Source organism: Melospiza melodia, chromosome 16 (genome assembly GCF_035770615.1).
Source record: "Melospiza melodia melodia isolate bMelMel2 chromosome 16, bMelMel2.pri, whole genome shotgun sequence".
In the NCBI taxonomy this organism is placed as follows: domain Eukaryota; kingdom Metazoa; phylum Chordata; class Aves; order Passeriformes; family Passerellidae; genus Melospiza; species Melospiza melodia.
In genome coordinates this window covers 16,084,124-16,227,678 of record NC_086209.1, presented here as the reverse complement: position 1 = coordinate 16,227,678, position 143,555 = coordinate 16,084,124, and the positions used below count along the sequence as shown (strand labels likewise).

Sequence of the window (143,555 nt, the reverse complement as noted above, 5' to 3'; positions counted from 1 at the left end):
GCCTTTGTATTTAATTTTTTAAAAGTGCCCTAAATTGTTGAAAAGTAAAGAGAAAGATAATACAAAGTGGATCAATTGAATTCTGGAATAATTTACTAAATCACAAATAGTTTTACTGTGGCCATGTGTTCTTCCATGAGTCTCCAGTCCTTCCAGGAGTCTCCAGTCCATTTTTTGTGTCCTTTAGACAAGGTGGTGGCAAAAACATGCTCTGAAGAAACCTTGCTCTGAACCCCAGCTCCCTGGATGAGCAGCACTCTGCCCTGTTAAAAAGTGATAGATCCAAGCTTTTCCTGGGATAATACAACATCAAAGATACATGCTTTGATAAGCCCATGACTTTCTGATTATTTTAATGTATTATTATTTTAATGTATTGGGGTTTCTTTAAGTGAAAATGAAATAGTGAGAATGAGGTTTTCATACTTTAGGTGAGCTTTTAATATAAATTTTGAACCTGGGGCTTGTGTGATGTGTAAAATTCCACGAGGTGGGATTTATGTGCACAGCTCCCTGCACAGTGGGATGGCAACACCTGCCATTAATTTTTTTGTGGCTTGAAACTGAGCTTGATTTAGATGCTTTCATCCCAAGGGAAGAGACATTTTCTGAAATCAGCCCAGTGGTAATTGTTTGGAGTTGAGAGTGAGCTCACTGAGATTCCCCATGAATCAAGGGTGTGCTGCCAGTGATTTATGTCCCTGCACAGGCCTCCAAACGTCCCCACAAATTATCCAGGGCTAAGAAGGGGATGATTTGCTGCCAGTGGCACTTTGGAGTGTTTTCCAGCAGCTCCTGATGTAGGAAACTCCTGCTCAGCAGTGGGATCAACAAAACAGGAATTCCTCCCAAATTTCCCTTTTTTTGGGAGTGCACAAATGCATGAACATCCCAGGATCTCTTCAACAAGGAGTAACCTCTGAGCAGGGCTGGGTTTGCACCTCACAGCCCCTGTTCCTCCTCAGCAGAAAACTCAAAAGCTTGGAGAACCAACAAGGTGAGATGTGACCTGGGTGTCCTGCTGCTTGACAAAGGTGGGAGAGAAACTTTATTTGGGATGCAGGGATAAAAGGCCAGATGGATTTCCATAACTAGAGGAGACTAGACAGGGAGATTTACAACAAAACAACAACAACAAAAAAATCCTTAAGGGCTTAGAGGATAAAGTTATTCTAAAAAGCAGCACTAGAAAATATCTACCTGTGAAATTTCTTGGCAAGTTTCTTCACCCTGCTGTATTTCTCCCTTATTTTTAAGCTAGGATTTATAGAAAAATTATTAAGTCCTACTTTTTTAGTCCTCTGAGCTTTGAAATTTCCTAAATTCTCTTTACTTTGAAATTATTTTTTTTTTCTGAGCCTTTTGAATGCTGGAATCGATTTCTGTTTCTTTGCTTATTAATCACAGAATCACAGAATCACAGAATTTTCAAGACTGGAAGAGACCTATAAGATCATCTAGTCCAGCCGATGTTCTAACTGTTCAACTAGATCATGGCAGCAAGTGCCACATCCAGTCTTTTTTTAAATTCTTCAAGGGATGATGCCTCCACCACCTCACTGGGTAAATGATTCCAGTTTCTGACCACTCTTTCTGTGAAGTATTTTCTTCTTACTTCTAACTTACATCTACCTTGACGCAACTTGAGACTGTGTCCTCTTGTTCTATCCGTTGTCGCCCGGAGAAAGAGGCCGACCCCCAGCTCACTACAGCCACCCTTCAGGAAGTTGTAGAGAGTGATGAGGTCACCCCTGAGTCTCCTTTTCTCCAGGCTGAACAACCCCAGCTCCCTCAGTCGCTCTTCATATGGCTTGTGTTCCAAGCCCTTTATTAGTTTCGTTGCCCTCCTCTGGACACGCTCAAGTAACTCGACGTCCCTCCTGAAGTGAGGGGCCCAGAACTGGATGCAATACTCTAAGTGAGGCCTCACCAGTGCCGAGTACAGGGGAAGAATGACCTCTCTGCTCCTGCTGGCCACTCCATTTCTGATACTGGCCAGGATGGCATTGGCCCTCTTGGCTACCTGGGCACACTGCTGGCTCATATTCAATCGACTGTCAACCAGCACCCCCAGGTCCCTTTCCACCTGGGCACTATCCAGCCACTCCATCCCCAGCTTGTATCGGTACAGGGGATTATTATGGCCGAAGTGCAATACTCGGCACTTGGACTTATTGAAGCTCATCCCGTTTGATTCTGTCCATATGTCCAGCCTTTCCAAGTCTCTCTGAAGGATCCTACACCCCTCTAATTGATCTACACTCATTCCCAATTTGGTATCGTCAGCGAAACTACTAATAAAAGACTCTAAGCCCTCATCCATATCATCAATAAAAATATTGAACAAAGCTGGTCCCAACACAGACCCCTGAGGGACACCACTGGTGACTGGTCGCCAGCTAGATGTGACACCATTCACCAGCACTCTCTGGGCCCGGCCATCCAGCCAGTTCTGAACCCAGCAAAGGGTATTCCTATCCAGACCACGGCCAGCTAGCTTGTGTAGGAGTATGCTATGGGATACAGTGTCGAAGGCCTTGCTGAAATCCAGAAAAACAACATCTACAGCCTTCCCTGCATCCACTAGCCGGGTTACCTGGTCATAAAAAGTGATCAGGTTAGTTAGACATGATTTACCCCTCCTAAATCCGTGCTGGCTGGGTCTGATACCCTGGCCATCCTGCAAATTTTGCATGATGGCACGTAATATGAACTGTTCCATTATTTTGCCAGGTATAGATGTTAGACTGACTGGTCTATAATTGCCAGGATCATCCTTTGCGCCCTTTTTGTGAATGGGTATCACATTGGCCAGCTTCCAGTCATCCGGAACCTCACCAGTAATCCACGACTGTTGGTAAATGATAGAGAGTGGCTTTGCAATCTCATTTGCCAACTCTCTCATCACCCTGGGGTGGATCCCGTCTGGTCCCATAGATTTGTGAATGTCCAAACATTTCAATAGTTCTATAACTGCCTCTTCTTGGATAATGTGGGGACCATTCTGTTCCCTAAAACCATCTACCAGTCCAGACGGACGGGAGTCTTGAGGGCAAGTCATCTTCTCTTTAAAAACCGAGGTAAAATAGGCATTGAACACTTCTGCCTTCTCCTCATCTGTAAATACTAAATTCCCACCTGTGTCCATTAAGGAACAAAGGCTGGTCCTACCTTTTTTCCTACTATTAATATATTTATAAAAACATTTTTTGTTATCCTTAACAGCGGTCGCTATCCTGAGTTCAAACTGGGCTTTGGCCTCCCTAATTTTTTTCCTGCATACTCTAGCAGCCCTCTTGAATACATCCTTGGAGACCTGACCCTTTTTCCAACTCTGATACGTCCTCTTTTTATTCCTAAGCTCTTCCAAGATCTCCTTACCCAGCCAGGTAATTGAATGAAACCATTCATCCAAGAAAACTTTGGAGAAGAGAGATCTAATTTCCAGCCCTACCCCAGTGAGAAGAAGTCAGGTGAACAATCAGCTGGACCATCCAAAGGATTATTACAATTGCAACATAAGCTATTTAAGAAAATGTCTATGGGGAAATATCTGGAAATGTAATAACTTAATCCTAAATACCAGGAAAACAAAGCAAACTACTGAATAGAACATAGAAATGGAGAGTGGAGCAGAGGCAGGTGCTCACCTGGGATGTCTGTTTTAGGCAGGCAGAAAGTTTTCGTTGGGCTGAAGGTGGCCAGGATGGCAGTCAGGTTGCTGGTTTATTGAGAAAAAACTCTTTTTTTAGTGCTTGGATGGTGTGGGACTGGCATATCATGTGCTGTAAGGGGTGATTGATCCTAAAGGTGAGGTGGAGCTGTGTTTGCTGTGGCAGGTGCTGAGTTTCTGGCTGGACTAAGGCTGACACTTCAATAGAGAAATTCTCCTCACTTTGAATATTTCAAATGTCAGAATATCAAGGATCCAGCTCACTCTTTGTTAGCACAATCCCTTATCCTTTAGAAAGGTTCACATTCCATCTGGGCTGATTTGTAGGGACGTCAGAAACTGTGTGAGCACATCACAGCTGACCTAAGAGTTGCTTTCATTATTTATTGCCTTCAACCAGCGTTTTCATCACCCCCCCTTTAATTAACTCTGCCAAAAATGGCTTCTCTTTCTGGCTAATCATGGAGGAGGGACGGGAAGCTGAATCCATGAGTTCATTCCAGGGTGGAGGAGGAGGAGGATGCAGAGAGGGGAGGAAGGAGTTCATGCTGTTTGATCAGTTGTGAAAAAGCAGCCACAGGTTGGAAGGGCAGGGATGTGCCTGGATTTGGGCCAAGGGGATGGAGGGAGCAGGGCAAGGGATGGAGGGAGCAGGGAGGGGATGGAGGGAGCAGGGTTAAGGGATGGAGGGAGCAGGAGGGGATGGAGGGAGCAGGGTTAAGGGATGGAGGGAGCAGGGTTAAGGGATGGAGGGAGCAGGGTTAAGGGATGGAGGGAGCAGGGTTAAGGGATGGAGGGAGCAGGGTTAAGGGATGGAGGGAGTGGGACAGGGGATGGAGGGAGCAGGGTTAAGGGATGGAGGGAGCAGGGTTAGGGGATGGAGGGAGCAGGGTTAAGGGATGGAGGGAGCAGGGAGGGGATGGAGGGAGCAGGGTTAAGGGATGGAGGGAGCAGGGTTAAGGGATGGAGGGAGCGGGGTTAAGGGATGGAGGGAGCAGGGAGGGGATGGAGGGAGCAGGGAGGGGATGGAGGGAGCGGGACAGGGGATGGAGGGAGGCTGCCTGTGCTGGGGATGTCAGGAAAACCTGTCCCTGCTCCCTGCCCACTGCCAGCCTGTGCACAGCAATTATTCATGCTGCAGACCCAATGCTAGGAGACATGGGCCCGGGCAGAGGGAATGTCTAGCGCTGGTAGGACGAGATCATTGTGCTGCAAGTTGAATGAAAGGAGGTTTTTTTTCATAACAAAGATAAGACAGGCAGTGAAAGACACTTTTTTCCACGAAGGAAGAAGGCGTTATCCTGCCTAAATGATTTAGACAGACTTTATTTTCTTGGAAAGCCTTGGGTCTCTTCATGGATCATTGTCTCCAAGCTGAGTTGCTCAGTGAGACTTTCATCGATGGCAAAGAGACCCAAAGGGACTGAAGGGAGCCTGTGACCTTCCACCACTGCAAGTCTGGAGCCATAGAAATGTTTGTCAGCTTTGAAAAGAAATGGTTGCACTTGAGATCCTTTCCTTGGAAAAATCCCTCAATCTGGAGCCACAATGAGGCGTGATTTTAGCACAGATCTGCCAGGACACATGGGTTCCTTTCTCCTTTCAAATAAAATATGGAACTCAGCTGGGGTGTCTGAGCTTTTGGGATATGACAAGGAAAACATTCAATCTTATTTTTAATTCAGGCGAGGTGAGCTTTGTGTGTAATTGGTTTTTTGGAAGCAAAACAAATATGCTTTTAATTCTGGGAGAAAAACAGGGTGACAAATGCTCCATATGAGAATTTGGCATGGAGGCCTCTCCTCTGGGGAGCAATACTTGTGTACAAAGAGAAATGCCCAGGTCCCAGCTCAACCCAAACACGTGGCCACCAGCCCCAAAGGCACTTCTGCACTAATGGAGATGGAATCTGGGCTGATCTGCACCATCACTTGCTCTGGGTGAGATGAAACTCTGGGGTTAATGCAAATGTAAGTTTCTCTTAAGTTTAATTCCCATAGTCTGTGATTCCACTCTGGTCAAAACCAATTTCTCCTTCCTTGAGTTGGGAATTATCTTTTTCTGCTTCTCTCCTTCCTTCCTTCCTTCCTTCCTTCCTTCCTTCCTTCCTTCCTTCCTTCCTTCCTTCCTTCCTTCCTTCCTTCCTTCCTTCCTTCCTTCCTTCCTTCCTTCCTTCCTTCCTTCCTTCCTTCCTTCCTTCCTTCCTTCCTTCCTTCCTTCCTTCCTTCCTTCCTTCCTTCCTTCCTTCCTTCCTTCCTTCCTTCCTTCCTTCCTTCCTTTCTCCCTCCCTCCCTCCCTCCCTCCCTCCTTCCCTCCCTCCCTTCCCTTCCTTCCTTCCCTCTTGTTTATGAGGAAAACATAAAATCCCTTTCTGCACTTAAACTCATTCTGGTGATGCTCTAAATTCCACGCTTAAGGATGCATTTAATTAAAGATTGACTATGGCATAAAGTGGAGGTTAATTAAATACCAATCAATCCCTGTATAAAATACATCTAAAGGGGCTTTGGCTCAGGCAGTAAAAGCATCTCCAGGAGGAGATTGCCCTCCTGCTCACTGCGCTGCTGCAGAGTGGCTCCCCACCCTCTTTTCCTTGCTGTATTGGCCATCCAGGATACTGAAGCCCTGCAGAAAAGCTATTTTGATGGAAACAAAGCCATGGTGTGACCCACTCCTGCTGTTCAGAAGAGATTTCACAGGGACTTTTCCATCACCACTTTGTTATGGTGATGTTGGTGTAATTAGAAAAAAAACTCTCATTGACGAAAGAATATTTTTGTTCTCCCCAAAACTTTTTGAGAAGGTCCTTTATAGGAGCAGCAAAGGAATCCAGAGTATCCAAAGTTAATAAAAAAAGATGACATTTCATGGAACGTGTTAAGCTGTAAGTGCCTTGTTGTAGGATGTTGTGTATGCTGAAATTGAGGGGAGCTGCAGGGAGAAGCTTTGGAGGAGTCCCACACAGGAGAAGCCTCAGGTAATTTTAATACTCTTTTCCTGTTGTGTGTTCCCATGAGGGAACGTTTTGGGAATGTTCAGAGAGAAATCTGGAGTTTGTGCTCCTGCACTGGTGGCTTTTAAGCCAGGGACAGACTTGGAATAAGAGGCCTAAAAGTTTACACTGCATCAAGAGCAGAGTTTAGTCTCTCTCTATCTAGGCTTAGCTCTTTAGGAGACCCTGAAAGAATGATTTAAACATGATCCCTGTCCTCCATGCTCTGGAGTGCTTCAGGGACATTGAATGGTGAAAAGCAAAGTTTTCCTGCTTCAGAGTAGGGCTTTCTTTAAAATAATTCAAAAATCCTTGATTTTCAAGTTGTTTAGTAGTTTTTTTATTGGGCATTCTCATGTTTAAACTACCAAAACTAAACAGATGAGCTTTTGACAGGAACAAAATAATAAAATATTGAAATATTTTAATTTTAAATGCTCTGTTCCATTAAAAATATCATTGTTCTTTTATTGCTCATAAATCCCCTGGAACCTGAGCTTTTCCCACTGAGTCTTTCAAAGATTTCCACCTTATTCAGAAATCTGCTTCACAGGGCTGCAGTGATGTCCTTACAGGGAGCTCAAGGCACTTGGTCAGCATGGCAGGGCTTCTTAAAATTATTTTTCTAGCCCTGCAGAAGGAGAAAAGTGAACTCCAAGCCTGTGAAGAAGCAGCCTGGGATCCAGCAGCCCCTGCCACGTGAGGTGCAGGCTGCAGAAATGAAGTTGGAAGTTAATTGTTCCTGCTGCTGAAGGGCCCAGGTTAGCTGCTGTCTTTACACTAATTTTTGTACCATCCCAGTGACCTTCATATCATATTAACAGTTTTTATATTATGTTAGCAAATTGCTCTGCCAGAGCTGCAAGTCTGATTGCATTCTGAAGGTCATTAATATGATATGAAAATATTATTGTATTCTCTCCTTTCATATTTTATTAGTGATATGGAAAGCAATAAAGGAGCTGATTTTTGCTGGGAGGTTCCCCAGGGAAAGTTGCTCTACAGCACTGGTGTCCCACATTGGCTCCTAATCCAATCTCAATGGGAAGTTCAATTTCCTCATCATTAATTATTTAGCTGTATTTAACTGCTGTAAATTCTCAGATTAATTTTTTTTTAACTGTTGAGTTTGATGACCTCCAAAGACATTGGTATTAACCAGTGCAAAATGAAATATTGCTTCACACAAGTGGAACCCACCCTTCCACCAGGGCTTGTGTCAAGGTGTAATAATGGCAAATTTAATTTTTCTGCTGCAGGAGGGAAGGCTTATTTTATTACTACCTTTGGTGCAATTCAGATTTGCAGCACAGAGGAGGAAGGTGGCACAGCTGGGACATTCCTTCAGGGTGAGCTGGCACTGGAGCTGTGCCCAGGACATTTCCAGTGGTCACCAGGCCAGGGACAGCTGCTGTAACCCCCGGAGCTCAGCTTGGACCCAAACATTTCATTTACTGAAAGTCCTGACACAAGTGAGCAATGGGTAAAACTGGTCAGTCACCACCCAGAGCCAAGGGTGAAGGCAGGAACTTTTGGGCAGGTTTTGGCTGTTATTTAAGAACAACAAGGCTTTGGACATGCAGAAAAGTGGGGTAGAAACTTTAAAAGAGATTTTAATGGAAAAGAAAGGTCATTGCTTGTGGATACAAATGATTTTTGAGGTAACAGAGATATTTTAGAGTGACTTCAGCCAGGAGGGTGAGTTTGGTAAGCAGCAAGTTGAATTCCTCAATGCTTTAACAGCCCTTAGCTCACCCTTAGAATGACATCTAACAGGAGTTCACCAAATGTCACCCACGGCAATATTGGATTGGGATATCACAGCAGCCAGATATCAGGGGTTTAACATGGTTTTACCAAGCAGAATGTTTAAATGTTTGAATTTAGGCCTTTTCCCTGCCACAGTGTGAGGATGCTCCGTGTTCATTGGCCTCAGTTGTGTGACACGGAGGGTCTCAGATCCCAGAGTGGGTTTGTGATTGGGTTATTTGTGGTCAGAGCTGGCAGGAAAGTCAGTCTGGAGGCTCCCCCAGCCTGGGAACATCCCAGAGGGCTCCTGAGCAGCGCAGGGAAGAAGGATGGAGCACAGGGAAGGAAGATGCAGCGCAAGAGAAAGGATACAGCGATGCCTTGTGCGGGCTGACCTAGAACAGAGACTAGATGGAGCTAAAGAATGAAATAGGGATTTATTAAAAGGCCTCCTCCTCAATGGGAGCGGCTGCAGATGGCGCTGCTGCACCGAGAGCGGGCCCGAAACGGCTCCGTGCCCCAAAACGGCCCTGACACGGCACCGGAGTGAGCCCCGAAACTGTGCACCCCAAAACTGCCCCGAAACAGCATCGGTGTGAGCCCCAAAACTGCCCTGCACCCCAAAACTGCCCTGAACACAGCACCCATCCTGCACCCAGCACTGCTGAGCAGCTCAGCTCTGATCCCGCACTTAGCACTGGTCCTGAACAGCTTCTCCCCCCTGAACCCCCTGCACCCCAACTCTGCCAGCCCCAGAAGAGCCCCTCACCCTCTGTACCCCCTGCACCCCAACTCACCCAGCCCCTCACCCCCTGCCCTCACAGCTCTGCCCCTCCCGGCTCACCCAGGCCCGCAGGAGTGGCTGTGGCCGATCTAATCTAACGCAGTGGGAGCCATTCCCTGTGTCCTGTCCCTCCATCCCTTGTCCCCAGTCCCTCTCCAGCTCTCCTGGAGCCCCTTTAGGCTCTGGAAGGGCTCTGGGGTCACTTTGGAGCCTTCTCCTCTCCAGGTGAGCGCCCCCAGCTCTCCCAGCCTGGCTCCAGAGGGGCTCCACTCTTGGAGCGGCTCCGTGGGCTCTGTTGGACTCACTCCAGCAGCTCCGGGTCCTTTCTGTGGGGATCCCTGGTCAGGATCCCACCCGAGCAGGGCAGAACCCCCTCCCTGACCTGCTGGGGTGAGCCCAGGCCGTGGCTGGCACTCCGTGCCCAGGATTGTCACTGCCAGTGCCACCCTGGTGCTACCACGGGGCATCACCAGGTCACATCCACATCCCCAGGGCACTGCCTGGCCTCAAACATGGGCTGTAAAACCCCAGGAGAGCCGAGGACAGAACAGGCAGAGCCACGCTGAGCCCCAGGAGGAGTTTTATGGGCAATAATAAAGTTCTGTGGTGTCTCTTACAGGAGAGAGGAGTGTGTCAAGTGCGATGCTGCTTAACGTGTCTGAGACAACAGTGTGAGAGTACTGAAGGTAAGACCCTGTGGACTGAGCCATATTTCATCACAAACAGAGCCCTTTAACCAACAAACTTGTTCTGGGAAAGTTTCCAACTCCGACAATCTCTGGCGTTGTGGGGTGGTGGGATCTCTCATGCTAGGAGCATCAAAGGAGTCTCTGGAGATGCTTTAACAGAGGACAGGAGCCTGGGAGGGAGACTTCAAAATCCTGGCAAGGGTACAAATAAAATACACTTTGGTCTTAAATTAATGTAAAATTTTATGAAACTGTCTCTCGGAGATTATTCCCAATGCGGAGTTAAAAAACAAACAAGCAAACAAAAAGCAACAACAAAAAACTCCCTGGCTGGTGTCCACAAAGAACAAGTGCTGTGGTTTCCAACCTCTGAACGACATTATCCTCCAGGAACTGCCTCTTTGGGAAGATTCCACATCACCAAGCTTTATCTGCATCCTCTGCTTAAAAAAAAAAAAAAAAAAAAAAAATCCCAGGTCTGTGGAAAAAAGAGAATTTGTCCTTTACCTAAACACTGATTTATGCCAAGGCTTTTACTGGTAAGTCCTGTCTGTGCCCTGCCAGGCTGTGTCCCCTCTCTGGACATCATGGGGCTCTGTCAGCTCCAGGATATTCATCCTGAATATCCAAACTCCCCATCCAGGGCCTCCCTGTGGCTGGAGAGCTGGGGTGGGACGTGTCCATCCTGGGAAGAAAACAAGAAACACAAAGGAAGAGGAGAAAAAAAAAAAAAAACAAAACAGAAAAAAAAAAAACCTAAGCTTGAGAAGAGAAGGAATTAAAAGAAAAGATGATAATAATAATAATATTAATGACAAATTTTAATTAATAAGTGGCTAATTAATTTTCTAAGCACCATAAAATTGCCATAGCAGCCTAATTGCTTTGCTGCTCTTGCCACCAGGCAGGGAGGAGGTGACGAGTCCTAATCCCCTGCATTTCCACGTGGGAGGCGCTGATGGAGGGGACACGCTGGGCTCTGCAGGGGCCGTGCCACCACACGGGGCCCTGCCCAGGTGCCACTGTCACTTGAGCACCTGAGCACCTGAGCAGGAGCTGCCCCCAGGAGGAGCCGGGCTGGGGCGGGGGCTCTGACCCCAGCAGGGATGCAGGGGCCACAAGGGGCTTGCAAATGGATTTCCAGCTTGCCACCATTCTGGAAGAGCATGAAGACACCATGGGATTACTGCAGCTGCTCTCATCCTCTCTTTCAAACCCTCTCACCCTTGTGAAAATATTTTTTTGACTCAACGCCAGCACAGATTATTGGTTTTATGCTTCTTGCTCTGTAACAACCACGTACTTATAGGAAATTACTTGTAGGAACTCACTCAGAGGAACTGGGGATGTGCAGATATCAGCTTGCAAAGGCACAGGAGCTCCTCTTGGTGGAGAAGAATCCACAACACCTCAGGCTCCTGGGGTTTGCTCCTCTGGCTGCCTGGTGCAGATGTGCACAGCCCAGCCACCCCTGTCCAGGGCACATGGTCACTTTGAAACAGTCATTCAGTGACATGGATTTTTTTTTCCCCTAGGCTGTTTTTGCCACCAATTCTGTGATGAGCAATTTGAATTTTTCTGAAATTTGAATTTTTCTGGAATTTGGATTTATCTGCACTGACCCCTCTCATGTGCTGGGTGTGTTTTTAGGAATGAGTCCTTTATTTTCCTAAAGGTGGTAATCAATGAAACCACATCATTTGCCATCATCTTATTACTACATGAGACTTCATCTCTTCCTGCAATTCCTGAAGAAAAAAAGCAATGTCTGGTTGGGGGCTCTGTGCTCTGTGGGGTACAGCACAAATGCTATTATTTCACACAATTTGTGCTGCTGACTCTTCTGCCTCTGCATATTTATCTTCCTTCCATTCCCAACAAACTTGTTTTTTCAGCACTTCTTTGTCATAAGGATGATGAGGATTAACTAAATGCATGTAAACATAACCATAAAAAGGGGGGAAATTACACTGCATGAGCAAACCTGATACTCTTCCCAGTTCATTAGAATTTAATGAAGAAATACTCAGTGCCCAACAGGGGAATCCTAATTCATTATGTCTTTTGAATTCTCATTAAGCATATGCATGGTGACTACTGGAAACCTGCACCCTTTCAGCTCTGTTGTCCATTACCCTGACTAATAAATAGTCATTATACTTAAATACTGATGAGGAGACTCGAGGAAGTTTTATTCCTGTAATTAATTTTCCCTGGTTAACTCCTGATGATTTTCCAGAGCTTCTGCTGGTGGTGGTGACTGAAACAAAATCCTGGCACAGGTGAGGTCAGAGAGAAGCTGCTCTAAAAGTGATTTGAAGATGGAGAAGAGGATGGACACAGGGCCCCATTCTCCCCACCTTAAGGATGCTGCTTCAGGTTTGAGGGGCTCTGCTGCTTTTTTATAGCAGGGGGAAAAGCTTTTTATCCATCTGAATCCCTGGAGGTGCCCAAGGCCAGGCTGGACAGGGCTTGGAGCACCCAGGGACAGTGGGAGGTGTCCCTGCCATGGCAGGGGATGGAGCTGGTTGAGCTTTAAGGTCCTTCCCAGCCAAACCAATCTGGGATTTTAAATGCTGTTTGCTGTTTTGGGCCCAGTACCTGAATGATGGTGAATTTTGGCTGAAGTTGTCCCAGAGCTGATGCTTTGCACAGTTTTCCACACTCTTGGGTGAAAGCTTTCAAAGGAAGGCTGCACCAGGGAATGTGGAATTACTAAATCCTTCTGACTTCTTATGTAGCTTAAGGCAATGTTTAAAAACTTTAAAATGTTTAATTGCTTGGAGCTGTGTTTTCCTCCATAGGTGGCAAAGGTGGATGGAGCATCCCGGCTCCCCCAGGCAGCTCCAGAGCATCCCGGCTCCCTTAGACAGCTCCAGAGCATCACATCTCCCTCCAGACTGCTCCAGAGCATCCCGGCTCCCCCCAGGCTGCTCCAGAGCATCCCGGCTCCCTTAGACTGCTCCAGAGCATCCCAGCTCCCTTAGACAGCTCCAGAGCATCCCGGCTCCCTTAGACAGCTCCAGAGCATCCCAGCTCCCTTAGACAGCTCCAGAGCATCCCGGCTCCCCCAGACAGCTCCAGAGCATCCTGGCTCCCCCCAGGCTGCTCCAGAGCATCCCGGCTCCCCCCAGGCTGCTCCGGAGCATCACATCTCCCTCCAGACTGCTACAGCTCCTTCTGTGTTCAGTCATGGAATTCTACCTGAAAATGCACCTCAGAGCCCTCCCAGTGCCCAAAGCAGCTCCAGGAGAGCTGGGCAGGGACTTGGGACAAGGGATGGAGGGGCAGGACACAGCAATGGCTCCCACTGCCAGAGGGCAGGGATGGGTGGGGTATTTGGGAAGGAATTTTGGTCTTGTCCTTTGCAGGGTAGCTTTAAGTCATTCAGTGTTTTCACAGTTCTGTCAAACCAAGGGTTGGTTCTTCAGTGCATGAAAAATCATCAGTGCCTTGGACCTGGAGTCAATGGATTAATGAGGAATTGATCCAAAGCAGACTGGAGTTAATGGGGGTGTTCTGACCAAGCCCAGGGGTTGCCCCAAAGCTTCCCAGCAGCCCTGCAGAGATCCAGGTGAGTTCCCTGGTGGAGATGGAGCTGGTGCCCACAGGCTCCTCAAATTGTCCAAATATTCCTCATGGGAAGGGCTGGCCAGCCCTGGCAGAATTCCCAGGGCAGGGGTTCAGTCCCCGTCCCTGAGGGACTCACAAGCCCTGTGGATGTGGCACTTGGGGACGTGGCTCAGTGGTGGCCCTGGCAGTGCTGGATTAATGATTTGACTGGATGGTCTCAGAGGGCTTTTCCAACCTAAACAATTCTGTGATTCCACATTGTCCTGGGCTGAGCTTCCTTCAGTGCTCCAGATGACATCCACTCTCCCAAGGCATGTGTATTCTTCTCAGATTTTTATTGCTTTATAATAGATTTTATTTTGCTTATAAATGTGCAAGTGAGCACAGTAAATCTGTATATAAAAATAAACCACATTTGCTAAAATCTTCTAACCTATGGACTGCTCTGGACATGCCCAGGCTCCCTCTCACTCTCCAGGCTTTAGGACTCAGTCATTATTTGTGTCACTCCAATGACAAATCACCACTAGAATGAGGTTTTATCCTTTTAAAACAAAATACCTTGTATTAATTCCTTGATTTAATAATTGGAGCCTTGACTTTTAAGGGGGGGGGCAGGTGTTTGTTGTGATTAATAGGAACACATTCCCTGCATATCACAGAACTTTACTAAATCTTAGTAATGGTGTGGGGGTCAGTGTCACTGTTATTATAGAAACGATAATTATATCTTTGGGAAGCTGTCAGAAAAGTATCTTTTCCAGGAGTCAGAGCAGTGTAAACAGACTGTACAGGCAGGCACTACCCTTTCCATCAATAGGTAAACAATCTTTGTTAAGCTCATCTTGATAGTCTTATTTTGTTGCCACATTTTAATTACTCATCCTGTCTGTTTATATTCCACTGCGTTTTGCTGAAGATACAAGCTTTAAAAATCATTGGTATTTAGGAAAATCCAAAGCTGGGGTGATGCATGCTCAGGTGCTAATTTATTTACATCAATTAATTTCAGGCCCCTGATGTAAACCAATTAGTATTCAACACTTAATGGAGTCATTATCTGTCAGATTAGCTTTTAGAAATGCTTGTCACTGCTACAGGACCAGGCAGCAGAACTTTGCTAATAAAACTAGCAGAATTAATGGAGTGAACAGCATAGATAATGACTTAATGTGGAACATACAGTATAGAAAAGAGACTGAACAACTGTCTTCAAGAAATTAAGATATCATTGAGCTGGCTACTTTATTCCAAAACTGAGCTCAGATGGGCTCTTTGGAAACATCAAAGGTGTCTTGCTAAGCCTTTGCAAAGTTTATTTCATAAGAAATAACTTCCACCCTTTGTGCCTCACAGGCTCCAGCCCAGCTCGGTGTGGCACACAAAGAGCAGCTCCTTGTGGTCCCTCCCTGCTGTCACTCCAGGCTGCTCCTTCCCAAGCACTGGGAATTACTGGGAGCATCCAGGTTACTGAGCTGTGCCTGTGGGTGCCACCTGAACTTCCCCAGGTGAGCCCTCCTTTGGGGATGCACTGATCACCTGCAGGGCTATGAAAGAGTGCAAAATGAGTTATATTTGGGCAGCAGTGTTTGCCCATAGTTTTGTTTTTCCAAGTTAAATTTCCCTTTTTTGTGTGTTTTGTAATTTTCCATGTGCGCTTTGAGGTCAGTCTGGTTGTTCTGGTGCCTCAGGGACAAATGACACCTGTGCTAAAGTCATCCCTGCATGGAGGGAAATCACAGAGCTTAATTCCTACTTAAGCTTTGAAAAAAAAGATGCAAGTAGATCCTAAAAGATCAGAATGGTGTATTGGTACAGCAATTCCTGTGATTTGTGCTTCACTGGGAGCTGTGGCACCGACCTGCAGGTGAGTCTGGGGACGCTGATCTCACTGCAGGGACAGTCCTGAACCTTCAGCCCCTCTCGTGTCCTGACTCAGGGATCAGGGGCTGGTCTGGGGGCCATGGGGTCTTCAATATGTCCATAATGGCAAGAGGAATTCCCTATATCATTTTATCTGTGACTGCATTCGAAGAAAAGTCACTAAAAGTGACTGAGCCAGGGCGATGCTGTTCATGTTCAGGTGCTCCTTTCCTTGTCACAGCACCAAAACTTGAACTCTGCCACAAAATAAGAGAGAATAAAGCTGTTGTAAAGCTGTGTCATTTACTGCTCTTAGAACAAATTGTGATGTCCTGCCAGCTCTGTGCTGCTCACCTGAGCTCTTGTTCTTGCTGGGTAACCAGAGCAGTTCTTACAGTTTTAGGTTATGCACCTTTTAGGAAACACTGTGGGAGAGTTGTCTTCAACCACAGGGATAATTTCACACATTTTTAAAGCCTTCCTTCTTTAAATGACTGCCTTAACACTCTGTATATCCCCCCTATCCTTACAGAATTGATGTACATTGATGGCCATTTATGCCTAGTTTACAATTATATTGGTTTTTGCATTGATTGTGGTTGTTCTCCTTGATGGTTTTCACCTTTCCAGAGGGACTCAGTTTCTGGCACAAAATCAACATTTACATTTGATTTTCAGCACGCCAAGTGGCTGCTGAGAGTGACTGAGAGGGAAATGGGTGCCTGTGCACCTCCCTCCAGGAAAACCATCTCATTTCATTCATCTCCACTGCCCAAGAACCTTCTCACCTTCTCCAGCCCCAAGACTTCATTCCAGGAGTATTCTAAACAAGGAGGGAGACCAAATGTGGCTCTCAGGGTGTAGGGGAGGTGATGTTGCACTGCCCTAACTATTGGAAAAAGCCCTTGATGACAGCTAGACATGAAATATCCTGTCCCTGTCATATCCATCCCCCACGGAACCACAAACATCTGCTGTCCCAACACCCCTGTGCCAGAGGTTTTAGGGATATCACTGACAGAGAGTATTTGTGGATTTGTTTTCCAGTCATTGCAGCAGAAAATCCTCAGCTGTGTGATTTTCTCCTCCAGCTGTTTGTCTGTGGGATCCCTGGAGTGGGAGACCTTGGGCCATGAGGAAGGAGAGGTTTGGAAGCAGCCTCAGGAAGGTGCAAGAGCTGCCAGAGGGACGTGCTCCATGTCTGGGTAAGCTGGGCATCACCTTGGAGGGGTGGAGGGCCAGCAGCCAGAGCATCTCTGACATCTTTGGGAGTAAAAGATGCTGATTTTATAAACTTCTGGCTCAGCTGAGCATAATTTTAATATCTGTAAAGAAATTTCAACCTGGATTAACCTCCACTACGCTCAGATTTCATTGTGAACATTTCTTACAGCTGTTCAGTGTTTTCTGCTGTTGCAAAGAACAATTAATTTGGGGAACAATAATTCCTGGCTTCAAAGCCTATATCCATATGGCCATCAAGGCAGTTTGCAATTCCATAATTGAAATCATAGATGACTGCTGCAGCATCCTCAGTGGGCTGGGGTTTTAGAATGTTTTTTTGTTTTCCTACTACTTCCCCTTTCTCATCAGCCCAAATATTTGCTGGTTTTACCTCAGAACTGGTGATGTGACACCACTGTGTCCTTTGTAGGGCACAATTCGAGGTGACACCACTCAGATGCTGCTTTGTGGTCCTACCTACTGGAGATGCCCCTCTGAAAGGAGAGGAAATTGCTGTTGGATAACATCACTGCCTCCATCACAGCTGGCACTGGCTGGTGCAGATACATGTTTACATTTTGCTTGGAAGATGTAAACACTAATTAAGCATTAATGTTAATGGGGCCTGGGCCCCTGGCTCTGCCCTGGCTGCTGTCCATCTCACCCTGCTCACTATCTGTGCTTCCTGGCAGAAAATAAGGATAATTATTTATTCCTTTCCAAAGAGGGAGGGAAGGGACACCGGGGAGGGTCATGTAAGGACAGAATATTGTGTTACTGGGAATAAAACCAAATCCTATCAGCCTGAGAGGAAGGCAGGAGTGGTTGTCATCCCAGGTTGCATTGTAGATGTGATCACTCAATACCCTCTGTATTTCCTGTTCTCAATTCCTGCCTCCAATTTCAGGCAGTTTGCTGGAACAAGCCTCTCCAGTTGCCCACAGCCCAGGGACAGGATGGATCAGCACTGAGTGCAGGGGATGTGAAGCAGCATCCAGCCCTGCCATGGTGCAGAAAATCTAGAAAATCTACCTTTTGGTTTTAATTCTCTGTAAAAAAAGCCTTTCCTGCTCCTGTTCCCTCTCTGCACTGCTGTGGGATGCACTGGTTGTGGAGGAGCCTCCAGCACAGCCTGGCCCTGCCGTGGTTGTGGCTTGGCCATTGCAGGGCTTTGATGGCAGATTTTCCATTCTCCCTTTGCTCGGCCCCGGCGAGAGCCAACGCTAATTAGGGAGGGTAATTCCTCCCAAACGGGTCCTCTCCCTTTGTGAGCCCGTGGGTTTGCCAGGAGAATAAAAGCTCCCTGATTGTCCCCTCCTTTCAGCCCTTCCCCTGATGAGGAGTGTTGCTACACCTAATAAATTAAAGGACACAAAGTTAATGAATTTTTCATTTGAACTCACAGCTAGGTATGGATTAGCGAGGCTGACGTTGCTGAAGAGCTCAGAATTAGGAAGGGTCCTACAGGGACATTTTCCTCTTTGCTCAAATCTTTTCATTCACCTTTTCAAGCATTATCTTGCTGGGCAGAAAGAGTTCTTTTCACGCCGTATAGCCCGTGGGGTCTGCTTTTTTTTCCACATAAATGTGATCATTCATTTTGTTTGTCTAATGGATAAAAATAAAGGGCAGTGTGAGTGACATTCAGACAGCTTTTCTCCTCAAAGAGAAGGGATTCATGCGATCCTGAGCAGCACTCTGGAGCACACTGAGCATTCAGAGTCCCAATTCCTTTAAATTCCAGTTGACACCAGTGGAAAGTTGGTTTTCCTCCCACTTGAGCAGGGCTGGGAGCTGCAGCCGGCTTGGCCCTGTAACTAAAACTGCACTCAATTTATTTAAAAATTAATTTTAAGTTAATGTCAAAGGACCTGAATGATTCAGAATTATTTGCTGAATATGAATTTCAAAAGATTGCAGCTGCTTTTAGTATGCAAAATGATTTCTGCTTCCTGGAGCCAAACCTGCACATGCTCCACTTGGAGGGAAACATTACTTTGTTATCCCTGTATTCCTTGCCCAAATTAAACCTTTCCCTAAGAACTCCAGTTTGCTTCACTTGCCTTTTGACACTCTGAAGGACTCATTTAAAGAGTGAATCAGGATTTTGGCTAAAACAGAAGCTGTTGAAGTGCACAAGAGGCTGGGGAGGGTGGGGGGACTGGGGTCACTTCCCTCATGGGGTCCTTACTCTGGACCCACCCAAACCCCAATCCCAGTGAGCTCTGGCTTTCCCACCCCTTAAATTCATGGCTGAAATAACTTAGAGATCATTTCTAGTTAGAACAGAACCAAGAGGGATCTTTTGTGATGCTTCAAGACACAATGGGGAGGAGGGGCAGAAATGATTGAAAAATTAAAAGTAAAAACAAGGGAAAAACCCCTCAGTAAATCCCACCAGCCTCTTGCAGGAGCCCTGTAGATCCATGGGGAAAGGGGGAGCTGGGGGTGCTGGGATCCCACTGTCTCAGTTTCACTGTTCAAACTGGAAATGACATTTTTATTCAATTTCTGCCCGAAACCTTTAAGTTTTATTGCTGACTGCTTTTGTAATAACTGTATGCTGCACCTATAAATGCATTTCAGCAGCAGATTATTTTATGCAATAAAGGTGCAAAGGCCTTTGGGAAGAACCTATTGCCCATTTCAAACAGAAACACTCCATGCAGGAGAGATTTCCCCACTTCATAAATAATTTGGGATCAAAGATCCTGGCACTGGGTTAGGCAAGGGTGAGCGTAAATCTGGCTTTAACTGAGATTCATGTTTCTATTAAAAAGTAATTGCAAGGAACAAATCCTGATTGTCTTAATAACTGATATTTATGTCCTTCAAGCAGCAGAATGGATCCATCATTTTATACACAGCTCTGAAAAAAGGATTAGCACTGCTTGTATCCCTTTTTCTATTGCTGCTCCTATTCCCTTGTCCTGGATCTCCCAGAGCTTATACCAGTTACCTAGAATTCCCTTTCCTAACCTAGAAACTGCTGTCACCTTCCAATTCAGGTAAGAAAGAGCTGGGAAATGATCTCAAGTAAGGGAAATTTCATTTCTAGTCTTGGTGGCAAGTTTCAAACCCCCAGCACGAGTGGTGATGAACAATTCCCGTGCCTGTGGACCTGCCTGCATTTGCACCATCTGCCAGTGGGAGTTTTTGGAAAACTTTTGGGGGTGGAGGGAGGTTGTTCTGGAGGGAAATATTCCTCTGGGGATTAATTTTGTGCAAATCTGGCTGTCAAACACTCCAGAAGCTGATGCCCAAGGCCTCTCCTGCTCTAATGGCAAAGGAGAAGGTTCCCCAACAGCTGCCAAGGGGGCACCTTGAAGGGGCAGAGCAAAGTGGCAGAGATTAATCAAAATTATTAGTGGAAACTAATTGTAAATGATGTCTCAGGGATTCAGGTTTTTTTGCTTATAGAATAGGTTTACCATTTCCTTCTGACTTCTTTTTTTTTTTTTTTCCTAATATGAAAAGAAAGTTATTGCAATCTGTTGATGGCATCAGCACAGAGTGGGAGGGATATTCCAATGATTGCTTCTCCAGTTAAAATATTTCCAAGTGCTGCTCTTCCCTCTTTTTCAAGGATGACTACTCTTGCTGAGCATCTCTGTGGGTTGTTTTCTGATTTTTTTTTTTTTTTAAGTGAATGTAACTTCTTGGAGCAGAGAGAATTTCATTGTACACATTTGCTTTGTGGCACTTCCTAATCTGTCCAGGCTGATTTGCAACTCAAACAGTAAAAAAAAAATTTATTTCTAAAAGTACTTTCTAATGGAACCAAAAGGGATTCCAGAGGAAATATTCAGAGACAGCTAACACTTCTGCATCACAAATGTGCTGTGTTTCTTTCTACTTCCCCCATTCACTATTACACTTGCAAACAATTCGTCGTTGATAATTAATATTAATTCCATCTGCTTAATTGACAGAATTACCAGGGGGTGACGAGATCGGCTTCCCAGTATTAAATAATTTTTACCAATTTGTAGTGCTCAGCTTGCTGCTCTGCTGATTTCCCAGTTGCTCCATCTCCTGCATCTCCAGGCAGACACAGGGGGAATCACAGAGCTCTGGAATCCAGAGCCGCAGCTTCTCTGGGGGAGCCCGTGCCTGATTACCCAGCCATGGGATCCTCCTGCTGCTGCTGCAGCACCAGAGACCTCCACTATGTATTGCTTGGGCACATCCCATGGTGTTCAGCACTGTGAAAAAACCACAATTTTTGTCTAATCAGGAGCTTTTCTGCTCAGCTCAACAGCATTGCTGTGCACCCTTCATCACCATCATCCACAGCGTTGTTTGCTGTGGGGACACATTGCATTAATATTTTCATGTTCAAACACAGCAAAAATTGCATGGGCAGCCTGAGTTTTTCTGTGCATGAGCTCAGAGACTTCCCCCCAAAAAATTTACCAAAAAAAATATTAATTTATGTTCTAGAACACAGACCAAATATTTAGCACGTGGAACAGAGCGAAAAAAATCCTGCTTGAGGAATTTAGTTTATTTTTTTAATTGAATTTGTAAAGGCTCTTTTCTGTAGTGCAAGAATAGTTACTCCTAAAAGGATCTTCAGTGATGATTTTGCTGCACAGGTGGTTCTGGAGTGCAAAGGCTGTGTTAGCACCATGGATCCATGGATGTTCAGGAACTGCAGCACTCAGTAACAGCCCAAAACATTTGCTGAACCCAGCACTGCCCTTACACACCAAAGCACTCCCCATGCTTCAGCCCACACCCCAATTAATGTTTTTTTCTCTTTTTTAGTGTTGTTTCTCACTTTTACCTCCTCTAGGTTGTGCTGTGCCACAGGTGAGGCTGAACCCCCCATCTCCTGCCTGACCCTTTTTGGCTCCCCTGTTCCCACCCCTCTCATTCCCTTCCCTCCTCCCTCGTTTTGCAGAACAGGAGGAACTTCCCTTGCCCAGGACAATGGGAACCCATCACTGCAGGGCTGGGATGTCACCAAGGAGCTGCCCCAAGGACACCTGGCCCTATTTGGGAGTTTCAGTTTATTTCAACACAGGAGGTAAATGATGGACAAAGCCCAAGAAACAGCACTGAATTCCTGTGACCAGGTTTAAAAGGCTGTGAAACCTGGTGGAACTTTCTTTTTTTAATTTTCTTTCCTTTCTTTCTTTAAGCTTTTGGTTTCCATAAAGCACTTGGGATGTAAAGTTTGGGATAACTGATTTAACCATGCACCTTTTCTCACCTATCAGCCCAGTTCTTCCTGTCCTCTTCTCCTGTGTCCAGGGTCTCAGTCCCTGCTGGGTGCCACCTATTAGTTAACATTAAATCATGTATTTCCATTTATGTGATACTAATTCTGGCTTGGTGCCTACCCTACATTCTTAATTCTTTGCAACTGATAACATTTTATGTACATATATTTATTTTTTAATACTCTATTACAAGACAAATAAAAAAGGGTGCTAGTGATATAGCAGAAAATAAAATAAATATCAAGGACATCATTATATTTAATGTTTTGGCTTTACTTTTCATACACTTGTAATAACTGCCATTTTAATGACTTATTTTCATTACCAACTATCAGATCAGATTTTGACAAAACAGTGTAATTTTCCAGAGTAATTTGTTTGGGGTAATAGTAGGAAATAATACACTTAATGATTTTGCATATTTTTCTTTCACAGCTCTTCTTAAACAGGAGTTACCTGGAGCTTGAGGTAACTTTGAGCAGCTCTCAGTAGCCCAGGGCTGCTGCTGGCTTGGGAGGTTTTGTCCCCAGACTGAATTTCTTCATCCTTTAGAGTTGACAGAAACTTTCTTTTCCTGCCAGGAAAATTCAGTGAGAATGCAGCAATTTGTGGTGTTTGTTATGGGAACAAGGTATCATAATTTTATTTCCAGGTATGCCTGTGAAAGTCCATAAACATTTAACAGACCCATAAACCCTGACTGTAACCCTTTCACTGTGCCATAGCTGGACTGGCCCCACTGCCTGGCATCCCCCAGGTCACCACTGTGGACACAGGGATCAGACAGCACCAATCCCAAAAAGGTCAGAGCAGCCTGGTTTGTGATCCTCTCCCTTGGAATAGATGAGGTGTTACAATTCCCACAGCGCTTTCCAGGCTTAGCTTGGGGCAAGAGGAAGGAATGGCACAGAATAAATCCCTTGGAAAGAGAGTTGTGTGATGGGGATTGAATCAGGCACCACTGAACTCATCCCTTTCACCACTCCTGTGCCCACAAGAATTATCAACAACTCAGGATGAGAGGTGGAAGTGTTTTCTGTAGGAAATAAGGAAAAAACCCTCAAGTCTTTTCTGCTAAAAGAATTGTTTGGTGTTCTTTGTTTGATGGGCTTCATTTTGGACAAACCAGCAAAAAAGTATTTTATAGTCAAGGATGAAGAATGTTACAGAGCAGGAAATGTTCACAGTGAGTTTGACACTTGGAGTTCATCTAAACTGGTGTGCAGCACAGGAAATGGGCACAAAGCTGGGCAGAGTTCAGTTTGTAACCTGGATTTGGGATGGAGCTCCTGTAACAAGGCAGAATTTAACCTGGATTTAGGATGAAGGTCCTGTAACAAGGCAGAGTTCAGTTTCTAACCTGGATTCAGGATGGAGGCCTGTAAGGGGTGCTCTCTCTCACCAGGCTGGGCTGGAATTTCTCCAGCACTGTTTCTGTCCAAGAGTGGCACCCAGAGAGATTCCACAGGGAAGGAAACTCCTGCCCAGAGGGCTGGGAGCCAGCGTGGGTGTGGGATGGGCAGCTTGCTGTGCCCTGAACACCCAGCCCCATGGAGTCAGGGGCAGGAGAGCAGATCCCAGGGAGGGCAGCCCAGGACCTTTCCCAGTTGTGCTCATCTGCATCCCATCCTGGGATGGCTGGGAAGGGACCATGATTTTCCCAGGTCCAGCTGAGACAGCTCCAAGTGATGCTTTACCAAAAAGGTTCTCCACCACAGGGAACTGGGAACTCAGAAAAACTCAGGGTTTGTCATTTTCTCGTGCACCATCCTGAAAAATCTTTGAACTGGGCTTTGTACTTGAAATCTAATCCTGTTAGAAATATCTTACTATGCAACTGCATGTTTTTTCTGAGCAAACCACTGCCAGCCACATCACCATGCATTCATTTCTGCAGAGATCTTGTTACAAAGGCAGATTTTCTGAGGCTCTACTACAGCTTTACTACACTATGAAGAACATACGAGAGTAAACCCCACACCATTACATTTTCCATTAGGAACTCCTCGTGGCTGAATAACTGGGAGTGTGTTGCATCCTCTCCCTGCTGCAGCTGGGAGAAGTTTGGGCTGAGCAGGGCAGGATTTTGTGTTTATAAGGTGCTGTGCTGGGTTTGTGTAGAATGAGCTACAGATCTGCCCACTCTAGTGAAAAGCAGGATTGTAAAGAAGGATTCAACCCTGGAAAAGCTTGACGTGGACAGAATTCCCACTGCTGAACTGTTTCCTTTGTGAAGAATTTATATCAAAGATAATAAAGTTTTAAATCAATAGTCTGAACGAATGCAGAGCTATAATCTTTGTAGATTTGGTAATCCCCCGTGACATTTACAGGACAGTTTCTGCAAACTCAGGATTCCAGAGCTGAATTAGCATTTCTGAGGTGTAGGAGATCCCCTGTGTCCGTGTGATGTGTGTGGAGCAGCAGAGAATCATAAACTCACGTCTGACAGTGTTTGTATTTAAGCTTTAGCAACTCCATTTCAAGATTTAGAGTGAAAAAAAAGGAGGCTGTGGCTGATTTTCCCTGTCTGGGAGAGTTTTCTGGCAGGATTTTGATTCTTTCTGTGTCTCCCTGAGCTGTGTGGAGCCTCGGGAAGCCCGGCACAAGGCCAGCCCTGCTTTGCCCCTGTAACTCACAGAATTTGTGCCACGGAGTCGGACCCCAGCACCTGCTGGGCGCCTTTCAAGCTGCTTTAACTGGATCACAAGTTCCCAACTGTAGATAGATGTAACAGAGACTAATCCCATAATCTGGACAGAAGTACAAGCCCTGGATGGGGAGCAGCTCGTGTTACCTCCAGTTGTCCTTCAGTGATGGCAGGGGAGCTCAGACACTCTCATCTCCCCCAGCCACTTTTTGGTGAGTAAGATCTGTGGGCTGATTTGATTTGATTTCATTTATTTGATTTGATATGGTTTGAATTTTCCTTCCCAAAGTCTGAAGATGAATATGCAAAACAAAACTTCATGCTTTGGCCAAACAGGAAAACAACTTGGGTTCAGAAATGGCGCTTCTATGCTGGGTAAATATTATTTGTACTTGAGGCACAGAAGTCAAGGACCGGCATCATTAAAAAAAAAAAAAAAAAAAATCCAGTGATGGAATAATAGAGCAGCATTTTGGGTGTCTAACTAACACCAGGGGTGGGGAGAGCTGCTGCCCAGCTTTCCCCAGTCCCTGTTTGAAACATCCCCATTCCCAAAGGTCCCTCAGCAGCCCCCAGCCCTCGGCGTGGTGCTCTGTGCCAGCAGAGCATCGATCAGGAGCCGCCGAGCCCGGAGCCGCCGGTCGATGGCTCTGCAAACCCAGAGCTCCCAGAAATGAGATTTACCACTGCCTTTTTAACTTCTTGTTGACAGGCTCTCGCCACTGACAGCTCTTCCTCGCTCTCCTCTTTCTCTCCCATCCCAAGATTTAATACTGTTTTACCACTCTAATTAAGGACGTGATTCTACAAATATTTGCAAGCCGCCGAGGCGCTCGCTGGGAATCGGGAGCCACGGATCCACCCACAGATCCCATCTCAGGCATGTGCAAACCATCCCCACTCCCATCCCACCACCAAAATGGGAGCTTTAAATCCTTTTGCTTGTTCTGCTTTCCCAAGTCTTTCAAACTTAACCCAAAACCCACTTGGGGTGAGATTTCCTATACTGCTCTTCAGCACAGAAGTCTGGCTTTCTTTCCACGACATAAAACCAAAAGTTCTTTACTTTGGTCCTTTCCATCTCTTGCAGTGTTAACAAAAATAGATGCTTATTGCTTTAATAAAGGTTTTGATTTGGAAATTATTTACCATTTAGACTTCGTATGCTCTAATTGCTTTTGATTCTTTGGAATATCTCTAATGCAAAGCAGCTGAAAGACTGAGGTTTAAAAATGGGCTCTTGCACATTTGAAGTAAATTTCATCCTGCAATCAGTCATAAAGATCTTAACTGCAGCTATCACATATCCTAAATATGTAATTGCTGTGGAGCCTTTCCAGTCTATTGGTTACAGGATGCTGGAAAAAGGGGAAACTGAGTACAAATGTATGCCCTGATGTCTGTGGGTATTTTGGGGGGATATTGAGCAGATTGGTCACCTGCCTGAAATACTGTCTACCCATTTTTTTCCTAGGATGGAACCCTGGAATTCAGTTGTGCAAAGATTAAATAATAACTCCATTTGCATGGTGAGCTCACTGGTTGCTCTGGTGAGTAAACAATTAATTTTGTCTGGGTTTTGGGATCAGGGCATCCACCCCCAGCCCCACATGCTCCTGGGGGAAGGACTTAGGTTTCAAATGTGCCTCCATCCACATGTGGATCTGCCCTAAAATTAGTGGTGGCTTTGGTACATGGACTCAGCCCAAGGTTGCTTCCATCTGTTCTGCCTGAACCTATGGAATCAACACCTAAAAGTACAGAAAAAAACCCCCTTGAAATATTTCATTTTGAGAGATTTTAAAAACATCTTGGTCAAAGGCAGCCTAGGTATGGATTGACTGGTCCATATTTTGAATGATCTGTAGTGACCAACCTAAAGTGAAATGGCATCTCTGCTTACTTCTTGTAATCTTTTGCTTTCAAGAGAACCCTCTCCTATGTCCTTGCCATCTTTAAAGAGCACAGCTTACAAACATTGAAATCTTAACTCAAAGGAAGACTCTGGTTGGTTTTTTTTCCAGTATAATATGGAAAACATGGAAGATTCAGCCTCAAAAATTGCTAAAGACGTTTAACACCATTAAAATCACAAAAACGGTGCAATTTATTGTCATCAGAGAAACACTTGCTTTCAGCCCATTCTTTAAAGGATAGTGTGAGATATTTACATACTAAATTAATGTGAATGGCTGCTAAGTACACACCAAAATTCTTCCAGCTGGGAGACACTGGTGTGCAAAGGCCAGGCCACTTGGGTTCTTGAGGAGAGCAGAGGGAGAAGCTCCCCCAAGCCCAGAGGCTGCTGAGATGGAGCCTGGGGGTGGGCAGCTTACATAAACCCTGGATGTGCTCGTTCTGCAGCTACTTTTTTATAACAAAGCCCAAATTTGGAGTCTCTCAATTCTTATGATTCTACCCCGTGCTTCTCTCCACCCCCTCCTGAGTTCTTTTTTAAAAAAAAAACTCCCTAAATTCAGAAGGTAACTGTGAAGCTGAAGTTTCTCTCTCCCTGCCCTTGGTTTGGTGGGACTTTGGGATGCTGAGCTCCACCTTGATGGGCTCAGCACCCCGAGGGCTCCCCACGCTCACCATTGGTGATGGGCAGCGAAGAAGACAACAGTGATCTGTACTTAACATTAGGTGGCACAAAAGAGTTTCCTTTTGCTCACAGGAACACTGAAATCGATGGGCAATAACCAGCAGAGATTTTCTTTTCTTTAGACGAAATTCTCCTATTTTCTCCAGCTTTCCAGCAGCCTTTGAAGTGCTTCTGTTTATAAACTTACTTGATTTCGTCTTTCATTGCATCCCTTTTGTCTCAACCTAATTTGTTTAAAAATAAGACATAACCCAGCCCTCGCTGTGGTTGTATTTACAGAGCAGCCAAAGGGCTCTAAAACGGGCTAATTTCAGTGAAACGCCTTCTGTCCCTCCTCCAAACCAAGGCTGCCTTGAGGAGCTTTGCCTCCCTGGGCCCAGAGGCACCGTGAGCTCGCAGGGCTGGCTTTAACCTGGGCTGGATTTAACCTGGGCTGGCTTTAACCCGGACTGGCTTTAACCCGGACCTTCTCCATCTCCTCAGCTGCGGCTGTTTACAAACCACGGCTCTTTACTCCTGCTTTGGTGCCGATGCCACATTCATCCTGTTCCTGGAGCTGACTGAAAAATCGGCCTTTTGGGGGTTATATTTCCTTCTGCTGCTGCTGTAATCCTTCAGGAGAGAGAGCTGGAGGTCGCGGTCCCTCAGCGGAGCCACCCGGGCCCCGCTGCCCAGCGCAGGGGCGGCCGCAGGCCCGTTGCCCCCAAGGCCGCGGTGCTGCAGCTCACAGAGATTTAGCAATGAAATAAATCAGTTTTACGGTTCAGGAACAATGCATGGCCCACTGTTCACATCCCAAATCCCTCTCGCTCCCAGGTGCAGGAGGGGTGGTGTGCTGGCAGTGCAGTGGGAAGGCGCCTGTCCACTTGCGTGCTGCTGCTGTTGCTTATTGAAGACCAGGGCTCGCTCCCTGCTCGGGCCGCTCCTCAGGATTCCTAAAGGTAATTTTTTTCCCCCCTACACTGCTGGCAGAAGGGTTGGGTATTGTTTTCTCCGAGGTTCGGCTTCAGAAAGGGGGAGAAGAAATGAAAAAAATAAAATGAAAGCCCATTTCGCTGGCGATCCCTTGAAGTTTTTGCTGTTTCCCTGCCTCCCCCTGCACCCCCGGCTGCCGGGGTTTCCCCGTTCCCCGGTGGATGCGATTAAGGGTTATTGTTCCTCCGCTCGCTGCCCTCCCCGCCGGGGGAGCGGCCCGGGGCGGGGACGGGGCTCAGCGCCGCGGCCCCTCCGCTGCCGGCGGCCCGGCCACGGTGGGCGGGGGGACGGGCGGAACAAAAGAAACTTGCCCGGTACCCGGTGCCCCGCTCGCCGCCGCTGCCCGGGGCCGGGACCCGCCGCGGGGGCAGCGCGGGGACGGCACCGATATCGATACACACGCACCGCAGCGGCTCCGCCGGTGGACACACGCTGCCCTGCCCCGCCAAAGCCGCACGGATCCTTTCACCGCCCCAAAAGCGCTTTTTTCCCACCCCACAGCCGCGGCAGGTGCCAGCGGCACTGCCCGGACCGGCCCCTGGAGCCCCCCGGCCGTGCCCGGGGCTGAGGGGCCGGAGGAGCCCCCGCAGCCCGGCCCGGCCAGCGCACAAACCACGCACCCGCAGGTTTCCAGCTATTTTGTTTTTCTTTCGTAAAAATGTTTATTTAAACCTTTTGGTTTTTTTAAATTTTTTTTTCCTTTTACAACAATAAAATATTGCGTCAATATAAACCCCTTGACTAAAACTGGTCGACAACCAAACGTTACAGCCACTCGTGTGTTTCGTTATTATTTTTATCCGACACCCATTTAGGCTTCTTTTTTTTTGTTGTTTCTTTCTGAAACGTTTTTCTTTCTTTTTTTTTTAAACATAATGCGGAATTTATTGAAAATAAATAATTGTTGGCAACTGCAATAGGCAATTTTGGATAAAATAGTTGAAAAAAGCAACCTTTAATGAAAATAGCGTTTATTATACATCAGTTACTAAATGAATAAACTAAATGATCTTTCTTTAAATTAATAACTTCCAAAAAACGTTTAATATACAAAACTGTACAGTTATAAAGTTGGCAGAAATAGGCAGGTCCTCAGTGTCGAGTTATTTTTTTTTCTTTTTCTCTTAATTTCTTTTTTTTTTTTTCCTATTTTCTTTTTTTTTTTTTTTTTTTTTTAGCGCTTACTGAAAAATACTTGAAAAATATAAATGTCGAAAGGAAAAAATCTGGAGGAGGGGAAGGGTGAGGGGGAGAGGAGAGGAGAGGAGAGGAGGGGGGGATGCTGTGCGGGAGCTGCGGAGCGGGGACCGGCCCGGCCCTCAGGGGGCCGCGGGTGCAGCCCCGGGAGCGGGGGGGGAGCCCGGCCCTGCCCGGCGGCCCCGGGGGTGCGGGGCTCGGGGGGAGCATACACACGGACACACGGACGGACAGACACTCACACACACACGGACAGACGGACAGACACTCACACACACTCACACGGACCCCTCGCGGGTGGGTGCGCGGCCGCCGCGCCCCCCGCCCTTGGGGACAGCGCAGCCCCGGGCTGGGAGGGACAGGGGGAGAGGGGGCGGGTGCAGCTCAGCACTTCCCTGCGCCCGAAAAACGGCGTTTGCATTTTAGGGGATTTGTTTTGGTGGTAGAGGGTTTGTTTTTGTTTTGTTTTTTGTTGGGTTTTTTTTCCCCCTCCCTGTTTTGTTTTGTCGGTGATTATTACGATTATTTTTTTTTCTTCTCCCCCCCTCCCTGCCCTCCCCCCTAGAAAAGCTTTTCCACAAATCCAGCATCTCCCTGCGACGCGGAAAGAAGCTCAGCGTGAACCAAATGCGGGCGTTTTCTGTCCTCTTCCCTCCCTCCCTTCCTCCCTCCCCCGACACCTCATTCCTCTTCACTATCGAAACAAAATACAGAGAAACCGATTTCCGAAGCGAAAGCGCAGAAGGATAAAGGTGTTTTACTACAGACCTCTCAGTCTGGCGCTGATTAAAAAGCCCAACTCATCTTCGGAAAGAAAAAAGACTGGCAAATGCCACGGGTTTGGTTGTGATGCTTAATTTCTGGTAAATCTCCTAGAAATAATTATTTTATATATTTATATATATAATTTTTTTTTTCCTTGCGAGAAGAAGGGAGGGGGGGGGAGGTCAGGCTTGTGACCCGACCGTTTTACGGTGTTGGGAAGTTCTTGAAAAGGAAGAAAAAAAGCTGCAACAAATAAGCCCGTTCTTCACATCGGTGCGGGGCTCCGCGGGCGCGGAGGGAGCCCCATCTCCTCCGGGGGGTGAGGAAGGGCCGCGGCCGCCCTGCCCCGGCCCCGCTCGGTGACATTGCCGGTGCTTGGGGAAGGGAGGAACGTTTGGACTGCTCAATTCGATACAAATTAGGTCACAAATATTGTGTACAGTTTGTAGTAAAACACCTCAGACATTTAAAAACGCTATATAAGTCTTTAAAAATGCAAAACTAGTCTATTGTAAAACAGATTCACCTGAAATACAGCTGATATAACCAAGGCGCTGGAAGGTTATTCATAGGCACACATCTGTCTTTCCTTTTCTGTCGGGTTTTTCGTTCTCTTTTTTTTTTTTTTTTTTCATTTTCTATTTTTCCGTGGGTTTTCCCTTTTTTTTTTCTTTTTCTCGGTTTCTTTTTTTTCCTTCCTTTTTGTTTGGGTTTTGTTTTGCGGTGGGGTTGGTGAGGGTTTTTTTTTTTTGTGTGTCTTTTTTTTTTTTTTTCCTTCATCCTAGCGGAGACCGAAAACAAACCTTGTCTGCGAGTAAACACCGTGTGTGACCAGGTCGGAGAGAGGAAAAAAAAAATATTGCCGAGGCGGCGGCGGGCGGGGACCCCTCGCCGCGTCTCCCGAAACCATAAGTTAAAGCCCATAGTGCGGGCGGGCAGCGCCGCGGCCGGGCAGTCCCGGGGCCGAGCCCGCGGTCAGAGGTCGTGGCAGGCCGTGTCCGTTTTCACGCCGTGCGAGTACACGTCGTGCTGCGGCTGCTCGCCCGGAGGGGTCATGCGCTTCTCCTTCTGCCGCCGGTTGCAGAACCAGACCCGCACCACCTCCTTCTCCAGCTGCAGGCTGTCCGCCAGCGAGGAGATCTCCTGGGCGGCCGGCTTGGGGCACTTGAGGAAGTGCGTCTCCAGCACGCCCTTGACACTCACCTCGATGGAGGTCCGCTTCTTCCTCTTCCTCCCCTGCGCCGCGATCTTGTCGATGCTCGTGGGGCTGCCGGTGGAGGAGTCGGCCTCCTCCAGCCACTTGTTCAGCAGCGGCTTCAGCTTGCACATGTTCTTGAAGCTCAGCTGCAGGGCCTCGAAGCGGCAGATGGTGGTCTGCGAGAAGACGTTGCCGTACAGGGTGCCCAGCGCCAGCCCCACGTCGGCCTGGGTGAAGCCCAGCTTGATGCGGCGCTGCTTGAACTGCTTGGCGAACTGCTCCAGCTCGTCCGAGGTCGGCGTCTCCTCGTCCGAGTGGTCCTGGCAGTGGTGGCCGCCCAGCTCGCCGTGCTCGCCGCCGGCCTCGCCGCGCAGCCCCGGGTGCAAGCCCTGGCCGGCGGCGGCGGCGGGCGGCGGGGTGAGCCCGCCGTGCTCCAGCATGCCGCCCACCGCGAACCCGCCCTGCGAGTACACGCTCAGGGGCTGCCCGGCGGCGGCGGCGGCGGCGGCGGGGGGGGCGGCCAGCGAGGCGCTGTGCGCCGGGCTGGCGCCCCAGGCGCTGGGGTGGTTGGCGTGGGGCGAGTGGTGGGAGACGTGGGGCGAGCGGTGGTGGATGATGGCGCCCAGCTGCAGGTCCTCACGGCCCGGCTTCACGTCGGGCTGCTCCAGCGGGCCACCCGCCAGCGCCGCGGGCCAGGGCGCGCCGTCGCTCAGGCTGGTCACCCAGTGATGCCCCAGCGGGTGCCCATTGCCGGGGACGCCCTGCAGGTACTCGCTCTGCAGCAGCTTCTGCGGGCTGCGGAACGGGCTGCCCTGCTGCATGCCCGCGCCCTCGGCGTGGGCGAGCGCGCCGGCGCCCAGCAGGCCGTAGGGGTTGGAGGCGGCTGTGGCCATGGCCGCGGCAGCCCCACGAGTTATACTGTGCCGCCGCCGCCGCGCCAGCCTTTGACATCCACCGGCACGGCGGCCCGGCGGCGGCCGCGCCGCGACTGGCACCCGCGCCGGCCAATGGGAGCGCGCCGCCGGCCGAGCCGACCAATGGGTGCAGCTCGGGGGCGGGGCGAGCCGCGGCGGGGCGGGGCCGCGGGGCCGCGCGGGCGCGAGGCAGGAAGTGAATCACTCCGCCGGCACCGGGGGCCGGGCGTGAGGCGGCCCCGCTGCTTAACTCCTTCCGCGCCGGGCAGGGAGCGGCGGGGCTGGGGGGGGGGGGGCTCGGCTTAAATGGGGAGCGCCTGGGAACGGGGGGGCGCGGGGGGCACGGCTTAAATGGGGAGCGATTAGCGGCGGGCAGAGGTTAAACGGCGGCGCCCCGGCGGCAGCCCCGCGGGACCACCCCGGCGCTGCCCCCGCCCGCCGGTCCGGGCGCGCTCCGGGTGCGCAGCGCCCGCTCCGCTCCGCTCCGCTCCTCCCCCGGTGCGGCTGCCCCGAGCCGCGCGTCCCCGCCTGCCCCGGGCCGTGCGGCACCGCCGCGCTCGGTCGGCAGGAAAATAAAAAAAAAAAAAACGGAGAAAAGCCCCAAATAATAAAAAACAGCCCCAAAAGAAGGAGCTTCCCGGCCTCGCCGCCGGTAAATCCCGGTGGATGCTCCTCAAAGTTGGCAGCGCGGGCGCGGTGCGCCGCCGCTGCGCGCCTGGCGGGCGGGTGCAGGGCAAAACGGGGAGAAAAGGAGAAAAAGTGGAGGAAAGAAAGTGAGAAAAGGGAAAAGAATGGGGGAAAATCGTGTACGGTGCCGGGACCCCCCCGCGGGAGGAGCGGGGGGAGCGCGGAGCCCCGGGCCGGGCAGAGCTCCGCACCCGCGCAGCCCCGGGACCCCCGACCCGCCGGCGAGTTCCAAAATGACCTTTCCCTGCATCGTTTTGGAGGTAACCGAGCTGCGTAATTATATTTGCACTTCCAGAAGACTGCATCAGAGTCCCCTTATTGGTTTGAAATTCCATTAAATATATTGCAAGAGCTCCTAGGTTAAGCTTGATTTAAATTTGCATACATTTTCATATATTTAGCAGAAATAAAAGAAGGCTTGCAGCTACCAGAAAGTCATTAAGGCATTAGTTTCTCTGAGAAGACAGATCTGAAGAAAATTCAAGAAAATGAGAAAATAGATCTAAATAAGGTGAGCGCTCCTCTGGTTCCTTCCGAGCCGGGTCCCATCGCTTTCCTCATTATAATAATAATAATCACAATAATTTCTCTCCGGGGCAGCGTGTGCGAGGGGTACAGGCAGGGCTGGGTGCTGAGGAGCGCAGCGGGCCGGGGCATATCGCGATATATCGGCGACTCCGCGGGTCCCCGCCGGGCGAGCGCTGCGCTGCGCCCCCGCGGGGGTGCGGCCGGGGGGGGGCGGCTCGGGAAATAAATCAGAAATGAGGAAAAGTAAATAAAAGAGCGAAGTTTGCGGGCGGGGGGGTCGGCGGGCGGGCCGGAGCCGGGGCTGTCCCCGCCGCAGCCGCGGTCCCGGTGCGGTCCCGGTGCGGTCCCGGTGCGGGCGGTGCGGGGCGCGCAGCTCCGCGGCCGAGCCCGCCCGAGCGCGGGGAGGGAGGGCAGGGAAGGAGTTACAACAGCAGCTTCTTCTTCCTCGTTGGTTTTTTTAGCCTTTCCTTTTTATTTTTTCCCCTTTCCTTTTTTTTTTTTTTTTTTTTTTTTTTTTGTTCCCCCCCCTCTTCTTTCCTTTTTTTTTTTTTTTTTTTTTTCCCACTCTCCGCCTTCACAAGCTCCTCGAAATAAACATCACCGCAGCCCGCGGGGGAAAAAAAAAAAAAAGGAAAAAAACCCCACTAACCTCCCCCCCCCCAACAACATCAAATCCGCACTGTATAAAAACGTAACTAAATTATTTAAAATTAATTTGCACTTTAACTTCCGAAACAATTTTTCAAATCCCATTGCCCGTGAAAATAGATGTTCAGATCCGCCGTTTAATTAAGGCAGAGTCTCTGGCAGGGAAATAAAACCCCGAACGTCCCATTTTAATCTTTGCTGCGAATGTAGCTAAGGCAGAGCCCGGCTCTGCTCCTGCCGAGGCGGCTCTCACCTCGCCTATAGCAGAGTATGGTGGATTTTATAGTGTTTTTATCTGCATATAGTTAAATCTTCTTGCTGTTCTAACTAATCTGCTGGAGAGGGTTTCTTTAGCTCTTTCCTGTCAGTCTAACTTCCCAAGTGTAACAGATGCCGCTCTCAAGCGGTCCTTTCTGCTGCTTTTCTTTATTCAGCCTCGCATTTTTCTCCCCATGATCTGGGTTTCCATAGAGAGAGGAATAAAAGGGGGACCATGGCCACAAATCCCCTGCCCCATGCAGAATAAAAGAGCCTTATTCAATAGCCGACCCCGTCTGGACATGGGAGAAAAATAAGTACATGCAAAGCTACTGTTGCAAGAATTTGTAACTTATTTTTCATAGACCGAAACCCAATAAAGTTTTTTTTTATTATTAAAAAAATTGTAAAAAAAAAGTTTTTGGGTTCGGACTGTGCGCTGGAGCCCTTTGGCTCTGGGTGCCCCCGCCCCGGAGGGACCCGCGTTTCCTCAGCAAATAACTCGCTTTAATATCTATTTTTTCTGCTAAATCTTTGGCGTGAAAAAGCAATCACAATAGCTGGAGGCAGCCACCGTCCTGGGGCAGCGAGAAGTCGCTATAGAGAACGCCCCGCTTTGAAGTGCGGGAGCTGCGATTGTGTCGGGTCCCCCCGGCGGCACCGGGGCTCTCCGGGGTCACCGTGGCCGTGCCTCGGTGCTGGCGGCGGTGTCACCCGCGTGGGGCAGCGCTCGCTGTCCCCTCTGTCCCCTGTGTCCCCTGTGTCCCCTCTCCGTTCCCCTCCACGGCTCCGCTGGGGCTGCGCTCCTTCGCGCTCTCCCCGCGCTGCAGGCTGGGACCTGCACCCACCAACGCCGCTGTGACAGAGCTGATTTTATTATATTCAACCGATTTTTATTATTTTTTTTTTACCCACCGCACCACCACTCCTCTCATTGTTCATCCACGGGAGGGGAAGGGGAGAGAGAGGGGGAAAAAAAAAAAAAAAAAAAAAAAAGGTCTAAAAGGGGTTCGTTTTGATTGTGTTTAATACAGCATGAAGCTCGGAGCGGTAAGCTGTGCCTCGGTGTCGTGACCTCTATATTGAAAACTTCACCTTCAACACAAGTTCACTTTAGAGACAGGACGAGTTAGATTGCGCTTGGTGGGAACAAGTGCAAATTTAAAAACAGAGTCAATCATAACGGGGGTGGGGGCTGGGAAAGGGCAATTTAACCGTTTCTGGAGCCAGGAGTTAAGGTTTGCATTGTGTACATCCAGGCGCTGGGGCTCCTGCTGAAGCCCAGCGGCTCCTGGAGCTCCGGAGAGGCTTTGGGAACACCTAACCAGCGTGGGGGAAGCTTAGGAAGCAAAAAGGAATTTACAGAGTATTAGCAGAAATTAGCCAATACCGACACAAGCTCAATTAGTTCCTTTTTTTTTTTTTTTTTTTTTTTTTTTTTTTTTTTTTTTCTTTTGGTCTCTGTTGGCTGCTCTTGAACGTGAGTAAATGCTGTGCAGGGAGGGAGAGGAGGGAGAGAGCCACACAGCCATCTCCGAGCCACGGCCAGGAGATGGACTGACAGATTGCAAATTAAACTAGTCCTAATGTACGAATGAATGCGGCCCCCCCAAATCTCTCCCAGCACCAGCCCGGCAGCAGAGCCCGGCACGGAGGGAGCGTGGCTGCGGCTGGGCTGGTCCAGGGAGGGACAATAAAGCCAATCCCGGGCAGGAAAAAATCACAAGGTAAATAGTATTTGTATTCTGACTGCTGCGGTTTGGGCGACTCCTTGCTCCTCTGCTCGAATCCCCTGTTCTTGTTATTATTATTATTATTATTCTTATTATAAATAATATCTTTTTTTCCACGTTGTTGATGTTTGAAAAATGTACTTGCTGCGGGAAAAGAAAAAAAAAATGTCGTTCATTCGTGCACTGCCCCGTCTTGCTCAGGTCACTGTTATTTTTGAGCTGGGTCGGGTTTAGGAGGTCTTGCCTCCAACATTTGGTTGACGGAGTAAAAAACCGTAAATAATCCGGGAAGTCTCTCCCCAGAGCGCCCATTTTTGCTGCGGGAGCGGTCTCGCCGTGTGTGCCATCCCCGCGTTGGGTGGGTTGTGTTTGGCGGCGGATGCGGCTGGGGCAGGGCTGCGGCCCCGCTCCGTGCCCGGCTCGGGCGCGCCGGGGTCACGGCGGGAGCCCCAACAACGCCGAGCCCTTCCCTTTAGCCAGGCGCTTTCCTCCCCGTGCCGCTCAAACAAGAACGCGCTGCTCTCATCCCGGACCGAAATCCCGTGGTGTTTGGGTCGTTGCTTGTGTTTTGTTGTTGTTGTTTTTTTTATTTTTAATTTTCCGGTGAAGCTTCTCGCAGCGAACGGGGGGATGCGCTCAGAGATGGGCACCCCCAGCTCCTGCCATCCCAGAGGCCGTCCCGCCTGTGCTTTAGAAATAATCCAAATACAATTCCCGAACGGACAGAATTCTGCTCAGACACCTTTAAAGGAGAATGGGTTGGTTTTGAGCACTGGCTAGTTAACCTCTGTTGACTAATGAGACACTGAAGACAAATCGCTCCGTTCCTTGGATGACAAATACCTGCGTTGCTGTTTGGTAGCTTACCGAGCAATTTCCATGTGGGGTTTGGGTTCATGTGTTGTGTTTTCCCTTTCATTTATTTATTTATTATTTATTTAACTATACGCTTTTCCAGCTGTAGCAGTCGGCGTGCAAAGCATCCAGCGATGCTCCTGATCTCTCAGAGGGACTGAAACGCCTCCTGCATTTTGAAGCGCCTCGTCATCCCTAGATTTACGTTTATAAATACGTAGATGCTGCTGCTAATTCTTGCTTTTCTCACAGACTTTCGTGTGTTTACGGCTCGGTGCAAACTTTCCTCCCCGCTCCCTTCAGATCGCGCCAACCAAAGCTGTTGTAAAAATGAACTTTCAGGCCAGAGTGCTTTGCTAAAAGATGTTTCCTTATTGAATCGAGCTTGGGCAGTGCAGGATGGTGATGGTGGGGCAAGCTGGGTGTTGTCCCCCACAAAAAATCCCCAACAGCCCCACCAGAGCTCCATGCGCTCCATCCCCAGCGTGTGCGGTTCCCTGGCACCTCCTGGCAGGATTTTCCTCTCCCCCCTGCCCAGCAGAGTGCCAGTGCAAGGCTCTGGAGGCTGCAGCATCCCTTCCCCTCCTGCCCTGCCCGTGCCCGGGGGCTGCGGGCGATAAATCACCGCGGGCCCCCGAGTGCACACGGCAGAGTCGCCATCGAAGCGGGGGAGGCAGCCCTGGGCTGCGGGAAATAAATGGGAATAAATCAAAGCGGGGGCTGCCCGTGCCAGGGGGTGCCCGGGGCCCGCCCCGCTCCGCCCGAGCGGAGACGGGCAAAGGCGCTCCGCAAACTTTTAATGAAATCACCGGCGGAATCGATTTTTGTGGGTTTTTTAACCGCGTTTCAGACATTGCAAAGTGTCCCTCTGGGGATGGGGGAGGGGGCAGCAGGCAGCGGTGCAACGCCAGCTGTATTGGATATTGAGTGATTTCATATTTTAGAAAATCAGCGGCGTCTCTGAGGGTCCTCCAGCGAGGAAAGGACTCCGGGAGGGGCTGGAGCCAACCCGCGGAGCTGGGGCTGAGCCATGCAGGTATCGGTTTGCAGTCCCTTCGTGCAGCTCTAGGGGCCCGTGTTATCCCCGCTCCCTGATGAGAACCCCGGGAGAGCCGGCTCTCCCCCTCGGACAACGCGTTCCTCAAGTGCCACATCCAAGTATTTCCTATCCGCCTCTTCTCCAAACTGTTTAGAAATTACTAGTAGCGGATAAGTAAATTGCAAGTAAACCTAGTGAATTAGGATGATTCTCTATCAGTTTAATTTATGTTTTATAGTTAGTTTAGCCTTCTGATTTGATTGCCTTAGTAATGTGAATTGCCTACAGCTGCTGATGATACAGCTTTAATTCTGTTTTAAAGGTCATGTAAACATGCGCCTGTAGCATAAGGAATGCAAATTCAATTCCCTTTTAATGCTTCCTCACATTCACTTCACAGCCTTCACCTAGAAAATTAGCAGGATTTAATAGGGAGCCGTGTGGCTGCTGTGATTCCATTAAAGCCCCTCTCCCCCAGGCGTGGCTCTCCCGGCCCACCCCACCCCACGCCCGTGAGGCGCTTCCCACGCCCGTTTTGGTGGGAATCGAGGCATTTTCCACGCCGGGACGGACTCATCCCTTCACCTGGATGCTTTATCCGCAGGTAACTGTGCCAGGGAATTCCCCCTCCCCATCACCCAGGTGTACACCTATGCGTAAGGCTGTAGTACAGCCGCGTGTTCCTTACGTCACGGTGAAAGACGGTGCTGGGAAAGAGAAAAATGGATAAAAACTCTAGTTTTGGGCCGAGGTGGGCTCTCCCCATCAGCAGGAGGAGAAACTGCGCCGCGATGCCAAGGTGATAGGTGTGAATGCGAGGAGGCGCCTGCGCCTTGCACACGGGCATTTTCGAATTAATTTTTAAACGCAGCCGCTCTGAGTTCATCAGAGATTGCTTCACCCTACTGCAGGGATAAAGAAAAAAGGGGAAAAAAGGTAGAGCCATAAAAAAAAAAAATTATTATAGCACTGTCATCCTCCTGGTTCAAAGGGTTTTAGTGAAGTTGCTGGGAAGTTTCGCCTTTGAACGGGCGGGCTCTAACGAGCGGGGAAGAGCGTCAAAAAAAGCCACTCTGGAGTCGCTTTGAAAAGGGAACGGTGTGTGTGCAAAGCGAGCCGGGGTGAGAGGCGATCCCGCGGCCCCTCCGGCCCCAGGGACCCGGGGAGCCCGCACCGAGAACCGGCACCGGGCGCGGGGACCGGGCACCGGCACCGGGGAGCGGCGGGAGCGGCCCCGGGTCCCGCGGGCTCCTCCCGGGGTCAGCGGTGTCGCGGGAGGTGCCCACAGCCCCTTCGGGTGTTTTCCTGTGCTCAGGGGGATCCTCTGCGTTACCCCAAACCCTTCCCGGCCGCCCGCGGGATGCGGCAGCATCCTCCCCTCATCCTCATCGCCGGCACCTCTGCCTTCATCCCATCACCTGTGCGTCCCCCCAGCTTCATCTCCATCACCTGTGCCTCCCTCAGCTTCATCCCCATCACCTGTGTGTCCCCCCAGTTTCATCCCATCACCTGTGCCTCCCTCAGTTTCATCCTCATCACCTGTGCCTCCCTTCAGCTTCATCCCCATCACCTGTGTGTCCCCCAGCTTCATCCCCATCACCTGTGTGTCCCCCCAGCTTCATCCCCTGTGTGTCCCCCAGCTCATCCCCATAATCTGCACCTCCCCACCAGCATTCCCACCTCTGCCTTCATCCCCATCACCCCTGCGTCCCTCTATCTTCATCCCCATCAGCCCTGCCTCTCTCTGTCCTCATCCCCATCAGTTTTGCCTCCCCAGCCTTCATCCCCCCCCTCTGCCTCCCCACCCCTGCCTGTGCCAGGCCCTGCTGGGCCAGCCCGCTCCCCACTCGCTGTGACAATGGTTCAGGTGCCCTCGGGTGCCCCCCGAGGCTGAAGGAGCCCTGGTGCTGAGGGCACCTGCCCCCTTCCCTGGCAGTGGCAGCGAGGAGCCCACCCTGTGCCCGTGCCTTCCTTGGTGAAAATGAGCGTTTTTTAGCAAAATCTGAATACTTGTAGTAACAGCTCATTGGTGATTCTGCTAATGTTGCACACCTCATTAAATAGCCCCAAACACAAGGAGGTTTAAATGACTTTATTGAATTAAAAATAGCATAGGAAATCACCTATGGTACTTTCATCAAATAATTACTGTAAACTCTATACATACAGAGAGAGATCCCTTTTAACAAATCCATTCCTAAAGCACGGGGGGGTTCTGCTTAATGGCTGAAATAACTCAGAGCAGCACAACCCGCTTGAAACATTGAGCCACACTCGGGCACTTCCTAATATGTTCCTGTGTGTTTCCCTGAGTGTTTTTCTTCCTTATCTTTTTTATATCTGAAGTTCTATTCCCCTCCTCTACTCCATGTATTTGATCATTTTTTCAAGTCCCTTGGCTGAACCAATCTCTTTTCATGCAGAGGATAAAAAGAGAAAAACTTCAAAGTAGGTTCAGGTAATTAACAGCTGAGGGGAATATAATCTAAACCATAGGCCCTGCTTTGCACCCAGGTCTGCTTTCAGAGCCAGCCGGCAAGGGAGTGCCTATTCCCTATAGCATCCAAATCTGCTTCCTCTGAACAGCTTTGCCAGGCCTCCAGTTATCACATCTGCATTTCAAACACCATGTCTCTGGCATTAATTATTAATTAGCCTACAGTCACCCCAGAGGATTTAAGTTCCAGCCTGCACATACTTATTCATTGACCTCTATCTTAGTTTTTGTTGGAAAAAAACCCACTAGAATGCTTAATAATTTCCTTTCTCTCAGACCCTCTGTTCCAGTTTCGTGGCAGGGAAACAGTATATTTTGAGATGGAAAATCACAGGGTTGTCTAGAAATTTGTTTAGAGCAAAACGCTATGTCAAGAGTTTGAACAAACCGTTTCAAAAGATTTAGAAGGAGTTTTGCTGGAGCATTTTTACCTTTGACAAATGAATTTATGGATTTCCCAGAACTGAGAGATGGTGGAGACAAATGCAAGGCAGTTGGGCTCAGCGTGGAGCAGTTCTCCATGAGCACTTTAAAAATACAAACTGGATTTAATTACTGGGTAGCACATTTAGAGGATCAAACCGAGGCAAATGTTCATGTGGAAGCTCTGGGGTTACCCTGCTATTGACACTGGTAAGAAGGAAAATAAAAATGCTGTTGCAAGGCACAGGAGTGCTTGGGCATTAAATCTGAGCTCTGTCCTCAGGAATATGGAGCTGAAGGAGCCTATTTTTGTATCAGTCCCAAGGTGGTTTGGAAGAGATCCTCGGCCATTAGAATAAGTACACATCTCACTGCTGCTTTCTTTGCCACTTTTTGTCTTGAGACTGATGTTCCAGAAGCAAAAATATCAGAGCAATCAGGTAGAAACTGAGTTAAATGATTCTCTTTTTTTCTCAAAACTCCATGAAATCCAAAGTGCCTGTTTAGAGTTTGGATGAGCTGTCTATTGAATACTCCCCTTTGTTAATGGATTTTAATGTTGCAATACCCCACCCCTCTTTTAATTCCTCATGCAATTATCCCGAGATAAACTTTTAAAAATGTCGCCGTGGTTTCTCGTTTTTATTTGTGGTGCTGCTATCAGAAATAGTCACTGAAACATGAAATATTTCTCCACTTTGCTTCCTAAGGAAGTGTTTAGTCTGTAATCATGAGGTCAGACTGGTTGACTTCTGTGCCAGCCTAGAATTGATTTTTGAAAGCATTTAATCTGCGCCTAAGACTCTTTGAATTCCTGTTTAGTGGAGGATATGGAAAAGAGCTCTGAGACACAAACATTTGTACTTAAACTGCCTCAGGAAACAAAAATGCCTTTTTCCAAAATTGCAGCTAAACCAACCCTTTCAGAAAATCATAAGCTTGTGCTGAAATGAGTACCTGAAAATAGACGTAGGGGCCAAAACTGTGGACTTCCATGAGGGATCTCTCTCCTCAACCTCCCTGAGAGTTTTTGAGTTGGTTTGTTGCTGCTCTTTTATTATTTTCACATTTTATGAGTAGATCTGGGGAGCGTTCAGCATCCAGTAATAACTATTTTTTCCTCTGCTTCAAATATTTAGAATATTTCTTACATTCAATTTAAACAGCAAAAAGTGCCTGTATTTCACATGGAAAAGAGGAACGGGCAATACTTCAAATTTAATTTCCAGGAAGATGGTTCCCATTTATAAAACAACAGATTGTATCTTGGTGCTGAAGAGGGAGGTAGATCCAGACTCTTTTAATGAGACATTCAGGACCTTTTAATCACTTCTGCAGTGATACTAATACCAGTAATAACAGTGATAATGGAAAAAAAAACCCTGGTGTGAAACCAGGGCTGGAATCTGTTCTCGGTAAATGTCAGAATGTTTCTGAAATTAAAACTTAGTGTTAATGTAGCTCTGTTCCATATGAATATTAAAGAGGAATAGGGGCTGAATTTCTTGCACAGCAGAGTGAGATGTTGTTTTAGAAAACAGCCACATGGCAGCTCGATCTGCAGGGATGGCTCTGGGGTGGTTTTGGGGGTGTCTGAGGGTGAGGGCAGCTGGGCTGGGTTTGAGCCCTCTGTGCTGCCTCCTCCTTCTGCCTTTTGTTTGCATTTATTGCCATTTATTAACCAGGTCCTTGGGATAAAGGTTCCATGCCCCAAGATTGGAAAACTGTTCCCAGTGCTGTTAAATTACATTTCTGTGTGGTTGTAGAGCCAGGAGTGAGGAAAGCATGAATATACAGATACAGTGGGTTTGACATGTTGTGAAATATTTGTACTGTTCATGTTAGGAGAGATGAATTTCTATAAGAAGCCTATTTTATGCTTCATTTTATATATATTTGCATTTATAGCTTTCTGTTAGAGCTTAAATATTTTACTCTGTTGGTGAGATCTAACCCTTGGCAAGTCTGGAAATGCTTTGACCTCCATTCTTATTACACCCTTGACTTTTTTTTCATTTAAAATAACACCTGCAATAGTTTTCCAGCCGTGCCTGACATTCACCAAGGACTGAGCTGGAGCTGCATTTTGTATTTCGAATGTTTCACACGAACATGTTTGGAATTCAGATTTGGAGGGCTGCAGATCACTTTTTATGTAGAGAAGCCACATGGGTAATTCTGATTTTCAATTACTTGAAGAGTGATTATGGTAAAAGACTGTTGATTCCTTGTGTGCTCGGGGTCCATGGGCATCTCTTGAGGAAGCCCTGGGTGCAGTTTGAGGGAGGCTTTGCCACCTGTGCACCTGGAGGTGGGAACAAAGCTCTGGCGGAAGGGGTGGGTGAGGGGCAGATCTCTGCAGATGTTGCTGTGTCAGCAGAAATGGGGCTGGATTAGATTAGATTAGATTAGATTAAATTAAATTAGATTAGAGGAGAATATTGGGCTGGAACTTGAGCTGACATCACTGCACAGGGTGGTGCTGAAATTTGGGGAGCAAGGCTGGGTGGCAGGAGCCGAGGATGTGTGCAGTGCCACCAAGGGCTGCGTGACTGACATCAGAATGATTTTGGGTAATGTTTGAAATAATCTAAGCCTCTGGAAGATCCTTGTTCTGCTCATTGGCTTTGCCTGGCAATGAACGTGTCCTGGATGTGCAGCACATGCAGAATTGATGTGATGAAGGGTTAGGGTTCGGGTTAGCAGATCCCTGTGCCCAGAGGTGCCACAGATCCTCAGCAGAGGGTGAGTGGGGACTTTGGCATGGTGACCATCAGCCAGGTATTTCTGTATCACCCTGAGCCCATCCTGAGCTTGCTGTTTCCCTGACTAAAACCTGACCATGCCTGTCCTCCTGAACTTTCCTTTCAGCCACGTCAGCCCTAAAGCCCCAAAATGTGACGTCCTCAGAGCCCTCACTGGCCCTGCCTGGTGCCTCATTGTGTGCAGCAACCCCGGAGTGTTTTAGCCCTTCCAAGGCAGGGAAAGGCTCAGGATGAGCCTGGCAGTGACCACAGCCCCTGCTCATGGCCACCTGTGCAGGGTTTGCGGGGTGGCTCCTGTGCAGGATTTTGTGGATGTCTCCCATGCAGGGTTTTTGGGTGGCTCCTGTGCTCCTGTGCAGGGTTTTTGGGTGGCTCCTGTGCAGGGTTTGTGGATGGCTCCTGTGCAGGGTTTGTGGATGGCTCCTGTGCAGGGTTTGTGGATGGCTCCTGTGCTCCTGTGCAGGGTTTTTGGGTGGCTCCTGTGCAGGGTTTGTGGATGGCTCCTGTGCTCCTGTGCAGGGTTTTTGGGTGGCTCCTGTGCAGGGTTTGTGGATGGCTCCTGTGCTCCTGTGCAGGGTTTGTGGATGGCTCCTGTGCAGGGTTTGTTGGGTGGCTCCTGTGCAGGGTTTGTGGATGGCTCCTGTGCAGGGTTTGTGGGGTGGCTGCTGTGCTCCTGTGCTCCTGTGCAGGGTTTTTGGGTGGCTCCTGGCAGGGTTTGTGGGTGGCTCCTGCCAGGCACCCCTGGCACAGCCGGGCACATCCTGCTCCTCACCCACCACCTTCCCCTGGACCCCCACGCTGTGCTGGGCACTGAGCTCTGTGCCAGCGCCCCTGTGCAAAGTTTAGAAGATTTTTTAGAGTTCTCCATCCTCCCACTCATGTATTTTCCTTTCTTTTTTTCTAATTTATTTTAGTTTCTCTTTCCCTCTCCACGCAAAAATTGCCGGGGCTCCGTTTGCTCCCTTGCTGGGAGTTTGCAGTGGAATGAGTTAATGGGGCCAGGTTTAAGGTGAATTGTCACAGTTTGGGTGACTTCAATAATGCAAATAATGTGCTTTCTAAAATAAAACCTTTCATCACAAAAATCATAGAATATTGGAATGGTTTGGGTTGGAAAAGACCTTAAAGATTGTCTCATTCCAGACCTGCTGCCATGGGCAGGGGAAAAAAAATATGAGCAGCATTTAAAAAACCATTTATACATGCAATCCAAAGAATAAGGATGATATTTGGGAATTTTTGGCTTTTGTTATCATTGCTGTAAGTTTTGAAATCACAGACCTGAGTGTATGTGTGTGCCATGTAACTGCTACCACCAAATCACATGGAACACTCCATGGTAATTGTGTTCATAATTATGGAGTTAATTGAATTTCTGCAATAGTTAAAAATGGGCACATAAAAGTCTCTCAAGATTAAATGTTTTAGTTAGGGAAGAACACACTCTTTTGGAATATTGAATAAAACAAAAGCAGTTCTCATATGCAAGTGAGCTTATGACTGATGAAATAATCTCCTAAAATGAACCTTGTCCATAAATGCTGCTCCAAACTGGGGTCACACAGGAGCCAGGGATTTTTGCAATGCTCTAAGGAGGAAAAGCTGAGTGTGTGGAGGTGTTTGTGAGCTGGAGAGCCACTGTAGAGGAGCTGCAGCCTCTGCATCTGCCAGGCTTGGGAGGTACAGGAGTGCTCTAAAAATGCTCTGCTGCCAAATTAGCCCTGCTATTGACAGGGTGATATTGGAACAATGTGTTAGAAAGTCAGATTTTGCTTTAGCATTTGGAAAGTAGAGGTAGCTCTTTTTTTTTTTAATTTTTATTTTTAATTTTGTGATCTCATTGGTGGTTTTGTGCCACTTGTGCTAACTTAACTCTCTGATTCCACAGAGGAGTCACGAGATGTAAAACCACAGAGAATGTGAACCTGTGGGTCTGCTGTCTTTGTCCTGTGCCTTATCAACTGATTTATCTTTGGAGAGAAAAGAATAAGGGCAAGAATTCCCAGTGCTTTTGATATTAAACCTGGATATCTCACCATAGGCAGAATCATCCTCCTGAAAATGAGAAAAGATTGATAAAAACATATTGGAGTCTTCTCTTCTCTTCTCTTCTCTTCTCTTCTCTTCTCTTCTCTTCTCTTCTCTTCTCTTCTCTTCTCTTCTCTTCTCTTCTCTTCTCTTCTCTTCTCTTCTCTTCTCTTCTCTTCTCTTCTCTCTCACTAAGAATCATAACCACTCCTTCCCCCCCCCCCATAAAAATAATTTTATAAGTTTACTCATTGCCAGAACAGACATTTTCAACAACGAAATAATACACATTTGTTAAAAACAGCTCCAAAAGTCAGCTAGCACAGCAATGCCCCAGCCCTGTAGGAAATCCAGCTTTAATACCTCTTTTCCAAGGGATCATGTGTGGGGTTTCATTATTTTCTAGTAAGATTCACAGGAGACTGTTTCTTTTAATATCCTGTTTTTCCTACTGATGAGATTGGCTTGAGTGGGTAAAATATAAAATATTGGTAATTAGACCTCAGCTCCCTCCTCTTTGGCAGCTGAGAGTTTCCATTCACTGCTCTTTTTGTTAAAAGTTGCCCCGTTCCTTTCGACGACTGGGCTTTAATTTTCAATATCACTGATGGAGTAAAAAGCAGATGAAGTCCCCCTGAAGTCCCCCCAGAGTCCCCCAAAGTGCAGGGGCTTTATTGGCGAGGTTTGAGGCCCGGCAGCCCCGCTCCCCTCCCCCAGCAGCGCACTACAAAGCGTGTTGTACAGGGACTCCATTAATCCTACATTTCCTAGATGGTATCTGAGGCACAGTGGGTTTCCACAGAAATTAATTTGTCCTGACAACAGGCCTAAAGATTGGAGTCCAGGGATCACTTGGCAAATTCCCTTTAAACTGAGCACAATAATAAACAGAAAGCTGATAACGACAGTTCTGAAAGACCACACAGAGGCCGGGGCCCGAGCCGAGCGCTCGCCGCGGATCCGCGGATGCCGCCGATAACGGAGCCGGCAGCTCCAGCGTCTGATAGGAAAATGAGCCCCTGATTTATGCACACTTTCATATCCCAGCGCTGGGCAGGGCCCGCTCCAGCTCCAAAGAGCGTTTTTAACTCTTTTCTGGAATCAAAGGCAAAGTTTGAGGTTGATCCGGTTCTGCCCGTTCTTATTTAATTCTCATTTTTAACAGCTCCAGGGGGGTTGCTGTGTCTTATTTTAATACAGCCCCAATTTCCTCAGTGCATCTTCCACATGTAAGCATTAGCAAAAGTTGGACAGTGGGTAAGATTATGTTTCAAGGAATGAACCAGAAAAGTTCTCCATCTAAATCTATTTTCTTTGAGATGCGATAGCTTAGGGTTCAATTGTCTCCTCTGTGGTAATTCCTTCTTAAATATAGCAAAAAGCATTTTAGACAGAGTTATTGCCTGTTTGGTTGGTTTTATTTATCCTTGCCATTGCTTATTTAAATGCTGTTGTTTTCCCAAAGTTAAGGTCTGGAAATATATACTGATATAGGAAGTGAATAAACAAACATTCAGTGGATATTTTAGAACTTGTCAAGATAAGAGCGTTTCAACCCCTGATATTCATTAACATAGAATTTAGAGTTTTGATGATAATTAGGATTTGTGGCGTGTCAGGAAAGCTCTGCCAGTTGCATCTCTGAAAAAAGTAATCATAATATTAAGAGTTAGGACTGATAGGGTGATGTTGAGTAAGAGAGATGTTGTGTAACTTTTCACTGTTCAAGCACATGGTATATAACGATTTAAGCAATGAGTTTAAAAAAGGAGGACAAGCTAAAAAGATGTGCGGAAAAATAGATTTTATTATTGCAAGGTATCTTGAAATATAAAGCTAATTTTGTTCTCGATGTCCAAACTATGAAACAGCAGCCTGTGAGGCAGAGGGGACTGTGTAACTATAAAAGGATGATCCCAAAGGTCTTTCCCAGCCTCAGCCCCTCTGTGATTCCCCAAGGCAGGTAGGTATGGCTGTGAACCTGAACAGCAGGAGTCCTGTTTGATCACTTTTAATGGGGCAGATGTTCCTCTGGAGATGAAAACCCAGCACTTGAGATATCCACACTCAGTGATCCTCAAACACCACGAGCTTCCCCACCTATGGCAGCACTGCTGGAGGTGAGCACTGATGAGGTGCTGTGGTTGGGTCGTGCCCAGAGGGCAGGAGCAGATGGGTGCTCCATGCCAATCCCTCCATCCCAGCTCCAGAGGGGTGGCAGGGGATGGCATCTCCATCTGAGCTCCCAGAGGGGTGGCAGGGGATGGCATCTCCATCCCTGCTGCATAGGGGTGGCAGGGGATGGCATCTCCATCCCAGCTCCAGAGGGGTGGCAGGGGATGGCATCTCCATCCCTGCTGCATAGGGGTGGCAGGGGATGGCATCTCCATCCCTGCTGCATAGGGGTGGCAGGGGACGGCATCTCCATCCCTGCTCCAGAGGGGTGGCAGGGGATGGCATCTCCATCCCTGCTCCAGAGGGGTGGCACGGTGCCAGTGGCTGCGTGGATACGGGCTTGGAATGTCCCAGCCCTCGCCATTTGCCACGCAGAGGGTTTATAAATAAAAAAAGTTGTGCCTCACGTGCTTTTCCAGCACAGCCAGTGCCCAAAGTACCCCTGACTTGGATAAAGGCAGCACAGGATTCGTTAGGTAAGGGCTTAACGAGCTGAGAGGTGGCACTGCGTCATCCTGGCAGAGCGGGGTGTTTGCCCCCCACCTCCCTGCTGAGAAACAAACCCTTTCACTTTCACTATTGGCTGCAAATTAGTTTGTACACCACAAATTAATCAATTACTGCCGTCGTGTTTTGGAGATGAAATTCAGGCCGAGCGGGGCAATTTGTATTTGTCACACTTAAGGGACTCTATTGTACCCAAAGGCAGAGGATTTGAGAACAACTGGGTTTAAAGCTGTCGAGCTCCTCTTCCTAGGGCTGCTGCAGCAGCAAATTGACTGGCTGTGCCTCTCAGTTCTGCAAAAGAACAAACCCAAAAACTCCCCTCCACTTTTTATATCAAAACCACTCTGTGCATTCCAGTATATGAGCTATTAGTTTTTTTGAATTTGGATCAAATCAGGCATTTTTCCCCCAGCAAATAGTCCTCCAGTGTGCTTTATGCATTTGATTCAAAGGCCTGTGTATTATTTGATGTTCTTAGGAGATAAACAATAAACTTTTGAATATGTTTTTTCCATTTGAATACAAGCCTAGGGATGCTTCACCCTGCATCCTAAAGCCTGATTTCCCCTGGGACTCATTATCATGCAGCTCACACGTTCAGTCACCTACACTGTTGAACTTACTATCAAATAACCTTCGAAATGTTACTAGTTATTACGTGTCAGAGGGCAGATTTATGATAAACTAACTTTGAAACAAAATAATGAATTCTCAGCGTTCTGTTTCCAGCAGCATTTCTGGTAATTTGGCTGGATTTAAATTTTAAAACAGTAAGTTGCCTTTTTCTCTTATTCTGTCATATAAAACAGCTCCCTCCCCTCATGAAATTTCTCTCTCTTTAAATATGGTTTATGAGGATTTGAGCAGTGCCTATAAAGAATAAAAATGAGAACATTTGTCTGGGAGCTACCAAACTGCCCACTGGAGTTCATTTGTGATTAAACTTTCAGAGCTTTCTAACTTGGTGAAAGTTAAATTAACTTAACCCTTAGCATAGTCCACCTGTGTCCAAAACACAGCTGGGCAGTAGATGTTTGCAGGCAAAAAATATTTTCTCCTCGTGCCTTTTACTGCCAATATTTTAAGGTTTTGAGTGGTGTTCTTGTATTGGGGTGACAAAAAACAATAGTGTTGTCTTCTCAGAGAGATGGTTTATGGCAGACCAGAAAGGTTTTCCAAGAGGATATTTTGAATTTCAGCCCCCAAAGTCCATATTTAGGGAACTAAATAATTAGCCAATTTTCATGAAGGCTGAGCATGACTTCAGGGGATCTGTGGGCACTTGGCCTCTTTCAAATGGCAGCCGGAGCCACCGTGACTTTTAATGAGATTATATCAGAGGGAGGAAATGCAGGTAGATAAATGCCACGCACCCGTTTTGGAGGTGATTAGAGGAGCAAACATCTGCAGATGAAATTTAAAAGCACTCACTATATCAAAAATAAAATCTGGCTAATTTGGGGGGAAATCGGCGCGGCTCTGCTTGGCACCGGCGGGGTTTTTGTGGCTGCATTTCAGATGAGCGCGGGGCAGATCAATGCCTGCAAGATTTTCATCTCCTACCAGACAAAGTCGAGGCTTTGAGATGGTGCTGATCTGTGAGACTGACCCGGGGTGGCTCTGTGAGGCTGGGGATGGAACCTCCATCTCCAGGGCTCCCTCTCATCTCTTCTGCTCCCCTCGCCGTGATTGTGGCTCTCCAAGGGCACCACGGGCAAAAGTTCCATAGCAGGCTGTCTATTAATATTTATGCAGCAATTCAGGAGGTAATGCATTGTTAAAATACAAGTTGGAAATGCACCAAATTTAATCACTTTTAGTACTAGAAATTATCTGTTTCTACGTCAGATAGAAGGCGGTGGCGGGGGGGGTGGGGGCATCGTTATGATATTTTATTTTTTAACCAAGTTATTTGCCAGTTCTGACACAGCTTGAATTAGAGGGCAGAAAACGATCTCGTGCAGGTAAAGTTTTTCTAAGGAATGCAAGATATCTCTGTGAAATTTGATGTGAGGAGTTAAAAAATATCTGAAGTGAGCCCTCAGTGAGTCAGGAGGTGCAGGGATCAGCCGTGCCACGTCAGCCAGGCCCTGTCTCCATGTGCTGGATCTGGTGTGCACAGAGGCCACTGGGATTTGCCCTTTGCTTCCATGCAATTCCTCCTGCCTGCATGGAGAAAGAATATTTTTATCACTGATATCACTTCATTTTTGCAGCTGTCTGCTGGCATCAGGTTAGCAATATAAACTCTGTCAGGGAGCAATCTCTGCCTTCCACAGGCTGGAAAATCCACAATTATTATTTAGAGTTAACCTCCTCAGAAACTGGTCCTTGCTGAAACTGTTCAACTCCAAAAAGAATTGTTAGTTATTGTTATCTGAGGACCTCCTACAGCCTTCCCTTGGTCAAATAAAGCTTTTTTATTGTTTTCAATAGGACTTTTTTCTTAGACCAAGCTCCGAGCTTGCATGCAAGTAACATAAATCCAGTGAAAGTAAAACATTAATTAAAATGTATTAAAAAAGTAAAAAAAAGGAAATGTTTGAGAAGAGCGTGGTGCTCAAATGGAGCACTTTTTTTTCAGGTCACTTGGCTTTCTGATGTCATTTCTGGCAGCTTCGTTAGCCTGGCTCCATCACGTTCTGCTCTGAACGATAACGTGACGGGAGATGATCAAAGTGAGAATGCAAAAGGCTCAGGACATTTAAAAAATGTTCTATTCTGGAAATTGTTCTAAAACTATAAACAGATTACATTAAAAATCTGTCTTACCCAACATGGTTGCTCATCATCCTTTTTTAGAAGGAGCTATTGAGAAGTTTGGGTAAACAGCCTTGAAGTCTTTATGATGGCAGGCTGGAAATTTCTCCAGAATTTTAGGCAACCCGAGCCTCTCTGAAATGGAATGTAACCCATTTCTGCTGCTAGGTGCCTTGTTTTAATCTTCACACTTAAAAGTGGCAAAGCATATGGGTCAGATCACCCATTCCTGCTAATGGACACAGTTCCCTCAGACTTGGGTGTCCAATTATGCCAGCTAAAGATCAGTGTGTTGCTGGGCTTTATTTCCTTATTTTTCTTGTCTTCCTGATCCCTGACCCTTTATCAAAGGAATGCCGTCTATAATATGATAATAACATGAAATTCTGAGCTCTCTTTCTAAGAATATACCCCAAAGAATTGTCAGGATGCTCACCTTTATGGGAAGAGCAGCTGATGAGCAGTTTCAGCCTCACAATTGTCTTTTCCTGGCACGGGGAGAAAGTTTGGTACCTGTTCCTGGCCTTGTGGTGGGATATTAACCATTTCTGCATTTCCAGTTGCCCTGTGGGCTGAGTGGGTAAATAAACTCATTGGCAAATCAACAAAATGACAGGAGGCCATTTTTCCTGATTTTAGCTGCATTGTAGTGCTTGGGAAAGTGAGAAATTTGTGAGGTTTTTAAGGGCTCCATCCTGTGGTGCTCTCAATGAGTGTGAGGATGTGGCTGAAGCAGGAGGCAGAAATCCACAGGCACTGTGACACCTTGGGTATGGAACAGAGCTACACGGGAGGATTTTGTTCTCCAGGCAGGATTTGACTTTCTGTTTTGATTTATGGGCTGAGTATAAATGTGTATTTTAAGGAGTCATTAGAGTTTGTAGTTTGAAATATGCAGGTTTGTGTAGGAAAGGGTGCTCAGGCTCCTTGTACAGCCCCACTCACTTCTTTATAGGAGAAAAAATGAGAGAGAATTGTGTGAGGGAAGAAAACCTTTCACTTCAGGCTCTTTACACCAAATAATGATGGGATGGTCAGGAATGGCATGATCCACGAGAAAGCAGGGAAGGAAAATAGGGAATACCTGTGCTGGGCTTCATTGAGAAACATCTATTCCAGGTGTATTTTCATCTAAATCAGTTTTGGTGGTGTTGGTAGGGAAGTGCTTGAGAAGCGTTGGGGCTTGTAGGTGCAAATAAAGAAAGGCACAGCAGGAACATCCTAAATGTTGGGAGAGACACATCAGGACAATCCCTTGATAGCCACAGGGAGAGGTTTTGGCACCTGCCAGGCTCCCCTGTCCCCATCCTGCTGCAGCTGGAGCTCCTCTCCTTGGGTGGCAGCAGCACTTGCAGCTGGTGACCCTCGTTTGGTGCCCTTTGGCTCCAGCTCTTATCATGTGGGTAAATGCTGCTCTTGTTTACAATAATGGGAACCTGGAGCAGCCCCTCTGCCATTTCTCCAGCACAGATATTGCTCTCGGGGTGATTCCCATCTCCTGCTCCGTGCAGATGGAGCCTGGGGGGCGAGGGAGGCTCCTTCCCAACAATCCCCCATCCTGCTCTGCCAGCCCCAGGTGACTGAGCCAGCCACACAATTAATCTGTGAGGATGGAGCTGCCCTTGGGCTTTTGTGCCCCTCTCACGTGCAGCACTTCCCTTCCCAGCTCCAAACCCAGCTGTGGGTGCAGCCCCCAGTTTCTTCCCACACCTCGTGGATCGAGCCTGGAGAAAATGCTGCCTGGCCATGACAAACCGAGCACTGGCTCTGTGATTTGTGTAAGCTCGAATTTTCCACTAATTCACTTATATATCCTGGATGGAAAACACAGCCCCAGGGCTGCTATAAACCATGCTGCTGGAGCCACAAAGGGCCGTCCTGCCAGCTGGGAATCGCTGGAGCATGCAGGGCTGGGGCAGGACCCAAGCCCAGGGGATGCCCTTGTCAGAGGGGCTGTGGGGTGGGAGCAGCTCCTGCCCTTCCTGGGGTGGCTCCAGGCCTGGGCAGTGCAGGACAGGCAGGAGCCAGAGCTGTGTCCTGGCCACCACGCCGGCTCTGGTCGGTGCCCGCTGCCTAAAACCAGCCTCTGGTGTGGGCTGTTTGGTGGCAAACATCCTGGCTGGCTGTGCTTCGCTCTCCTGCAGCCTCCCTGCACCCCAGGGCTTTGTTTTGTGCCGTGGTGCAATTCCCCAGCATTAATTTTCTCCATAAGCCACCCATAGATAATTTGAGAGCGTTTTCTTTTGAGCACAGCGAGAGTGGCACATCGGCTGATTCCCCAAATGATTGCTTGTCTTGTGACAGAGAGCTGTTGACCTGCTCCTTTAATGTTACAAGTCTGCATCTAACTGCTCTCTTAATCCAACCTACTTCCTTCTTTTTAATGAAATTGTCCCTTTAGCCTTTTTCCTGGGCTGCCTTTTCAACACTAACATTAGAAACAGGCTGCTCAGTTCTTCCCTCTGCTAACATCTTGCCCAGAGCTAACTTGCAGCTTCACTCTGTCAGCTGTAAGATATAGATATACTGTTGTCTTAATTACTCATATTTCTCCTGCTGCTCATAATTCTGCTTGTTCCACCAAAGAGCTCTTCAGAGAGCTTTACCGCTTCCCTCTGCCTTTCTTTGGGGGTTTAAAGGTTGTCAGATATATAAACGATCCTTGTTGCAGAGCTTTGGTGGTGACAGTGTCCTTTGTGGAGAAGATTTAGGGGGATGGGAGGGCTAAATACGATGGCTGCTTTTAGGCTCCATCTCTGAGGAAGGAGAGAACACACATCGTGCTACCTAGCATAACAGAGCACCAGGGAGGGTGTTTGGCAAATCCCCTCTCTAATGAACAGCCAGGCAGCTGTTTCTTCTACAGCTTAAAGTGCAGATGCTGATTGTCAGGAGAAGGGTTTTCTTTATCCACCACTGATTATCCGTGGCTGTATCTGGCTGGCTGCTATTCCTCTAAAAATGCTGTTGAAAAGGGACTGGACACTTAAAAAAAAATCACTGCTGTGCCAGAGGGAAGCTGTAGTCCTTTGTGGTTTCTGCTCTCTCTTTTATGATTATATACTACTGTTTCTGTTATCTCTATTAATTAATCTGTCTGCCACAGCAAGTATTGCATGTTGAGTGATGTAGAGCAGGCTGACAACGTGACGTCCACAGTTTTTTTGGCTCAGGTTGGAACAAGTTTTGTCACCTCTAGCAAGTTAAACCTTTGGCCAAAGTCCCTCTCTCGTGGCTACTTTGGGTCCACTCTCCATTTTAGCAGCCCTCAGCTCCAAGGTGGTTGAGTGGCAGAGCAGATTTTAGTATTCAGCTGGTTGTCTCAGTTCAGCTGGCTGACAGGTTCAGGACGCAGTACTGTGAGTTTATTGTTAATTGAATAAATTAGGAGCCTGTCAAACTGCTGTGGTTGAGCCTGTTTCCCTCATACAACTTGTGCTGGTGGAGTGCCTGGAGGTGGGACTGTGCTTTCCATGAGTGGGGCTTAATCCCCTCACTCCAGGTTTTGTTGTGGCTCTTTTATATATTATTTTATATATTTATATAATTTTTTCAAATAATTATTGGTGAAAATGCTATGCAAGAAATATTTGAACATCAGAGTGGTGAGAGGTGGTGACACCAAAGATAACACACAGGTTTCACCTGATCTGATAGCAGGAACAGGCAAATAAACACCAGGCTGCAGAAAGTCATGACCAAACTCTTGCAGTAGCACAGACGTGACTAAAGAATCTGTTAGAGGAAGCAAATGGAAACAGATGAGAGAAACTGCTGAGAGAAATTAGAAATAAAGAGTAATTGGGTTCTGTGTGGAGGAATAGCATGGGGAAAATAGATTTTCAAGTCAGTGCTCTGCTCTTGAAGAGCTGAAAGGGATCAGAGGAGCTGTCTGGGGCAAGTCAAGTTCCCAGCAAGGTCACAGCAGTGAGGACACGAGGGAAATCCTGGCAAGGTGTCTCAGTTCAGAGCATTGCCTGTAGGAAACTCAGAGTCAGGGAGCACCATGTGGATAACCCACCCTGCAACCCCAGCCCCAGACAAGAGCACTGGTGAGCATGGCCCTGTTAAAAGCCCAGGTTCCCTCAGGTTTGCCACAGGAATGTGTTTGGTGCAGAGCAAACAGAGCCCCAGTCTGGGATGCTCAAGGTGGGCATCCCCCTGTCTGTGTGCAGGGTGGGCTCTGCCTGGGGCCAGGCTGTCCCACATCTGCCTGGGCAAGGCAGGGCACCAGGGGCACCAGGGCAGGGCACCAGGGCCCTCCAGAAGGACTCTGGGGCCACCATGAGCCTGCCTGGGGCCAGGCTGCCCCACACCTCCTGCCTGGGTGGAACAGGGCACCAGGGGCACCAGGTAGGGCACCAGGAGCACCAGGGCAGGGCACCAGGCCTCCTCCAGAAGGACTCTGGGGCCACCATGAGCCTCTCTGGGGCCAGGCTGCCCCACACCTCCTGCCTGGGCAGAGCAGAGCACCAGGTAGGGCACCAGGAGCACCAGGGCAGGGCACCAGGCCTCCTCCAGAAGCGCCCCCCTGAGCCTGGCACTGCTCTGAGGCCTGCTGGAGGCTGCAGAGTGCCCATGGTGAGCTGGTATTTGGCTCTATTTACTCAAGGTTTCCTCATGGAATCCCAGATTTGCCTCCTGGAGCAGCCCTGTGGGCACAGGGCTGGGTGGGTTGGTGGCCATGCAGCTGCTTTGGCTCCCTGGCCACTCTCTGCCCTGCAGAGCTGGGCAAAGGCTCTGACCTGGTGCCTCAGCTCTCCAAATATAGGGATGTTCCCCCATGAGCTCCTCTCTGCAAAGCCAAGGGCTGTTAAAAGAAGAAGGTCTCGTGACTGTGTGGTACTTGGATGCCATGGCAATGTAATTAGCTGCAGAGCAATCTTGCTAAAAATGTCCTTGGTGGAGGAGAGGACGGGGTGGGAGAGGATGGATGTTAAAGGGGAGGAAGTTTCCAGACCTGTGGCTTCACCACAGCTTGGCTGCTCCAGCCAAGTCCCTCAGCTCCAATGTGAATGCAGAGGTTCAGAGCACAATGTTTACTACAGTGTCCACGTGGGAGAGAAAGCTCCACAAACTCTTGGAGGTGTTAAGGGATTATATAACAGCTTCCCACCCCCAAGCCTTTCCAAGCCTTTGGAAAATTTTATAAAATATCTTAGGCTAAAAACCTTTCTGAGCTGCTGGATAACTTGAAGCAAACTTCAGAAAAGTATTCCCATTACTTTTCCCTGGTTCTCCCTTTTTTCTCTTCAATGTTATCTATGGATCCAGGGACTCCCAGGCTGCCTAATCCAGAGGAGGCAGGCACGGGGTTCTGCATGGAGCAAAGCTGGGCTGCTGATTCCTTTATCTCTGTTACTCTGCCAAACCCTCTGAATTTGGCAACCTGGCTCTCTTTATATCCGTTAGGCCTTTCTTCCTCCCTCCTCCCTCGTGACCTCTGTGGCTGCATTTGCCAAAAGTTCCCTGTGTTAGATATGAGGCTGTGTATCAGCATCCACAGGGCAGATGCTCCCAAGCTGCTGAAGTATTGAAGAATTCCAGAATACTGGAATTGTGTGAAGCATTTGGAGCTCAACTTGAGCTCTGGTGAGCTGGAAGTTACTGTAGAGTCATTTCACCAAGTTTTGCTCTCAGCTGTGTCCTCTAGAGAGGAAGAAATCATTTTCTATTGTTTATGGTTAATCCTACTGCTCATTTATATAAGCAATTATAGATTTTATTTTTGGGTTTAATGAAGATTGACTGTAGTAATGAAAAGTAAGGTTTCACAGAGATATTTTTTTAAAATTAAGAGAGATAGTGCAGTGATGCACTAGGATTTGGTGGCCTTTTGGTGGATTTCTGTATTCAGAAATTCCTTTATTTGAATTTTCCTGCATGTTAGGACAAGGCACAGGCAGCCGTGTTTTCCATCCTGATGAATGGAAAAGAGCTCAAGGAGTTGAGCTGAGATTGGCTTCCCCTGCAAGAAAATTTCTCTCTGTCGCCTGAATTATAATTTTAAAGCATGAAAAACCTTCATCAGGACAGCAGCATTTTAACTCCTTACATTTTACAAACTGATCTTTGCACAGCTAAAAAAAAATCCCTGTTCCCTGAAGCTGTTCAGAGTTTGCTCTGGGTTGTGAAAGTCTGTAAGGTCACCTGGATTGCTGCACATCAGTCTTGAGGAGACAACCAGTGCTGTGATTTAATCCAAATCTGTTTAATCACAAATAATCCACATAACTCAAATGTGCTCACCCAGGATCCAGTTTCAGAGCTGTGCTGAAGGGAAATCTTGTGTTGTCACAAATCCTGCTGACATCAGTGGGGTTTCTCATTGATGCAGGACTTAGTGCTGGCACATGCAATTACAGCAAAATTTGGGGTTTAGCATATTTGCAATTTACTGTATTTTTAGGAAGCTCTTCTTTGGAGGTGAGTGAGTAAATGAACTCTGGGCCACATCCAGCAAAATCTCAGCCTGAAGAGTTGTGCCAAGTGCCAGGGAAAATAATGCAATAATCTGAAATAATTTGTGGTGTGATTTAAAAAAGCTGCAAAGGTTTGGTTTGTATTTTTGCCTTAGAAATGTCACTTGCTACGAATGAAAAAAGATCCTGTGCTTCCCTCCAGGCATTCTGTGTTGGGTCAGAAATGTTTCAACAACAAAACCCGTAGGATTTGTCAGCAGAAATAACACCCAGATGTTATTGCAGTGTTGCTGGTTGTGATTTTCATCTCCAAGATCCCAAAATCTACTCAGCCCCCGTTACTGGGATGTGCACACAGCTCTGGAGCCTTGGAGCCCTACATCCCAAAATCTGCATCCTAAACCTTGCATTCCCAAACCTTCATCCCAAACCCTGCATCCCAAAATCTGCATTCCAAACCCTGCATCCCAAACCTGCAGACCAAAATCTGCATCCCAACCCTGCACCCCAAACCCTGCACCCAAAACCTTTTCAGAGCCAGGGGAGCTGTAAACAGCTGAGCAACCCTGGTGAACAGAGCCCACACAACTGTGCAAAATAATCCCCAAAAAAAATGATGGAAAAGGCAAAAAGAAAACACCAGACTTTCCAAACCACTGAGACCCCAGGCAGGCTTCAAGATAAATAGCAAAATAAATAAATAGTGCATGATCTGAGAGGCTGAATCTGTACCCATACCCACCCTTAGTTGCTCATCCAGTGAAATTATAAATACAAGGTGAACTTTTTTTCATCCTGCAAACTGTGTCACCTCTGGTGCATTTCTGACGTGACTATTTTTTTTTTCTCTGTGGCCATTTTGCAATTTTCTCTGGGTTTGTTTTGATTGTAAATAGGCACACACATTAGCTAAAGCCAGATAATTTTCTCCTGGCCAGCTTTGCCAGTAAATCACTGAGCTATGTAATTGGGTTTGTATAAAATTATGCACTGCAAACTTGGGAATAAGTAAAACAGAAACAAAAAGTTGATTTTTGTAAATAGTACCATTTTTTTACATTCAAAACTTCTGTTTGCCTCCATTTTTGTATTTCCTATCATGATAATTCTTTAAATCTTGAATGAGAATCCAGCTACAGGATAAATTCAAGCAGAACTGATAATAATTTCTGGTTTGGCTTGTAGGTGGAGTTGAATACAGTGGTTAACTGCAAGCAATATGTTCTGAAGATGATGGTGTTCAGACAAATACCCAATTTGATTCTGATAAATTGGATGCAAGACTTTGACCAGCATGAGAAGAACAGGTGAGAACCCTTGAGACTGATGCAGAAATAATCACTATTTTGATGGTCAGGAAAAATATTGCTCCAGCAGCACAATAGATCTTCTATTAGAAACTCAAAATACTAATTACAATCTGCCTAAAGACTTATTATAAATGAAGTGGAGATGGAAACATGTTTATATTATGGGGAGGCTTATTTGCAGATAAGCAGGAAACCAGTCACACATCTTCACAAACATAATTTTAGCTGTTTTAATTAGCAGGTTTGCTTTGATTTAATTTAATTCAGCGATTCCTTCTATCTTTCCTGACACATGTGCAAATAAAACAGGCTGACCTGGCTCCTGACAGGCCGTTTCCTTTTTGGTTTCTGGGTTTGTTGTTGTTGATTGCAGCGGCGTTTGCGGCGCGGCGATGGGGTCAGCCCTTGCTCCCTGCAGATGGAGGGTGGGGATGACAACTCTGCCTCTGAGGGGGCTTTTCCCCCCCAGCACCGCTGATTCCCGAGGTGCTGGGTGTCAAAGGCCAGCAGGAGTCCCAATAACCTCCAGTTCCCAGTTCTGTTTAGGGTCGGAATGACAAAAAATAGAGTTTTCCTTGCGTAGTCGTGGCAAAAGTGAAGCGACCTTTTATTTGCTACAGAGCCAGAACCTGGAAAGAAACCCCACGTGTGCATCAGCTTTGAGTGGAAAAACAAGCTTTAAAGCTGTCAGAATTCATAGATTTAATGTTTGGAGATTTGGTGGGTTTATTTAAAAGTGAAAGTTGTTATTGACAGAATAAGAACGCGTAGTCCAGGCTAAAATCACAACATTAATACGCTGACAAAACCCCAATCTGTGTTGACTTTGTTGAGCTTTTTGTTGGTCTGAGGGCTTGGGAAGTATTTTTTCTTCTTTGTGTCAGAAAAAACATTGTGAATACGCCAGGTGTTGTTCTCCCCTCTCTCTGCAGTCTCACAGCTCTATGATAGGTAATTAAAATAATCACTGAAATGTTTCAAAGCTACTGCAGCCTTTACTTGACTTTTAAAATTCCTATTTGAAGAAGAATGTTAAAATTAATTTGTATCTGGCTCAGCAAAGTGCTCTTTACTTGAGCAATGGACTTTACAACATTGCCAACAAAAAGAATGGAATTAATATTATATTTGCCTTTATCTAGGGTTATTCTGTTAACTGTTTTATACTGGAAATTAATTTCAATATCACACAGATGCCTACAAGTCTTGAATGCAGCAGTTTTAGCATGCAGCCATAGCTCTCCTACTTCATAATTGTGGTAAAAATAAGAATTCAAAAGGAACAAAGTTGCCAGGACAATTAAATGATTCTACCCCCAGATAATGGAAGGACAAAGTTTGTATTCTTGGACTGTAAAATCTGTCAGAGGGAAAAGTGTTATTCAAGAAGTATTGTGTGGTTATTTTGAAAAGAATGGTAATTTTACAAGTTTGTCTCTCTACTGAGGAAAAATACTTTGGAGATGTTGGGATAGGAGCATTTTTGAGTGGAATTCCTCTGTTTTTCTTCCCTTTCTCTATTTTTTGTATTTAATTCCCTGCTTCTGTAGGCCTTTGGAAGCCTTGTAATTCACCCTTTCTAGAATTCTTGGTCTATGGACAGGATTTTATTATTAAAATAAGCTTTCTTGTAATGTATTCTTTTTGATCCTTAAAAAACTCTTAATCTTTACAAATGAGTGCTTTGTGTCCCTGTAAAGGGGATCCTTCTCCCCTCCTTCCCTGACTTGTCCCTCTTTGGGATAGGCACTTCCCTGGCATGGATAAGAGTGGTGGCAAGAAAGGACAAGCTGAGGAATTTTTGGGATAAATGGAATAGGTTCAGGCTTTGAAATGACTGATTAAAAAACAGAAAAAGACAGGTAGGATGGAAGGCTTTGCATCTCCCTCGTTGGTGTGTGGGGAATCCTTGCCTGGTGTGGAAGTCAATATGTGAATAAAGCAAATGTTTTTTCATGTTTACTTATGGAAATATGTGAGATACCAGGGAACAGGGTGCAAACCAAAAATATCAATAGTGACAAATTCAAATAAGGACTTTTCACTATTAAATTTCAAATATACCACTATTTGTGCAAACATTTCCCATTTAGGAAAGAGAGCATAACCTCTGTTTTTGCTCTATTGCAGACATTTTTAACACCATGAATGTTTCTAAATCCTTTTCTTCTAACCACACACAGGCATGGCAAACAAATTTACAAATGTGGATGAAAATACAACTTAAATTCTCATCTGCGTCCTTGTGTCAACACAACTCAATCTGACAGTGTGTTTTTGCCAGGTGGAACAAAGAGCAATAAATTAGTTCTGAACATTTATGATCTTGCATTATAAAGACTCCAACAGACTGTGTTCAAAATCAATTGTCAGAGTGATGGGGATTAATAACTCTGGTTCTGTAACCTTTTCCATATCTGCAGCCTGGCTAAGGGCACGTTTCAAGATCTGCTGCCATATTTCATTATTGCAACCTCCGTTTGAAAGACCTTTTTGATGCTTAAAAAAAAGAAACAGATTAGTTTTTAGTAGGGCTGGATGAATAACTCAGAATTAATAATTCACTCAGTGAATTTTTCCTCTTATTCTGTAGGAAGAATGAAGAAAAAATAGTTGTCAAAATTTTTCTAGTGACTCATGGAGTTTTTTTATTAATCAAAAGTAGAAATCAGAATTCAGGCTGTGTTATGTATTTGTGATTGATCAGTCAGGTGGTATTGGTTTAATTCCCCAATTAATTAAGGACAAATACTAGAATAAATTTCATGATTAAATATTTGAGGAGACAGTTTTTAAAAATCCCTTTCCACCTTCAAACATGCTTAAAATCAGCTTTGGAAAGAACTCCTGAAAGCAAAAATCCGAGTGCACGAAAATTGTTGGAAAGGAAACATAAATAAGGCAGGAATGTGGCCAAGCCAAGTTTATTACAAGACACAAATAAGTCTAAAGCTTCCACAAAGTTTCCCCTCTTAGCTCCAGCACCTGTTTTGGGAGAAGAGCATTAAATATTGGGATAACTATGGGAGCAAGGTAAACGAGAGGTTTATTGAATTTCCCTGCCTCCCCAGCCCCTTTGCTGTGTTTCGTGGCAGTGAAGTGTTGGATGTGAGTGAAGAATTGGCGCCTTTGGGCTCTCTCTGCCTCCCACCTGGAATCTCTGCATCCCACCCGCGTCTTCTCCTGCATTTTCCTGCACTTTGCTTTGCTTTCTTCCCAAATAGAGATAAAACAGTTAAATATTTCCCAGGCAAATGCCCACATGTGATCCGCAGGGCCGTGCATACCATCAAACTGTCATTTCCTTCGATTAACCTGCGCCTGACCTCCCTGCCCCGGGCGCTTTCCCAGCCCTTCCTCCTCCTCTGCAGCCTGCTGCTCTCCCAGGTGAGAGCCTCTGCCACTCAGGGCTGGACACGCTCCTGCAGAACCCAGGGGAGATGCTGGCATGGAAAAATGGGCAGAATTTGCCCCAAATCGCACAGCCCAGAGCTGGGTGTGCCCGGGTGTGCAAAGGATGCACTGCTCGGATGAGAGCGGGTGAAGAAACTTGAATTTTAACGGTGTCTATAAAGTGGTTTATGAATATTGTGAAATATTTAAGATCATAAAAGGTTCGTGAGTGAGATCTACAGGATTTTTGAGTTTTAACTCCTTCATGTTCTCAGGAAGGGACAGTTTGTGGCCAGTTTGCCAGTTTTTGAGAATAAAATTAGGACCAGGAGAGGATCAGAGTTATTGAGTCACCTCCCTACAACAACAGAGTTTGGAAATTGCCAGGGTCATCTATTTCATCATTTTGATACCCAAAATGTCTGTATTTCATCTCAATTTTTATCTACAGGTAGCAAGAAAATGAAAATTAGGAAGCCCAGAAGAAATTAAACATTTCAAAATGATTCATCCCTACAAAAATTTCAGTTACTCCAAACTGAGCTTTTTTACCTGGTGGTTTGTGAGAAATGCTGATGTTTGTGTCAGCTTGGGACAATTTTATTTTATTTTTTTATCCTGAAATTCCTGTAGAGAGAACAATATGGAACTGAAATATTATTATGAATCCAGTCAGATCGTGCTTTGGGCTGACAGCAGAGAAAGCAAAGCCTCCATTGAACCCATAACTTCTGCTTATGGAATAAAATTTATTTTGGGATGAAACAAAGGCCATGTGTGGTGAAGGATCTCTTCATCCCAAGGTAAGCTGGTACAGTGGCACAAGCTGAAACTAAGCACTTTGGTTCTAGGCTTAATTTGAATGTTAAATCTCATATTTTTTGCTGAGAGATTAAAAATGTGCCATCAGAAGCCTCAGCATCACATCAATTCCTATGGATGAGGATGGTTTATTCCTTAAATCAGTCTGTGATGTAGCAAATAGGTCAGAAAATTCCTCACTATTTCATAACCAGGCATAATTTACAGATCTTACAGGATTTTTGTAGATAGAGAACCCTGGAAATGTTTAGTTGGAAAAGACCTTTAAGATCATCAAGTCTCTTTTTTTTCTGAATACAACTTTCCCCCTTTTTTTAAAATTATCCTGTTAACACTTAAAGAACAGAGTCTAAGTATGCAGCATTCTATGATTTCTACTTCACCCCTGAGATCATGAAACCTGTTGGAAATTAGTTTTAAAGCAAGAAAAAAATGCAATGTAAGATTCCTGTGCAAACTCTGGATCCATTCCTTCTGCCAAGAGTTTACAATCTATTTTTAAAGTTTTTTTTCATGCTGTCCTTTGTTTTTCCCCCATTCCAGTGGGAATGTTACATTTATATGTTACATTCATAAATCAGGTGGAAGCAGATATTGCAGATGTACAGTGGGGATGTTGGTGAGAATTTGGTATGGCATGGTTGGTGAACCAGTAACACCAAGTTCCTGCACTGGTAGGAACTGGTGTGACTGGTCCAACTCTGCTTTAATTAATACCTAAAAATTAAATCATTCTATAATTCCACAAGGATTATTAAAAAATCCCACTTTTGGAGTAAATGTGACCCATTATTGTCCATATTGAGGTTTTTCCAAATGATTCTCCAGAAAAAAACCCCAATATTTTCTGTGCAATCCTCCCCCAAACCAATCGGCAGTGACGGGGCTCCACTCACCTGCTGGAGTGGAGAATTTAAATGGAAGAACAAAAAGAAACTGAAATTGCCTTAGGGATTGAGGTCAGGTGAAGGTTAATCAAAGGAAATGACGGTAAAATGGCATTCGGGGCTCTTGGTACATTTTTAATCATTCCTCTCCCTGTCGCTCATAAAAGACACAAAAGATGTCCAACTTTTTGCCATTGTATTTAGTTAAGGATGGCTTCTATTTTTGTCTCTTGATTGTTTTAAAATAGCCTTTCTTTTTGATTTCTCTCGTAGATTTAGCTCCTGAAAACTTGCATTGCAGAGCCTTCAAGATGTGTGTGGGAAATTGGGAATGTGTGTGTGGGGGGAAGAAGAATGTTAAGAAAAGGGAGTAATTTTCCCCAGAATATCTCTCATTTTAACTTCTCTTTCTCAAGTGATAGATTTTGAAGGATTTCTAGAAGTCATGAGTTTAGGGAATAAATACTCAGGAAGGCTAAATATTCACATTATTACACAAGTGTCAGGCTAAGTGAAGTTCATGATTGCAACTACTGGAAACAAGAATAGTTTCATACTCTGCTATCTACAAGCTATTTTTCTGGCTTTAAATCAAAGTATTTTTAAATATTTTTTGTAAAAAATATTAGAATAATCTCCATGATTGCTATGAAATTGTGAAGTCCTATCTGAATTTGCAGGCTGTTGGTTTTATTCTGATTTTGTGTAAGTGAAAAGGCCCCGTTTGGGAACTTTTCTTTCCCAAGTTTGGAGCTGTCACTTTATGCCCGTCACCTCAGATAACTTTGGCATAACTACAACAGGAACAGGAGCAACTTTATGTAACTTATAACTGCCCAAGGCGACTTTTAAAAAATGTGAGCAATGCATTTTTCTTTTTTTTTCCAGCTCTGTTTGTATAGACTCCCTTCCCCCTGTAACACAAAGGGTCCTAAAAGGGATGGATTAAACCCAAACAGCTTTTAACTGAGGTAACTTGGTGTAGCAAATGTGTTCTCCCTACTCTTTTCACCAGGGTTGTGCACTGAGCCCCTTGAATGATTCAGCTGGAGCTGAGCTTAGGCAGGACCTTGAGCCAAGTTTAAGCAAGACATTAAGCTTTTGGAGAGGTTTAAAACCATATCCCTGCAGCCCCATGCAAAGAGTTGCAGGAAAATGAGATTTTATGCATATGAGGTGCTCCACACTTAGGGGAAAAAAAATGAAATAGTCTGGAAATTATTTCCCTGTGTGTCCTGTGCTGGTGTGGCCGGGATTGCCACCGGGAATGTGGCACTTTTCCTCCAGATCCCACTTAGCAAGGGCTGCCACATGGATGCCAGATGGGCTCTTTGCCAGCCAGGAGGAAGAGGAGGAGGAGGAGGGAAAGCCCTGCCCACCCTGCAAACGCTGCTGAGGAAAAGCCTGACAGGGAATTGGTTCAAAAACTGGGGAAAATGGGAAATGTGTATCAAAGTGGCTGAGCACAGGTCGGGGTCGCTCCCAGGGGAGGGAGAGGAGCAAGGCTGGGCTCTGGTGCTGGGGGTGCAGAGCTCCCAGTTAGAAGTGCTTGGTTTTGCAGGCACAGAGCGATGAGGAACCCAGGGATTTCTGTGCTCCCAGGGTCTGGCTGGGGTTTCTGCTGCTGCAACAACACCAGAGCCAGGTTTGTGGAGGGCATTTTCAATGCAGCCTCAGCCTGAGCAGCCAGTGCTGCCCCTCTAACTCCCTGTCTGGAAAAATCTCTGTCCTACTAACAGAAATCCAAAGGTTTTTGGTGTGTCTTTGGCAAAACAGGATTACCTGTTTAAGTAAAAGAACAAAATGTGAGAGAGATCTTTTAAAATAAGAACTGGGTACCTGAGCTGAAGGCAGCATTGACTCCTGACAGCTGGAACACTCTTGGAATGAGGGAATGTGATTTTTCCACCTGCTCTAGTGGAAGATGCCCCTGCTCATGGCAGGGGAGCTGAAACTGGATGAGCTTTAATGTCCCTTCCAAACCAAACTGTTCTATGATTTATTTTTTTTAAGCAAACAACATGACCTCAGAATTTTGCTGAAATCAATACCAAAGAATCATGGCCAGATCATATCTCTATTTTTAAAACATCCAATAAAAATATTCAGTGTATTGCACCCCTGCATGCCCAGATTATTCAAGTATGGCAAAGATCAAGTTGGTTTGAGCATTTTTTTTACAACTAGTGAGATCATCACTCCCTCTCCTGCCCATGGAGCCCATCCTGGATCAGGGCTGCTTTGAGGACAAGAAGTTATGATCTGATTGTAGCTGGATTAATGGGTTTGGGTATTTGCCGTGTTGTGGGATAAAATAGGAGCATTAAGAGATCCCCCATGGGTGGAAAGTGGGGTTTGTGGGCAGAAAGGGGGGTCTGGTGTTCAGTCCCTGCTGCAGCTGAGGTGAGGGCAGTGAAGCAGCTGAGGGGAAGCTCTTCCTGGTGTCTCACAGGTTTTCAGGCTGATTTTAACATCTTGTACTGAATTACAGCCTGAGAGGGGGGCTCAGGGTGAGGAACCTCACTGGAGCATCAAAGGAATATGATAAAATATGATGGAGGAACAGCAACAACTGATGGCTTTGCATTTCCTTTCCCTCCCTGTTTCTGGAGAGAAACCTTCCATGTGAGTATTCTCAGGTGATGCCTTGGTTTCTGTTGGAATAAATTGCTTGTCTCAGTTTGATCCCTGAGCCTTTTGATAAGAATAATGTGGTTTTGTGCCTTATTAGAAGCATGGTTGAGTCCAAACCCTGGCAGGGCTGTGCTGGGTGTGAGGGATCAGGGAAGGTCAAGGATGTGCTGAGTACAGAGGCTCTGGCAAACAGAGGGTTTGTCTCTGTGCTCTCAACTTTCTACCTTCATTTCCCACCCTTCCACCATCAAGATGCAGGGATGTGCAGGAGAAAATTCACGCTGTCTAATTTTAGATGTCCAATTTAGGTTGCTCCTGGCTGTAACAAAGCACAAGCTCTGCTTGCTGCAAGTCCCTTCAGCTGCAGAGTCAGTTTTCCGTTTGAGCAGAAAGCACAGTGGGAGCAGCTCCACATCTCAGCCCTGTTCCCCCCAGGCCTGTCACCAGGCCACTGGGCTCTCACTGAGCACCCAAATCAGATCCCCTGTGGGAGCAGGACCAGTCATTGCATGGCAATTATGTTGTTGAGGCAGGTAATTTTATTGGGAAGGTTTCTGTGATAAATCCTCAATGTAAGAAAGGTTTGAAAAAGAAAGGAGCCAAAGCACTTCTAAGTGGGAAAGTGTCACAATGAGCTTGGGGTAAAGCTCAGTTTTCAGCAGATGCCTGGAAGGGTGGGAATAATCTCCATGATCACCTGCTGGGTCTTCACTTCTCCTGCTGCTCTGTCCCATTGGCTCTTGCAGCTCTGGGTCAGTGAGCAGCAGAAGGCACCAGCTCTGTGCTCAGATTAGGGGAGGTAAGAACCTTGCTGAGGTTATTTCTTGTATCACCTTAAATTAATTTAATGCTTAAAATAGAGACAAGCCATTTCTGAGGGATTTAAACCTGAAAATGCCCTGGGAGCAGCCACTCCCTGCACTACGGATGGGATTCCAGACCCACCTGTGCCCACCGTGTGCCAGGTGCTCCCGGAGAACCTCCCTGAGCAGGGATTGGCACCAGTGGTGCCTCCAGCCTCGCCCATCACTCTGGGATGGTCTGGGGGAGGGCAGAAACAACCAGGACATTTCTCTGTGGGTTGGTCTGGAGACAGGAGCTGCCTGGAGGGAGATCTTTGCAATCAGGGAGGTTCTCCCTTCTCATCCCCAGAAATTTGGGAGGTTTGTGGCAGCCTGGCCAGCCCTGAGAGGCTCTGCACCATTTGCTGAGGCCACCTGTGGTTGTGGCTTTAGAGGATGTGTCACCATTTCACTCTGGCATCCGTTCAAAGTCCTAATTCTGTGCATCAGTGTCTTTCAGATGAAGAAAGTGAAATCCTTTCTTGCCCCTGGTGTCTAAGTAAATTGATATCAAATTCTCTAATGAAAAGACAACTGTTGTCAGCAGAGGCAAGCAACAAGAAAATCTGGGACAGGAGGTAACTTCATGATGGATTCTACATCCTCAGGGACTTTCTAAGCTCTGAGGATTAATTTTCTATTATATCCACGTGTGGGGCTTCCCTTAAATACACTTCCCCTAACAACTTAATACTTTTTTCAATTACAGTATCATAAAATGCTACAACTTTTTTTTTTGACATTCTGCCACTTGGAGGCCAAAGCTTTCACCACTGTGACTGTTGCTACCACCTTTTGCTTTTCTTAAATGAAGCATTTTTTTGCTGCCCCACTGAAGCCATGGTTTTGTGGAGAAAAAAGGAAAAACAGGGAAAAACCCCCTTGGGAACTGAACTTCTGCAGGGGTTTGCACTCCATGAGCTTGATCTGCAAGTCCTGATGGACTTACAAATCCTTCCCATTGGCCTCTTCCCAGTATTTTAGCTCAGTTGCCTCAATTTACTTTATTATCTTTATTTTTTAGATTTCTTTATATATTCTTTATTTTACCATCTCTGTTTCCTGTACAGTAATTCTGAGAGTGCTTTCAGACAAAAAGGTATTTTTACTTGTCCACATTCTTGACTATGTGAGACAAAGCCAGAGTACCAAAGATCCAGAATTTCCAGGAGTGTATCAGAATTTCATAGTGCGTCTAAAAATGAATTGCTCAGGGTATGAGCCAATGGCTTACCAAGAAGAAGGATTTGGATAACTACACATTACAAATTATTTTAGGAGAGTGGTCAGTGGCTCATTTAGTTTGGAGTTCTCCACCTGGATGCGTAAGGAGTTGGAGAAGGAAAAGCAGTGTGAGGTGTCTGAGAATGAGCTGAGCTCAAGGGGAGGCTCCAGCGTTGGTGGGGCTGTGTTCCCCTTTGGAACACTGATGGATCAGTGCTGTGGGGCCACTTCTGTCAGAACAAGGCTTGAGAGGACTTCTTCACCTGGGAACTCACAGAACCCTTTAGATTTTGTTGGCACTGAGGAGAAAGGATGCCCTGATTTCACAGGACAGCTCAGAACTCAGAATTTTAGGCACACTACCCCAGTTGCCCCCAGGTAAATCAGTATTTTTTCTGTTTTAATGACTTTATAACCAAAAATAGATATCCTTAATGTAGATACATGATTTTACAGCAAAATATTACTAAATCAGGACAGGATGAATTGAGAAGCTGGAGGTGATTGCAGAAGGAGCTTGGGCAGATATGGAGACTCCCATGGGAGAGCAGAAGGCTCCTTGTGCAGGCACAGGGCAGGCAGTGACCAGGAGCTCTGTGTGTCCCCAGCCAGGATGGAATCATGGAATGGTTTGGGTTTGAAGGATCTTAAAATTCATCCAGTCCCACCCCTGCCATGGAGGGACACCTTCCACTATCCCAGGTTGCTCCAAGCCCTGTCCAGCCTGGCCTTGGACACTTCTAGGGATGGGGAGCCCACAACCCAAGGACAGAGTCAATAAAAGTGTTGGGAAACAAGGCTGCCCAGCGGCTCTCCCACATTTTCCATCTCCTTCAGTGAGGGAAAGAGGGAAAAGCCTTCCTGACACAATGCTCACAGGGGACACGTCACCGAGTGTCAGCGCAGGGAACATGAACTGATCCCAGTTAATCTTCCCTGCTTCCTTCTGCACCTCCATTTTATAAACTGAAATTGGCAGGGAATTATGGCCACAAAACCTGATTTCTGCCTCAGTTCTGCTCCTCGGCACAGAACTACCTGACAATTAATATTTGTGTATACCTTTTGAAATCTGTGACCTTTGGGGAGTTGACAGAGCTATAATATTGGTCTTTGTGTGCTCGCCTGGCTTTTAAAGTCCCTGCCTGGTGGATGTAAGTTCAGTGGATACAGATCTGAAACTTGATTTCCTCAGTATAGCTGCATTAGCATTCAGCTGTGGGTATGTAAGATAATAGTATTAAAAGCAACCTTCCATCCTGTTGTCATGGATGCAGCACAGCCCAATCCTGGGAGCACTACACCACCAGTCTTTGTACAATCTCATTTTTATCTACAAATTTTGATTTAATTATACCAGAAATTCTGCAGCCTTCTATAATATATGATTTTATTTTCCATTTCAAGCATAAAAATGTAAGAATTGAGCAGCTCGAGCTCTTTGTCCAGCGCTCTTTTTTTTTTTTTTTTTGCATTCCAAGTATCTGTCAGTATTAGTTATGAGACTGTGTGAAATAAGTAGCCATGAAAGATGCCTGCTTTTATGACAGAATGAGTGGTTTCATGAATTTTAAAGGAGCACATTTGTATTTTCTGTTCTTGAACTACATGGGCTACTCGCAAATATGACAGAAGATAATTGTTTGAGGAATTATGATGCCTTTCAAGATTTTGCGGGATATTACTATTTTCATAATCTTTCATTTATCAGCTCCTGCTGCCTTGATTTATTTATGGGTGTAATTTGGAAATTAAAGTACTCCCACTCTGGCAGCAAAGGTACATGTTTGCCTGGCGTGGCTGGTGCTCCCTCCCCTCGGCAAGGATAATGAATGTGCTAATTTTTGTGTCAGACACCCGGGGAAGGTGTCAGGGCTGGGGGCAGCCAGGTGTGATCCCAACCCACGTGAGGCACGAGGGGAGAGCCTGGAGCCTTGGGATGAGCGGGGATTTCAATCTCCAGCAGCACCCATGGCACCAGGCAGAGCGCGTGCTGCGTTTGTCAGGGTTTAAATGAAGTTTATCAGGGTTTAAATGAAGGCATTGTTAGCAGGGATTTGGTGTGAGCGAGTAGAGGCTTCGAGCCTTTAATTGACTCGGGAAATCTTTTTAGTTGTGATTAGAGGCACAGATACTCAGCTGGTGAGGACTGACGGTGCTCCATTGAATCAATTTTCATACCCTGTCTGGAGTCAATGGAGCAGGGCTCATTTATAACTCTGTACCTGGCCTGTTATTATAAAAAAAACATTCCAAGCCTGATATCTGAGTGGTACAGTAACCTTTTATCAGGGAGCTGCTTGGCTCAATTTAAAAAAAGTCATCAAAATCAGGGTAAAATCCTTGGGCTAATAAATTCAGTGGCATGAGCTATTTCCATTTGGTTGGGAATTTAAGTGTGGAAACCTACGGCTGTGTCCTATTTGCTTGAAAGCTCAGTGATGGATCTGCCATACTTTCATATTTAGCATAAGGTTGTCTTCTTAAAGACTAAAATGAAGCATCTCTATATCTATATGAAGCATCTCTATATCTGTATGAAGCATCTCCATATGAAGCATCTTTTAAAGACTAAATGAAGCATCTCCATACTCTTTTCTGGTTTAGCCTTGAAGTATTTTTATTTTTTTTTCCCTTGGCAATATTATCTCACTTTCCATCCCATGATAACTGCATAGAAGGATTTTATTTTATGATTAAAAAAAAAATCATCTGGATATCTCTCTGTAATAAACTTGTCCCTAACATCTGAATATTATCACTGAAGATCCCCTCTCGAAATTCTGTGCATGCCCGTAATTAAACTGCTCTGAAAGGTGCAGTCAGGAGAACCAGGCACCAACATTATGGAGTGAAAATTAAAGAGGCAAAACATCAGAGTGTCTACTGTATGTGCCTGCTGTTAGACACTCAAGCATGGAGAACAGGATACACCTCTATGGATGGATGGCTTTCCTTATTAAAAAAACACAGTAGGACTCACAGTAGGGGAACACACTAAAACAAGGCTTTGTAGTAATTTCCTTGAAAGAAATTTCCCAAGATAGCAACTTAAAAAAGCTTTTAATCTCATGACTGGCTCTATAGTGAGTTTTAGTGGAGCTGGGATAAAAAAGGCCATTAGATTGCAGCTGATCTGGTGGAGTTGGTCTGAAGCCTCTTCCCTCCCAAGAAAAGGATTAGACTTCCCTTGCACCAGAACAAGGGTTGAATAGATTGATGTGATTCTGGCATATTTAAGAACCTTAAACACATATCTCTCAAGTCTGAAATGATGTGGGAAAACAGAAGTCCCCTTTCCCAGCTGGAATACTTGGCCAACCGCGCTGCCGCGTGGCACCAATGCGTTAGATCAAGGTTCCTTCTTCATGTCTAAATTTGAAACCACTGTCCCTCGTGATTTTGAGCTGATGTTTTATTTTGGGTCTCTGAGCAGTGTCCTTTCCCACTTGGGAGGAACATAAAGTGCTTCTCATGAATTCCTGAAGAAGAATCCAACAGGACCATGTCCTGCAGCATCTCGTTGTGCTGCACTGGGCCAATAACTCCCTCACTGAGATCTGCCTGACCTGTTGTCTGTTCTAAATGACTACTAAACACCAAAGTAAGGGGAAAAGACCCCAAAATCTGGCCAAATCCCCCTGCAAACCTACTGGAAGACTGGCCTGTGTGTTTTAGTTACCTGATAACTCTGAAACTGCTGTGGCTGCAGCTTTGTGCTGCTCTTGGTGTCCAGGGCCACACTCTGAAATCCTGTGGTTTCTCCTCAACCTTCTCCTTCCCTGTTCTGGTTCTGTGGCTGTGGGGAGGTGGTCCCAGGGGTTTGCTAGAAGGGGCTGGAGGCTGAAGGGGCAGCAGGAGCTGCCCACCCTCCCTCCAGGCAGCACCAGAGTGCCCAGCACCGCGTGTGAGCATCGGCAGAGGAGAGGGAACATCTTGTACCTATCTTGTGTCAGCAAGCTGAGAACAGGCAAGGAACATGTCTGATAATGTGTTTCACATTGAAATAATTAAAGAGAATTGTTGCTGGAGGGAAATGTGCCTTTAAAAATTAACCCTGACATCTCTCCGACAATTTGGCGTATTACAAGAGATCCTTTTTTCCCCTCTCTTTTTTTTCTCTTCTTTAGTTTTACTAAACTTGATATGCATTTTTCAGCACTTTGGAAAATGCAGAGCCTTTGAAAACTTCCCTGTATGAATAGTCTATACTTACAAGAGCAGCCCATCTATTTTCCACTGAACTACTGCTAGGAGTGATGTTTAAAGGAACGGGGCTGAAGTAAATGACACGTTCTGCAATGCCCTGGAGCCTCTGCTAGTTATTATTGTTTGAATCTCTGTCTTGATTGCATATATTGCAGTCTTCTATCACACAGGGAGCCAGTTTTGAAATCTGAATGTTGTTCCTCAAATAACCATCGAGCAGCTAGCTTTATTATTTCTTCTTACGCTGAAAAAATATCCTTGGAAATTGAAAGTAGTCATTTCCATAAAGCACTCAAAGTTTAAAAATGTTCTTTTTGAAGGAGCTGGAGTATTTGAAAACAAATGTTAATGTCTATAAGTGCAATATTACTTATTTTTTTTTAAATTCAAGCTGTGGCAACACCAATTACTTTCACATTTTTGTCATCTGCAGGAAGTTAAATATACAAACAGGTATCAGTGACTGGGAAGTTTGGCTTCACTATATCACGGCTATAAAAGTTATTTACTGGTTGAAGAATTGTGCAACTTTTTATTGGGGTGAGTTTCTGTATTTTCTGTTCTCCATTAGATCATAATTTGTTTGTCTAGGGGTAGGAAATGTTGGGTTTCTCTCCCTTTGTTTATTTACTGGTTTGAAGCTGCATTTCCAGCCTGAAAAGGGCACAGAAGGTGGCAGGGCTGGTGAGGGTGCTCAGGCTGCTTTTCCTCTATGTTGTGGCTGGAACTGCCATGGGAGTTTTCCAGGCTCTTTCCCTGTGCTGGTCACCAGGAGGAACCTGAGGCTGTTATTCCAGACCTGGTGGCTGGAATTCTGCAATTCCTTGGCCTGAGAATGGCTGAGGTGCTGCTGAGGCATCCTTGGATTTCAATTCTGCAACTAAGAAAACAGGCATGCAAATTGTCCTTCAGGTGCTGCAGTCTTTTTGTTTTCTATATTTTCTCTTTCTTTATTTTTTTTTCTTCTTTTGAATAATGTGTGACCCGATGGGAGGCAAACACAGTTCACTGCACAGGAGCAGGAACATATTTTAATTTATACTTGCAGTTCCCAGGTTGCAGGGCAGATTCCTGGGCGACACTCTCTGTCCTGGAGCACCTCAGTTTGGGGTTTACATTGACAAAATTACCTTGCAGCAGCCAAACCTTCCTGCTTTCCTTAGTCAGGGAGAAGAGATTCAGCCCCATATTTCCTCTTCCCTTAGACTTTTGACAATTTGGTGATTTTGGGCACAATCCTCCAAGATGCTGAGTTCAGGACAGCTGATGGTTTGTGATTTTTCCTGTGACTGGGTGCTTCCTTAGTTAAATTTAAAATACAAAATACTTTAAAAACACTCCTTAAAAATATTTCTCTTGGCTTGGGAAATATTTTTGCCCTTTTAATAAAACCAGCAGCTGAAGAAGAATCTGTTAGCTGCTGGGATATGTGCTATAAACCTGGCTGTACACAATATTGCTGGGATGTACTTTTTGGCTATTAAAGGCTCATTAAAAAAATTAAAGTCCCTACAATTTACAATATTCTTCATTGAAATAGCATGTTAACACATTTCTTTAATCAGTGTGTAACTGTCAGGGGAAAGAACAATTCATCTAGTATATGCATACATTAGGAAAAAAAATTATCAGATTTAATTTTATTTGTTTTGTATTCAGGGGCTTTTTTGAAGGAATTCCTGCAGGGAAATGGTTAATCTATTTTTAACTAAAGCTTACTTTTGTAATCTATCCAGTGCTTAGAGTTCTGTCATTGATCTATGATTTATGTGATTTAAACCACCTCTTGGCTGTAACATTGGTTTCTATCCAAGATGCTGAGCTGAATACTAATTACGAGATCAAATTTATGCTGTTGGGCTAAGCAGCTGAAGGAGCTTTCCATGCAGGACTCCCTTAAACCACGCCACCGTTCAGCATTAGTGGAATATTTGGCGAGGGGGATGGGGAAAAAAAGCTGGAAAAGGGGGAAAAAATACAGCAAGAAAGCTGAAGTGTCCTTTGAAAGCTTTATTTTTAGTTCTCTTGAATGAGTGCACAGTGCTGGATGCAGAAATTCAGCATGTGAATATGCACATGGGGCTGTTTTTCCAGCAGAATCTCACTAATTCCCCCTAACGACTGGGAAACCCACTGAGAAAAGCCAAATGGCACCAGCGAGCAAACAAATAAATATGATTGAGGAGATTTTATTCCAAGATGTATTTTATGCCTTTATTTTGACAAGTATCACATTGTCAGAATGATTTATGGTATTTCAGAGCATACCAGTAAATGCACTGTAGGATGGGTCCTTACAGGAAGAAAGTCTGGGTAACAATAGCTTTGCTTTGCCTCTCCTCAAAGCATTTTTGCTGAGAAATCAGCCAAGAGCACCAATTTCATAGAAAACATAGGTTTCCTTCAGTAAGAATGAGTACCAATTCTATTCTCCTGCATCACCTTTGCAGAGGAGGTTGGGATGGCAGCAATTTTCTTTGGGAAAAAATGTCAAAACCTGCTCAAAAGAGCTCGGAATCCAAACCCCAGTCTGAATAAAAAAAAAATTCCTATTGGAATTTTATTGTTTATAATGATTTTTGAGAGGAAACGTGTTCCAATGCACCATTTGACTTTCATCTCTGTTGGTATAATGTTGAGGTGCTTCATTTTGATGATGCTGTAATATTTTAGATTTTCCAGGCTTCTTGTACTATTTTGTTTGTTTGTTTATTTATTTGCAGTGTGATTTTCCTGTTTCCCAATGCTTTGCCTTACATTTTGTTCCAATTGGGCAACTGGAACATTTTCAGCCTCCCACTGCACCTCGTTAAAATGGAGCATTTCCATAAAACGCTTTCCCAAATTCAGTTTCGCTGGAATCATTTTAGGAACCTTTTCAGAGATCTTTTAAGAAATACTGAGGAAAATACTGGGATTTCTCACAGAATTCCAGGTTGTGACCATTTCTCCTGCCTTTTTAGCTGGGGAGGGGCATGTTCTGGTTTGGGAAATGCCTTGGCCAATGGATCAGTGCACGAGGGTGTCCCCAGGCACGGAGCAGGGGAAGGATTTGGATGGTCTGCTGTTCCCCCTGTGATATCCATGCTGCCACTGGTGAGGATGATTGCCTGGAGCCCTTTGGGGCTGTGTCCCCTCCCCTGGCAGAGGTTCCTGCAGCCAGCAGGTCTCCCTGCTCCGGCCGTAGGAGGCCCTTTGGTGGGGAATGAGTTTCCTTTTATCCTTATTCTTGCTCGCTTTAAAAACAGAACCCAAAGCAAATAAAAAGCCAGAAACAGAAATAAAGCAAACAGAAAACCTTGAAGAAGTTCCTTCCAAGGGTAATTTTAGACTAATGACCTCTGGTTGTGTATCTATTGCTCATGATTTTCTTCATTTATTATTTCTCCCATTTCTAATGTGGAGAAACTCATATTTCAGCTAGATCCTTTTTGCTTTTCAAAATTATATTATTTATAATCCACTTGATGTCATACTTGCTTTTAATGTGCATTGTTATAAGCAATTTGCAATGTGAAAATAACCCACACTGTGCACATTTGGGGAAAAGCTTTTGAATATCCATATGCACACGTGATGCTGAAGTGGGATGTGCTTGGGGACAGTTTTATTAAGAGATGCCACAATTCATGATCCCATTTGTGTATTTTGCTGTCCTGTGATGCCATCCTTACCTGCCCTCTCTGTACCTGCAGCAGATCCATCCCTAATCTTAACAGAATGAATTTCCTCACAGTCTTCAGTCTGCAAAAAGGACATTATTAGAAATCCTGGATTAGCCCAGGGACACTGGAGGACCCCCACGTTGTGGCTGTGATTGCAGTCAGGTCACTTTGGCAGCTGCATGAGACATTCCCTCACTGCTTCTGCGGGGAAATAATTTGCACCCTCGGTGATGTTGTTGATCTTGAATGATCTGAGGTAAAACAACAGAAATGAGGATGGGCCTGGAGTTAATTGCTGTCATGGTCTGAGGGACTTCAAAGGGACGATTTTACCAGGAGCCTCATTAATGGGTTGGATATTTTGCTGTGCTGAACAGGTGGCTGGAGGGCTCCAAAGGGAGTGTTTGAAGATGGGAAGCCCCTCTGGGATCCTCCGTGCCCGTGGAGCTGCCAGGGCAGGGAGCAGCTCCAGCAGAGACTCCCAGGGTGGGCCAAGGCCTGGACGTGTGTCAGGGCAGGCTTGTGGGGGCCCACAGAGCCAGGCCACCCCATTGGGGTCCCCATCCTGAGCAGGAGGTGATTCTCTGGAGCCTTGGCTGGCGGGACTGATGCTGTGGAAGCCACATGGACCTGTGTGGCCTTGGGACAGTGGCTGTGCCCTTGGCCAGGACTCTGGATGCCATGGCAGCCTTCCTTCCCTGCACCCTCACCTACACCTGCCTCTAACACAGCTTATACAGAGCAAAACTCACTGAGGAGCAGAGAAATCCTCTATAAACCACGATAAAGTAACATTCTAGAGGAAAGATATACAATATTCTGAATATATATATCTCTATATATACACACACATATACACACTAAATATTTGTTCTGTTTTCCTTTTCATTCTCTGCAGCAGAACTGTTAAATTCACAATTATGGGTTTGGCAGTGAACTGAGGGGATTTCAACTGAAATTGCAGGAACTAAAATTGTAGAGATGTAACACATCTCTGTGCTTACACCTGAGTATCTAAAATGTGATTTATGCCTGATAGATAAGCAGGTATTTCTGTATATCTTCATATATATATCAATAGAACACAAGGGAATTTATTTTCCCAGTCACAGAACAATAATAGAATGGTTTGGGTTGAAAGGGACCTCAAAGATCATCCATGGGCAGGGACACCTCTCACTATCCCAGGTTGCTCCAAGCCCTGTCCAGCCTGGCCTTGGGCATTTCCAGGGATCCAGGGACAGCCACAGCTGCTCTGTGCCAGGTGATCATGCCAGGGGAAATCCAGATTTTCTCTGCTTCCATAGGGATGCTTCCTAATCCCACAGATGCAAAATTGATGAATAAAAGGAGTTGAGCTCAACTCAGGCTGCTGAACATTCAAGATGAAGGTTCCCACCACACAAATCAGTTTTTTGCCCTTGGAAATCCATTTTTCAACAGCACCCAAAACCTCCTTTTCCTTAAGTTTAAATCCCAGCAAACAAAGAGCAGAGAAACCCAAACCACACCAGGCATTTGGGATGCCCTCCTTAAGGAAGTGGCAGCCCTGGAAGAGCTGAAGTGCCTTTAAAGCACTGCTGGGTTTTCATGGAAAATGATTACAAGTTCAGAGATAATTTATAAAAGAGCGTAGGAGCTCTGTAGTTCCTGCAAACCAGTGGAAATTAATAAAACCCAAGGCTGGCTATTAGATAAAGCCGAGCAGACAAAGTGTGTGTAACTACCCGTAGAGGGGCTGACATGATGAATGATGATGGATCCAAAGCCATCTGAAGTTTTTTAGGAATAATAGCAGCATAAAGTCATTTCTATAGGGTACCTAAACATGCCTGAAACAACACTGTATTGAAGGTTGCATATTATGCTAAGAATGACAAGTATTTATGATTGGAAGATGTCTGGGCTGGGAATAGCAGTTTTTGTAAACCTTTTCTCACTTCTTTAATCTTCAATTTAAAGACCCATCCAGAGATTTTTTTTTAAAAAGGCTGATTCCTAGAATTGTCCTGCAGAGATAGTAAATACCCTCTCAGCTCAGTGCCTGGCGCTACACAGGTGTTTTCCTTCTGGAGGAATGAATGTTTTCCTTGGGGAACAAAAGGGGAGAGGCACCTGAGTAGCAGGAAGGAGGGTGGGCAACACATCAGATCATTTAAATCCATCTCTGCTCAACTGATCTCCTTCCTAGGACTGGGAAAGAAAAATTGTCCTGTGTGGTGCCAGTGGTGTCAAGTGAATTTTATATTAATTGTAAGTGTTATTGAGTTTGCTGTTTGGGCGGGGGTCTTTAAAGTGCTTTTTTTTTTTTTTTTTTTTTTTTTTTTTTTTTTTTTTAATTTATGGTCACAGCACTTGTGGTTAAATGTGGTAGCTGAAGAAAAATAATGCGAAGTGTAGAGAATGGACAGAAATATGTGTAAGAACCAGGGGCATGCAGTGGAGTTTTAGAAGTAAAATGCCCCTTCTGCAGAACTGCTGCCTTGCTGTTGTCTTTGTGCCTCTGAGTGTTATTGTCCTGTTAAGATGAGTGAGAGCTGTTGATAACAGGTTTTTCTGAGAGAACAACAACCACAACCTGTGTTTGTCTCAGGTTTAGAAAGAGAGAGACTTTTGTGCCAGGCACAGATTGATTTCCAAAACCTGGGGGTCTCCAGCTCTCCCTAACCTTTGCTAGCACACTGCAGCAATGTGTTCTGTGACCATGTTGATTCCCTGTAAGAGCCTTTGAGACAGAGCTGATTTTTTCAGCATTGACTGTGGGGATTTGTGACTTCAGATGTGAATGTCCCTTTCTCAACCCTGCTGCCAGTGACCCACTGCACTGCAAGTGTCTCACATCATAAAGTGCTTATTCACACAGGGCTCTGACCAAGGCTATCTGGAGGGTGGGAGATGCTTTCCTGGCAATGGGATGTGAACATCGTGGGGCAGATCTTCAGCTGGGATAAAAATCCTGTGGCTCAAAGGACGTCTGTTAATTCATGTGGAAAATTTGTGACCCCAGAGAGATCACAAAGTTCAGTGTCCTTGAGCAAGTGCCACGCTTTGCAGTCAAGATCAAAATGTCTTTCTCACTCAAATTCCCTTGAATTTTAATTTTTCTAAAAGTCCTTTAAATTATTTTATACTGAAACTTACAGTATTATCCAAGATAACTCTGAGGAATGCTCTGTGTGTTCTCCCTTTCTCTCTCACTAAGTTATTGGATTTCCACACTGGTGGGACGCCCTGAGAGCTCACCTGGCTCCTCTGCTCGTGGGCTGTGCTCATCCTGTGCAGAGGCTGAGCTCTGTGTAGCCATTACCACCAAAGCAGCCATCCAGGACTTTATTTGGTTATCCTTGAAAGAGCCTCAATCTTTGATTTCCAATTTAGTTACATCAAGTATTTGAGGAGTCTCTTAGCTGGAGGGTTTTGGGGAGCAAATTTGGAGGATTTTGGGAGCTGGTTTGCCTGCCAGAGGTGTGCTCTGGGCACTTTTCTCTTGTGTTTTGGTGCTGAATTGAGAGGTGGGATTGCCTTGTGCTGGAGCAAATCCCCAGGGCAGAGGATTTTCAGGCTCCTTGGCATCAGTGCAGGGCAGCCAAGCAGCCTCCAGGCAGTGCAGCTTTCCTCCTCTCCTTTGGAGACCAGCAAGGCACTTGGAAAAATGAATCATCTCCTGGCACAAAATCTTTCCTCCCTTGCTGCAGGAGCTTTTTGTCCTCTTGTTGGGGCATCAGACTGCTGATGTTGTGTTGCTCTCAAGGCCTTGAATTCATTTGCCTTGAATCCAAACCAACAAACCCATGAAGGCAGCATTGACCTGGGGACAGGAGGGACCATCAGCATCACTTCACACACTTGGTTATGTAGGAGGGAGTTGGGGACTACAGCTTTTGCTATTGCCCAAAATGCCTGTTTTCAACCAGGGAATGAAACTTTTGTCCATCATTCAGTTGTGTCAGGGATCTTTATCTTCATTTTAATCCCTGGTCTGTGTTGGAGCTGATGACAGGCGTGGAGTGCAGTCCCATGAGGCTCCCCCCTCACTGACCTGGGTTTCCTCCCCCTCAAACCAGCCCCCAGGACAGAGTGCAGTGTTCACAGCCCTGCCTCGTTTGATGGAGTTTGTTAACTTCTGTGGGATTCTTTCTTCCTTTATTTCTTTATTTTAAATCTGTTGCACAAATGCACACAAACATCTCAGAGGTCTCCTCCCCTTCCCATCAGTTCCTCATCGTGGCTTCTATTGGAAGTCAGGCAAAGTTATCTTTACTACTGTGAATTTTATCAACTTGAAATACAAACAATTAAAAAGAAGTGGTTTCAGGCAGGAAGGTGGCCCTTGAGTGCCTCAGTCAAGTGTTGCATTTATGCGCTGAACTTTTAATTGTTTTTTTTTACATTATTCTCTTGCCCTTGTTGCTTTATGTGAGTCCATGGAGCAGATGAAATGAATAATATTGGGAGGAAATGTGCTGTTGGTGTCAAGTGGATGGAGGTTTAGTGTTTCTCTGCGATCCCTTTCAATCTTTCTGGGTAATAATGAGTTGCCTTATTACATAAAGCAACTGCAGACCTAGAAAATGGCAGCAAAGCTTAAGTTTGAAAATCTGAGTACTTAGGATGGGAGAAAACTTTGCTCTGGAGAGGGTCTGTCACCTTTCCTTTGACTTATGAAGGGTTTCTCTACAGAGGTCAGTGTTGGGAAGGTGCTGGGAGCATGGCTCTGTCCTGAGCAGTACAAATCCATAAAATATAAACCCTGTAGTTATTTGAGACCCATTGTGTCACTAGCAGATGGGCTTGATGATCTTAGAGGCCTTTTCCAGCCTAACTGGACCTGTGATTAGCAGGACCCTTTGAGCCCACAGTTTCAGCTGTAGGAACATCAATGCTCTGTTCCCAGAGGTGACCCCCATGGCAATGCTCTCCAGACCTTGCTCCTTTTCCCACCAAGAGGCTTTTTCTCCAATCTGATGCCAACCCTGCTGTCTCTGCCAGCTCACTTTGAGTGATGCATCTCCTAATTTGTGCTATTTTGACCTCCTCCAGCAGAAGGTGTGGTAGCCCTTCAGTGCAGGGCTCTGGAAGTGCCCTCAGGTCCTCCTCCCTCAACCAGTGAGTGCCCTGCATGAAATTCTTCCTTTCCTGTTGTCTAAAAACCAGGATTGCTTTGCCCCGTGCTGCCACATCCCCTGGCCAGCCAGCAGGCTCTTCTGGAGGCTTCTTGGATTCCATTAACATTTTGTTAATGAAATAGTGCTTTGTCAAAGAGTCTTGAAAACTTAAAAGGGTATTTAAGCTTCTTCCGTGAGTCAATACCATGTAATGTCAACATTACCACGAAGGGATAATTCAGAGATGTCACACAAAGCTTGTGTTATGCCATTTGCAGTCTGGCAAAACAGCTCAGCATTTATGTTGTTTAATCCATCTTCAGAAATCTTTTGTTCTGAAAAAGTTGGAGATCAATCTTGTCAGTATTTAGTGACACAAAGCTGATGTAAGTCACTGTGCTCCTATTGACTCCATCTGAGTTGTAATGATTTACCCCAGGCTCGAATTAAGCCCAAATTAGGCACATGAAAAACCCAATACCAAACTTTTCGGGAAGATTGAGCTGAATGGCACAGATCTTGGAAATAGGAATGTGGATGGAAGTAGACTGGAGGAAACAGTTTGCAATGAGCTAGGACAGTACAGAGACCATCTGAAGAGACTTAAAGAAAAATAACCTTTTCCAAGGCTTTGTATTGATGGAATAATGGAGGACTTTCCTGGCTAGAAGGGAAGAGGAAACACAGAACTGGAGCCATAGGGACTGAATCCCACACTGCACGTGCTGCAGTGTCCTGGGCTTGTCACTGTCACAGCCATTCTGGTCAAGGTACACGAAACCTTTTTTCCCTTTCTCCTCCCTTTCTCTTTTTAGCAATTCTCTAATCATACCCACCACAGAAGGAAGCTGTTTCATCCTCCTGGACACTGGACACAGTGATGCTGTTTGTTTTACCTTTGTACTTTTTAATCCTTTTCCATTAAAGCTCTGTGTAATTGATGTATTTGAATGTAGTGAGCAGTGGCCTCAGCTTGCTTTGAAGAAAATAGACTGCCTTACTTCATCCTTGGCTGAATCCAAAATGCTTTCCTGTGATTATTTCTTGGCTGTGTTGAATCTATTTCCCTTTCAGACTCCACAGATAGATGGGGTCAGCTCCACAATGTCTGAAGGGATGTGAAGTTCTTTAAAAATTATTCACATATTTTGGTGGCGAAGGTTTAGTGCCTCATTCACATGCAGGATTTTTGTTTCCCACCAGGCATTGTGGAAGCAGGCAGCATCCCAGACCTGTGGAGGAGCTCAGCAGGAGGAGAACAAGTGGGGGAAAATATTCCCAGTGTTGTGTTGCTGCTGGTGGCTCAGGTATGCTGAGGTAATTTGCAGGTTTTTTGGGAGAAAGGGAGAGTTTCTGGCTCGATTGCACACAGCAGGAAGAAAAATAGTGTGAGGCTCTTCATTTGTACTTTTTTGCTGTTTTACAACCTGGGAAACATTCAGGGCATAAATCAATTGCTCTTTCAGCAGAGGGACACAGAGGTCTTGCAGCTTCCTTGCTCCAGGTGAGGTCAGTGCAAGAGCAATGGGAGTGAGGATAAAACATGGACAAAAGGGAACAAAGTGCCAAAGCAGGGTAGGAGACCCTCTGAGAGCAGGTTTGAGCACACAGTGTGTTCCTTACAGTGTGAAAGGGCCTCAAAATGCTCAGCTCTTCTGGAGAGTTACTTTGTCCAAACTGGGCTGTACCTGGGTATGCACAGCACTAGAATATTTTGGCAATTAAATTAAATTTTAGCCTTATCTCACAGATCCCAGAATCAGATGCTTGAAAGGAATAATGCACTTGCTAAGTAGGAAAATGTGAAAAAACCCCACAAATGTTATGTGAGAAGCAGAATCAGACATAAAGTTTATGATCCATCTTGGCCTGCTGTTATAACCCAAACGTGGAGGGAGCACAGTGAACCTGAAACACCACAGTCAGCACTGCAGCAAAATCAAGCATGGCAATGGAGGGGAGGTTTAAATTGAGGTTAAAAGAAAAAAAAAAAAAACTCAGGGACTACTAATAAAAAAGAAAAACTTGATGTGGGGAGTAATGCAAGTGTATCTGTGAAGTGCCATTCAGGCACAGGCTGTCCCAAAGGCTTTACAGCTTTTAATAAAAATACAGTGTGAATAAGAGGAGGCTGAGAAAGCAGTGCAGGATGATGTGCATTTTAACATAGTATTTAAAAAAAGAGGGAAAAAGTCCTTGGAGACAACAAAAACTGAAGAACTGTTACAGGTGGGAGAAACTGTGCAGAGGTGGGATTTGTGGTTGTGCTGTGGATGTTGGAAGAGGAGGGATGTGGCCACATCAGGTGTGTGATGGGAGCAGGGAGAGAGACCCTGCTAGCTCAGGACAGTGGTGATCAATCCCAGAGATGGCACTGCCCCCTCCCAGTGTCAATAGGAGATTCCCTTGCAGATGCAGGGCTGCTGCATCTCATGAAATCAGATACAGTGATTTAATTGAAATTGTTTTTAAAAATACCAAGTGCCTGATACAAAGACTCTGCAGATAATCCATAAAACCATTATGCTTCTCTTTCTCTTAATTTATTTTATTTATTTTATTTATTTTATCTAATTATCTTATCTGATTTTTCTTACTCATATTAATGATATTAAATATCTCTACCTGAACTCCTTGTCTCAGTTCTCCATGTATAAATTTCAGACAACAATATTTTCTTCTGTAGTTTTCTGAAAATTATAAATTCTGGGGCAAGCAGCTCTGAATTATTCTGTGTTCAGACAGTGCCCATGCAAGCAGAGCCCTTATGTTATCCAGGGGCTTCCAGCTCTGATCATGGTAATTTCTGAACCAAGCAAAATATTCCCTCTCTATTGCATTAAATGGGGTAATTGAAAGGAATCAGTGTTTTTGCTTCTGCATGCTGTCCTGCACAAGTGTTTATTGTATTTTCCTTGTTTCAGGCAGTTTGAACAGGGGCCTGTGGTGGTCCAGCTCGTTGGAAACTTTTGTGCAGACACCAGGATGATGCTACAGCTGGAGCTAATCCCTGAGTAAGTTTTCTGGAGGCCATTATGTCTCCCAGAGTTTGGAGGTTTTCTCTAAAGGAGACATTGCTCTGTGTGTGAGGCAGACAGAGAAAGAGCATCGCCTCAAGGCTTTCAGTTATCACACTGCCTAAATAGCCCTTATTTTTAGTCAGAGTCTTCTGAATATGAGATCCCACTACAGGCAGGTGAAGTGACCTCTTTGGGTTTGAATCTGCTCCTCTCTGGCGGATGCAAAGCTGCAGCTTTGAACAGGAGCCCCCTCCTGCTCTGTGCAAAGCTCTTTGAATTGCCCCTGATAGGTTCTGAGGCTCCCCGGGTGCGTGCCAGGCTCTTTGAAGATGAATGCCCACAACGAGGGGAACATGAAACAAAACTCAACTCCCTTATGTCAGAGTGAGCAGCAGATTCCTCAAAGACCTGCAGCACAATGGTGCTCTTTGCTGGGCGAGAGGAAATGGGCTGTGGTTCACCAGCTTGTCAGAGCAGAGAATTGCAGAGCAGGGCTGTGCTTTGGGTGGTAGAGCAGCAAAAGGAAAGGTTTGGGGGCTCCACAATATTCAGGTCTGGCAGAACTTGTTTCAAGTTGGCTTTGTTGGGTCTCTCTTAGTGAAGGGAAATTTATTCTTATTAATTTTGCTTCCTCCAGAAGTTTGCTGTGTGTTCAAGGTGACAGATGTGCCACATCTTCTTGAGGGGGAATATTTTCCTTTGTCTCCATGAAAACCCTCACCCCAGCTCCTTAAACTCTCTGTATCCACCGTAACTTTTTGGTACATTTTGGTGGTGACCACCCACAGTCCTCGGAGATGAAGGCCCTTGTGGAGCGGCACAGCTGTAGAAAGATTTGTTATTTGTCTTATTCTGAATATTTCTGTGACAATTGACCTGAAAATATCCATTAGTGTCTTTTTTAAACCTGATGGATCAGTTCTTCCGGCCCTGGTGTGTGATCCAAAAATTTTCATTAGCCTCAGATAGATGAACCCATTTCTTTGAGGGGTTAATGGGTTGTAATGCAAAAAAATTGAACTGATATCTCAGGAGAGACTGGGTGTGGGAACAGAAGGGAAGGGAACAGGAAAACAGATTAAAAAACACCAGGAGAGATTTGTTAATAGTGGTTGGAGATATTCTTCTCACCTGTCCTGGGTGACTGCTCAAATGCAGATGTGTGAACTCCTGTAAAGCAAATGAGGAAAAGCAGAACCCTTCAGGCCATAATTCTTTTCCATATGTGATAGATCCCTCTTCCTTCCAATCAATTAATTGCATCCTAAAAACATCTATTTCTCACCATTGACTTTAAAGGGATTTTAGATGAGTGGCTCAGATATAGCTGTCTACACAGTAAGTGATTAAAGTTGGGTTAGATGAGCTGGCAGACTACACGGGATTTTTTTTCTTCCTTCATGCCAACCCTAAATCAAAAGGCATCTCATCAGAGTATTATAAAATACAACCTTCAGAGGGAGAGGCTTCTACTTCCATATTCTGGCATCTGAAGGGAGGAGGGAGACTCCCATCAATTTAGAGAGAGGTAAAGATTTCATCTCCCTCTAGAAATCATGGCCATAATGGGAAATTCAGACATTTATGAGATTTGCTTAGCCAAGGCAGAGCTGAGCATGTGGATGCTTCTGTTTGTAGTGTTGCAGCAAAAGCAGAATAAGAGACTATTTTTAGGGGTTGTTTTCATTCTTTTTTTGCCCCTCTTTGATTAAGTTAACAGCCCAACTTGTACCTGGGGAGGGGCAGACACTGTGTGTTACCTCACAAAATAAAAGCATTTATGAGCCCTCTGCCTGTGACTGCAAAATGGGGGAAAGCTGGGAAATAGGGCTGATTGCAGGTGTTTATTAATGGGGAAACTCCCAAAGAAGCATTTACCAATTCACCAGAGAGGAATTCTCACCAAAACCTCTTGCAAGTTGTGCCTGGTTTATGTTTCAATTTTAAAACCAGGTAAGGTTGTAAGAGAGATGAGCAAGTTACTGGCAATTGGTGAATATTTCCCTTGGATTTCAAAAGTTGGCAAACCTTGAATATTCTATAAATACCTTTTACATACCATAAATATCCATATATTTTAAGGCAATGTGAATTCCAAGGACAAGAGAAAGCAGAGCAGAAACTGGCTTAGTTTTAAATCAGAAAGGGACATGCATTTGTTTCCTCTAAATGTTAATTCCTCAACATAATGGGTAAAGTATCAAATTATTATTTAAACCCACAAATAAAGTGCAGGTCCCTTTTCCCATCTCTAAGTAATGTTCTCCTGCCAAAGGATAGGCATGGCTGTATTTTTTCCTAATGGAATCTGCATAGCTTTGCCCTGATAGTCCACTGCTGACTATTGATGGTGCAATAATTGGCTCTTTATTGGTATATTGTGTTTTCTTGGAGATTTTTCCACTTCCTGCAGTAAATCCTTTTTGAATTTTGCTCCTTTTATGGTTTGGTGTTTACAAAAGTTGGTAATACTGGTGGAACAGCAGGACTGTGAATAAGATTCAGGATTTTGATTTGTTGTATGTCATGAATTGGTAGCTGGTATCTCTCCTTTTATCTTTTTTAGTCGAAATATCTCAGTTGTTGCTGTCTATATTTAGCAGGAGAGCTCAATCTCTCTCCTCTATCTGTTTTCTCCTATTTGTCCCTGGCTTGAAGGGTTGGTGGCACTCAGTGGTGGATAAATGCAAGGAAATCTAATAATGCCTTTCTAATATACCCATTTATCTGCCATCATATTTTATTTTAACTCTTCATGCAACTGTGCAATCATTGCTCCATTGCTGTAATTGGATTTCAAAGTATATTTGTGCTATTTAATTACATCTATAGCTTCTCTATAAGTGCATTCAGAGTAATTAGTAATCTTCTACTTTTTAGTGGAATTATATTTTGTATCAACTGTGCTCATTTTTCTCTTCAAATTCTTCAACACATTTGCACCAGTTTTGCTTTTTACACTGGAATTTCTGGCATAAATAATCATTAAGGGTTTTTTTTTCCTCCCCACTGTGAATGTGAACAGTCTAATCCAGCTTTCACTGGAGTCAATGGTAATCTTTTCATTTCCTTCAGTGAAAACTGGATCAAGTTAATAGATTGCAAATTGCATTCAAGGCAAAGTCACATCTTATCATAGAAATAGTTGTGTAGCAACTCCTGGGGTATTGATGAAAGGTGCAAAATTGATTGTTTCCATTTTTTCTTACGGGGGTTTTTATAGATTCTCTTATCCAACTTTATTAATTTTTTAGCCCATAAGTTACAGCATTGCAATAACATTTAAAAGATTCATTTTAACTTGCTTTTCATGACAAATTACAAACCTTTCCATTTGCAGATTTTTCTGAGTGGCTCTAGAACTTTGCTTTCCAGACCCCAAGTTTATCTGTTCACCTCCATTATGATGTTTGAGAATGGGCATTTTTAAGTTTCAAAAATATTTTATCTTAATTTTTGATTGCAAACCAAATATTTGACAATTTTTTTTGCCATTTCTCTTGTGTGCCTTCAGAGCTGTGCCAGTTCATGGACAGATTTAGTCCTCTTGCTGATGAATATGAAAACCTGCAAGCACTTCCCTCTAAAACTGTAATTCCAGCAAATTACATTCCCAAGTAGGCAGAAATTTATGATATTCACCTTTTCCAAAGTGTCAATTTTGCCACTGTGGGATGGCAACTGTATGTACCAAGTAAAATCTTTATTTTTAAAAAGAAAAAATTATTGCCACTGGCTCGTTAAGGAGTTATTTTTCTCTTCTGCACTGCTCCCACTCTGTTGATTAGAGGTTTGTTGCTTTGGTAGTGTGCTTCTCCTCCAGGCTGTTAATGATTACAGACACCTCTCTAACCTGTAATTTTGGGGGAAGGTTATTGACAAGGTGAGATGACAACAATTGTAATTGTTTCTATGGCTTAGAAATGTCCTTCATCTCTGCTGGCCACGTGTCAGGGCTCGGGATTTAGAGTGAAAGTGGAGCTGATGCCCAGGATTAGAGACTCTTTCTTGTGCTATTTATTCCCAAATCGTGCCAGTTCATGAGGTGAGAAAGAGCACTGTGAAAGATGATAAATTGTTATTTAATTCCTAATGAAACATCAATGCAAATGGTGCTTATTCCACCCCCAGCAGAAGGTGACTTTGGTGGGGTGAGGATGGAGCCCATTGGATCTCCAAGGAGAGATGCTCATCCTGGTTTGATTTCAGAGCCTCAGGAACCTTTGTGAGCTGGAGCATCTTCAGCTTCAGAAGGCAGGATGAAAATTATTTGTTCCCCCAGCCTTTTGATTGAAAAGAGAGACATTGAACCATTTGTGTTGGAGATTTTGTTATGTTTCCAGCATAGGAAAATTGTTTATGAGCCTTAAATGGAAGAAAAGCCCTTAACTATGATAAGTTATCATAGTTATAACTATAATGGTTATAACTACATCATAGTTATATAGTTACTATATAACAGAAATTAATAGTAATTTCATTACTAATCATTTGAATAGAGCAGCATGAGCATCCATGCACTGAAATTCAAACTTTGAATCCTGCAGGTATTTCCATGTGAGAGGTGCCCCTTCACTGATGGGAGCCACATTCCCACATCACAGGGCACTCCTCATCAGAGGCTGGATTTTTCCAGTGGATGCCTTTGAGCACTTTGCACTGAAATTTTGTCAAAGAATGACTGGTGTTTTGCCACTTTAAAACCATGGAAACATCACAATGTTCTTTTAGAAATGACTCCGGGAATTAATTGCAAATGACTTATTAATGAAACAAATATTCAGCTGTCACTGGAACCAAACTCCACGAGATGCTTAATGATTATTTTTTGAGAAAACACTTTTGTGTTTGTTTGATCTGCCTCGTGTTAACAGCAGTAGGAAAGGAGGGAAGCATTTGGTGTCGGAGTGGAAACTTGAAACTGGCAAAAGGGAGAGGAAAAACATCAGTCAATGACTGGGAAATAGGTGAGAAGCCCAAAGAAAGAGCAGATCCCTAACAATCATGTTGGAAAGCTGCTCTCCTGGCAGGCCTGGTTGGGTAATAAGGGTTAGATCTGGGGGCTAACAGGGGAATCTGGGAGGGAAGGGTTTCACAGTAACATTAATTTCATCACATTCCTTGTCTGGAAAATGAGCATGAAAGGCTTTGCCTCGTATGGGGTGGGTAAATGTTTGCAAACTGCAGAGAGCCTCTCAAATGAATGTGAAATATCAGCTGCAGCTCTGCAAATGACAATAAAAATGAATGTTACTAATGAGTGCATTGCTCATGGCTGTGGCACTGGTCTGGGATGCACCCCCAAACTTCCCTGACCTTCCCCAGTGCCCATGGGCCACCCAAGGGAGGTTCTCTCACAGGCAGCTGGCTGAAGCCATGCATTTTTCCAGGAGTTCTCCTTTGCAAGGGCCAGCTGTAAATAGGTAATCAAGCTTTTCCACGGCTGCTGTTTACAAGAGCAGGAACACGGGGCAGGACACGAGCGCGGCGGATCCGCCCGCCTCGGGAACACATCTCAGGTGTCCTTCTGCTGGTGCTGCTAAATTATTTACCACTCAGCAAGCCTGTGCCTGCGTGAGATATTGAAAGGAGGGAATCTGAGGTGAAACCCCATCCGTTTACCAGAGCTGACACTGGAATATTCATTATCACATTAAATCCAACCACAGTGAAAATGAAGGCTTCCGTTGATTATGTGCTTGCATAAAAGGCTTCTTTGGTGGCAGGCCCGTGTGCCAGAGATCTGAATATAAAATCAAGTAAGTGGAAACCATTTTTTTTATGGTAAATTTGCCTTCTTGGAAGTTATGAGACTTGGCAGGTTTAAATTATGTTTTAAACCTGCGGTGGATTATGTGATTTTTCTAACTGGCCGCAAGCAATACGAGATGAACGCACGCCACCCCAATCCCAGCCATGGGCCTGAGCCAGGATTTCCAATGCAAATAAAAAAGAAATGCAGATTTTATATGCAAGGAATGCTGCATATTTATCTCAGTGCAGTGTTGGTTTGGCAGGGTTGGTGGGGAGGTCTCCTCTTCCCTAGTGCTGGGTCTGTACTCACCTGCCTTTCCCTGTCCCTTTTCATCCTGAGTTTGTGCTGGAACACAGCTCAGAGAGGGGATTGATTGAAAGAGCCCATTGGATTTATGGATGTGGAAAAGTACAGGAAAATACATAGGATTGGCCAAAAAAAGGCATGAGGTTTTTTCCCATCCATCCATCCATCCATCCATCCATCCATCCATCCATCCATCCATCCATCCATCCATCCATCCATCCATCCATCCATCCATCCCTTGCTCCATCCCTGTTTTCCCCCTCCACCAGGGATCCTGTTTCGTTAAAGGCTCAATTAAATCTTCTTTGGGAGGAGAAGAAAACGTAGAGATGCTGAGATGGAGCAGCACCATGTGGTGAGAGGCCGCCTCTGGAGCAGGATGTCCCGCTGGAGGAGGAGGAGGGCTGGAGGCTCTGGGTCACTTAGGGCTGTAAAAGAGCTCCCAGGAAAACTGGCACAGCAAGGGCTGGGTTTGGTGGTGGTGGGCATGTACAGGGATGTGAGAACAAAACCTATTTCTGATGGTGCTGAGAACGAGGATTCGCCCACCATTAGTAATTTATTGAGAGGTGTGACTGATTGCATCAGCACAAATAATATAAAAATAGATTAAAAAAAAATCAGTATTCTCCATCACACAATACTTACAAAATACTTTCTAATTTGGCAAACAACAGGTAAGAAACAGAATGATCAGAAACCAGATTTGCCTGGTCAAAGAAGGAGATGGGTAAATCTTGATTTGGAACATGGTTGAGGTGAAGCCATCATCTTGCAAGAAATCAAGGGGTTTTTTATGAGAATGCCAGAGACTTTGTGGCACATTCTTCCCTTTCTGCATCCTGTTTTCATCTGTAATTGGAAATGTATTTTGTGAGAGGGAATAAAACAAACATCCAGTAGATACAAAAGCAGCAAGGACCTTCAGCTTTGGCTAATCCCTGTAGACAGCACAGAGAGAAACAAAATGTTCTGTAGCTATAACTGAAAGGCAAAAAAAAAAAAAAAAATCTATGTTTAATAAACATTTAAAGGAAGAATTACATGTGCCACAAATCCCCTTTTATATTGCACTTAAAATCTCCTTACCTGCCCTTTAGTTTTCATGGTTTTCCTTATCTTCAGTGTCACTTAATCATATTTCAACAGGATTTGCTTCCTCGCTGCCCATCTGCTCTTCCTTTCTAGTGCAGCATTAATGCCACAACACCATCCCAGTAGCTCCCTTCTATGCCACTTTGATGTCAGACACCTAGGGATTCGGGATTTTTTCATTCAGGTTCAGACAGAAAAGAAAAATACCTGGTTTGGAGGAGTGACAGATCCTGATTTCAAATGGAAATGTCCAGAGCAGGTTGGGGGATGAAGGGGCAGCGAATGAAACTTGGACTCCTGTGGTTGGGGAATGTTGGGATCCAGTGGTGGTCTGTCGTGATGCTCCATGGGGAGCTTCTCCTGGCCCTGGGGAGTTGCAAACACTGCTCTGCTTCGAGCCTGGGCTAAGGAAGGGTCATCCTCTGAGGATATTCACAAGATTAATTAATGAGTGCAAGGCTGGCTTCACCCTTGGGCACCCACCTGACTTGTGTGGGCTGCACAGCTGGATCTGTGTTTGCTGAGTTAGAGACATAATTTGGAGAGTCTCCATGTGGTTTATTAATCCTAAAAGCATTGAATTAATAATCTCTGTGTTTATACCTTTCTCATTTTCAGAGTTAAGGAAGACTTTGTGTATTGTGTCTCACCAGTTTAGGAGCAGAATGGTGTGGGAAGGGCTCCTGGAAAGGGGAGAATGCTTTTCTTTAGTGTTGACAGGAGCTCTTCCAAAAAAAGTTAAGTGCTGCTTTTTGCACTAAAAAAATGTAAAAAAAGAAATATAGAAATCCATTCTAATTCCTCATGTAATTGTAAGTTAGTTCTTAGGTCATTGATGGGAACAGGTCTGTGGTACAGCTGGGGATATAATTCTCTCTCACACCACTACCTTTGCTGGACATTCAGCTCTTATGATAATTCATAAAAAAATCTTTTATAAAGCTATCTGATGCCTGCAGTGATCAATACTTGAACCTCTATTCTTGAAACATTTTTAAATTAAATATAGAGTTGGGGGAGGTTTCTTATATGAAAGTTAAGCCAAAGTGCAGTTAATCCAAATTCTGACGTGTTGGTGCCAGCAGAAGTCACTCTTGATATTTCCAATTACTATTTGCTCACATCTCAGGAGGCATAGCAGGGCTTGGTTGGCTGCAGGATTCCCCACTCTGTCTCTGAGTGGGGATCAGGCACAAATGCTGCTCGTCCATGCTGGGTGCTGTAAAGACAGAACACACCAGAAACTGGGTGTGCTAAAGCAGTGCCAGGGGCTCTGCCCTTGCCCTGATGGAACACAACTCTGGGCTGGCTCCTTGCTCACTCTGGGGTTGTCTGGGCTGGTTTTGGTGGAAACAAACCACAATGAGGTGAGGCCACCCCAGTCCCACCAAGGAAAGGTGCCAGGAGGTGATGGGGACAGAGGGACACCTTAAGGACAAGGTTAGCAAGAAATGGTGGCTTGGAGGAAGGTGAAGGTGCTTTTCTTCGGGACACGGAGGTGACAGTGAGAGGGAAGAAGGCAGAAGCAGGTGAGGAAGATGAAGCAGAGGCAGAAACCCTGAACCTTGAGAGGAAGGAGTTTGTTCCACTTTGGTTGGGTCAATGAATGTGGGGTGAAGGCAAGCACAGGTTGATTATCTGGGGGAAGAGGTTTGAAGGGGAAACGTGGGGCAGATTTCTGACCACCACAAGGCTGGTCATGGGGCTGGCACAAATGAAAGGGTTAAAAAAGGAGGGGTGGCTTTAGCAGTGGAAACAGGAATTAGCAAGAAAATGGAAAATTAAAACCACTCAGAGCTACATGGAAAGCATTGTTTATTGTTATTATTAATTATTGTTATTATCATTATTACTTTTATTGCATTAACTACAGACTGACTTGAATCTTATAAACAGCTTTTGTCAGAAAAGAAGAAAACAAGTTTTAAATGTTGACTTTTAATTCTACCCTGTTTATTAAGGACCATTAGTTCTGTTTTGCTAATATCTTGTAAGTAAACAGAGAGGGAAAATTCAGTGGGATAGAGATGATAAAGATGATGAACCACTGAAATTTGGTTCCACACTGGGCACATAAGGGAGAAAAGAAAGCCAATTAATGCATTACTAAAAGAGAAACACTACTAGAAGTAATAATAATGGTTCTGTATTATTTATGGTGGATTTTAGAAAAGAGAGAGTTCATGTTTATCCCGGAGCAGTCGACACGAAGGAAGAGAAAAACCCTTTAACCAAGCAGAAATTTCACTTGTGAGCTGTTAAAGGAAGTTGAGCTGAATATTGAGGAAAATTCAAAAAGATAAAAATGACTCCAATTTGGTAGTTCTTCACTGGTTCTGCAGTTTGGCAGCTGTCAACATCTCAAAATATCATCTCACCCAAACTGTTGAAAGAAAGAAACCCTTTGATTTTTCCCTTGAGACTCCCAAGCTGAAAATGGACTCTTTGTAGTCTCAGCCTCATTTCAGACAGTTTTTTTTTAAAAACATTCTTGCTGGCAGAAACAACTAATTCATAAATAGACTCTCTGTTAATTAAATAAGTTTTATCATTTTAACTTGCCTTTTAAAATGAAAAAGAAAGTAAATCTCTAACATTTCTTGCTTTATTATGAATCTTAAGGGACTAAGCATCACATTTCTTGCATCATTAATAATGCAAATTAGTTTTTGTTTGCATCTCCTATAAGTTTATAGTTAGAAGTAAATATTTAATGCACAGATCTGGGAAATCAAATCATGGCTAGTGGAAATTTTCCCTTAGAGTTATTGAAAGGTAATGTAAGAAAGATGGGAGGCACTGTGGTTTCTGTTTATTTAACCTTTCTTGCTCTTGCTTTCCTTTCAGTAGAACTCTTTGTGACTTGTCATTAAACACTTCTCTATTCCTGCAGTATCTGTTTTTATTATCTTTACAGTAGCCACAGAATTCAGCTTTTAATACCATTTAATGGAGAGGTTAAACACATCCGTAGCCTACTCAGGGCTGTAAGGATTGTAGTTGTGGTCCTGATTACTGGCAAGAAAACCAGGTGATTATTTCTAATAATATCTAAAAACTTGTTGACTTTGTAGCAGTTTTTCTCTGTTTGCTTAATGAAGCAAAGGCTAAATCAGATTAAACTTGGTCCAGGGCCTCTACATCGTGCACAGAAATGCCTTGGGAGGGTAAAATACTCTGAGCTGTTTATTTGTTAGCACAGGGCAGACTTAATTTAGTGAATATATCCCATATTAATTTAGTGAAAATATCCCATATTAGGCTTCCTCCCTTTTTTACAAGGATTCTTGCAAATATTGTGCCACCCTCCGTATGAAATGTCTGTAGGAATGAGATTATTGCAGACAAATTACAGCTGTTTCCTCACCACATCTGGGCTTGCTGCAGCGACTCTTCTCGTGTGTGTGGTGGATAACAAAAAATAATAAGTATCCTGTTATTTTGGGCGTGAAATCTGATAGTGAAAAACACACCAGGGAGAATTCTTTGGTGATAAAATTTAAATAGACCCATTTATCAATATGACAGAGATTTGACCTGAAAGTTAAAGTGTTTGGGAGTTAAGTGGGGCTGTGTAAAGAAAGTTGAGGCTGCGCTACAGATAGACCGTGGGGTTTGTAAGTTATTAAATCAAAATAAAAGGTATTGACAAAACAATAAATTGCCTGGATCACCCCATCTAATAGGTTCTGGGAGCACTAAATACATTCTCCACGCTAAAGATGTGTGAAGCTTTTTCCTTTCTCATACTTTTGTTCTTCTCCTTGAAAACATTTGCACTGTTGTTGGTTTTATAACAGACTTGGCACCAATTTGGGCCTGGGGATGCTTTGCCAGGGACCTGGCTCAGAGCAGTGGTGGGGACAGAGCAGGGGCATTGCTCTGCTACCAACAGGATTATTGGACTTTGCAGGTGGGGTACAGATCACTCTCTGGGGGATTAAAATAATAACAACAAACATAATATCTTTACTGGGAGACGTATTTTAGTAGTATTTTCTGGGCAGAGAGCACTGCAGTGCTGTTCGCTCTCCTCAGCTCCATTTTCATGCTGGAAATCCATGGGATTCAGAGGAGAAGCAGCATCTGGCAGGGGTGTTTTGAGAAGCAGGTAATGCCACCTTCTCGTGTCACCCCCTAAACCCTTCAGGGTGACCAGCATCTTCCTAGGAGAGGGGCTGAGCTTGCTCATTGAGGAAAAGGAAAATACCTGCGGGACAAACTGGGCTGGGAAGGTGGGAGTGAGTGGTGGGGCAGTTCTTCACCGCCAGAGTCATCAGCTGGGCTCTGCTTTTCCCAACTCCACGGGGCTGGGGGTGAGCACCCCCTACCTCCAGCTTCCCTGCCGAGGAGGGAATGAGGCTGGCTCTGTTTGCCTTGAAAATGACACAGATTTGAGACTATTTCCCCTCCCGCAGATTCCTCCGTGGAGAGGAGCATGGAAGACATTACTATTTATAGTGCGCAGCGCGTGTGCCCAGCGGGACGTCCCCGAGCAAACATCCTACCAGTTTGGAGGTGGGATGGTTTCCAGCTCCCTGGCCCCCAGATGCCCTGTCCCCTCTCCCAGGGAGGTGGGAAATCACACAGGGGCGCCTCCCATCTCCCCTCCTCAGCTCTGCCTTTCTCTCTGTTCTGCTGAGATGAGATGGTCACCCCCTGCCGCGGAGCCGAGCGCGAGGCTCGGAGGAAAAGCAAGTTTTCAGCAGAAATAATGCAAGTTTTAAGGGAAGGAAAGGCCCCCAGAAAATGAAGGTATAAGGGGAATTTAGAGGATCTGCAGAGCTGGTTTGGGGATGGGCAGCTTGTGTGTGTGTGGGAAATGAAGATGGAAACTTGGTTTAACTGAAAGGGTTTGGGAGTTCCAAGGGGACGAGGACCAGCAGTGGGACCTGGGTCTGTCACTGGCAATCCCTCCCCGATCACCTGGGTGTTCCTGTATGGGTTTGGGATATCAGAACCTCTTCATCTAAGCTTAATCTTGATATGGAAAAGATAGCTGACAATGGCAATAAAAATAACAGTAAGCAGTTGGAAAGGCCCAGCTCAAATCGTGCTCTGTCAACAGCTTTGCAATCTGTATAAATATGAGAGGAAAGACAAACAGCTGTGATTTCTCTTTAAGAATGTGAGTATCCATTGTCACAGATTTAAATTAGGATGTTTTACTTGTACTGTATGTAAATTCCTCCTTGGCAAATAACCCATGTCCACTAATGTATGTGTATTTTGGGTCTGTATAGTTTGGGTCTCTGTGAAATACAATGAAATTTGATAGCACACAGAAATACTTGCATGGAATGTCAAGTTTTTTGTGTGTGCTTCTCACATATCCATAAATGAGTTTACACATTTCTAATTACTCATTCAAAAAGAGACTTTACAGCACTTTTAAAGGAGAGCCAATTTTTTCCCTACTGTGTTCTGTTTTTACAGCTTGTGGAAAGCTTATTTAACGAAAGTTTAAGTAATCAGTGAAAGTCATTTCTGAGCAAAGACTGACAGATATGAAGCCTCTTTTCACACTTCATAAGAGGTGGAGAGGGTAGCCATAAAATTTACAGCTGAATGGTACTCTGTTCAGTTTAAGTTATAGAATTATTAGTGTTCCAGGCATGTGAGAGGTTTTAGGGAGATGAAGTATTTAAAGTGATGCTCTACGTTTTGTGTAGCTGAGCTCTGAGTGCAATACTAATAACAACCCACCCTTCCAAAGGCAGCGACCTGCACGTCCCATGGGGCTGATGTTGTGCTAAAAATATGTGTTTGCAGCTAACTGAGCTTCATGATATATTAATAAAACCCCAGCACCGTGTTCCCTTTGCAGAGACTCACCTCTGGCTATGAAAGTATGAATTCCCAGGATATGGAAATGAGAGCACACAGTGTGTGGGTGAGGAAGGAGTGGGGAGGGAGGTGGGACTGTCAGCATCTCTGTGCCACCCCTGCAGCACAGGAACAAGGTTTTGCTGTAGGAGAGGCCTGGATAGACAGTGGTGGACAATCAGTGACTTCTGCAGGTCAGGACCAATTGTGTTTAAAAAAGTGGAATAAAAGAGGAAGAGCTGGGCTGTGTTATGAGACTGAGAAATGGGAAATCTCCATCCCAGCTATAAAATTGAGTGTGGCTTTTAGAGGTGTTTGTAGGCATTTGAGTGTGAATTGTTCTACATATCATGAGGTGGCCACATGTTGTAATCATGGGTATTGCATACAAATATTTGTCATTGAATCAGAGAATGGTTTGGGGTGGAAAGGACCTCTCAATGCCATCCAGTCCAACCCCCCTGTCATGAGCAGGGGCATCTTCAGCAGACCAGGCTGCTTAGAGCCCTGTCCAAGACAACCTTGAATGTTTCCAGGGCACCTTCCACCCCTCTGAGTATCCTGTGCCAATGTTCTGCCACCTTGGTAAGAAAATTCTTCCTTACGACAACATTAAGCAAAGAAAAGCAATTACTTAAGGAGCTTAAATATTATCCTTGTTTTTCCATCCTCTCAATCTGTTGGGTTTTTGTTGGTTATTCTGTTATGCTGTAGCTGTACCTGCTTACCCAGGAACAAACAACAGAAAATCTTTTGTAATTCTTTAAAGCAAACAGTGTGAGATGGATCAAGTGTCACTGCAGCCACTCTGAGGCTGCCCAAGAACAGAATTGGGGAGGAATCTTCCATCCTCACTGCTCAGCCCTGGAGAACAGAGACACAAGGAGGTGACCCAGTGTACAGCTGCCACCAGTACATGGCTCAAACACACATAGTGCAAGGTTTATAATTTTTTAAATTCGCTTTTATGTGAGCCAAATACAAGCAGCCTCGTAAAACTCACTCTTGCACCAGATTAAAGAGGTGTCTTGGTAGCATTTATTGGTGGTTCATAAATCATGGTGGCACTTTGTGACTGTCCACAAGCTGGTTTTGCTGTTAAAGGTTTCAATCATGAAGATGTACAGTATTATTCCAGGCACCGTTGTAGTCCTACAGAAATTAAGCTGAGGTGTTTTTGGAGGCCTGAAATTTGTGGAAAACCTGCATGTGTGGAGTGATTTTGGAAAGCTGAGTACTTTTACATGTACTGAGTACCTGTAAAGGTACATGGGTACCTTTAGTTGCTGTGTTAAGAAGCACTTCAACTAAATACATGAGATATTGTCCTGTGTCTTTATGCAATTCAGGAAAATATCTCATCATGCCAGGGTGAAAATTCCCAGGGTTTCCCTCTACTTCAACCCAATTTAAGGTTTTCTGGCTGCTGATCACTTTGATTTCAGGTAAATATCTCAGTTCCAGGGGCAGTGCCAGGATTTCCCAGACCCTACAGGTTTCCAGCTCAGGTTGTTAATACCAACAATTGCCAACCCCATTCCTTTGACTCCAAACTGTATTCAGGAGGCGCTCGGTGCTCCTGCATTCAAACAGTTAATTTTCACTATGTTCTGTTAAAGAAAAGGAAAACTGTCACCCTGTCATTTTAGAGTCTGACACTAAGCTTGTCAAAAGAGACAGCTGTTAAACTGAATTACTGTTGACACGCAGAGAAACGGCCCTTGCCAGATGTAAAGGACATCTGCGGCAATGAAGTGGTACAGGGTGGCTTTTAAAATGTGGTCATACTGGTATTTGAATAGAGCTCTATGGCATTAAAACGTGGCCTTGACTCAGACAGTTTAAGGCAGCGAAGCAGAGCCAATGCCAGGCACAAAGAAGTGCTGATCTGTTGCTGTATCCATAACTTAGGCATGAATATGAAAACAGTGCAGTGTCAAAGCTATTAAGCTCTTATCGTGTATCCAGGAGGATGTGGGTTTAAAACACAGTGGGAAATATTTTGTATTTCTGGCTCCTTGGCTGTGCGGGTAGGTGAAGTGGAAATTCATAAGGTGGATTATGCAGGGAATGAATGGAAATAAGTCGTCTTGTCTTCAGCTAACAACTGCTCAGACAAGAATTGCAGAGGGCTTTAGGCTTAGGAAGGGAGGCTGGATGTGCCTTGCCAGCGTTCCTGATAACGCTCCCGGGATCTGGAACACGTGGTGGGTGCTGGGGAGGGTCCCCTCTGGAGAGGGGAGAGAATAAAAACAAAAAAATCCCTGCACAGAGATACCTGTAAAATTCTGCTTGTATATATCTATGTGCTTTCCTTAAAAAAAGAATCAGGCTACCAAGTTAATGTTGAAAAAAAATACAGTTATTATGAATATTTTAGAATTTAGCAATTGAACCAACAGTAGGGAATTCTGCACATTATATAAGAGTGCAAGTCTTTGATTTGCATGTCTTTAGTGTAGGAATAAAGCTGTTTGGGGGGAAAAAAAGTATCAGTTAAGCAATTTTGCTAAATGTATGAAAAATGAAATGTTATGAGATGAAGCATGTATTCATTATGAAATGAAATTGATGTTTGAAGCTAAAAAAATATATTCAGGCCAAACATTATTTTGAATATGTTAGCAGATCGTATCTTGATTTAGTTGTGTGTTTAGTGAGAGCAGAAACCAAAGAGTTTCCATCTGGAGGGAAAAAGGCAAATGCTATTTCCAAATGACACAGGTTAACGTGCTCCTTTCTGCAGGAAAACAGCACCACCAGCAACAGCAGTTTGCTCTAGACAAGAAAAAAGGTGGAAGATGTGGGGCTAAGAGGGATTTTCTCCTTCAAAAGAAGAAAGGTTGCTTTCCGGGCACCTGTGTGCTGAAATGGACTGAGATGCAGGTGAGGTGGACTCGTTCCTCAGCAGGGTGGGGGAAAGGGCAGAGTTTGCTTAGGTCTTGGGGTGCTTTGGGCTGGTGCCCTGCATTGCTCTGAGGGCATCCCTTTCCCATGGAGAACATCCCATTCTTGTAGGGAACATCCCATTCCCGTGGAGAATATCCCATTCCCAGGGAGAACATCCCTTTCCCACGGAGAACGTCCCATTCTTGTAGGGAACATCCTATTCCTGTGGAGAACATTCCATTCCCACAGAGAACATCCCATTCCTATAGAGAACATTCCATTTCTGTAGGGATCATCCCATTCCTGTGGAGAACATCCCACTCCTGTAGGGATCATCCCATTCTCATGGAGAACATCCCATTCCCACAGAGAACATCCCATTCCCACAGGGAACATCCTGTTCCTGTAGGGAACATTCCATTAGCCTGGAGAACATCCCATTCCTGTAGGGAACATCCCATTCTCATGGAGAACATCCCATTCCCAAGGAGAACATCCCTTTCCTGTAGGGAACATTCCATCCCCACAGAGAACATTCAGCATCCCACCCCCACAGTGCCAAGAGGTGTAGGATCCATGCTTGTGGTCCAGCTGGGAGCCTCCAGATGGGCAGAGACACGAGTTTAGTGTGTGATTTATGGAGGGGCTCTGGGCAGGGCTGCTGCCAAAGCTGACCCGAGGCCACCAGCAGGTGTGGCCAGCAGTGCTCCCACCACTCCATATGGCTGTGGTTGGTTGGGTCACAGCAGGAGAGGGTGTAACAGGTCCAAAATCCATGACTGAACATGAAATCCTGAAATCTCATTTATCAGCAGCTGGCAGAGCTCTGCCATGTTCTCAGAAGTGTCAGGGTTTAACCTCTGTGGCACAGGCAGCAGGCACAGAGTGTTTGAGCAGCCCCCAGGAGCCAGGGCATCCTGCCTTGTCCTGCTGGGAGACACTGGAGAGGAGCAGCCAGGATGAATGTGCTCCCCTGTGGGTGCGTTTTGGGGTTCAGGATGCTGGGAGAGCTGGTTCCCCAATAATAACTTTGATGGATAAATTTTGAATGTGTTTTAATCTGTGGAATGCCAGGAGCAGGTGGCTGCCCAGCAGGACCATCCCTGGGAGCCACTGGAGCTTCCAGCCTGGTGGAGTAAGGACAAGACAGATTTAGGGGGAAATTCCTTTACAAAACACTGGCACAGGCTGCCAGGGGAGGTGGTGGATGCCCCATCCCTGGAAACATTCAAGGTCAGCTTGCACAGGGCTGTGCTAGGACAGGGCTAATCCTCACCCTGCCTAACTCAGGAGTTATTTGGGCAAAACCTCCTGTTCATCTCTAGAAGGAGGTTTTATTCTGCAATAAAAAGGGCTGAAATCTCCAACCCCCTTTTCAGTGCTGCAGGTTTTAGCCAAAGCAGACTCACCTGTTTCCACAGGTTGAATTTTGCTGCAATGATTAACTTTTTACAAACAAGCACAAAGTGGAACATTTAAATAAACAGGAACAAGCTTATGATTAGATGGCAGGTTTTTATTTGATAGCTCTTATAATGTCATCGTTAGTTTATTAAAGCTTACCAGGAAAAATCTCTTTCTCCTAATCTAAGCTCTTTCATACAGCTTCCCACTTTGATTGACACCAAAATAAAATAACTAACCTATAAATTATAATGTACGGTTTAAATGATGGATAAATGCATTATTTGTAAAGCATTGCAAGGATCAACATATGCAATTTCTAGAAAATAAAAAATATTTTACAAAGATAATAATAGGGCAGAACTCAGCTCTTTTTGTGAACATTCTCACTGCATGCTGGTATTAGGTGATCCTTAAGGTGCCCTCCAACCCAAACTATTGCATGATTCTCTGCTATTTTTAGTAATCAAACAGATCTGGGGGAAAAAATCCTGGTGTTATCAGTCATTTCAACATCAGCATCATCTAAAAATCTAAGTCAGAGAGTCACAAAAGGGTTTGGGTTAAAAGGGATCCCAAAGATCACCCCACTCCAACCCTCCTGCCATGGACAGGGACCTTCCACCAGATCAGGCAGTTCCAAACCCCAGCCAGATGGGTTTGAACACTTCCAGGGATGAGACAGCCACAATCTCTCTAGGCAGCCTGTGCCAGGGCCTCCTCACCTCTGCATTCTTCCAGAGACACCCCCAACCTTGTGAGCTCCAAATAAACAAATTTCTGTCACTGAGCTGCCCCCAAAATCCATGTCTGTAAATGCACTCCTACTCACCTGTCTGCTGATGCTGGAATCTTTCTTTCTTTCCCCTCTTTTCCATGCCCAGGAGTGAAACTCCCTGAGCATCCTGTGTTCCCTGGGAGAGGTTCTGAGCCTGGGCAGGGTTACAGCAGCTGGAGATCTCTGAGCCTGGGCAGGGTTACAGCAGCTGGAGATCCCTGAGCCTGGGCAGGGTTAGAGCAGCTGGAGATCCCTGAGCCTGGGCAGGGTTGGAGCAGCTGGAGATCTCTGAGCCTGGACAGGATTAGAGCAGCTGGAGTTCTGTCCCCAGGCTGGAGTGTCCCCTGCAGTGCTGCAGACACGGGAACGAAGTCATCTACCAGCAGAAAATAATGCACAATGGCTCCTTACAGTCTGCCTGTTTGTTGGGAGAACAGGGATCTCCAGGGAGGGAAGGACTCCCTGCTACTTCTTACACACCCCATTTTGGGTTGAGGTTTTTAATTCAGCTTTTATGTTGCCTGATAACTGCTCCTCACTGGAAGAAGAACCTTGGATAAATGGAATTTGCTCTGGCAGGGCTCTGCCTTGCTCAGTGAGGCCACCTCAGTGCTGGTGAGTGCCATTAATGGGTTTAAATTTGACTCTGCAAGTCCCAACATGGAAAATGTGCCTCTTGTCCCCAGAGCTTTGCAGCTTAAAATGAATTAATAGCACATATCAGGCTAGATCTGAGTGCATATTATAAATGACTAATTTACCTCTCGAATTTAGCATTTCCTCTGCTTAGATTGTGATTTCTAGGAATAATTTCCTGTATAAAGGTTTTTTTTTCTCTCTTTCTTCACAGTGTGAATTGAAGAAATATTTGGAAACAGAGGTGATTGTTAAGTTTCTGAGCTTGGGTGTTCATGGAGTGTTTCTGGCCAACACCTAAAATTCAGTTTCCAAGGCTAGAGGCAGCAAAAGGCAAGTTTTGTAAAGACAAAATGAGACCAATGAAAAGAAATTTCCTCCTAGCACATTGGGAACCCTTCTCAACAATAAAAACCACCAAAGTAACCCTGATGTTTGTGGATTTTGTAGCTCTGTGTTCAGTCCAAATACAAGGCAACATTTCCCCTGGATTTATGGAGTTTACACTGCAGGGAGTTTGGGATCTTCACAAACTATAACCATATTTTACTGGTGCCAAATCTTTTGTGATCCAGGCTAGTTTGTGATGGGAATGGGCTCAAGGTAAGGTCATGAGGAATTATATTGGTTTATATTGTTTCTTTCTTTCCTCTGTGTGGAATTCTCAAAAGCCGGTTGCTGACTGGGTTGGTAAATCCCATCCTGCATAAATATATTGATAAATACCAAAAATTACTCCTTTTCCATCTTTGTTTGTATTGAAGAGGTTTCTTGTTTCAGTGACTTTTTCCTTAGAATATCTTTTTGCAAGTCCTATGAAAAGCCAGGTAACATATCCTTAGTCCTGTCCCATGTCCATGTTTTAAGATCAATGTCACAAACATCTTTCAAGCATTGCCTTTTTTCTCTTTTTGACCTTAAATGTTAATGTACTCTTTCTTCTTTATTTTTTTTCAGAAATTCTTTTATTATTTGAAATGAACATGCAGCAAATATAAGTTTTCTCTAAATTAAGTGGAAACTCCATTTTTTGCATATATTTTCTCATGTAATTAGCCATCAGGTTGGTAAAGGGAATCTGATTTTCAGCAGAGGAACAGAGGTTTCTTTATTTTTGCTTTATCTATAGGGGTTTTCCATATTTTATAAAAGCTGTAGGCACAGGTAAAGATAAGGAAAGAGGAGGGCAGGTATTGGTGTGCTCACTGAGTAGCTGATTTAGAGAAATGGGGGTCCCCTGGGCCTGACTTGCAACCAAATGACCAAAACACTTTGCCTTTTATTTATTTATCCAGCTACTTAACACTTCTTACTGTTTCTCTTAAATGAATTAATTTACCCTACAAAGCACTCCTCGCAATAATCAATGACTCATTACACTGAAAGCCCGCAGGAAATACTAATTAAATGAAAAATGTGCAAGAGGAATGTGCAACTTTTGTATTTCTAACGACCCAGATACTCAGGGCTTTCTTTTTATCCCAAGTTCTCATAAGTTACAGGAGAGGTTTTTGCCTTCAGCCACAGGGAGCTGAGGTGGCTTGGAGGGTGGTGATATTTCCCAGACATACCAAATCCAGTTCATTTATCATCAATATCCACAGGAAATAATAATCTGTTTATACATCATATTTCTCTGAGCTCTGTGAGGTTCTAGTTATGAATTCCTTCCAGCTGCTTTTCTCATTCCCACAGCAGAATTGCCTGGGAAGGGTTATCCCTTATCCATCACTTACTCCAACAATTATTGACTGATAGCCACTGGTAATTCCAGGTCTCTGACAATCTTTGATAAAGATTTTGTGTTGTTACTGTGCTCTCAAATGCCTCCTCACCCATAAAGGCCTTGAACTCCAGGCTGGGTTGTTGGCACAGCCACCTTTTTGGGATCTTTGAATGGGAAGAGCTTAATGATATGGAAGATGAAGATTTTATAAGGATAGAAATGCCAAAAATGGGAGTGGGTTCAAACCTCCTGGAGTAGCTGTGTCCTGCTCCCTTTGCTGAAGGGATTCTGGAGCACTCAAGGTTTCTTTTATCCTGGTCAGTGATTTTTGGAGAAAGTGTGTGAAGCCAAGCTATGAAATAAAGCAATCAGAACAAGGTAGAGAAAAATCCCCCAAAACCAAGACCAGCACCAAAAAAAAAAAAACCAACAAAACAATAAGGACAAAAAGAAGAAAACAAAAAACCAAACAGGGGCCCAGCTCCTTTCCTTCAGATCCTTTACACTGATGGTTTTGTAGGATAGAAGCTTTGTTCCCCACCAAATCACCCCTCAGATTCTTTCCTCCCCCCAAATTTGTTTGCATTTTTTGCAGATTGGTGTTTCCTTTTCCATCAGTCTGTACCTGCATTCAGGTACCGCTGCTCCCATTTATTTTAACAGGTGACCCAATCCCAGTCTGGGGCACTTCCCATCCTGAAAAAGGTCAAGCCACAAACACCAGAAATAATTATTTTGCTTTTTAAGTAACATGGAAAAAGAGGGAGAATAAGAGAGGAACTAATTCCCTACTCGGTTTTAAGACAGCAAGAATTTAAGTCAATTTAGCTCCTTGTGCTAATTAATACTCCCAAAGAGCTGTAAAATGTAACAACAGGGAGGATGAATTATTTAAAGTGGAGGTGACCAAGAGAAATCTGGATGAACACGATAATGCCTCTACTTTTCATTTTCAGGCAATAAATTGCATTAAAAATGGTGGGAATGTATTGAAGATTTTGGTAAAACTTTGTTCTCAGCTGTAGGGAGTTGTGTTTCTGTAGAGATTTCCTGTGGTGCAGGACAGGGAAGGCAGGGCAGGAAGGGTAAATTAGGGAGAAAAGAAGATTTTAATCCCAAAGAGATAGAAATGCCCGGTTTAGCCCCTAACTCTGGATTTCTAGAGAGAAAACAAATGGTGGTAGTAGGAGTAGTAATGCACTGAATTTATTTATTCTGTAAATCAAGAGCTGGGTATTTTTCTTGCTCCTTTGTGAAGGAAAATTATAGAAATCTTTTCAGTGCTTCAGGGGATTGATACAGGTTACATTCCTGGCTTTCAGTCTAGTTTCTCCCTCACCAGCCTTTGGAATTCAGTGGGACTGATGGATTACATCATTTCAGGAATTAGGCCCTAAATTCTGATGTCTACAAAACATAAAAGAGCTTACTTGAATTGTGCAAATTTTCCCCTCAACCTGCAATATATTCCTTGAAGACAATAGAAAAAAAATTCATATAAAGTTGTCTCTTTATTTGGAGGTACTTTAATATCAGAGGAGATTTGCTTCCAGCTAAGAAAACATTTGTTACAGAACTAAAAATGTTTGATATGCTGCTGTATTAGATAAAGTTTGTTAGTTCACAGTGGCACAGTGCTGATAATTGAAGAACTCGCAGGATTTTCAGCAGTAAAAGATCCCCAGTGAGTGCTGAGCTCAGTGGGAAAATGTGATGTATAAATCTGCAGTGAGAGCAGAGGAACAGGAGGGGAGCAGCTCTGGGAGCCCCACACCACCACCAAAGGACGTTAAAGAGAAATAAAAGGGAAGAGATGATATCTTGGGGCATAAAAGCTGTTTCCAAAGAATTTTCTTGTTAAATATAATGTTGGACAAGAGCCCACGGAAATTCTCAACTCACTGGAGACTCCTGCTGTCGCTTGGCATGGTCTGGTCTAGTGGAGGAATCAGCCTCTAGCCCTGTCCTGGAATACCAAATTCCATGAGGAGAAGTGGTCACAGGAGATAATGAGAGAGATGGGGAAAGTCCAGGCAAGACAGCCATGCCCAAAGTTGATGGATAAATTGGTTTTGTGTGATGGGATGAGGCATATCAGCTTGTGAAGAACTGATGGCTACGATGAAGGTTTGTTATATCCCAGGTTAGCCAGCCATGGATGATCCCAGAAGGAATGATGAAGGTTTGTTATATCCCAGGTTAGCCAACCATGGATGATCCCAGAAGGAATGATGAAGGTTTGTTATATCCTGAGTTAGCCAACCATGGATGATCCCAGAAGGAATGATGAAGGTTTGTTATATCCCAGGTTAGCCAGCCATGGATGATCCCAGAAGGAATGATGAAGGTTTGTTATATCCTGAGTTAGCCAACCATGGATGATCCCAGAAGGAATGATGAAGGTTTGTTTGTCACTATAGGACACGAAACAACACAAGCGCACACCGCTGCTCTCAAGGTGAAGAAAAGGGAAGTTTATTTTCTGACTCCAACATTTATAGTTTCCCAAAAGTGACAGTGGATTGGAGGGTGACAGTGCCACCTCTCCAATGACACTGGGCAAACCAACAGTCCATCAAATTTCTCCTCCTCCATAAAAGAATGCAAAACAATTAGTTATTTACGGAAAGTGTGTGAGAAAGTTTGCTACAAGAATGTAAACATCAGAAGGCTTAGAAAATCTTAAAAAATCAGGGCGACATTTGTAATATCCCGAGTTAGCCAACCCTGGATGATCTCAGAAGAAATAATGAAGGTTTGTTACACCCCAAGTTGGCCAAACCTGGGTGATTTCAGAAGGAATTATGAAGGTTGGTTATATCCTGAGTTAGCCAAACCTGGATGATTTCAGAAGGAATGATGAAGGTGAGCCTGGAAAGAGCCAGAGAGGGAACAGCAAAGCCACCAGAGGAATGTGACAACAAACTCCAGAGAGCAAAGGCAGTGCCACAGAGTGGGAGGCTCGGGCACCTGTTGTGACAGCTGTGACTAAGCATACAATGACCAGATCAGGGTGAATAATGAGACAATCTGCTCATTTAAGAGTGGATATACAAACCCAGCAGGGACATGAAACTGTTTTGCTTTGTTTTACTGATAATGTGTTATTGGAGTCATGTCTCTGGCTGTGTCCTAGAGTGGGTTCAAAACAATTACTTACATAACACAGGATATATTTAAGTCAGGCAAAAGCAGGGAGGGAGAAATGTGTGTATCTCAATTTCTGGTTAAGAAGGAAAATGAAATTATGTTTTTCCCAATAGATTTATTGATTCCCCTTTTTCCAGCACAGGAATCTCCACCTCAAGGGCTGGATCCCCCTTGCAAAACTTGAGCTGCAAAGTAATCAATGAACAAGACTAAGACCTGTATCCCCCCCCTTTTCAGCTGCTGGTTCCTACCCTAACAACCATTAATTATTCTAATAGCAAACTCCTTAAAAATAACTCAATCAATGCATTATCCAGAAGTTGCAGCCCATCTCTGGATGCCTCCAGCCTGGTCCATGGTGGCCAAACAATATTTGGTGCAAGCCCTGAAGTGCTTTTCTCTTGTAGTGCTCTGCTTTAGGATGGTCAAGTGTCCTATGGATCAACTTTGGGGTTAATTTTGAGGTGGCAAATGTGCTGCTTTCACAAAATTTCTTCGATAGGTGAAAGAAAATTGTGTTTGCTGCTCACAGAGCAGAATAACGAACAGGGAAAACAAAAGGAAAAATTAAGCTCCCAAAGCCAAGAAACAGCAGAGTCCAGGGCAGCTGCCCATGCTGCAAACCTGATTCACAAGTGATGGCATTCCATGAAATAGTGACCACCCCCGCTTTAATTTCAAATTAAAACCATACTGAGAAACCTGGAATACAAAGACAAGATTTGTGGGATGTAAATACCTGGTGGGTGCAGCCAACCAGCACAAAATATCTTTGGAGGGAGCTCAGTCCCTGCTGGAGTCCCTGTGCCTACAGATCATCATGTACAGGGAGTAATTACAGCAGGGTTTGTCAACTAATTTGGTGGAAGGATGAATTCTTTTCTATTAATCAATGTAGGGAAGCATGAAGCACCTATAAACCATTCATCTCACTTTAGCTTCTTGTTTACCTTTAATTAGAGTTGCTCTGATTTGATTGGGGGAAATGGAGGTACCTTGGAATAGAGAGGTGTCAGCTGGGGCATCTTGGACAGCACTTCCTGCTGTGGGATCCTCAGGGAAATGAGTTGGCTAGATTGGATTTTTATTTCCAAAATGTGCACCAATAAATTGGTCACAGGGTAAGACCCCTAAATCAGAGGCAAATAAAAAGATACAGTACCAGCGCCTCACGAATGAGAAGGAAGTTTGCAGCAATGTGAATTAATTCATTTTTCATTTACACCTGCTGTGGGTCACCCCTCTTTTCTCATTTTTCCCATTCCTTTATTGTTATATTTATGCACAAGGAGGATATTTACTAGGAACATTTAATTTCTTTGTCTACAGTTGAAACAGAGTAAAACCAATGTTTTTATTATTATGATTTTATTTTAATTTTTCCCTTTTAAAATTGTTTACCTTCTTCCCAGAGTTTCCAGGAGGATTATAGGTAAGGCTGTGACATCTATACAAAGTTATGGGATGTTTTATAACTGATGTGTTGTGTGCGATGCAGATAAATGCAACTGCAAGCATTGGAAGTCCCAGCAGGTCACTCACATTTCATTTCATTTTAGCTTGACTTTACATCAGTGATATTTAATATTTTTTTATAAGAGAACTCTTAAAAATGCTTTGATAAAATGAAAAGTCCTGGTTAAGCCTTGGAGTCCTACACAGCAGTGTGGAAAACTGCAGCTTCACTAAAACCCATGCAGTAAATGTGCCATTCCTTGGTGCATGCTTATTATGGGTAAATATTGTTCTCTGGGTAGTGCCTGGAAATTGTAATTAATTTCAAATACTCCCTCTTTTTGTCCACGTATGCAGATTTCAAATCTGTGCCTGCGCCGGTTTTGACACCGTGCAATGAAGCATCCGAGCTCTCAGATGTCTGGCTCTTCCGAGTTGTGAAATGAGAAAACAAACAAACCCAGCCATTCCAGCCCTGTCAATCTCCTTCTCAGTGGACAGATGCCCTGGTGCCAGAAAAGCTTCATCCCCTGATCCCACACCTCTTGGCAGTGCCAAAAAAAAAAGCCAGAGATCTACTGGATGCGAAAGCACGACGGTTCCTCACCCCAGAAAATGGGATTTATGGAAAAATGGGCCACACTGGAGCTCCTGGGTGAGGCTGTGTGGGGAAATGTGTGCAGCCTCTTGTTCTGGCATTCCTGGTCTCCCAGATCATCCATCTGACCTGCTCCTGGAGCAAGGTGCCTCTGGACAGTGATGGATTAACTGGAGAGGGTCCAGGTTTCTGGAATGAGCGGGGTACGTTGGTAGAGTTTGTGGATTGCATTGTTAATTAATTAAATGGTATCATTAATTATGGTTTTACATATATTATTGGGTGCTAATCTGGTGGGAATCGGCTAAACTTTCTGAGGAAAATGGAGAGTTTGGGTGTTAACACAGACAGCTCTCTGACCTGCCTGTGGCCATGTCCCTTGAAGGCCACCACTGGGGCTCCCAGGTCAGGTGTCCTGTTGGGCACAGGATATTTTGGAGGGGGATGAGGCTTCAGTCTGGTCTGTCCAAGCAGTCCAAGGGACATCTTGGTAGGCACAGTTCTAACAAAGCCCAGCCTGGTGCTGCCAAGCCCCCCAAGATGGATAAAACCACCCTGGAGATGCCACTGCATTTATTGATCTAATTTCAGTAAAAAAAGACCCTGCAAATCCCACTGCTGAATTTATTGTACAGCAAACTGGCACTGCCTGAGCCAATGAGCTGCTTTGGTACAGAAGAGATTTTCTTTTTGGCTAACGATTTGTTTTCAGTCTCAGTCACATGTGGCATCCCAAGAAGCTGCAGCATTCAGGCCTTTTTAATGAATTCCTATCCTTGCATATTAGTGGGAATATTTCCACTGCAGCAAACACCATAAACAGTTTCCACACTGGGGTGTGTTATACTGCCACCAGAATTGGTTCTTCTGATGGTTCATTTCTTTTATGCTGAGAATTCAGGACCAATTCAGCTCGGTTTTATGCATCATTAGAGATTTACAATTACTTTGCTATAGTTTCTTTCTGGAAGCCTATCTCTCATGGTTAATGCTATGGGAGTCCTGTTGTGTGGAGGCTGCTATGAGCCACCTTATAGCAATAAAGCATTTGAGAAGGATTTGGAATTATGAGTGGCTAAATTCTCCATGCAGCGCCTGTAATGCTGTTATCCCTTGCTGAGCTTGGGTTGAAACCCTTTTTTTTATTCTCCCCAAATTAGAAAAAAAAAAAAAAAGTGCTGTTTCTTTGAGGGGTTTTGAATCATTTATATGTAATTTTTGTTGTTGTTGTTGAACTGCTGCAGTCAGAAATGAGGAATTGTGCAAATTTCCATTTGGATTTCATGATCCTTAAAATACATTTAGGTTGTATTAGTATATAATGAAATAAGGCCTCATCATTGTTTTTTTAATCTCACTTTTAAAAAGACTAATCATTATTTGGGACTTTATTTTGGGTTTTTTTGGATTTTATGTGTGTTGCTAAAGCCTGTAAATTCCACAAGCTTTGTCCTTGCACAATAAGCAGGGGATCTGCATGTGTTATAATGCACATAACTCACACTTTACATAAATACACTATTGCACTGAAACAAACATGATATGCAGGGCATAATATGGGCCTGATCTAAAGGCCATTAAAATCAATGAAAAGATTTCAAATTAACTTTTATAGCCTTTAGATCAGGCTCTAAATGGGCAAATTACAGTTATGGAGTTTCCCATTTACATACCTGTGTGCTGCATTTAATGTATTTTATGGAATTGAAATTACTTGGTCCTCTTTTTCATGCTTTTTTAGGCTAAGAATTTGCCAAGGGCATCAACAGCAGTTTTCCCAGGCTCCAGCACAAGGATTATGTAGTCAATCCACAAATGACTCAAATCTTTGAAGAGAAGGGCATGGTTATCAGAGAGGCTTTGACGACAGCAAGGACGGGAGTGCTATCTGCCTTTTTCCATCAGAGATCCCCATTCCCTCTCATTAACATACCCAGGACATCAGCACAGCCATCGGCCCGAGGGAATCGCTTCCAACTTTTAAGGGAATATTCACAGAACCTCGCCCCTGCGTTGTCTCAGACAGATCAAACCAGATTTGCCTCGTGTAAGGTGAGAAGAAAGGCTGGGGCACAGCAGCATTAGGGGAGGGATTCAAAGGTTGCAGGGAATTTTCAAATCCATTGTTACATCTTGGTAATCTTTCTTCCTTTACAGGGTTCTCCAGTCCCACTGAAGATGTGATGTGATGTGAAAGCTGCTGCTGCTGTAAGTGGGGAGAGGAGATGCCTCTACCTGCTCCCTGCCAGTGCCCTGCAATGAAAAATGCTTTTGGAGCAACACTGGAAATAAGCCATCAAAATATCTGATTAAACCTCTTAGGAAACTCTCACTAATCACCTTCCCTGCTCTTGATGGAATGTATTTATGCATTATAAATATACTTACTATGTGTGTGTGCTCCATAAATCACACCCAGCACTTGTATGTGATGTATAAGCACATTCTATAGAACACACACAAATACAGATGCCAAGCTCCCACAGAGTTCATCACTGGAAAGTGTTTGAAGGATCTGATCCTTAATATTTAATGAGCAAGATGCTATTTCCTTCCTCAGCTTTTATCTCTGGTTTGGCATAGTCATTAAATTTGTTGTTTCCTTGCAGGATTATATAATTTATGACCTAATTTTAGACTTTTGTGTAACCGCGTTGAGACACTCGTGGCGTATCCCAATTTCTCCACACGGAGTGTTCCAGCACCAGCCACCAGCTCCAGCACGAATTCTGTGAGCTGCCTGTCAGCAAGGAGTCACAGGCATGAAAGGAAAACAGCCAAACAATATTCAGGCAGCATTAGAAGATTAGTTTGTGGTGGGTTTTGCCCTGCAAAAAATATGATTTAGCAGCGTTTCCAGAGCTGTCTGCAGTGCTGGCAGGAATCCCCAGGTACAGGCAGCACCCAGCAATTCTTATTGCTGAAAATATTTAATTCTTGTGACTTTCAGGCTGCTCTGGGACAGCAGTGCAGGGAGGGGTGTCTGGAGGTGGGCAAGGATGACACTCAGGGCTTTAGAGCCACTGCCAGCCCTCACATCTGGAATTTCCTCCCAGCACCAGCCCAGCTACTGGGCTGATTTTTTGCTGCACAAGGTGCTGCTGGATAACTCCAAAATGAATTCTTCTAAAGCTGCAGCCACAGTTTTTTTGGTGCTTTCTGTGTGTCCAGAGTAATTGAGAGATGCTGTAAATAGTGCCATGAACTTCAGTTATTCTGTCAATTTAACTATATTGTTGGGACCAGTCTTTCATCAAATGTAATATATTGGCTGTTGCATTAATTCACTTTGAGAGCACTTTATCCTGGTGTTCCGTAGGGAAGTGGCTTGTGGCTGAGGAAGGATTTGATGTTTCCTTTGTGCCTGCAGTGCTGTTTGGAGGAGTTTTCCTCTTTTCCTATCTTATCCTGAATATCCAGAATTGGGGTACTCAGATTAGCAGCAGGAACATAAGGGACACCCCTCTAACACAACTTTGTGTGGAGGGTAAGGAAGGAAAAAGAATCCTCATGAAAAGGGGACATTAATTCTTGGATTTAAAAAAAATTGGAGATTTTGTCTCCTTGGCTTTAATGGAGCAGTTCCAGGAAAGCAGCAGAGAACAAAGTGTTTTCAGTATCACATAATTAAAGAGTAAAATCATAATTCCAATTACCACTGCAGGCACTTCTGGCCTTGGGAAACCTATGCTAATATTTATTATTATATGATTGACCTCTGATTTCTTCATCATTTACACAGCAACCCTGATATTCTTAGTAACATCCTTTAAATCATAGAAGCAGGTGTCAGCAGTGCATGATGAAGTCGCATCCTGCAGATTTTTTATTTACTTGGTCTGGTTTTTCCTTGTTAAATAACATTGTGAGATGCAGAATCTCACCTCCACGGGGCCTCTAGGGGTGTATATAGTCATAGAATGCATTTTCTATAATCTCAAAAAATGAGTCAATCCCATCAGAGGTACAAACAGTTTTACAAAGTCAGTATTTCACTCCCATCACTGCCTGACATCATCTTCCTCACAGCACAAGAAAATATTTACTCGGCACTTTGACATGAATTGTCACAAAGCCTTTGGAATGGAAACTAAAAAGTGAGAATTAAAATGGAATAACTTGGCTTAATGAATTTAGCCTATTTTCTGTGTGCTGGATTTAGATGTCAGATGATTTCTTACAAAGTTTGGGATGGACATGGGCACGTCCAGTCCCTGATCTTCAGTGAGGTGCCTACACATGGATCACAGAGCTGCCCAGAATACCCAAAGCTGGAAACTGATCCTCTTCTCCATCATCTGAATATTTTCTTTGCATAAGTGAACATTTCTCTGGATGAATTAAGACACTGCATTAATTTTCCAAGTGCAGGTGAGGTGCCAAGGGCTGCCTGGGGCTTTTCACTGCCTTCAGCAGAGTTGATAAAATTGTATTTATCCACAAAGAGACTGAATTTTATTTTTCAGATTGTTCTGGGGATGAGTCAAAAAGTTTAAATTCTCTGTCTCCCATATTCACTGCTCATCCTCCTGCTGCTGTTCACTTCCAGAGAGCACAGCCAGGGGCTTTTCAGCATCTCCTTGGGAAATATTCCCTATCTGTGGAGCTGGGGAAAGTGGCACCCACCCGGAGAGGGCTGTCCTTCATCAAACTTGTCCCTCATCCATCACTTTTTTACTGAAATTTGATTCCTCTGAACTTACATTGCCTTAAAGGGTTTACCTGGCTCAGCAGGTGACAGGATTTGGGATGTTCCAGGCAGATTTTGCATCATTTGGGACAAATCGTTAAGGTTTGTCAGCTTTATCCGGTTGTCAGGCAGGTGAGTGCTGTTCCACTCTCCGGACGCGCATCCCTACAATCACCCTTTGATTTCTGGATATCAGTGATGGAGCAGGGTCAGAGCAGCCCCGGATCCTGCTCCTGGGGGCTGTCAGTGTGCAATAACCACCAGCAGCCCCTGCAATGACACAGCCGGGCACCAAACACCTGCAGGGGAGCTCCTCGGGCCAAATTCCCCCCGGCTCCAATCAGGATTTTTCCGGAGCTGGGACCGCTCAGGGCGATCCCGCTCCTGGCTCAAGAGGCTCTTCTAATCGACTGCTGAGAGACTTATTAGCAATGTAAAAAGGAATCGCGAGCAAGGAAAGTATTCTTCCTGGCTGAAATGCGCTTTGTAAAATTAGTTTTGCTGACAGGAGTAATTGGGTTAAACTCCTCCTGGCTGTGGGGGCTATTTGTTGCCCCTTATCTTACCCGAGCAAAGGGTACCAAACTCTTTGAACTTTGTAAATAATTGTTTCCAAAGTGCTGGATTTTTTTTTCTCTCTATATAAATTCTGTAGAGAAAAGCTGTTTTCTAATCCTCTCTCTGCCAATGCTTTTACAGCCTTTTCCCACTCTTGATTTCTTTCCCCTCTTTAGATTTGAATATTTCTTAGATATTATAAAAATCTCTTTTAAGGGGGAGTGCAGAGCTTTTGCTCAGATTGGGAAAATCATTCCTAGAGCTTTAAGAAACTGGAGAGAGAGGAAAAAAAAATATCAAACAGAAGAACTTTATTGTGCACTGTGGCAGATGTTGGGCTGTGGTGTGAATGTGTGTCCAGTGCAGGCTCCTGGATTCAGTCTGGATTTTTCTCACTCCAGATTCCTGAAGGGTGAAGGGGTTGGACCTTTCATTCCTTCTGAGCTGAACCAGATCCGGGATTTGCTCCTCCCTCCCCAGCCCCACCTTGACATTGCTGTGTCCCTTCTGTGCTGAGGAGATGGGTGTCTTTCTCTTGCAAACACAATTTTTTCTCAGTTTTATTTCACTTTTGCATCCACAGTAAGAAACATTAATGCAGAAACAGGACAGAAACTGTCCCAGAGTGTGCACAGAGTGCGCAGTGCCAGAGCCTGCAGGAAAGCCATAAACCTGCAAAAACCCGGGCCAATCCAGGGATGTGGGAAAACTGAAATGCTGGAAAAGCAAGACATTGTTTTCTCCATCAACCTGGAATGTTGTATGTGAATTCTTTTAGTTATCTGCTATTTATTTCTTTACTTATTTTGGCAAAAGACACAAATAATGAGATATACCAAATACAGATTCAGAAGCCAACCGGGGACAAATGTTTCACCCAGGCTCCCCACAAAAATCAACCTTTCTACTCATCTAAAACAACATCTGTTAGTGGGATTATGCTCTTCTTGGGTTCTCCAGCATGGGGAAAGTAATCCCTGAGAAGCCCAGCTGGGACATTTCCTTCTTGTCTTCAAGCAGTGACTCAGCTCTTCCTTGATGTCAGGGGGCTCCCACAAAGACTGATCTTCCCTCCTTCTCCTTCAGAGCCAGGGGTTTCAGGTCTTGGATCTCCAGCAGATCTTCAGATGCTTGATGATGGGCTATTCCCTTCTCCAGCTGGAGCAGGAAGGAATTTAAAATTTAGAATCATGGAATCATTCAGGTTGGGAAAAATCTTTAAGGTTGTTGAGTCCAGTTGTCAACGCAGCAGCACCCCGATGTTCACCACTACACCAAGTCCCCAGGTGCCACATCCACAGGTTTTCTGAGCACTTGCAGGGCTGGTGAATCCACCACTGCCTTGGGTAGCCCATTCCAATGCTTTACACCCTTTCCATTAAGAAAAATTCTCTACAATCCAACCTGAGCCTCCCCTGGCCCAGCCTGAGGCCGTTCCCTCTCCTCCTGTCCCTGTCCCCTGGGAGCAGAGCCTCCCCTGGCTGTCCCCTCCTGTCAGGAGCTGTGCAGAGCCACAAGGTCCCCCCTGAGCCTCCTTTGCTCCAGGCTGAGCCCCTTCCCAGCTCCCTCAGCTGCTCCTGGTGCTCCAGACCCTTCCCAGCTCCATTCCCATCCTTGGACTCACTCCAGCCCCTCAAGTTCTCTCCTGCAGCAAGTGCCCCAACACCCACCACAGCATCCGAGGAGGGGCTGGAATTTTTTTCCCCTGGAAAAAATAAACAAAAAACCAAGAAACCAAGTAAATAAATCTCTTATTTTTGCAGAGGCACCTTCCAGCAGAGTCCGGGTGGGAATGCTGGCGTTTGGTGCCATCCCTCCCACGGGAGCACTCTGGCTCTCCCGGCATCACTTTGGTTTGTGCTGCTCTGAAATCATTTTCCTTGTTCCTGCAGCTCCTGTAAAGCCAGAAGAGCTCTCTCTATATTTGTTTCCAGGATGCCTTTTTCTCCTCTGCTTACAACTATAAAAGCAGCTTTTCATGCTCCAAATCAGAGATAAATGGGAATTGCTGCTGAAGAAATAAAACACAAGGCTGATCAAACTGTGGCATGGGAGGCAGCCTTCAGCCAGTGCACTTTTGAGAGATATTTTTAGACTCATTTTTATTTTGTCACTCCATATGGGAAGTCAAACCCATATGGTTGGGGAGAATGGAAGGTTGTGCTTTTATAGTGATCTCACAAACTATCCCAGCTCAGCTTTGTCCTTAAACTCCCGCTCAAATCCAATTGTCTGAGGTGGGACTGGAGCTTGTACCAGCACAATTCCCTCTTGAGGTGTAAAACTATTCTACATCTGTTCAACCAGCCTCCAGTTAACTCAGCTCTTCTTAGTTACAACTTTTCTCATTCTTACATCTTCCTTTTCTCCTTTTTAATTTCTTCTTTTCTGCTCCCATGTTCTGATGCCCTGCTGGACGTGTTTGGTCCAGTTCCAGCCAGGATGCAAAGCTGAGCATCCACAGCCATCACTCTCCTGCTCTTCACAGTGGATTTTCCTGTCTTCCAAATATCCAGGTTTCATTAATAATGAAAATTTTGAAGAATAGGACTTCATTCTGTCCAGAACACATTGTAAATTCAGAGTATGCTGATTTGAGCAATAACTGGCTAGAAAAGGTGTTTTCCTTCTGTCACCCTAAATATATAAAATTAGAAATGTATCCTCAGTGTTCATCCACCAGAATATCCACTTTATTAAGTGTTAAAAGTTTTTCATGATACTGAACCAAAACTTATATGTCTTTTACGGATTTTTGTGGCATGGTTAAAAATATTGACAGGAAGTTTCTAACGTGGTAAATTTCAGAGCATCATTTTATGAGTTTTTCAATTGTGATCCTGGAGTTTCTTCCCTTTCCAGTTTCTCAAAAGTTGGAATTAAACAAACCCAAAGGACAGGAAGATGCAGCAGGGTGCTTTTATTGGTAAAATAGTGAGAAGAGGCTCAGAAATGTGGGTGATTGGTTTAGTGGATATGGTGGAATTAGGTCAAGGATTGGAATGGACAATCTTGGAGGTCTTTTCCAAACTTAGTGATTTTGTGATTGTGTTGTGTGAATTACAGAGGCTCAGGGTAGCAAACACCCCGTGGAGCTGCTCTGACTTAGGGAAAAGTCCTTTTCTGTGTTAGTTTTGATTTCAGAGCTGTATTTAATCTCAGTGTAGAAGCAGAGCTAAGGGAAGAGCAGGGCATTGACACTTAATGTTTGATGCCTTTATTTTTTTTCCTTTAGGAAACAATTCTTCCCTTTTTCAGGGGATAAAGTGCAATGGGAATAGGACGGCTCAGTGGAGAATTCCTTGTGGCAGAAGGATGGGCAGCATGGAGATTTCTGAGATGGTTTGGATGTCACTTCCATCAAGTAGAAGGAATGTTATGCTAAAACTGTTCATCAAAACTGAGACCTCACGGATTATTTTGTTGGAAAGTCAAGAAAACAACGACTGATTTTTAACCGGGGGCAGAGATTTTGTGTTAGAGGAGAAAATGAGAAAACAACCAGACCCCAAAAGAGGGAAAAAGGGAAAACCTGAGATTAGAGAAGGGAAAAGGTATCAAAAGAAATTTGATGAAGCCCTAATTGTATCCAAAATCCATGATTGTTTTGAAATCCAAGGAACTACTGTGGCATTATCTGTTCAGAGGGGCTCTATAGTCAGAAAATCCTTGTCTCTTGTATCCCACTTTCAAGAGTTCAGTCTATTCCATTCTGGAATCCCAAAAGACAGGGAAAACACCTGGATTTATGGTGCTTGGGAATATTGGGATTAGATGGAAGCAGCTGGGTTTTCCAGGAATGTTATTCTGGAATTTTTGAGTAACACAAGTTCTGGAACAGTGCTGGGGGTGGTGTGGGTACAGGAGCACTGTCAGATGGTCTTGAAACTGGAAAGATTCCTTGTCACATAACTGATCCCAAATTTCACTTGGGATTTTTTACCAAGTTTCCATTCCCATTGTAAATATATGGAGAACATGTTTAGGCACTATCCTTAAAAAAGTAAAGAAATTGTTTCTTTAAGAGATGGGTGATCTGTAGAAGACATTTGTGTAATTTTGCATTCTAAATGTGATTTATATTTATAAATAAATTTGCATAAAATCTCCAGCTCTCGATGTCATAGTTCTAGTCTATCTTTAATTCAGATGCTCGAAAAATGTAAATTGTTTTTACAGCTAAATAAAAGCCATACAAAGCTTCCAGGAGAGAATAATGAGATACACATTGTGCCATGCAGCCATGATAAATCAAGCAGCACCATGGTTACAGCCAAAGTGGGAGGCCACCAGAAACCAAGGAATATCAGCACATAGAGATTCCTCTGGTTTTGCAGAGTAATCTGAACTGAGGGAAACTCACAACACATGTTGGTAAGGGAAAATGTTTACCTGTAAGACAAACAGGCCCCTAAAATGAGGAGGAACACTTGGTTTAGATGGCAGGTGGTTATTATATTTCTAATATTATTTATACAATAGATTTATCAGCCATGTTTGGACCAGGTTTTACATATATGCAAAATAAAGATACCAGAATTCTTGTAACACAGGGGGTTTATCAGTGAAATACAGGCTTATAAAATATGGTTTGTCCATCATGATGGACCCAGGGAGGAGGGATATTGGGATCCCTCAGTCATTGGGATCCTTAGTCAGTAAAAAGCTCCAAATGCTGCAGATCTGGATTAACCAACAGAATAAAAACTGGGCCCCCCTCATCAGCAATTAACTCAAACATGAGGAGATAATTATCCCAAATGAGGGTGTGAAAAACCTATGGGATGGGAGTCATAGAAAGGTAAATAAAAGGTCAGAGAAGGCTCAGCCTCCTTTCCTGATGAAGAGGCTCAAGGAATAATTTACCTGGATTTTTGAGAGGACAACCCTTGCATTCTGTGACTTGCTGTGGCTGATGCAGGTAGGTGTCATCATTCTCTGGCTTTATCTCATCTCTGGCTGTGTCTCCCAGTAAAACTGGGATTTTTTTGCTGTTTGTTTGCTGCTGGAAATGTCTAAATCCTCCCTGCTCTTCAAAGCTTGTGTAAAATGCACTAAAGCTGATTTTCACAGCACTGCTGACCTGTTTGCTGAGTTATGCTGGTCCTGCTTTAATTAAGCTCAATATTAAGGTCAAGCAGGGTCAGTATTAAGGTCAAACACTGCAAGAGTCACGTGATGATTTTGCAGGTCTTTTCCAAGCCTGATGATTCCAGGTTTCCAGGAGTGGCTCTCCAGGAGCTGGTGGCTGCTCCAAGGCCCTTTGCAGGAGGAAGGGCGCAGAGGAGCAGGAGTCATCAAGGAATGTGTCCAGTGTGTCTGGATGAGTCACCACAGGGAATTCTCGGAGGAGGCAGCTGTGACAGGCTCTCCTGTAGAGCCCAAATTTTGCACAATGTTTGTTCTAGAGGTGCCACTTTCCAGTTTCAATTTGTATACAGCAAACCTGGGTGTGTTGGGACCTGCTGCTTTTCCCTTGGGGTTTCCTCCTCCACACAAAAAAAGAAGCACTGGTTTTGTGCTAAATTGTAAGCTGGCACCAGCCAGGCCCCTGTGGGATTCTGAGCCCCTCGCTGAGGAGGTGCTGAGCTGTTTGAGCCCTGTGAGCCCTCAGCATCCTGCAGGAGAGATCCCTGTGGATCCCTTCCCAGGCACGTGGGCAGTGAATGGGGACAGCCCAAAACCCCTCAAAAGCAGAGCTTTGTTCTGCTGAATTGGGCGGTGAATGCTCTGGGCAGCCCAGAGAGCCTGGCCAGCCCTGTTGACTCCTAAGGGCCACTCGTGTGCCTTAATTGAGGCAGTGCCTGAATGCTTTAACTGGGTGGGATCAGCACAAACATCCCTGAATGTCAAGCTCTCTTCTCTGTTCTCTCTTCTGTGTCTGTTTTCTAAAGCTAATGACCACCAGGCATTAAAAACCCAGTTCTGGGCTTTGGAGATGCTGAAGCATCTTGTTTCCTATTTGTGAAAGTGAATGCCTTCACCTTAAAATAAAATGTCTTTACTTCCAAGACATTGGAGCATAGGAAAACAGAGTGCTGTACACTTAATGCCCTCAGAAGTTTTCACCTATATTAAAATGTCCATAACTTTAAGAAAAAATAACAAAATAATGCTGCTTAGAAATATTTAAAAACAAAAAAATCACACTCAGCAGACAGCTCTTATGACAAGGCTCTGCTCAGAGTGAATTTTTATGCTTGAGTTATAAACCCTTGAAAAATGGGGATCCTAATACAAAAGCTGACACAGCTTTAACTAAAGCAGCTCTAGTAAGTGCTGCTATAATTATTTGCTCATTAATTACAAATTTTGCAAGACATGAGAGTAACACAAATTGGAAAATAGGAATAATTATCAGTAATAACGCCACAGAAGCTGGACACATTGAAAGTATCTTCCTCTTTAAATTTAATAATAGCAAGACAGCTAGAAAACTAATAAGAAATACATAATTGAAAATTAACCTTGCAAATCTGCTGTTAATAAACCATGGTACTCTTGCACTACAATAATTTTACACAGCCCTTAATTTGCATTTGAAGTGTTATTCCAGGTAATACTTTGTGCCTTCACAACAATTAATGTGTCTTTGAATTAAAACAAAAACGCCAGCGTTGGGTTTGGGATAGCTGGGGAGGAGGGAATGGTTTATCCTGTGATTTTTAGCAGCTCAGGGCTGGGATGGCTGGAAATCAAACGTACAATGGGGATTTTTGTGCTGGGATGCCTCAATGCCGTTTTGTTGTTGTTGAATCCTGGCATTGTGGCGCTCTGTGCTTTCATCCCCCCCTTGTGTAATCCACCAGTTGGGATCACTTGCACTTTCTCATCCTCCGAGGTGTGAGACTTGATTGCTTGGGGATGATTTAAGCATCCAGGGGGAGTGTGTGGTCCTTGAGCTCCCCTGCTGCAGCTCAGGCTCTCGAGTGGATTTCATGGATCTGACGGGGGCAGTGCTGGAGGCACTGGGGTTTGTGGGCAGGCAAAGCCAGTGCAGCCCCTGGCTCAATGAAAGGAGCTGCTGGCACCTCGTGCCTGAGGTTTATTTCCCCACTCAAAGGGAAGTGGCACTTCCTTCTGAATGTTTTGTATCTGTTAGCAATTGACAAAAGCCTCCAAAAAAATCTTAAATCAATCAATTTGCATGTAAAGATGAAGAGAATTGTTTACTCAAAACGCAGACTGAGTCAACTGCTCTTGCTAAGTATCTCCCACTCACAAAATAAACCTGATATATATCTCTGCCTGCACAGAAAACTCGGAGCCAAGAAGTGTTTAATAATTTTGGAACTCGTATCTAGCGAGCTCTTAGTGCTCAGCTGAAAGAAAGGACAGATTCTAGGAAAAAAATCATGCCTGACAGCAGACTTGTATTATATTGCAATACTAATGGTAGTGGAAGTATATCCAGGCACTCAAAGTTGTGTATGACCAAGCAGCTCTTAAAAAAATAAAATAAAAATAGAAAAAATAACCCAGAGACCTCCAGTGTTTGGCATCAGAGAGGAGGAACATTGTACACAAACAATTGGGTTGAGAGTGTGCACTCCAAACAGGGTTTCTGCACAATTCCAAACTCCATCAAGGGCTGCATGTAAAATGTTGGCTTCTTTGTGCAAACCCACAAATCCTGGGGAAAAGGCCACGTGGGGTCAGCAATTCAGCTGTTTGCCTGCTCACTTTATGTAAGAGGTTAGCAGCAGTGTGCTTTTTGTCCCAAGCCAGCAATAGCAGGAACAGCTTGGTTCTGAGAGGGCTGGGGCTCCCCTCGTCATGCTGGAGAAGGGGTCCTGAAATAAACCTTGATGGGGATAGCCTTGGATTTGACCTCTTCTGCATTTATCTGGCTGTGTGTGTTCGACTGCCCTCGCTCCCCTCAGCCTGTAAAGCTCAGGCACCACCAGCACAGGTACTTTGCCTTTGTTTCAATGTGTTTCAGGGGTTTTCAAAAACATGGCAATGTGGGAAAATAAGGAATTTTGGGTGCTCAAGCTCTTCCCCCAGAGGAGCTGGAGGGGCTGGATGGAAAGCAAACCTTTTATCTGCTCACAGCTCTGGGTGAAATCCCAGCAGCATCCCAGGTGTCTGCGGCTTCAGCCCAGGGAGGGAGAGGATTTCTCCTTCCAAATACCTTTGGAATTGGGTACACAGTAAAAAAATAGAAAAATAAAAAATTTCTTTACAATTTCTTCTGCTTTGGGGCAAAGCTCTTTGAGCAGTGGAGTAGAGTTTGTTTTAGGGGTGTGAGCCCTGGCACAGGGGGCACAGAGAAGCTGTGGCTGCCCCATCCCTGGATATGTCCAAGGCCAGGTTGGACAGGGCTTGGAGCACCCTGGGACAGTGGCAGGCGTCCCTGCCATGGCAGGGGTGGATTCCTTGGTATTTAAGATTCCTTCCAACCCAAACCATTCTCTGATTCCATAATTTGTGCGGATTCAGTGTCACCAAGCTTGAACTTGCTGATGTGAAGGAGGTTTCAGTTCATCCATCAGGATTTGGGAATGGAAGAGAGCAAGGATGAGAGTCCTCAGCCTAACCCTGGTCAGGGTTTGACCCCTACATTTGTGAATGTAAGAGCTGACATGGGGAGGGCTGTGGAAGGCTGGGTGGATAAACCTGCACTTCCAGTGTGTCTGTAGGTCCCTCTGAGAGTTCCACGCAAGCCTAGAGGGAGTTTTGGGGCTGTGCTCATTTTGGTTTGCGATTTCAGAATCTCAGCCACCCCATGGCACCTCTTTGGCAGAGACAGCCTTGAGATGAAGAGGAGCAGGGAATGGGCAGCCACAGAGCCAACCTTGGGGAAAAGGAGATGGAAAACACCCTCTCCTTGTGAAAACCAGCATGCAGGGGGAGAAATGTGCCTCTACTGCAGCTCCTGAGGCTCCTCTGCCAGTGGATCCCAATCAGTATTCTGTTCATCCCTGCTTTCTCAAGGAAAGACATAAAGGAGCAGCATAGCCAAAAGGAAGCTATTTTTAGAAGATGGAGAGATGATTTTTTCCCCCCCCAAACCATTCTGCTGTTATTTATGTTGCGTGGTTCTTGAGTTATTTATTTCAGTGGGAGTTGATGCAAAGTGGGATGGGGTTTAATGTGTGGAGGGATGGTGAAATCCATCCTACAGCTGTCCTTGCTATTTCAGGGCTGGCTTCAAAAGTCTTTCCAACCTGCATGTTGGAAGGTGGATTTTTGGATGTTATCAAGGTGTTGCTGATGGCCAGGGGTGTTTGTTTTTCCCAGTCCCTCCAACTTCCAGTGCACTGACCATTCTCCAGTGGCTGGCACTGCAATATATTCTAACCTGGCACTTAAGCCACCCATATGCATTTTTAAAACACTAAAAAGGATCATTCCAAGTGTGCTCCAAGGTAAAAATAAAAGATGTTAACACTTTTCATCGATCAAAAGCTAATTTATGCAAACTGGGCTCTGCTGGCAACTGCAGCAAGGTATAAATGGTGACATCATGGAGCGTGAGCTCTGCCAACCTGGGGTAGTGCTGGGTGACAATGGAGTGATTTAGCTATTATGAGCTCACTTAATATTTCATACTTAAAGTGGAGCCCAACCTGCAGCTCAGGGTTATGTGAAGTGCACGTTGAGGAGTTGTTTCAGAACAGATTTTGACACAAACTTTGCAGTGAAGGGAAATGTTTGAGTGACACACATATTGCATATGCTGTTACTCTGCAAGGCTGGTGAAAATCCTTTCAGAAAGGAAAACTTACTGGGGAATGTTTTCTATTTTCTGTATATGTGTGCATGTACATAGACACATGCACACCAAAGGGTGGAAAATCTGGAATGTTGTCTTAAGCTTTCTGCTATGAAATCAGCACAGGAGAAGAAAATCACTTGGATCATACAAATATAGCTGCAGTTTTTAAATCCCAAACCTTGTCACTCTCACAACAATGACAACAAAATACTGTAGATGTGATGGGTCATGAGTTTGAACTTTTAACACCAGTTTGAGATTCCAGCCTCTTTTACAGAAACAGTGCTGAAGTGACCTCCCATTCAGTGAGGAAAGCACTGCAGCTGGTCTGAAAAAACATCAAGTAAAGCACCAGGAAAAGAAAAGCTTGTTGTAGTTGATGCTTTGGCTCCCCAGGTTTTCAGCTGATGAGAGAGGATGTGCTTCTCTCCAAGCCTCAGGGGCAGCCCCTGCCCTGAGCCTGGGAGCCTTCTGCTGCATTGCTCTTCTTGCTTTTAAAACATTTTATTAGTAATTGTCAGAGAATTGGAATTACATTTGGAATAACTTGTTTCCCTGCTTATTTCATGATGAGAAGAGGCAGAATTTAAGCTGAGTATGTCGGTGAAGAACAATATCCAAGATAATTTTATTCCAGGCTGTAGGACAGTGGGGACTGGTATTCTCCCTATTAAAACCATAGGCAGGATGCTTTTATATATTTGAGGTAAAACACAGAGGTTCTAGCAGGGGTAACTTGCTAACCTTGGCCCCTGCAGCAGGAGGTTGGGATGGCTGAACCATGGGAGGTTTTCATGTTTAGGTGGGTTTTCATGTTTAGGTGGGTTTAGCCACTTCTCAGACCATTTGAAGGACGGGAAGGAATCCTTTGGGATTATCCTAGGAATATGGTGATGTTTGCACCTTCAGTTTAAGTCTAAGATTTGCAAAGTTTTATCCTTGTTGACCTTCAGGACCAGTGTTGCTGCGCTTTTTTGGCAAGAACAAGGACAATGAATATCTCAGAAGAGATGTGGCCCAGCCCTGAGCCTGCAAAGTGCCTGGAATTGTCTGGAAAAATTACTTTTTTACCCTCCAAGTCTGTTATGCTCATCAGTGTCACAAAGCCAGGTCTGTTGCACGTTGTTGGCCACCAGCAGCCTGTGTTTGAAAGCACATTTTGGGGGTTATTCTGCATGTCTGAGACATTCCATGTTTAGAGAAGGTGCTAATCTTTCCTGCACCCACATTTGAAGCTGTTTTGCAACACCTTCCACAGCAGTGAAATGACTGTGCCACTGCTATAAACGCTTATCCAAAGCAATCATTATTGGTTCAAATATTTAAACTGTAGTGACACAATAAATATTTATCAGTACAATTCTTTAAGTTGAATTAGAACAAGACAAAGAAGTGCAAATCCACAATTATAGGATTTTTAGCTACTTAAATGCTGGTTTAGAATTTTTTCCTGCCCACAATGAATTTCCACTGTTCCTTACAGCTGATTCAAAATTTTATGGTTTTTCTATCAGAATTAGTTCAGGCCACTAGAAAACATCCTTTGTTCCTATATTGATAGGAATGCAGTATTCTCCTTTCTTCCTGTTTGGCCTCCTCTGCCCTGGATGCACTGGGAGTAAACACAGTGCAAGGATTTGTGTTCCAACAAAGAAGAACAATTGCAGCAGTGTTTAAATTCACAAGGTTGGAGGATTGTAACTGGAGTTTATTTGAGCGTGGGGGGGAGGAAATGTTTATCCCACTTCATTTTAGAGGCTCTCCCTTTGCCACATCCCTGCTTATCACAGAGGGACAAACGTCCTTCCCTGTAACGGAAATAATTCCCATTCTGTTCCAAAAAACAGCCTCGCAGCCACGGGATCCCAGGAATAGGCTTCTCCCTCTAGTGGCAGCAGAAAGGGAGATGCAGAACTCTTGCACCAGGTAGTTCCTTTTCCTATTTTTCTCCTCTGGGAAATCGTATGAGGTAAAAGAGCTGCTGTTTATTTACAGCTTCAAAGAAATATTAATGTGGTACAAAATATCTGCAGCTGCCTCCTGGTTCTCTTTAGTCATTGAAATACTTTAAAACTAGCCCACTGAATGGTGTTTCTCTAATTTTTAAGACCTTAAGGCTCAAAGTACAACAGAGACAATTTGAAAAACACAAATTCTGGTCAGTTTGGTGTCCTGCTAATTCCTGGTGGCAGAATCATGGAGCAGACACCGTGCTTGGGAATAACCATTGGAATTAATTCAGCATTCCTCCCTGCAATGCCTGCAGCAAGGGAGGGATGGCGATATTCAGCCAACTGCACTGGGGAGTGTTTGGATCATATCTGGGTTTATTTGACACATAAAATGCAAACCCACGTGCTCTCAAGGACCAAACTGCCCTTGTGCACCTGTAGGAAAAAAAATTTTGTATCTACAAGCAGGAGAGGCTGAACACCACCTAAAAGTCAAATAATAAGCCCAGTGAACACAGAGGAGCTGTGGCTGCCCCTGGATCCCTGGCAGTGTCCAAGGCCAGGTTGGATGGAGCTTGGAGCCACCTGGGAGAGTGAAAGGTGTCCCTGTCGTGGCAGGGGTGGCACTGGATGGGCTTTGAGGTCCCTTCCCACCCAAACCATCTTGGGATTCTATAAAACCTATCTCTTCTGTCTCATTTCTGCTTTCCATCTACTAGCTACCCTAGTAGAGCATAAACCCACTAACACCTGTTTTAGGTGAGCAGAAAGGTTGATCTGTGGAGGAAGCCTGGGTGAAACATTTGTCCCTGGTTGGTTTCTGAATCTGTCACTGGTGTTTTAGTCCCCATGACTCAGTCCCTGCTTCTGGTGAGGATTTCAGTGTACACTCTCACTTTAACAGATTACATGAAGGAAAGGTGGAAACAGCATCTTAAATCCAGGGAGAATATGTCCTTCAGGCTCTGGTGCTGAAAATAGTGTTGAGCCAAAGGATGTTCTGTTATCCACAGAAAACACAAGACACCCTCATCCCCCATGTGATTGGGGTGCAGCTCAGGCCCCTTTGATGTGAGGCTGCAGAAGAAACGTCCTTGGCTGGTTTGGGGGTGGAATTTGTGTAAACTCTCTCATGTCCTTGGGAAGCTCCACCTGGCTCTGGATGCGGAGAGCTCTGAATTGGGAAGCCCTGGGGAGGAAAATGTGGCCAGGATCTGCAGTGACATTATTGCATCCTTGGCACACAGGAAGGGTCTCCCTGGCCTGGGGGGTCCCATGAGTTGGTCCAGGAACTGGAAAGCATTCCATGAGGGAGGAGCTTGGTGACTTCAGAGCGGAGTGTAAACTCTGCTCCTTCCAACTGGGGTTGATAATTGTCAAGGCAGCCAAATTCCAGCTTCTTTCTTCAAAAGTTGGTGATATTTCCTGTGTCCTTTCTGAGGGCTGTTTCTCTGGGCCTGTTGCCTGTTGGGTCTCTCTGGGGAGAGGATGAGGCGCAGGAATTCTGGCAGGGCTCTGAGGGGTGGTGGAGGCTGCCTGGGCTCACCCAGGCTGGGAGACCTTGTCCAAGGGTTGTGTTTTGCTGTCCCCCAATCCTCAGGACCAGCTCAGTTTGTTCTGCTCTTTGCCCAAGAGCTGCCTGGGGGGTTCCTAAGGACAGAAAACTCTCTGGGATTTATTTCTTCCATTCTGCCTTCTGTTAGACAGTCTAAATTTTAGTTACTTTCCAAATCACTGAGCAATGCTTTAGGTTTTTAGCACTGTCCTTTCTTTGGATAACACCTTGTCCTGTCTCTGGCAGATACCTGGGCTGCTTTTCCAGCCTCTTCTTTCCTCCCTGGACCTGAAAACTGTTCTAATTTTATTTTACCTCCCTGTAAAGTTTCTTTTCATTCGCTGCCTTTGCTTTTCTTATCGCTTTTTATGCTCTCAACTTCATTATGCAATTGTTCCAACCCTGCTCTGTATTTGATGTTTTATAACTCGTGTCTGCCTTTTCTTCCACTGTTGATTACTTTTACATTTTGATGTTCCTTCACACTGGCTTTACAGGAAAAAAAAATAGAAAAAAACAACTTGAACATTCCCTGTGCAATTACTGGGAGGTGGCACACACAACCCCCGGGCGTACATTAATTTATCTTTGAACACTTTCTATTTCCTCTGTGTCCTTTCTCTCCCCAGCTTTATCATGTTGAATTTCACCCTGCACTTACTCTCCCAACTTTGCTCTGCTAAAATCTAATCTACTTGTTTTCTAACTTCTGGTTGAACATTAATCCTGGTGAAATCCTTAAGGGCTGAGCCCAGAGTCTCCCCCACACTCACATCCACTCACAATTGCTGGTGCAGGAGCCTTGCTCAGGAATTATTCCTTACAAAAAGCCGCCTCCTTCCCAGACATACTCCAGATGAGGGAAAAATTATGTGGTGGGACCTCCTGCACTGCAAAGAAATTATTTTCCCCAGATCCCCAGGTGTTGCTCACATCCTCTCGCCCTCTTCAGATTTGTCTTTCCCCTTGATTTGATCCCTGCTGAACATTTCAGCCTCTGCCTGATTTTGAGCAACTGGGACATGGGGCTCAAGTGCTGCAGTTCTGGTGCTTCCATAAATTTCCTAAAAAACAACCAACTTGGATTACTAAGCAAGAAGCCTTCACATTAATCAACAGAAATCTTGAAACACTCTGTATGAGCCCTGGACTTTTCTAGACCTGTAAATCTATTTTCAGGAAACCCCTGAAGGTTATTCCCATTAAAACCACTTCTTTATACCCACATAAATTCCCAGTGCATATAAAATTCTATCAGGGTGGAAACTTTGAGTGTATTTGTCTTGTTCTTCCATATCTTTATCTAGTTATTATATTATATGCAATTAACACATTTAATACTGACTTTAATTGACCTCATCAATGTCATGGCTTATTAAGCTTTTTATCATGTAATGTTTTGGGTTTTTTTTCTATCTTTATAATGATCACATACATTTGTTTATCACAAATTGAATGCATGTATTTTGGAAAATAAAATTGAAATGCCAAGTGCTTTTCAGAAATTCTTTCAAGCACAGTAAAAGAGATACCTGGGTGTAGTTAAATTTTTATAAAGTGCAACATGAAAACATGTCTTACCTTCACTGCTTTTTCTGTCTTCCACCTACTGCCTTTTTTCCCAGAAAGGCAGCTGACAAAAATAAGAAGGAATATTTCTTGTGCTAAATGAAAACAACCTAAATCTCTTTTTATTTATTTGGTATTTAATCTCAAGTGGAAACTTGCAATCAGAACCCGTGCTTTCCGTTCAAACTGGAAAAGTATTCTTCACAAATAAGTGTTTGCTTGGAGGGGGAGAAAGCTCTAATTGTAACTGTTGGGTCTCACAATAAATATTTCTGTAGTGAATTTGAATTGATTAATCTGTCACTTTTTTCAGTAAAGTGCAAAATCAGATCAGCCCCCATCTTGCTTATTTACACGGTCAGCTTTAATTTGTCATTAGTTCTATTGAGTAGCAAAGCTTTTAGTGCAGAAGATACCTCTTCCACTTAATGGATAATCATTTAGTGGAATATAATTTAGAAGGATTTATCTGGTCTCTCTGCCATGGCTGTAACCTAACCCCAGCATGATAAACTTTCTGCAGGAGAAGGATTAGCACTTTCTGGTGGCTTTTGCTTGGGAATTTGTTCAGTCATTAGTTCAACACCCAGCTTGGCCAAAGTGCCCTGAGAGCTGCACTTGGGGCCTTGACACAGTGAAAGTGTTCCTGGGTTTGGCTGCACTTTGCATTGGAACATTTGTGTCAGGTGATTCAATAGGTTTTCAATCCAGATCCCTGCCTTGTGTTATTTGGAAGATAAGAGCAAGAAATTCAAGGCAGAGGCCAAGAGAATTGGAAAGGTTTCATGTGAGATGAGGGGCCAGGAGCTCTATCTGGAAACAACGGAACGGTAAATGAAAACAAGTTCTTGAGCAAGTTATGGGAAGAGACTGGACACATCATGATAAGAATTTTGACTTGCAGTGAAGGGCAGTTAGGGGAAGAGCTGGTTTTTGTCAGGATCTGTATCCCCCCATCCAGAGGGATGGGAATGTCAGCCCTCCCAGAGAAGCACCCTTAATTAGGGATGCAAGTTGCTGTAACTTTTGACACTCCTAGAATCTGAAATGATGAAGAATCCTGACTTCAATCCATTTTCTTTCTTCCCCATTGCTGAGCTCTGGCACTCCTGGAAGGTGACAATGGTGGCACTGCAATGTTATGAGCTCCAAAACCAGGGCAATTCATCTTGGTGCCTCTTCAGCACAGGACAGGTGGAGTTTGTATTAAGGGGTGAAGGTTTTTCCCAGGAAAATCTGCAGCAGGAACAGAGGAGCACTGTATAGGTCCAAGTATGACCTTTCCTTCAGGGAGTGTGTGAGGATATTTTCAATGATTGGACTGATGTGCTGGGACAGTGACAGCTGAAAACCGGACCTGGAGTCACCAAACTAAACTTTAGAATCACCAAACTAAAGCTTTTGGGCAAAAACTTTTAATTCATACATCATAATAACTGAAAAAGTGCAGCACTCCTCATCAGCATGGACTAACCTTGCTTTTAGTGCTAAATGTGAAAAACCCAGGCTTCCCAGGGCTTTAGTTTGGTTTTGCTTCTTTTATCCCAAATCTGCCTGGGTTCCAGAGCTGTCACCACTGTGGAATAGGATCATTCCAGCTCCTGCTGAAGCTCTGTCAGCAGGGCATGGCCAGGGTTGATGACAGATATGACAAGAGGGTTTTGGTTGGGTGTTTTTTGAACCTGCTGCTTTCCTCTAACTCTTCTATTCCTTTTATTTCTAAAAGAGAAGTTTTAAACTCCCAAATAGCAAAAAACAAACACCCAAACAGCCTCTTCAAAACTCCATGTTGCATTTTTAATGATCTTTTATGTTTGTGTAATAATCCAAGGCAACATTTTGAAGCTTCATTTTTGGAAGGGATTAGCAGGGACTGTTTTAATCTTTCCTGTAGTGTATAAACTGCTGGAAAGCAATCCAGCAATCCAGAGGCAGTTATGTTTTCACTGATGCCTGGAATTGAAATACTCGTTGATTTTTACTTTCTTTTTTTTGGCAACATTTCTACTCAAGGAAAGAACTTGAGTGCAATCAATTAAAGAAAGGATCTGATTTGCTTTGTAATTGTTTTTCTGTCTCTATGAATGATGTAAGGGCATTTTGGAAGAATTTACTTCACTACTCTGTCTTTTCTAAAATAACAGGTTTACTGGTTGATTTATGGGTTGTTTGTTTTGTTTTTGTTGTTCTGTCTGTAGGTGAGAAAAAGGTTAATTTGCTTGAGAAATCATGTCTATGCCAGAGAAGGTCAACTTGTTCCATCATCGTGTTCTGCCATTGGAGCTGACCTCAACCCAAACACGGTGCTTTAAGGCAGGAATTAGACATCCTGTTTTTCTCCATGCTTTTCCCAGCATTTGTTTTCTGCTGTTGTCGTAGTTTCTCAGAAAAGGCAGGAGGGTGTGACTCCCAGGAATGAATTCTGTTCCCTCTAAAGTCGCGCTTTTGACGTTGCGCCTCAAAAACTTCGGTTTTTGCTGTGGCTGTGCCAAGCTGTGTCAGGTGCGACTGCCCACGAGCCAAAACACCAAACCTATTTGGGAATTGTGTCAAAGGCAGGGAAAAAACTGGAAGCATAAAAGCTTCCAGTGGAAGCATAAAAATTGGGAAAGACTGGGAATATTATCTTTGTCCAAGTGGATATCCATGGATATCAAAGCATAGTGAGTCCTGGGGATGTTCCAGCCCTTCTTACTGTGCTATTTCCATGATTTGTAGGATGTCGGCCACAAAGGATGGACCAAGGCATCCAGATCCTTGGAACCCAATCCAAATCCAGAAGCTCCTGCTTCTTGGAGCTTGGATTCAACTCTTGTCAAGGGGAAATGTTCTAGGAACTGATTAAGAAAGATGAAGCAAACTCCCAATAATGTTTAGCTGGAGAGGTGGTGGAGCAAATGTTAAATCAAAATGTTTGATCAGCCTGTAGGATTCACTCTGGATGTGTCAGAATTCATGTTGGCATCTCCCTATTTCCATTTCTTGTTCCAAAGTTGCCAGGAGTTTGGAAATTGGCTTGGAGGTTGCCCCTCTCATGCTAAATCTGGCTTGGAGAGGTTGTACAGCTGGAGACTCCTCTCCATCCAGACCCAACAGAAGTTTTGGGAAATTATTGGGAATGCATTTTGTGACAACTTAGTGATAAAGTGGTGGTTAAGAGGGCATTGTCAAATTTGAGATGCAAGTCAGCAAGAATCTCTGTATGTGTGCAGTTTTGGTGTTTTCTATATTATTTCCTGGAAGATCCACATGGAAGAAGCAGCAATTCAATAAATTAAGGGTTTTTTCCTAGTTAGTCTCATACATGGAGTGATACTTTGCTTTTGTGGATATGCAATTGCTGTTAAGTTACCAGGGATGCTGCAAGGAGGACTGGAAAGAAAATAAGGTTTCTCCCCCTTTCTTTAACTGGATAAGAGTGAAAAATGTGATTGGAGTTTGTCAGCTTGGAAACAAATGTCTGAATTTACTTGCAAAACTTGGATATCTTCAACTTTTCCAGGTATAAAACCCCCTGCAGTAAAAGGCACGTGCACGGGATTTTACATAATTTACTATTTTTGATGAAAAATCGCACCAAAGTGACACCTGAGGCACCACATCCATTGCCCTTTGATAAGAGATGGAAGTTGGTCAGTTCTGCTCTTGACATTTATTAGTGCTGATTCCCAGGGCCAGGCAGTGGCAGGAGGAGTTGGTTATAGAGCAACTTCTGAAGTGGAGTGGCAGAGCTGGTATTAAAGATCTTGGGTTTGCTTTAGGCTTTCTGTACATCGATATAAAGCTGTGGTGGGCTCTTCATGCATTTGCAAGCAAAACACTTATATTTCTTTTTTCCTTTTTTTTTTTTAATTTATTTTTTTGCAGTAGTTGTTAAAACGTTTGCAGAATAAGTGCTAAATTAAAAAAAAAATTGTCTATCCATTTTAAATTTCAGCAATGCACAATAGCTCTTATTGTGGGTTTTACCAACCTGCAGAATTGCTCTTGGCTTTCCCCTCCTCAGGGCAGATTGTGTATCACACCCTGTTTAACTCCTTCAACAGACACACGAAGAAATTTCACTTCTGCAGAGCAATCAGACCTCCCCCTGCCCTTGAGCCTTCACGGGGAGGATGTATGAGTTGGGATTTTCAAGTACATATTAAGAAGTTTATTACCAGTGGAGTATGCATAGATCAATATTCAATATAGCTGTAAACACACGTCCTTCACACGGATGCTGGATGCCCTTCCTTGGGCCTGCAGCTCCCTGGAACACCTCTTACACCTCCCATTTGATTTTTTAACATGAAATGTTCAGGTGAGCAGAGGTCTTTTCCCCAGTATTTTGCAGCATTTTTTCAGTTCTGGCATTTATTGGCAGCTGGTGTTTCCTGTTTGTTGGGGCAAAAACCAGACTAAATGTCATGTGTAGATCTTTGTGCTTTGCTGATGGAGAGAGCCCTTGGAAAATTCATCTGAAGGTCAGCTGGGGCCACAGCACTAATCTGTTAATTAGCATCTTCCAGGAAAATTATCAGAAGTTGGACCAGTCCCATCCAATAAACCACAATAACTGCAAATCTTTGGGAAAAAGGCTCTCCCAACCCAAAAAAGGCTCTTTATCTTGTCCCTAAAGTGAGGGTTACAAGTCCTTCTCTGTTAAACTGAGGAGGGAAAACTGTGGTTGGTTATAAAAGTTAAACTGCTGTGTAAGGAATTTCTGCTTATTTTGCTGTATCTTGTTCAGCTTGAGATTGTTTTGAACTGGACAGGGAGTTTGCAGGGATCTGAGTGCTGTCATAGCTGAGAAGTGAGCTTTTTATAATGCAGAAGAGTCTTTATTCAGTTGTTTATCCTGTGTCAGAAGGGCTGTGCATGAGAAGTAATTGCCAGGGGATAAAACTCCTGGCAGTTCCCCCTGAACCCATGGCACATGCTTGAAGTGCCATCCAAGCCTAAACAGCACTCAAAATAAAACAGGGATTTGTTCCCTTCTGAGTGGATTTCCTGGTCTGAGATATCTTGTCAGGCTGGCAGAAATAATTATTACTGGGAGAAGGTGGGAATTCTTCCCTCCAAGATTCCTCATTCATCCATTCGCCAGGAGAACAATTGATGACAACTCACTAATGGCTGCAGCACTTTATTTTCTCTTTGCAGTGGCATGTGCAGTCCCAGGCTCCTGAGTGCTGGGTACTCCCTGCCTGGCCCCAATTACTTTGGCAGGGAGGATGGGATGCTGCAGAGCTTCCCCTGGCAAGGCAATTCCCAGCCAAGAACGGGCTGGAGCTGCTGGCACTGAAGTGGTGTCTGGGAGCAGCTCTGGGTAGTGGGAATCACTGCCTGGCTCCAGCAAAGGAAGAGCAGTTGAGGTTTTAAATGTGTAATTAATTACCACAGATTTGGATGGGGAGAGGGGAGAGAATTTGGGCTTCAGGGCTGAGTTGAAAATATCAGAGACTTCCCAGTTGACCAGATATTTCCTGTAAGATGAAACCAACGAGAGCAAGAGACAGAAAGATGTTAAAAACAAATATGGTCTAAAATTAAAGCCAAATTTGCTCCATTCAGTTTCCTTGTCAAGGTTTTGCCCTGAGTCTGCAGGTAGAGCATGTGTTGGAATGGCTGGGAGTCACCAACATTCCCTGGTCTGTTTTACTGACCTGGTGGCCCAAAAGCTGCGGAGCTGAGCTGGAAAAGCCCCCTTTGGTCAGTCTGGAGCTTTTTGTCCTGGGGCATCCACCAAGCCCAGCACCAGGGCCGGGGGAATTGAGCAACACAACCCAAAACCCCCTCCTTTACCTCTGACATTGCAGAGATGAGAAAGCAACTGCCTGGGCTGGGACAGCACCAAATGTTTCCAAAATCCTGGTGGATAAATTCAGTATCTTCATATCAGAGGCGCTGGTGGAGGCCAGGAGCTTGTCTTTCACGTCCACTGGAAATGTTATTTTTAGTGCATTACATCTTCAGACTTGAAAGGAGAAAAGCCCAACACTAGCTAATAATTAAGTGATTAACTGTAATAATATGCTGCACATTTTGAAGTGAGCAGTATAGGTTCAGATGAATCAGGAGTGAATTTATACATTAATACTTATTCAAAAGTGTGTTTTATTATTTAATTACAGTTCTAAAGGAACCAGCCCAGAGAAGGAACATAATGCCCTGATGTTTGCATTATTCTTACACAAGAAAACATTCCAAGTTTGCCTGTTAATTAATGGATTCTGTGTAATTTATTTGTATCTGTACTGCCTTTCCCATTATGCCGCTATGGCTGATCTTGGGAAGCAGAGAGGGGAGATTTGAGTTCAGGAAGGGATCACTCCTCATCCCAAAAGTGCTGCTGTAGCAGAAACTGCCTTTGATCCCAGAGAGATGGTTGTGAGATTTAGGACTTGCAGCGTTCCCATTGCTGAATATGTAATTTAGGTCACTGAACTATGTTTTGGTGGAAGATACTTATCTATTCCACTTCTTGCTGATGTCATGTGCTGGGAAATCAGATGTTAAAGTGCAAAAATACATGAGAGGCCAGGCTTAAAATGGCATTAAATATAAATGTCTTTGTGACTGGCTGCAGTTCCTGGTGGTGCTTGTGGGGGATGAGGGTCGCATCCTTTTCTGTTTCATTGTCCTGCTCCATCTAAATTCTGATAAAGATTAAAAAATCTGGTTTATTTCTCCTTTGATTTTTAGTGCAGAAGGGGAGCAGAGAAGACCCAACCCACTGTCTCCTACTTTCTCTGCTCTAACTCCTCTGCTCAATTTGGAAGAGCTGAGAGGGTAGTAAATTCAGGTGTTTTCCCTGTATCTGCAACAGAGATGTTCACTACCAACAAGAAAGGTTAATTGAACCCAAAACATCCCTCCTAAAGAGAATGAGGGATTTAAAAGGTGTGTGGATACCTTGTTTTGAGAAGAATTTGTTAAATCCTGTCCTAGTTTAATGCAGTCATGGCAGGCAGTTATAGGTAAATTCTCCTCCCAAGGTTTGCTGTGTGCCCTGTCAGCTACTTCTGTAGTTTTCCAAACTATATTTTCCCTTCTCCCCCTTTCCCCTTTGAAATCCCCCATATTTTTACTTTAGGGCAATTGTTAACAAGGAGCAGACTCGGAGGAAGATATGGAGAGGCTTATCTTAGTTGTAAAAGTACTCAGAAGTTCAACTGATAAGAGCAATGCAAATTTAAATAAGTAATAAAACCCCTCCAAACCTCACCCTTGGGTAACAAAAAGAAAATATGGCTCTGAGATAATTCATCAGGCAGTGCTAAGCAAAAAGAAAGAAAAAAATATTTTTCCCCCCCTAATTCTTTCAGGGTAGAAGAAAAAAAAACCTAGGAAGTTTCTCTTCCATCTATGAAGTTTTAACAAACAGTGATCAGTAAAGCAGTTGTGAGAAATATCAGCTACTCTTGCTAGCTAGTATTTGAAAATCTCTAATTTATTGCAGCAGCTGATGCCAAGATAGCAGCCTGGATTTTGCAGATCAATCTCCTATAGCTGCTGAGATCTGAAGTATCAGAACTACCAAGTTCACATTTTCTGTATTTTTCTTTATCAGATTCCAACCCATCTGTAAAAGTCCCCAGCTTTCTGACACTGTTCCTATCGAACAACATAATCCAGGGCGCCTACAAATCATTAATGGTTCACCTTTGCAGTGAAACCTGAAGATCTTGGAGCAAGATTTTCCTTACTTATGATCTTCCCCCTATTCCTTAAAGATGAACATACTGTAAGAATTGTTATATAAATAATGTCTATATAAGCATTATATACAAATGCACATACTTATGTTTATTATTAGTTGGCTGTACTTATTTGTTCTCACTAATGACTAATTAATTTGGGAGAAACTTACAAAGCTAATGATGTAGATAATGCTAAATTCCGTGCTAAATCAAAGATATCAGCCTAGAATTTACTGTGGGATGGTAATTGCTGAGGTTATCAAGTAGAAGGCATCTGCAGTTTGGCATAATTTGTCATTTATAACAACCCTTACTAAAAGTTCCAGGATTTACAGATGAGTTGATCCAGATCACCTTTGTACAGCAGTTAATTATTAGCTCCTGCACCACCAGCTTTCACTTCTAAATTACCTCCTCGCTCCTTCAGTCTTCCTTTTAAAAACAGTTTAAGATTATATTTGCCACGAGGCTGCTGAATTTATCTTGGGCACTGGTGACTCAAACTCCACGCTGAGCTCTCTCAGCACTCCTCAGAGTGAAGCTGCTGCTCAGAATTTGTTTCCAGAATTATTAAAGGGAGTTAAATTAATTTTTAGGATTTTGTGGCATAAATACTGATGATCTCCCTGACAAACAAAAGGCGCAAATAACCGCTGATCTCAGATAAATTCCTGGAGTTTCCCCTTTCTTCAGTAGCTTGCCGTTGTGAAATTTAAAAAAAAATAATGTCCAAAATAATTAGGAAGTGTCAGGGAGATTTCCCACACCAGCAGGGACGCTGCAGAATTCAAACTGCAATTCCAAATATTCCTGAGCCTCTTCAAACCCTCCCTGATTGCTACAGTGGGGTGGAAAATAAACACAGGGATTATTCACCAAACAGAAATTTAAACTCATAGTCCATGAGACGAGGGTGAGATTTTGCTGCTGGGGTGGGAGAAGGTGAGAAAGGGGAGCAGGCACATCCAGGGATTTTCTCTTTAGCACTGCAACTCTATTTCTAAGTTGAATATTACGGTGCGAAACAAAAGTCCTTTGGAATTCCTTATCTCAATAATTTTTTGTTGTTTTTTCCCGCATTACAGTAACTTTTTGTTTGCTGGTAGTTGGTTTCTTTAGCAAGTGAGATATATTGAGACATAATTCAATTTGACAGGACAGGAGTAACCAATACACGGTGCACAAATGACTCCCTGTTAACATGTCACGTATTACATCCTTTATTAAAACCAGCCCCTGCTCCGTGTTGGCAAACAGCATTTCCAGCCATCCCCCAGCACTGCTTTATGATGGATTGTCCTGGAGCTTGGTTGTATGTGGAGTAAAATATCAGCATCCATATAAACACACAGTGTTGTCATAATGGAGGGTTTTTTCCTTTGTATTGTCTTTGTAGGGATTTCCATTCAAACAATCTTTTTAATCACAGCTCGTAGTTTTAAATAGGCTTCCCAGGGCAGCCTGGATTGCAAAGCTTGGAGGTATTTCAACATCTCCCTTCCGCACAATCAATTAATCTGAGAGTTAAGGCATACCTGACCAGCTGTCTGCCTCAGGTCTGCAGCTTCCTTGAATTTTTGCCATCATCCTGAGTTTTTGTGCAGCTTCCCTTGTACCTGGCACAGTGACTTTTCAAATAATATTATTCCTTTCATCGTATTTGTTTCTCTTATATAATTTATCACTTGAATTCCATTTAAAAAACAAATAGATCTGTGCATGGATCCCAAATTGCTCTAATAAGGATTCAGAATTCCCTCATGCTCTGCTCAGCTTTACCCTCTGTGCTTGGCTCTGTTTCCTTTCGTGCTGAAGCTGGAAAATCCTGACTCTTTATTCCAGTGTCAGTGCAACAGATGTGTGAGTCCCATCCTCAGCTGGCATTTCTGGTGCAGCCAGTGAGTAGGGATGTTGTTAGTGCAGGATAAGGGAGGAGTAAGAAATGACAGGGGTTTTCAAACCCTGTGTGTTTGTTCACAAGGTGCCCGATATCGTTTTAAAGCCAAGCCTATAAACAAGAATATTTTACTATTTATTATTTATTAATAATGTCCCTTATGCAACATGAAAGCTTTTATCAGAAAAAAATTGTAGGGCATTATCTTTACAAATAGCCAAAAAAAACCCCTCAAACCCTGAGGGATGTGTGAGTGTGGGGAAGAGGATGGAGAGGGAGCAGAGGCAGCGGGTCCGGCTGCCGCGGGAATCCCACCTCGGGTCCATCCCTGGCAGCTCTCCATCCCACAGCAAGCCCAGCACTGGAAAAATGCCCCATTCCCGTGGTGAGAAAGGTGATGGTATGTTTATCACACAGCCAAGAAATAAATGGGAGCCATTACAAAGGTGTATAATTCAGCAATTACAGTTATTTGTTTTTTTCTGACACCCCCTGCAAACAGTTATCACTTCAGTCAAACATAATCAAATTATCTTTTTTTTTCCTTTTTCCTGGTACTGTACATTAACAGGGCAAATAAAAGGGAAAATAGTGCAGTCCCTTGTAATAAAGAAAACAGCAGCAAACTATTAATGCTCTTTGAAAAGAGTAGTTTTAACAAAGTAAGCAAGAATCATTTTCTTTGGTTGAGTGTTGATTCCCCAGTGTGCTCTCAGTAAGTAATTAGAATGGCCCAGTGAATGTCAGCATCAGCTTGTTTATTCTCATTATTTTATCATTTTAAAAACCCTCTAGGTGATGAGACATGCAGTATAGAACATAATTACCATTATTAGCATACTAATTGGACACAAAAATAGGCCAACTACAAGGTAGCCAACTGAATAATTTCACATTAATCAAACACCATAGTGAATAAGCCTATTGTTAAATTGACAGCTACAATAATTGGCAATATTTCGCTGCGCAATATAAGAAATTCCTTGTAATATCTCTGCCACATTATATAATTTAGTAATTTCCCACATTTCCAGCCTTAACTTTGTACACCTAGTTCAAGTTCAAGAAAACATCGTGATAAGATTATTAGTCTATTATCAAGTGGACAAAGTATATAAAGACCTGCTTGTTAGCATTCAGGAATAGATTTGCTCGATAAGGAAACAAAAAGGCTCCCAATTTAGTTACTTGTTGCTTCAGCATTGAAAACGTATAAAGGTTCTTGATAAGAATTTTTTAGCTGTATATTAAAGTCCAGCTCGCCTGTTTAAGAAACAGAGAAAATGGTAAAGAAATTTTAAAAAGTAAGTGGTTAAATTAAATAAAATTAAATGAAAAAATAAAATGAAACCCAAGTGGGAGCTGTGACTTTGAGCCTCCAGGATAATTTTTCTGGTTGGGATTTGTCTGGTGCCGTCCCCATCTCGTCGAATGGCGAACTGGAAAGTTGCAAAGCCGCCACCAGAAGTGGGAATTCATGAACTGCGCAATTAGCAGCAGGCAGGAAGGGAGAGCTGGCCCTGGCTGGGCTTCCCTTTGAAAACCTTGGGGGAAATAAGACAGGAAAGGAGTGAGTGGAAAGGAGAGGAGAAACAAGGGTGGGGAAGGTGGGAGAGGGGGAAAGCGCGGTTGTGGCAGAGGGAAGGAGAGCGATAAGGAGAACAGAACCAGATGGTGAAACCAGAGCAGCCGAGGCAGGAGAGGACGAGAGGAAAGAAAAACAGTGAGGAAGAAAGAAAATAGTCATCAAGAAGAGGGAGGAAGAGAAGGTAAGGTGAGAGTCGGGGAAGGCAGAGCAGATTTGGAAGAGTATGAAACAATATTCTTCTTTTAAGAATTCAAAGGCGAGGGGAAACAGGCATCTTGCTGAAAGAAACGTTTCCTTCCCACTCCCTGGGCTTTGGGAGCTGTGGAGGCTGGGAAGAAAGGCAGAAAGGAGTCACTGAAGCCTCTGTTTATTTCAAAAAGGAAGATACTTTTGGAAAATTGTTATAAAAATTAGATTTCAAGCCATCGCTCATGAGTATTTGGTGCCTGTTAAAGGTGGGGCGCATGAAATAGGACAGGTTTAGAACCCCCCAAATATTTCTGTGTGACTTCTTGCTTAGAAATGGCTTCATGAAATTCTGAACTGTGTGGTTATACTTGATGGTGTGTGATTTTAAAGAAATGAAAAGGAGGGTCAGAATAAGAAATAAGAATGCCACAGCCTGTGCAAAGTGCCAGTTTTCATAGAACCAGATGTGGCCTCTCTGGCAGCACGTGGAAAAGGGAGACTGCATTGAGCATGGGCCAGCAGTTGCCTGAAATACCCTACTTTCAGTTAAATAATGGAATTATTTCAATTTCAGTCACCAAAGGGGCAATTTTTGCCAAGGATTGGTTCTGGTAGGGGTGGCTCGAGGGTCCACTGATGTAATTAAAGGCAGAAGAGGTTTTCTGGAAGAAGGGACCTCTAAGTTTGTTGAAATGTGGCTGCTTATTTTGAATTAAGCTGTAGGGGGAAAAAAACCCCACTGCCTCACCAGCAATAACAACATATTTTTTCCAGCTGTTCTTTGATTATTAATCTGTTAATGGGTAATTCTTTGCTAATGGTTGGGGATGCCCGTTAATATATCACAATCCCAGAGTATTGATTAGCTGCTTTATTTCCCTTTGTATGGTCAAGCTCTTTGGCAGCAAAGTCACAGGAAGAAAACAAGAAAGCCTGTACTTCAAATATCTCTGGGTACAGAGAGGAGCCACCATGGGACATATAGAGGGTACTAAAATCAGCTGAAATATGCAGGATGTGCTCAGACTTTTCTTAAGCAGGAATGTACAAGCTCCAGCTTTGATTTACTCACTGTACTCGGGAAATACATCTCTGGGCACTCATTGCTGAGAAGTGTCTCCTTGAGCTCTGTACCTATAAATGACTGTAATACCTGGGTCAGGGGGTCTTGGAAGAGCTCTCAAAAAGTGATAGAATCCACCTTTTATGGAGCAAAACTTAGAGTGGGAAAAGGGAAGAGTCTTGTGCCAGGTTTACAGCAGAGTTAAGGATAACAGCCAAGGCCATACTTTTGCTAATACATTAGGATGGCTCCGAAATGTGCCAACTCCAGAGCTCGGGATAAAGCAAACGACAAAACTGAAAATATCCTTGACAAGATGTCTCTCTTAACACATTAGGAGGCTGTCCAAACTGAGAAAAAAATCCTCAGCATTTCCTCTCCTTCTGTCACAGAGTCTGTGCTCGGGGGGTTGGAGTTGCGGGGCTCTGCCGCGCGTCGGGTGCCGGGAGCGGAGCAGCTCCTGGGCACACGTTGGACACGCGCCGTGTCTCACCTGCTCCTTCAGGTGCCAGACACACAGGGCACTGCAAAACCCCCCCAAAAACCTGGTGAGTTCTCCAGGGAGCTCTGGGCAGGGGGTTTGGACGGGCGCGCATAGCTATCATATGTTGTTGTTATATCAGGACGTTGCAAATCGGATGTTTTCGCATCCCTAAAATACACCTGGATGATCAATGGAAGCAATCCCCCCACACTCTGCTCCCCAGAAACCCCAGAAAAACCCCAGAGCTGAAAGAAGGATACTAAGCACATTCAGGCACGATAAACACAGAAGAAAAACACTGCAAAGGATAGTTGTGGAATACATTTGAATAACAAATACATTTGAGGAAATCCCATTCTGCTTGGGGACAGAGAAAAGGAAAATAAATTCATCACATTATTCATTGGAAATTATTTGTTCAGCTCCGCTCCTTAATGTGTCAGCTAAAGATGATTTCCAAGAGTGAAGATTTTC

At 44.6% G+C, this 143,555-nt stretch overlaps 2 protein-coding genes and 1 long non-coding RNA gene across 3 annotated transcripts; 2 read left to right on the top strand and 1 right to left on the bottom strand.

The window, feature by feature from the left end:
- Positions 1–28,629: 28,629 nt before the first annotated feature.
- On the bottom strand, positions 28,630–32,091 carry POU3F4 (POU class 3 homeobox 4). Its single transcript, XM_063170808.1, has one exon. The coding sequence runs from the start codon at positions 32,053–32,055 to the stop codon at positions 30,940–30,942; it is 1,116 nt and encodes a 371-aa protein (XP_063026878.1). The 5' UTR covers positions 32,056–32,091; the 3' UTR covers positions 28,630–30,939.
- A 3,141-nt stretch (positions 32,092–35,232) lies between these two features.
- On the top strand, positions 35,233–103,534 carry LOC134425908 (uncharacterized). The gene is made up of 8 exons (XM_063170927.1): positions 35,233–35,247; positions 38,303–38,428; positions 58,587–58,708; positions 73,156–73,262; positions 82,696–82,799; positions 84,421–84,506; positions 100,241–100,380; positions 103,416–103,534. Exons 1-7 carry the CDS (start codon positions 35,233–35,235, stop codon positions 100,305–100,307), a joined length of 627 nt encoding a protein of 208 aa, XP_063026997.1. The 3' UTR covers positions 100,308–100,380; positions 103,416–103,534.
- Positions 103,535–104,164: 630 nt separating this feature from the next.
- On the top strand, positions 104,165–119,466 carry LOC134425826 (uncharacterized). Its single transcript, XR_010029770.1, has 3 exons — positions 104,165–110,333; positions 111,872–112,182; positions 112,288–119,466. It is a non-coding gene; the product is annotated as an uncharacterized LOC134425826 (long non-coding RNA).
- The last annotated feature ends 24,089 nt before the right edge of the window (positions 119,467–143,555 follow it).

Coding starts and splice junctions, on each gene's coding strand:
- POU3F4 (XM_063170808.1), bottom strand. CDS start 32,055: ATGGCCACAGCCGCCTCCAACCCCTACGGCCTGCTGGGCGCCGGCGCG.
- LOC134425908 (XM_063170927.1), top strand. Junction 73,263..82,695: donor TTGTGCAACTTTTTATTGGG/GTGAGTTTCTGT, acceptor GTTTCCCACCAG/GCATTGTGGAAGCAGGCAGC. Junction 82,800..84,420: donor TGTTGCTGCTGGTGGCTCAG/GTATGCTGAGGT, acceptor TGTTTCAGGCAG/TTTGAACAGGGGCCTGTGGT.